The sequence below is a fragment of the Trichomycterus rosablanca genome, chromosome 5 (genome assembly GCF_030014385.1).
Source record: "Trichomycterus rosablanca isolate fTriRos1 chromosome 5, fTriRos1.hap1, whole genome shotgun sequence".
In the NCBI taxonomy this organism is placed as follows: Eukaryota; Metazoa; Chordata; class Actinopteri; order Siluriformes; family Trichomycteridae; genus Trichomycterus; species Trichomycterus rosablanca.
This window is the reverse complement of record NC_085992.1, coordinates 37,392,723-37,518,174: the sequence shown is the minus strand read 5'-3', so window position 1 is coordinate 37,518,174 and position 125,452 is coordinate 37,392,723. Positions and strand designations below refer to the sequence as shown.

Genomic DNA, 125,452 nt, shown 5'->3' with positions numbered 1-125,452 from the left:
AACTGATGCAATTATGACCTCTGCTGGCTGGTTGATGGCGCCTATCCCTGAGTCGAGGGATAATGGTTTGATCAGGGTGTGGCTCAAAAAAGCTGATCCGTATATAAACTCGCCTCATGCAGGTGAAAATATGCAGCCGGCTACTGCACATGTGTGTCAGTCTTGCTCTCCTCAATCAGAAGTGGAGATCAGCATCAGTAGAGAGGAAGCGTAATGCAATCAGGTAATTGGATATGACTAGATTGGGAGGAAAATTGGGGGGAGAATGCAAAAAAAAAAAAAAAATGCAAAAAGTTTACGTTGTTCTAATGTGACCCTAAATAAGGTTCAGTGAATGACTGACATTCCCTGGCCTTCTAACTTGCCCTGGTGTGTTTTTATAAAGTGGATATTAAAATAAATAAGGAAGCCACTATTTAATTACCCAATAATATATTTATAGTAGTATAACAAAGTATTATGCTACATTCAAGCAATGCAATAAAATCAAAAACACCAACTGACAACAAACTCGTACAGTTGTATATAAGTTAGGGATTCTGGATTAAACATATATGCATGTACTTTTTTTTACAAGATGATATTCAGTGCTGTGGAAAAGTATTTGCCCCCATCTGACACTGTTAATTTTAATACAAGACAAAAACAACATGAGTAAACACAAAGAGCAGCTTTTAGATGATCATTCTATGTATTAAAGATAGAGATTTATTAAAAACCTATTCCACCCATGTAAAAAAGTAATTGCTTCCTCAAACCTAAAAACTGGTTGTGCCGCCCTTGGCCGTAAGAACTGCAGTCAAATGTCTATGATAACATTGCTGTGGAGAAATTTAATTAGGCTACATTGAAAGGTTTTTTTAGCATGAACTGCCCATTTAAAGTCTTGCCAAAGCATCCCAATGGGATTCAAGTCAGGACTTTAACACGGCCAATGCATATTCCACTACCACCATGTTTGACTGTTGGCATGATCTTCTTGTTGCTAAATGTGGTCTTAGATTTCTGCCAGATTTAACGGGTACCATGTCTTCCATATACACTGACCTTACTTATGGCAAATGTTGCCTGCAGTTCAGTAGCTGTTTGTCTGGGTTCTTTTTGTGATCTCTGACGTGATCTTGGTGAGATTTTGGTAGAAATGCCACTTCTGGGAAGGTTTACTGCCGTTCCAAGTTTTTTGCATTTGTGAATAATGCCTCTCACTGTTGTAGCAATTGCTTGGTAACCCTTACCAGACTGGAAGATATCAATGACTTTGCTACGCATTTTGGTTTGAATCATGTGTGGCTATTTGAGACCTTCTAGACTGCTTCACATTGCCAGACAGCTTCTATTTAAGTGATGTTTAGATTCAAGACGTCTGGCAGTCATTATGCCTGGGTGTGGCTAGAGAAATTTAACCCAGTTGTTAGGTGAATTTGGTTAACTGGTTGACTTTGTAGTTACAGTGAAAGGGTTGAACAGTATTTTCCTTCAATAAATAAAATTATTAAAACATTTGGTGTTTACTTGGGTTATCTTTAAAAGTAGTTTAACGATCTAAATGATCTAAGTGTGAGAAATATGCACAATAGTAGAAATTGCTAAGGGTTCAAATACCTTTTTCACAGCACAGTAAATCGAGAACTTTAACCCCTTTTCTGTGGTGAAAATGAAAAGGTTTTGCACATTTGAATCTACTAAAATAATGCAGTGCTTTGTCAACACGTTTGTTGTTTCTCAGCAAACACAACTATCTGGTTATAACGCTGTTAGAACCGTTTTTGGGAATTTGTTATGTATGTATTTAGTTAGAAAGTTGAAAACCTTCTTATTTAGCTCAACATTGAAAATGAAATTACATATTAGTTAATAATTTCATTTTCAATGTTCTACCATTTGTCAGTCATGTTAAAAACGGAGTTCATTTTTGTCTGTATTTAAATACAAACAGATCATATATGGTGTGTTACTACCCACCTTTAACACTTATACCTACACTATATTGCCAAAAGTATTCACTCACCCATCCAAATCATTGAATTCAGGTGTTCCAATCACTTCCATGGCCACAGGTGTATAAAACCAAGCACTTCGGCATGCAGACTGCTTCTACAAACATTTTTAATAGAATGGGTCGCTCTCAGAAACTCAGTGAATTCCAGCATGGGACTGTGATACGATGCCACTTGTGCAACAAGTCAGCCACTCAGCCATGAAGAGTTAGGCCACAAAAAATGACAGAGTGGGGTCAGCAAATGTTGAGGTGCATAGTGCGCAGAGGTTGCCAACTTTCTGCAGAGTCAATCGCTACAGACCTCCAAATGTGGCCTTCAGATCAGCTCAAGAACAGTGTGGAGAGCTTCATGGAATGGGTTTCCATGGCAGAGCAGCTGTGTCCAAGCCTTACATCACCAAGCGCAATGCAAAGCTTTGGATGCAGTGGTGTAAAGCATGCCGCCACTGGACTCTATAGAGCAGTGGAGACGTGTTCTCTGGAGTGACGAATCACACTCCTCCGTCTGGCAATCCGATGGACGAGTCTGGGTTTGGCAATTGCCAGGAGAACGGTACTTGTCTGACTGCATTGTGCCAAGTGTAAAGTTTGGTGGAGGGGGGATTATGGTGTGGGGTTGTATTTCAGGAGTTGGGCTCGGCCCCTTAGTTCCAGTGAAAGGAACTCTTAATGCTTCAGCATACCAAGAGATTTTGGACAATTTCATGCTCCCAACTTTGTGGGAACAGCTTGGGGATGGCCCCTTCCTGTTCCAACATGACTGTGCACCAGTGCACAAAGCAAGGTCCATAAAGACATGGATCAGTGAGTTTGGTGTGGAAGAACTTGACCGGCCTGCACAGAGTCCTGACCTCAACCTGATAGAACACCTTTGGGATGAATTAGAGCGGAGACTGTGAGCCAGACCTTCTTGTCCAATATCAGTGTCTGACCTAGGGTTGCCAACCATCCCGTAAAATACAGAATCGTTCCTTATTTGAAAACTAAACATCGCGTTCCATATTGAACTGATACGGGATGCGCTTTGTTCCGTATTTTTATCAATAGGAGAGAAATGCTGCAGATTAGACTGAGACAGGGCGATATGTATGAAACAGAAGGAAACTAAACTGCTGCTCTCACTCAGCCTGGCTGTCTGTCATGCTCCAGCACCCAGAAAATGTACGTGAGTCACGACCAATGAGAAGCGCTTTCAGAGCTGCTTGTGTTTCTGGAGTTGCTTGGCACTAGTTCAGTTTTTGCGTAATGTCTTCCATGGTTCAGTGTTTGTAAAATACATTTTATAAATTAATTGTTATTCTGTTTAGAAGATTTTTTCTGCAATTTAAACTGTTTTTGCACTAATGTTTGAAATTATTTTATAATACCAGGTCTGTTTTATTTTTTTTTAAATGTATAATTGCTGTTTTGCACATTTAAAGAATTCTTGAAGAAGTACATGTCAGTGTGAAGATGGATTATGTAAAAATGTTGTTTGCACTATTGAGAAAAAATGTTACATGCTGTTCTTTATGCATGTTGTTTTGCCTAAAATATGGTTCTGATTTATTATTATAAAGAATGAAAATAATATATGTTAAACAGCCTAAATAAAACATTTTGATAATGTTCCTATGACGATGTAAGACCCGTTATATTTTTTATAGGTGAAACCCTAACTGCCTACCCCTCACTCCCGCTAGGTAAACACCCGCCAATCCCACCCCCCACCCAAGGGTGTTCCTTATTTCCAGTTCTGAAAGTTGGCAACCCTAGTCTGACCTCACAAATGCGCTTCTGGAAGAATGGTCAAAAATTCCCATAAACACACTCCTAAACCTTGTGGAAAGCCTTCCCAGAAGAGTTGAGGATTATAGCTGCAAAGGGTGGGTCGACATCATATTAAACCCTATGGATTAAGAATGGGACGTCACTCAAGTTCATATGCGTGTGAAGGCAGACGAGCGAATACTTTTGGCAATTTAGTGTATGTCATGACCTAGCTTTCATATTCTCTAAAACATAAAATGTTAGAGTATTTTTGTATTGATTTTTTGAATATGTAATGTGTTGGTTATGTTGGCATTCCCAACCTAAATAAAACGTTGTGTGTTGGTTGTTTTCTAAACATGAATGGAGGGGTTTTAATAATGCATATCTGTAGTTATAGTTAAAAAAGCATGAATATTATGTTTGACACTAATTCTTTATCCGTTTTATGGAGCCAATATGATTTCATTCCAATCCTGTAAGCTCCGCCTACTGGAACCGTTGGAAAGGGGGCGGGACATTTTTTCTGCGCAGCTTCCGGGTTGTGGAGCTCTGTATAGTTCCAAACATCCCATAGAGCCCCATTCATTTCTACTACTTATCAAACATTTTTAGCTGTATGTTGCTTTGTTTTAAAAAAATTATGAATTTAATGTCATTAATATACTTAATACTGTTATTGTTCAGCATTTGCTCAGCACTAAATGTTACATGTTTATTTTAATTAATAGGTATAACCGAATTTAGCTTAGTTAAGCTTAATTAATGACACACGAGTCTTTTTCACCTAAAATGAGTTGATTAATCAAGAGTCTTGTTACAGAAATGATCATAAAACATTAGAGCCATAATAAATCATGCTACTTTTACTTTCATACATAAGTACATTTGAAGGTAAATACTTTAGTACTTTTAAAGTGGAGGTAAAGAGTATTTTTACTTTTACTACTACTTTTACTGGAGTAATATTTTACCTTGGATATCTCTACTTCAACTCAGCTACATGGTTTGTGTACCTTGTCCACCACTTACATTAGACAAAATGAACTAGTGCACATTCATAATGAATTCATTAATGTATTACATGTAGGAATCAATTATTAATCACTCATGAAATAAGACATGAATGAATGCTATTTCATGTACCTGCACTACGTATAATGTTAAAGGTACGGTAGTGTGTTTATCAATCTGTTCATTCAGTGCAGGTAAACCTTATGAATCCAGCACATGACTTAGTGTTTAGCCAAAATGATTATTATTATGAATCCTCAGGAAAGTGAAGGGAGGTTAGTTTATGCAAAAAACAAAACATAAAAAAACTTTAATGCCTGTACTGTATATTGTCTCTACTACTTAATGATATCGCATTATGTAATGTATGCTAATATAATGTACTGTGTTAACAAGAACGACCTATTAACAAGTCATTATAAACATCAATCTTCCACTTCATATACCAAATTGACATTAAAGCAGATGCAGTAAATGTAAACGCAGTTGAAAATACCCAGAAATTGTACAAATGTTTATTATTTACTGTTTAATATTTCATTTACTGCTGCCTGTCCCATATGAGAACATGACAGCGCCGGGTTTGTTTGGAACTATTGAGGGTTACATGAACCACGTGACCGCGTAGCGGCGAGATCAAGGAGTGTCGCAACTCTCTCTATCTACGGCTCTGGACCAGACTAACTATCTTCAGCGGTCACATAGACCACTGAAGTCGTGTCGTCATTTTGTAGGCCACACCATGTTGTTATGCCCATATTTGGTAACCCGGGTCTAAGAGAAATTTTGAATGGGAAATATGAATGGAGATTTCGCAAATTGCCTCTCTCGCATCCTGTAGTCATAAAAAATGTTCCAAAGCTGTTACGTTTTGTTTTATGGAGATTCTTCTGTCTATTATCACTGGATCCTCTGAATTATGAAGTCGTTAAAGAGTCAAAATTTGAATATTGCTACATGTAAGCTAATGCTACTGCGCACGGAATTGACGTCACTAAACTTGAAGCCTCCTAATGTTTTCTTTTTTCTTTCTTTTATAAGCCTCTTAAATAAGCGCACGAAGCAGCGCGATACAAAAGTGTAACAGTGAATAGATATTCACAAGTTTTGGTTGATATTTTTAGTAGTTAGCTACATTAAAGTAGAAAGCAAGGATGGTTAGGTGTTATGCCTTGGGTTGTACTTAACAAAATCGAGCTGCTCGTTTCGTTGTTTTGATTGGTGTAGTTCAGTGACGTCTAATTAATGCGCAGCAGCATTAGCTTTCGTGTAGCATTATTAGTATTACGACCCTTTAACAACCTCGTAATTCAGAGGATCCAGTGATGTACAAGAGAAAAATTTACACAGGACAAAACGTACAGGGTTCTGAACATGTTTATTTAGCACAGGATAAGTTAGAGCCGGTTTTTTGAAAACCCCATTCAAATTTCCCATAGGAAATCTGAGTTAGACCCGGGTCTCCAAATATGGGCATAACGAGGACTACAGAATGACGCACGACTTCAGTGGTCTATTAGTGATGGGAATTTCGGCTCCTTTTAGAGAGCCGGTTCCTTAGATTTTTTTGTTGCTTAAATTAATTTATTACCAAATTACATGTAAAATTAATTACTAATGTAAAAAAACATTGTATCAAATATTTATTATGTAAATAGCTTTATTTATATACTCAACATGGAACAGAGTGCTCCAACAATAAATTATAAAATACAAAAACAAAGACCCATCTCAATTAGACAAAAGGGTCTGATTGTGTATATTATTTGTAAATTTGCATCTAGAGTGGGACGGCACGGTGGCTAAGTGGGTATCACTGTCGCCTCACGGCAAGAAGGTCCTGGGTTCGATCCCCAGGTGAAGAGCCCGGGTCCTTTCTGTGTGGAGTTTGCATGTTCTCCCAGTGTCTGTGTAGGTTTCCTCCGGGTGCTCCGGTTTCCTCCCACAGTCCAAAGACATGCAAGTGAGGTGAATGTTCCTGTCATGAATGTAACCAAAATGTAAAACGTGACGTTAAAATCCTAATAAACAAAACAAAATAAACAAGCATCTAGAGTGAAACAACACAACATCAACGAAGCATCACTCAACAAAATATAAATGAAAATGTGCAAAACAAAAAGAAAAATCAGCATCCAGGTGACAGTATTTGTAAGTATTTAGTGAAGATTAGCATTCAGAAAAACCAAGGAGCTCATCTTTGATGGGTTGATCCTGTTTCTCCTTTCTGTTATGGAGGGACTAAGCACCTGAGCATTTCACTCACCTTTCACACCTGTGTTAATGTGACGTGACAATAAAGTGATTTGATTTGTGTAAAGCGCTGAGTTCTCTCTCTCTCTCTCTCTCTCTCTCGCTCGGAAGTAAACCCCGAATCGGCTCCCAATCAGGAGCCGGATCCCGTCGTTCACTTTAAAGAGCCGGCTCTTAGAGCCGAATCGTTCGCGACCGACCCATCATTAGGTCACATTGCTTAAACGGTTCTGTGCTTTATTAACTCATTTAAACTACCTCGGGGTTCTGGTGGATAAACATTTTAACCGTAGGTCCTCCTTGTTTTGTTTATTTAAACATTTCAGAGTTAATGTTTTGCTTTACGTTGACAAATCGGATGCGGTTTTGTTTTATTAACTCTGTAATAGGTTGTCTGATAAAGAGCAGTTCACTAGCAGCGTTTATTTTCGAGTTTGTTCAATTACATTGATAAAATTACAAGAGATTTCAATTATATGTTTATTTATTGCTCAGATCCAAAAATTATGTAAGCGACCTTCTTCCTGACATTTGTCCAGAAAGTACTACACGCATGCGCAGATGTTCTACTACTTTCATAATCCAGATGCTGATAAACACTGAACTACGGAGAAATAAGAACATGAGAGACCATATCGTTTGGTTAATATAGCAACAGCAAGGGGTTCAGATTTTTTATTTTTGCACATATTACTTAAACTTTATTGTTCTGAATAAGGTGTGTTAGAGGAATTTAAGAATCAGGTGTGGCTGAAGTTAGCTCTTTACAGCCTTTACTTGTAACCAGTGAACTGATTTGTGCTTATCAGGTGGAACCTGCTAGGCCTAACGAACCCCTGTGTTAAGGTTAGTTTTACATTTAGGTTCTTTCTTTCTTCTCGTTCTCTGCTTATAGACAATAAAATGAATACAATTACATGAACTCACTATGAAGTAAATAAGGAAAAAAATGCAATCAAACATTAAAAAAGTTAATCTGTATTACAGAATAAAAGTACTACAGTATGGGTACATTAAAATATGTAAAAATCACTCAAATAAATTGTGAATATAATGTATAATGTAAATTTTAATATAATAAACGTTGTAGTAGTTAGAACGTTGTAGTTTAAAAATGCTTAAAACAAATACATGTACATTTAAAATGACTGTTGTACTTAGTGACATATACCACCTACTACACTTGAATTCCAGAATAAAAGTCGTAAAATGTAAAAAAATAAAATAAAAATAAAGAAATGTCGTGATAGTGATATGTTGTATTAGTTAACTAGTAGGTTGTACTACTTACTACAATTGCATTATAAAATAAAAGCCCCACACTATGGGTACAGTAATAAATCAGATTTTTCTTTTTTTCTTTTTTTTTTACATTTTGTAATTTATTAATGTACCCATACTTTGGGACTCTTTTTTTGTAAAGCAATTGTAGTAAGTATTACTACAACCAGGTAACTATCACAACCTTCATTATATAAAATTTCACATTTTATTTACCATTTTAATTTACTTTTTTTTTTTTTAATACAATTACATTTCTCGATTTTTAGTCTGCTGTAAAACTGTGTTATTAGCTGAACAAATGTAATATTATAAAGCACATTTCCTGCTTGTAGCAACAATGTATACACTCTAATCAAGTGCTAAAACACCAGGATAAGATTAAAATCTAACTTTTTTAAATATTTGTATTTGTCCATGTGGTGCTGCAACAGGCTGTCAAAGAGTGAAAGATTTACTTTCATGCGGTCCCATTAAGTTGTATACTTTGTGGTAAACATAATGTTTTCACCTCTGGGATCTGGACCTCACATATTGCATGACATTTTGACAGAACTGTTATTATGTAATTTTTACGAAATAGTTATAGCATTCCAGAATCATTTATCATTGTGGACTATTTATTGAATTTGAAGCTCCATTTTTCTCACGACAGTGTAAGCTACGTGGAATGCACTGGGGCTAATGGTACATGTTCATGTATATAAATATGACGAGCAATTATTTTAATTGTTTGGAAGAACTAAAGATAAAACAGGAAGAGGATGACCAGAAAAAAGATGGATGGATACAGTTTAATGGACAATAAATAAACTATTAATAAGTCTGAAAACTCAAACAGAAGATTTTCTGGATATTCTGGAGAAACACTCACATGGTTAGCAGGATTCAGAATTGACTTGATGGCACTTATTAATAATAGTACATGTGTAAAAGAAAAGACAAATATCTACATTGCTGTTAAATTTACATTACACTTACATTTACATTACACTGTTGTACAATGTTGATACTTTAAAATAAATTTATGCTGCAGTTAATGTTTACTTAACTTTTTTTCCTCATATATGACAGGTTTGTTATTTTAATGAAAATGGAATTGGACATTTTAAATTCCAGTCTGGATTATTTGTGTCAATGCAACTTCAGTCTGAGCAACCAGGTTGGAATTTGTTTATGTACAGTTTAAGTCAAAATTTTCTATACAATTGAAAGGGTTATAAATTTCTTAACAGCCTTGGGGTTTCAATGATTACTACAACTGTTTTTTTTTTTTCTGTGATGCCCTTATCAAACATTTACTTTTTATATATTCATTTATGATTGTTTTGCTCTCTAAATGACTGTTTCTAATATCTGGTTTTGCAACTAGTCATTGACTAATTACCGTTAATACAAAACAGACATGCAAGTCTGTGCCAAATCTGTGCTGTTACTACTGTAACATAGTCAGCTGGAATACAGGATGTGCTCACACAAGACTATTGTGAAACTATTCATTTTTATTGCTTTTTTGGTGTTTTAAACTTTGCAGGTCCACGTAATGGGGAGCCAATTATCCATTGATCCCAGCGTCCATGTTGTGATCGTTGGTGGTGGGTTTGGTGGGATTACAGCTGGCCAGCATCTTAAACATCAAGGGGTGCCCTTTATGCTGATTGATCCATCTGATGCATTTCATCACAATGTTGCAGCACTGCGTGCCTCTGTCCAGAGTGGTATGCCAAGCAACTCAACAACTACATCTGATAAGCTGTAATGCAACAAAAATAGATCAACAGTTTTTGTTTTTTTTGTGTGTGTTTGTTTTTACAGATTTTGCTCGGAAGACTTTCATTCCGTATAAAGAAACTTTTGGGTTGAGTTTCCTTCAAGGACGTGTGATACAGATAAACATGTTGGATCACTTTGTTGTGCTTGATAATGGAAAGGTACTGGCTTATATTATATATTATACTTGTCAATGCTATTGTCACCTCCCCATCTGTTATTTGGCCGTCAGATAGCACTGAGTAGCTATAGCTGAGTTTCTAAATAGCTGAGATTCGAACCTGTGGTGGGTTAGCATAATGGGCCACTGCACCACTATTGAATATTTTTATTTTACATTACATTTTTGTTTATTTGTTGATTTATGGCTAAGAATTTAGATATAGAAGCTGCTTATGCACATATATATTTTATTTCCCAATTTATCTTGAGTAGGGTTGCAGTGGGACCAGCTACACAGTGCACCAATTTGTTGCATGCAATACATACTTACTCACACCTACACTTTAATAGATAATTGCAATTACTGGGATAAAAATCATGGCATGATTGTGACAGGTCTAACCCCCCAAAAATGTGCTTTTTTACAGGAAGTGACATACTCACACCTCATAATATGCACTGGGAGTGATGGACCTTTTCCTACCAAATGCAATGCTGAGCATTCCTACCAGAAAGCTATTGAGATGTATGAAGACATTGTGAAAAAGGTGGATCTTCCTGTTGTCCTCAGCTGATCTTGGTTTAAAAGTTTACTGCAGCTCTTGCAAACATCTTATCTTCTGGTTCTATCTAAACAGGAAAGCTTTCACATGCCTATTTTAATTTCAGTGTACTGTCTTTTCTCAGGTCCAAGCAGTGGATTCAGTGCTGGTGATTGGTGGTGGAGCCACTGGGGTGGAAATGGCTGCAGAAATCAGGACAGAATTTCCGAACAAGAAGGCAATTATCATTAGTGTTACTGTACAGAAAAACCTGCAATCACCCACTGTATTAACTAACCAGTTCTTAAAACATTTTTCTTTTTATTCTTATGGTGTGTCTGAAGTAATATTGCAGATTATTTGTAGTAATATAAATAAGTTTTGCCCCTCATTTAAATTTGTCACATTTAAATGTTTCAGGTCCTTCAGTTGATTCATATAGGACAAAGACAACACAACTGTACATAAAATGCAGAGATTTATGCAAAGATTTATTCAAAATTTAAAACATGTATGAGAAAAAGTAATTGCCCCCACAACTAATAACTGTTTTGCCACCCTTAGCAGTAACAACTTAAATCAAATGTTTGTTATAACTTGCAATGAGTTTTTTACATTGCTGTGAAGGAATTTTGGCCCTTACTTCTTAGAGAATTTCCTTTTCTTAGGCAACCCTCCTTTTTATCCAGGCTTGAGGCACTAATATCGCTTTTCCACCAAAAGAACCCTGGTTCTTGAACTGGTTCTGTTCGGGTCTCTTTGAACCTTTAGTGTTTTTTAGAAAACCCTGTTTTTCCACCAGTTTTTGAGAACCAAGCATGCATTATCAACGATGGGTGTTACACAACAAAAGTAAAGAGTAGTAACATGATGGCGGAGAATGTAGATTACCTGCGAGCATTTGTGCTGTTGTTACAGATGTTCATTTTTATGTAAAAAGCATCGCTGAACTATTGGTGGTAAGAAGACGTAGACATGTTTGTCGCCATTGTTGCTTTCTTTAGTTCATTGACGTGAGAAGCGTTTTGCACTTTGCTCTCACCGTGACCCTCAGCGCAAATAGCTGATTTGCTCTGGTTATTAGTGCTCTGAACTGCCGAAATTAATCGCTCATTGTTTTAGTACAAGCCACGTTACGCTTTATTTTTACGTTAAGCGTTGTTCGTACTTTCTGGGTCACTTTTACCACGTCATATCACACAGTTTATGTCTTAAGGCGCTTTGAAAATATCAGTGGCAAACTGGCTCAAAATTCAATCAGGTGAACTTTAAAAGAAGGAAATGCAGCGTCAAGTTCCATATAAAACAACGCAGCAGCGGTTTACCAGTTTGTCATGTGAAGGCACCTAACCGCTACACTTTGACAAGCCCACAGGTGACGTCACGGTTAGCGATGAAAAACCAAGTATTCTGTGGTGCCAGATTAGAACGCTAGTTTGCTGTCTGGAACCTCTTTTTCGGTGGAAACATGCAGAACCAGTTCAAAATCAAGTTCGGAACCGGAACGGACTCTGTTCCACGTCGGTGGAAAAGGGGTATAAGGGTACACTGATTTGTCACCCCAGTGGCTAGATTCAAGTAATGCCATGCACCTTTTTTTGTCAGCACAGCCCAAAAAGTCTGGAACTCAAGCACTGCTGTTACGAGCAGCCTGGCTCTTACCATTAAGCCACATGGTCTCACCTTAGACTCGGCCACTCCAAAACTTTAATTAGTTTTTTTTTTTAGCCATTTAGAGGTGGACATTTTTGGGTACTCGGAATTGTTCTGTGGCATAATGAAACTGCACCTGAGCAGTTGTGGCCTAGCGGTTAAGGTACTGGACTAGTAATCCAAATGTTGGTGGTTCAAGCCCCACCACTGCCAGGTTGCCACTGTTGGGCCCTTGAGCAAGGTCCTTAACCCTCAATTGCTCAGACTGTATACAGTCACAGTAATGTAAGTTGCTTTGGATAAAAGCATCTGCTAAATGCTGAAAATGTAAATGAGCTCTAGTTCATGAACTGACTGGCAGACATTCTTCAGGATTTTCTGGCAGATTGCAAGGATCAGTTAGGACAAGTCGTCTTGGAGGTCTTGGAGAAACAAAGCAGCTTTAAACAATCACACTACCACCACTGTGTTTGACTATTAGTATGATGTTTCTATGTTGGAATGTGGTGTTAGTGTTACACCAGATGTAACAAGACCGATCAGTCTTCAGTCATCACAGAATATTATTATAAAAGGCTTGGGGGTCATCTAGATGTTTTTTGGCACATACGAGATGAGTCTATGTGTTCTTTTTGGTCAGCAGTGGTTTGTACATTGTAGCTTGCCCTGGTACCTTTCTTATTGTGGAGTTTTGTACATTGACCTTAACTGGTGCAATTGAGGAATGCAGTTCTTTAGATGTTTATCTGGGTTCTTTTGTGACTACTTGGATGAGTCAGTGATGCGTTCTCAATGAAACTTTGGTAGACTGGCCACTTGGACAGTTCACCACTGTTCCAAGTTTTTTTTTCCATTCATAGACAATGACTCTCACTGTGGTTCACTGTAGTCCCAGAGTCTCAGTCTCTGGCTTTGTAATCCTTTAACTTCTCTTCTTATCTGTATTGAATCTCTTTGAATGTGGCTACATGTGCTGCTTTTTGACACCTTCTAGCCTGCTTCTTCACATTGCTAGAATGGTTCTGTTTTTTTCTTATTCAACATGTCTGGCGGTAATCAGGCCTGGGTGTGGCTAGAGAAATTAAACCCACTGTCAAGTGAATTTGCATAACTGGTTGTCCTTACAGTCACCAGATTAAAAACCAACTGACCCAATGAGAGTTGCTAAACTGACATGTTGCATAACACTCTCCAGCATTACTGTCAACTAAGGAAATATATTTGTTTAGGGAATTACAAGAGTGAATTACCCAGTTTATTCAGTCTCACTACAAGCTCCCTGTAAAACTATTGACTGATTGATCAGTATTCTTAGTTACCTGAAGAACTGTTGCTTATTACGTTCAAGCATTACATCAATAAAAATGGGCTAAAGGTCCAAGGCTCCAGTTAAATGATGTGATAGATTAAGTGTGCATCGTTTGCATACTCAAAAATGACTGCCCATGCAGTAGGTCATCCGGGTACTTTTCGCATACTGTTTAATGTATACTATGTATTCGGACATACTAACCGCTCTCGCATACTGCTTTCGCGTACTGTTCAGTATGGAAGTATGCGATTTCGGATGCAGCTATTGTCTTTTCTATAGTTCCAAATACAGATAACTTTTCTTCAAATTAAAGCAATTACTGCTCAATCTTTTTGACATCTTTCTGACATTTTGTCACAAATCATGATAACATGAAAGGATTAATAATAATAATAATAAAAATAATAAAAAATAATAAAAATAATAATAATTAACTGATTAATTATTTTATTCAGTGTTTATCTAGAAGCATTTGCATTATTTCTTTATTCATTTATTAAACTTCGCTTGTATGCCTTTGCTAAATTCATGATTTGACCATGTATTGCAAGTAAAAAATAAAATCAGACATGACGTACAATAAGTAAATGCAAAAGAAAAGAAGCAGATGTAGAACAGAACATAAAAATAAATACTTTTCTTTATGTACAGGTAATTCTTATTCACCCACGTGAAACCCTAGCAGACCCAGAACTGCTTTCTAGTGTGAGAGAAGAGGCCAAACAGATTTTGTTGGAGAAAGGAGTGGAATTGTGTCTCGGTAACTCTTTTTTTATTAGTATTAGTATTACAATAAGTATTAACATATTTCCATAAGTGTACATAAGTGCTGTTGACTTAAATTCATTTTAATACAATGTTAGACTAAGTATGATCAACTTTACTGTCATTCTTTAATAAGGTTGTCTTCTGTTAATGAACTACTCACTCACTTTCTTAACCGCTTATCCAATTAGGGTCGCTGGGGGGGAGCCTATCCCAGCTTTTCAATGGGCGCAAGGCACACAGTAACACCCTGGATGGGGTGCCAGTCCATTGCAGGACAGACACACATACACACACATACACACACGCACACATACACACACCCAATTCAGTGTCTCCAATTAACCTGACTGCATGTTTTTGACTGGGAGGAAACCGGAGCTCCTGGAGGAAACCCACGCAGACACGGGGAGAACATGCAAACTCCACACAGAAAGGTCCCAGACCGCTCCACCTGGGAATTGAACCCAGAACCTTCTTGCTTTGAGGCGACAGTGCCAGCCACCGTGCCATCTGTTAATGAACTAGTTACACTTAATAACTTTAGCATAAAGATTTGTTGATAAAATGACACTTCCATACATTACAAGTTCACTAGGTTTAAACTTTTGACAGAACATATCTTGCTTTTCAAACTTTTTAAGTTATTAATGTCAACTTAATCATTGAATGACCAGCAATTCCAATCTATTTTCCCACTATGCACCATAAATCAGAGGCTAAAAGGTATAACTGGTCACAGTGCATTTTACAGACTTCTTCAGCATGTTGTTTTCAGGTCTATCAAATATACAGAAAGGTTGGTAGCTTAGCAACATCTCTGGCTGTGTCCCAATTCACTCCATACTGTACTAATACATAACTTAATATAACTTCTTTGTATGAAGTGTATATGAGGAAAGCTTTTTAGTAATAAAAAAAAAATCTAAAAGTGATATGTATTTTCTGACAGATTAAAAGAATATGTGATTTTAAGACTAATTGTTTATTTTGTGTTTCATCTTTTTGACTTGAGTATAGGACAGAAGGTGTCAAACCTTGATGAGCTGGAACTGAATGTGACTCGGAAGGGCAGCGTGGTCAAGACGGATAAGAATGAACAGTTCACAGTTGATCTTGTCTTTTCGTGCATGGGGAATAAGATCAACTCTAGTGCATACAAGTCCAGCCTAGGTTAGTTGTCTTTTATTTGTGCATGAGAGAGGGGATGAGATTGCATTTGAACATATGTATTGCTGAAAAAACAGCTATCAAACTTAGAATTAGGCTAATGTAATGCAAAAGTAATGGACACTGCTTTCATTCTATAATAACCTCTAATGCCATCCTCATTAGTGTCTTTACTGGTGACATTTTAAGACACCACATCAACGAAAGTCAAATGAAACTGCAAAAAACTATTTTCCTCATAATTGTGGAGAAAAACTGAATGAACAGTAAAAACAAATTGTTCATGTGACTGAGAATGTTAATGCAGGACATCAGACTTAATCGACAACAACATAGAGATGAGTATTAAAGTAGGGCATAAACTCTGATGTCTAAAATGAATCCACAGGGCACCCAGGTGGCGCAGCGGGATATTCCGCTAGCACACCAAAGCCAAAATTCTGAATTCCTCAGTTCGAAACTTGGCGTTGCCACCAGTCGGCTGGGCGCCATCTGGCGGGCATGATTGCCAGTGACTGCAGCAGATACTAATTGGTCACCGTATCTGCAGGGTGGGGACCGGACTATGTGTGGGGTGGGATTCTCATATGCTGTGTAAGGACCCTGATTGGCAGAAGAGACGCCTGTGCAGAATGCAGGGGCGAGAGGAGGAGGGCTGTGCACGTGTAGGAAGAGGCGTGTACAGCGACGTGCTCTCCTCGGATGCAATCAGGTATCCCTCAGCTGCGGAAGACAAATTGAGTGTGCTAAATCAGGGAGGAAAATGGGGAGAAAATGCATAAAAAATTAATAAATAAATAAAATGAATCCACAGTGATGCATCAGTGGTGCAAAAAAGCAGGCTGGAGTTTGTTGTAGCAAAATAACCAAAATAATTGTTGCCAAAACAATATTTAATACTTAAGAATAGCAATAAAAGAGTCACTAAGGCGCTCAGGTGGCGCATCGGTAAAACACGCTAGCACACCAAAGCTGACATCTTTTACTTTAACGAGCTGAGCAACTACACGAACAACAATTGCTGCAATTACGACCTCTGCTGGCTGATTGATGGCACCTGCACAGAGACAAGGGATAATGTAATCAGGGTGTGTGTCTCTGTGCGCAAAGCTGATTCGCATATGAACTCACCTCGTGCAGGAAAAAAAATGCAGTCAGTACTGCACACGTCGGAGGGGGTGTGTGTGTTAGTCATGGCTCTCCTCAGTCAGAAGTGGAGATTAGCAGCAGTAGAGGGAAAGCGTAATGCCATCAGGTAATTGTATATGACTAGATTGGGAGGAAAAATTGGGAAAATGCAAACAAAAAAAAGAATCACTGAAACATTTGTAGTTAGTCATTTTATTTTAGTGCAATAGACCAACAGGTCAAATAATAATTGTAAGTAACAATTTGACTTAGAACATTTACATTTTAACATTGAATTTAGGTCTTTAAAAATAATTGAAAATCTTATTTATGCTCGACATTTAATTTAGGACCCCAGGCCTGACTTTGAGAAATCATGTCACTTTGTGGGCGTTTGTCAGGCTTTGTACTGGCCAGTCGTCATGAAGATTAATTGCTATGTCCATCTGTGGTCTCCCTCTGCTAGTTTATAAGAGATATTGTCACTGCTTGTTAAGAGTGTTTGGACCTCATTGCTTGTGTTATTTACAGTGAACCCTGGAGTTAACAGTTTACCATACGAACATTTTGGGTTACGAACGACCTTTTTCAACTTACGGACATACGGACAAATTACGGATTACGAACAGAAATTCGCGAAACACGTGACGTCGCAAACAAGTTCACTCCAACCGTCTCTCTCTCTATGTATATACAGTGAGCCAACATTCGGACAACGGACGGTGTATTTCCGGTGTTTTCTTTATATTTTGTAAAATTCAATATTAAAATGTTCCCAAAGAATGTGCAGAGAAAACTTAGTGGTGAGAAAATGTAAAAATCTATTACTGTACATTTGTTGTGTTGTATAATTACTCCTGCCAGTAGCTGTCACTGTGTATCAGACAGAGGGGACAGTGAGTGAGAGAGAAGAAAGAAATAGCTGAGTAAAGTATTCTTTCTTTCGTGCAATTACAACTACAAAATACAACACTATTGAAATAAAGAAGGAAATAATAGAGAAATATGAGAGTTATTGTTGTTTCTGGTAGATACATTTTATAAAAAAAAGACGGAAATTTATTATGGTGTATGGTACAGCACACGCACTGTACTGTGTCTTGTTGTTTTTTTTTTTTTTTTTTTCACAGTATTATCTATTCTATAATTTAAGATTAAGCGAAAATATACTTGTATTTATAACAAAAAAGACCATTTAACACATTAGAAGGGTTAGGTAAGGGGGTGGTTTGGGAGGTCTGGCACAGATTAATTCTGTTTACATGATTTCTTATGGGAAAAATAGGTTTAACTAACGAAAATTTTGACTTAAGAACAGCCCTTTGGAAACAATTGAATTCGTAAGTCAAGGGTCTACTGTATTTATTAGTATTAGTAGGTAAAAATAAACCGTTTACACAAGTTTAGCTCTGAAACAGTCATATTATCCCCTCTGTTTGTTTGTGTCTGCTCATTCTACAGGTGGGTCTCTGGCACCAAATGAAACTCTGAAAGTTAATAAGCACCTGCAGGTGGAGGGCTTTGACAACATATATGCTGTTGGGGATTGTGCTAATGTGAACGAACCTAAGATGGCTTACCATGCAGAACTACACGCAAATGTGGCTGCTACCAATATTATTAACAGTCTGTCTGGAAAACCGCTTACAACATACCAGACAGGTAAACTTCTATTTAGGATGAAACTCTTCTCATGTTCCTGCACTGGTTTCTTGACCTACATGTAACCGTACTAGTCTAATGTTAATTCTGCTGAATCTACGGATTTACTATTTAAGTTTAAGTTAAATCAACTCCTACATCAATAAATTTACATTCATTTTCTGTTTTCTTACAGGCAATGTGTCAATGCTGTTGGCTATGGGCCGGGATGCTGGAGTGGGTCAGTTTAATGGTTACAAACTTCCTCGCTTTTTAGTTACCAAGGGAAAAAGTGAGAGTCTTTTGCTATGGAAAAGTTGGAGGGAAATGGGACAAAAATCCCCAGCCTAGCAGGTAGCCGCAAGCACTGTCAATGTTTAAGCTCCATTTAAACTTTAAACTAGCCCAATCAAATTTTAAGAGCTTACATCAAGATAAACAGTAGTTAAAATAATAGCAGGCTTAAAAGTCTTTATTTGGCATAAATGGAATTATAGGTTTAAAATTATTTTAAACCACAATGTGATTCCGTATACACATGACTTTTTTTTAACCCAAAAAATCACATATGGTTAAATTGAAGTATTTTTTTTATTTCTAGAACTAACTTTGAATAAAAAAATATATATAAATGTTTAGAATGAATGAAAGAAAATCTACCTTTTTTTTTAAAAACTGTGAGCTCTAATCCAGCGGTCCCCAACCTTTTTTGCAGCACGGACCGGTTTCATATAAGATATAATTTCATGGACGGGCGGGGTGGGAGAATTTAAAATAGAATAACTATAGAATTGAAAATCAGAAAACCCACCTAGTGGTGATTGGAGACAATAACACCCGAAGAGTTTTGGAAATTTAATTGCTCTTGTTGCAATCTCTAATTATTTATTCTTTCCGTGTGGCCTGGTAATAAATGACCCGGTGGTTGGGGACCACTGCTGTAATCCATCCTTATGAGAGGAAACATTGGAACATTAAACCAACAAGCAGCCTTATGTTAAATAATCTTCTAATTTAATGTTTTTTTTTCACATTTATTTATGACATGCAATGTTACCTCAATTAAGTATTTAATATGACTTCATATAAACTAAATTATTTGAGGTGATAACACAGTGAGCATTGCAAGTGTAAAAATGCAAAAATGTAAGATCACTGTGTACATTAGAAGGATATTTATGTCATCTAACCACACATTTAAGTTCCAAGAGTTTAATAAACACTACTGGGATTGTGACTGGAACCATGCTTTATTGGCAGATTAAGTGTCAAGTGAGCTTTTTAGCAACAATCACTAAAGGTGGGTTAAAGTTAGAAGTGACTGCACTGAAAAATACTGATACCCACCAAAGTATGGCGGAGGGTCTGTCATGTGAGACTAACTCAAAACCTGTCTGCCTCTGCCAAGCAAATTAAAATGGGCCAGCAGCACAGGGCTATTACTGGACCAGAGAAACACAAAAATGGCTTACTGATCGCAAAATTAAGCATCTGCCATGACCATCTCAGTCCCCTTATCTAACTCAATAGAAAAGCCTGTCAGCTGAGCTAAAGATAAAAGTGTACAAGATGGGACCCAAGACAATTTGAAGAAGTTCTAAAAATAGGAATGGTCTTAAATTATTAATTTAGTGCTGCCAGTACTATCTTTTCCCCCCATCAGAATAAATTGACTCAAATTGACAATTCTACTCAAAGTTTAAAAATACTTAGTGTAAGACTACCACCTATTGAAAGTTTACCAGAAAAACATGGTATCGTTAAGCTATCAATAAGTACATGTACCTCAAAAGGTGGCATCTATCTGTTACAGTCAACACAATATGGCTTTTATTATTCTCAGTTATTTACTTTTTTATTAAATAAAGTCTAGTTCTCAGAAATTGCCAGGGCAAGCCATACTTTTATTGCCATTATAGTAACAGAACTGTGCCAAAACTATGTAGTTTTGGACAAAACATACAGCCTACATACAATACTTCTGATGCATTTCTTTATGTCTCAACTCCTCTTAACCTTTGCAAAATGTAAGCATGTAAAGCACAATGCTGATACAGTAATAGACACAATTAAGATAAATCTGTCAGTTGACAATATGTGGAATAAATCTATTTTTTTACATTTACAAAAATGTGTTAACACTGCAAATCATTATTTTATATACAGCTGTTTTTATATTAATGTGCCATACAGTTAAAATACACATAGAACCCCTATTGTCAATGTATTATTTGAGTGGTTGTTATGTTCCCTCTGAACTGGCTCTTTGGGGTATGAGGGTAACAATGTGAAAGTGTTTGTGTATCTGACCGGGGTGAAGGACACAAATCACAACAGATTTGTTATTTTTAATGGGTGAATATTTACTTAGATTCACCTTATGTATTCACAAGGGAATACTACTAAGTGCAACATTAAAAAGTGATATACAATCAACTACCGACAGAAGTTTTACAGAACATTGGTGGTATAACTAACACAGGGTTTTAGATAAACAAAAACGACAGTGGTAATTTGATAACTCAAGCTTACATAGGCAAATCACAGCTACAGTATGGACTACTGAGGGGTGCCAAACTAAAGAATAAATAGAACATCTTCCCTGCCTAACCAGAAAACCTAATATGTCCGACATACCAAAAAGAGACACTCACTCCTTACCTAATGAATTTAGTTTCACATGACTTGACAATTAAGTCATGTGGGGGGGGGGGGGGGGGGGGCAGCACAGTGGCTCAGTGGGTAGAAGGTCCTCGGTTCGATTCCCAGGTGGAGCGGTCCAGGTCCTTTCTGTGTGGAGTTTGCATGTTCTCCCCGTGTCTGTGTGGGTTTCCTCCGGGAGCTCCGGTTTTCTCCCACAGTCCAAAGACATGCAAGTGAGGTGAATTGGAGATCTAAATTGTCCATGACTGTGTTCGACATTGAACTTGTGAACTGATGAATTTTGTGTAATGAATAACTACCTGTCCTGTCATGAATGTAACCAAAGTGTGTAAAATATGACATTAAAATTCTAATAAATAAATAAATAGTTTGGAGGGGGTATTCAAATGCAATACTAATAACATCCTTTATTGCAGAGCTGTTATGGGTAATTATTGTTTCAAGACATTTCTTGTAAAAAAAATTGCAGTTACAGTGGTCCCTCTGATGGACCTGCAATTGTAAATTCATGAATGAAATTGTTATATTTATTATATAAAATTATTTATTATAGTGTGTTCCAAAGTAGTCTTTAGTGATCTTAGTACTAAGTGATCTTAGTAGTGGATGTAAGGTTTTTGCATCACCATACACAATTAGGTTGTGACTCAATCAACTACAAAAGCTTCCAGTGCCCACAAGATCGGACCACACGGGCCAGCCTTCGCCCCCCACATGCATCAATGAGCCTTGGCCGTCCATGACACAAGAGCTGCAGTTTTGGAGATGCTCTGACCCAGTCATCTAGTCATCACAACTTGCCCATTTTTCCTGCTTCTAACACATCAACTTTGAGGATAAAATGTTCACTTGTTGCCTAATATATCCCACCCACTAACAGGTGTCGTGATGAAGAGATAATCAGTGTTATTCACTTCCCCTGTCAGTGGTCATATTGTTATGCCTCATCAGTGTTTTTATATATATATATAGGTATACGTATATTTAATGCCTATGATAACAGACTTTGTACTTTGTGCACTGGATTATCATTGTACGTAGTATGTTACCTATGTCTGAACTTTTTACAAATCTGTACAAAATCTTATCTCACCCAGCAATAAAAATGCATCTTTATTAAGATGTTTCTAACATAAATTATGCCAATGCCAATGTTCTCGGCAGCCATTTGATCAAAATCATTATGTCTAATAATTGCTTTGCTTAGTGATTAAAACAGCTAACAAATATGGGGCAGTTCTACTACTCCAGATCCTCCCTATAGTGCACTAATTCTGAATGATGTTTCTACATTAGTGGACAATCATACAATATATGGACAAAAAGATTGGGACACCACTTCTAATTTTTGAATTCATGTGTTTTAGCCACAACATTTGCTAACAAGTGAGATGAAAAGAAATTTTATGACTCCGACTTTGCAGCAAAAGTTTAAGGAAGGCCCTTTCCTGTTCCATCATGTTTGTGCCCTGTGCTCAAAGAAAGAACTATAAAGTCATGAAGAATTGCTAGGTTTAAAGAAACACTAGTTGCCTGCACAGAGCCCTGACCACAGCCCCGCTTAACAGACTTGGAATGAACTAGAACATGAGTTGATGTTTTCTTGAGCAACATCAGTGCCCAGCCATACAAATGCTTATTTGACTGAATGGGCACAAATTACCACAGACATTCTTTAAAGTCTTGTGAGAAGCTGGCTGTTGTTATAGCTGAAAATATTACATAGCGGTCACTCTTTTTTATACCATTTGTTTTGAAATGGAATGTGCAACAAGCTCATCCTCAGCTGTCACAATACTTTTGGCCACAAATGTAATCATCATGGAACTTGTCTAAGTAGTTCTGGAGCACAAATTGTTGATTTAATCAACTAGCTTATTCATTAAAGAACTGGAAGACCGAGAAGGGCCATAACTGACACACACCCTCTGACGTGTGCAGTTGTCAACCACTTTCTTTTACCTGCATGAGGCACACAGAGATCAATATTGTGTATGGAGAGTAACACACTGCTCTCCATTATGTCCTGTCTTTATGTAGGCGCCATCGACCAGCAAGCAGAGGCTGTAATTGCAGCTGTGATGAGGAATTTCTTAGACTCTCCTACCCGGCAGACGTTAGTCATTGTCTGCCACTAGGTGCCCAGCCGGCCGATTGCAGAGCTGAGAGTTGAACTCGTGAGCTCAAAATCTCAGCACGGGTGGGCACGTGAGTTTTACTGCTGCCACCCAAGCACCCGTATTAAAGCTTTTCATTTACTTTTACATTTCACTTTCGGCATTTAGCAGACACTTTTATCCAGATAGACTTACAGAAGTGCTTTTATAGTAGACATTACCTTACTCTAGTTTAAGTAGACAACAGTCCAATAATATAAATATGCTGAAACCCTGTTAGAACCAAAGTGGGTTTTTTTAAAGAGGGTGAGTAAGTAAATACATTTCAGCTGAAGTGCTTAGTAAAGGGGTGGGTTTTCAATCGTCTTTTGAAGATAGCAAGAGACTCAGATGTTCGATGTTCAGAGACAGACAAGGGAAGCTCGTTCCACCACTTGGGTGAAAGTACAGGGAAAAGCCTTGATGCTTGTCTTCCTCGAGTCCTGGGTGGAGGATCAAGTCAAGCGAGACTAGTGGCTCAGAAGTTGCGTGGTACAGAGTGGGGTTTTATTAGACCTCAAAGGTAGCTTGGGGCAGGTCCATTTTTGGCTTTGTAGGTGAACATCAGTGTTTTAAACTAAATGCGTGCAGCTACTTTTCAAGAAGGATTATAAAGTTATGGAGGCAAATGTATGGCCTATTTATTATCCCCCTCATCACATTATATTGTGTATACTATATGGTATACTGGTTTATTATAATCAGGTAATACGATGTGTACAAATGGAATGAACAAGCTCATATAAACATTTGTAAATTATTACATTTCATGTTTGATCTGATGCCCAGTGACAAAAATTATGCAATAAATGTATTTTGGTGTATGAAATACCAGCAGTACAGCTAAATGTTTTAGTAAAGGTAGTACAGCATATTCTTTTCCATAGTGCTGTAATGGTTCTTAATAGGGAGTTGTTCTTTGGGCTAGGTCCAGGCAGTAATGCAGTGTCATCTAACCACTCCTTGACTGTAATGCAGAGACATTGAGATGCTTTATTTCTATCTATCTATCTATCTATCTATCTATCTATCTATCTATCTATCTATCTATCTATCTATCTATCTATCTATCTATCTATCTATCTATCTATCTATCTATCTATCTATCTATCTATCTATCTATCTATCTATCTATCTATCTAATCTGTCTTTTCTGTCTGTCTAATCCATCCATCCATCCATCCACAACTACCGTTTAATAATTTGTAAATGATTTTCTAAAATTAGGGATCCATTTCCAACGATAAATAAGATGTTTTTGTTTATTGTTATGCAGATTAGACTCTGCTTTAGAGCCTTTAAGTCAATATAACAAGTATGTCCATATTGAAGCCATTATAATCAGTAAATCATAACTGCCTAATGACCATTTGTCAATAACAGCTGCTAGCAGTACAAAATATAAAATAAACTGCAGTACTCAAAGCCATCAAGTTTAAATATTTAATGTTAAGTGAGTTTAATGGTTCAGTGCATTTGATGCAGCATGTACAGTAGTTTACTCTTGTGTAGCAAAAGAACATGCTCCACAGCAATGGCCTGAGCTGAGGCTGACGTCACGGTCTGCTCCTTTGTGAGATCACCTTTATTTTTGGACCTGAGCGCTTCATCATTTTGATCTTTCCGGCCATCTTAGATCCATCTTCAAATGGAGGGATCCAAGAAGTGGTGCAGATTGCAAAGTCATTTAGCTCCTATTACAATTTAGTTTATGGCAAACTGAATCACAGGATGCCATAGTCCTTTTAAAATAATGTGTACCTCAGATACACAGTCCAGGTCACAACACTTTTTAACCTTTTTTCTAGTCATCTCATTAATTTCAGGGCACCTGATAGACTGCACGTAAATGTCTTCTCTTCCCGTCCCAAGATGAGAAACCTCATACTGTTTGGTGCAAAATTGAATTAAGGTCCCCAGCTGCATGCATCAGAAAAAAGGTCAATGTTTTTGCCAAGCTTAGACGAATCAGCTAGCGGACTGCCCAGCGTTTGCTTTGCTTTGGTTGGTCTTATCATTCAGGAGGGTGGAGCTGGGGTAGGAGATGGGATGGAAGGAGGGAGGGGTTGACGTAAAACTGGACCGTCAAAACATCCCCCCATCCTTTCCCCCCAAAATCAAGTTTGTGTGCTGCATGGTAGATTGTTTTTTTTTTACCTTGCAGGAGAGGAGACTTAAGCATCAGTGTGCTGTTAACCGGCAAGGATGCAACACGCCATCAGTCAATCCCAGCATAACTTGTTCACCTCTGCCTGAGGCTGTCTTTGACTCTCGCTTCCAAGCTCAGTCTCTTTTTTGTCTGCCTCTCTCTGCATCTTTAGTGAGTGAGAGTGAAGCAAGAGACTGCTGGTTCAACAGCTCCGTGGGGAGTGGACGGAGGCTGCCCGAGCCGGAGCAGCACATTCTGGATCAGACTTTATCGGACGCCTGTCGCAGGATCGTTAAAGGACAGCCGCCACCATGTGTGACTGTTTTCACCTGGCGTTTCCAAACTGGCATGCACCAGCAGCGGGTGGGCATCCTTACTGTGCTTCTTCCTGTCTCTCGTTCTTTCTCTCTTTGATGCGCTTACTTGCTTCTTGCTTGCTATTTTTAGCCCTAACCAGCACTCAGCACTTCTGGCTTGCAGCACACTCTCTCTCTCTTGATCTACAATAACTTAGTATAAGAGTGCAACTGTCTATGTGCTTCTGTGTAAAAAGAAAGTCCTGGTCTGACCTTGTTTACAGCATCTTTGCAAAGCTGACTCCGCAGTGTTTATGGGCGATCTGGGTGTGTCTGCAGTCTAGTGGGTGCGACTGTGTTGTGGGCGTGATCCTAGTCATGCAGAATTGGATGTGAGGTAGACGCAGGATGAAGTGTGTCTGCAGCACTGCAGACTTCTTTAGTAAACATTTGAGCAATGCTATTTGGTTACATCCAACACAATAAACTCGTTGTATAACTTTTGACATCAGTAATTACAATCCAGGATGCATATTTTAGAACGGTTTTATCTAATGATCACATATAGTAGGTTGAAGCTGCTTTAGGAAACTGTTTTGTCAATAATTAAACAGTAAATACATTAAAATATTTTAAAACACGTTCATATTGTGCTGCAAGACACCTTTTAAAGACCTAAGTAGTATCAAATGTTGCACTGTAAGTATGTTGTGAGATTTTTGGACTATATATGGTTAGAGATTTATGGCCTAGATGTTTGTTGTAAGGAAGTCCAGTTCCTCATTTTTGATCAGACTGAGGTCAGCCTAAATGAAATAAATCTATAAATAATATCCTTACATTAGCTAAGCTGACTTAATGCAAGCAAGTTACAAGCATAAACATTCAAGGTGTGATGATGGTGACAATGATTCAATGTAAACATCACGCACAATTACAGCATAAGAAATCTAAAAATAGAGCAGGATCCGCCTCAGTACATATAGTCCCTAGCTTATTGATTTTAGATCCAATGTCCTGCAGAGTCATACATTGTTTTCCTGTAAACTGAGCAACGTATGTATGTGCAGCAACTTAAAAATTTGCTTTTGTTTATTAATACAAATATATGAAACATATATATGTTATAATTTGTACAAATAAGAAATATAAGGATATGCTACCAAGTAGTCCATATAAGGAATGTAAGCAATGTCCTACATGATTGTTTGAGTAAATAGGGTGTGTGCATATTAAACATCAATTTGCTACCGTTGAGTGATGTGAGTCAAAACGATACTGGCATTAGCAAAATTATAATATTGTCAGCGTAGAGCACGGAGTCCTTCTAGTTTGTTTATTAGGATTTTAACATCATGTTTTACACTTTGGTTACATTCATGACAGGAACGGCATCCACTCATTACACAAGATTCATCAGTTCACAAGGTTATATCGAACACAGTCATGGACAATTTAGTGTCTCCAATTCACCACACTTGCATGTCTTTGGACTGTGGGAGGAAACCGGAGCACCAGGAGGACACCCACATCGACACGGGGAGAACATGCAAACGCCACACAGAAAGGACCCGGACCGGCCCAACTGGGGATCGAACCCAGGACCTTCTTGCTGTGAGGCAACAGTGCTACCCACTTAGCCACAGTGCCACACAGAGTCCTTCTAGCTAACATTGTTTACAGTTTTTCAAAATAGTGTAGATTTTAGGTTTATTTTCCCAGAATTGATATCTGACGCCAGTGTACAAATTAAATAAGTGTGAATCAAACTCACAGATAAGGTTTAACTTTAGTACCAGAAGGGTACTTTAAAATTCGTAGTGCATTCATAGTGAAACAACATTGTAGTATGTTTAATCAAAGAGGTGACTTTTTCCCAATTAGTACCCAATTACTTTAAGATAAATGTTTTTGAATAAACCATTGTGGTACCATAACTATGCCTATCTGACATTTAAAAAACACAATCTATTTACCCAATTTACAAGCACTGCATGACTAATTAGCATAGTTTAACTGGCACGACTAGCTTGACTAATTACAGAACATTCTTCAGAGAAGAGCATGAATGCTCTAATCAAAGTATCTAGCTCTGTTCATTATGTTTATACATCTCTATAATTCGGCATGCAGTATATACTGTATATAGCCTTAATCAGCACTTTATTTATCAAATCTAATAAGTAAACTAATTAAATAAAAAGTTAATATATTAAAATGTAAGTAAATGTATTAAGAATAATGTTTTACATGTTTAATGTGGTAAAATTATAAGATGTTACATATTGCAGTTGTAAGATTTATAATACTCAATTTATAAAGCTTGGATAGGTGCCATAATAGATGGTGCATTATTTTCCAAAGTGCATAGTGTGAAAGATGTGAAATAGCTGTACTGTGCTACCCTGTGCTCTTTGAATAACAGCAACTTATGCAGAAAATGAGTGGAAGGGCTGCAGGCTACAACACTTATGAGTCAGCAGAAAGCGCTCTTAAACTGAAGTCACTTAGTTCTCGTTTTAAGTAGAGTGAAAGGGTCTCACATTTTTATGGCTGCGTTACATATAAATAATAAATAATTATGACTGTGCTTATATGCTCTGAGTGCACTAAGACTTATATTGAAGACTAAGTGTGCTAAGACTAAGAAAATATTGGCCGGAGTTATCCTAGTATTTTTAATGTAAAGTAAGTTTTAATGGTGCTTTTGCATTAATGTTCCATGCTTCAGAAAGAAGTTCTCATGTTATGATCTCTTTGATACAGTGCCTTGCAAAAGTATTCAGCCCCCTTGAACTTTTCAACCTTTTGCCACATTTCAGGCTTCAAACATAACGATATGAAATTGTAATTTTTTGTGAAGAATCAACAACAAGTGGGACACAATCGTGAAGTGGAACGAAATTTATTGGATATTTTAAACTTTTTTTAGAAATAAAAAACTAAAAAGTGGGGCGTGCAATATTATTCAGCCCCTTTACTTTCAGTGCAGCAAACTCACTCCAGAAGTTCAGTGAGGATCTCTGAATGATCCAATGTTGACCTAAATGACTGATGGTGATGAATAGAATCCACCTGTGTGTAATCAAGTCTCCGTATAAATGCACCTGCTCTGTGATAGTCTCAGAGTTCTGTTTAAAGCGCAGAGAGCATCATGAAGACCAAGGAACACACCAGGCAGGTCCGAGATACTGTTGTGGAGAAGTTTAAAGCCGGATTTGGATACAAAAAGATTTCCCAAGCTTTAAACATCTCAAGGAGCACTGTGCAAGCGATCATATTGAAATGGAAGGAGTATCAGACCACTGCAAATCTACCAAGACCCGGCCGTCCCTCTAAACTTTCAGCTCAAACAAGGAGAAGACTGATCAGGGATGCAGCCAAGAGGCCCATGATCACTCTGAATGAACTGCAGAGATCTACAGCTGAGGTGGGAGACTCTGTCCATAGGACACAATCAGTCGTACACTGCACAAATCTGGCCTTTATAGAAGAGTGGCAAGAAGAAAGCCATTTCTCAAAGATATCTATAAAAAGTCACCTGGGAGACACACCAAACATGTGGAAGAAGGTGCTCTGGTCAGATGAAACCAAAATCGAACTTTTTGGCCACAATGCAAAACGTTATGTTTGGCGTAAAAGCAACACAGCTCATCACCCTGAACACACCATCCCCACTGTCAAACATGGTGGTGGCAGCATCATGGTTTGGGCCTGCTTTTCTTCAGCAGGGACAGGGAAGATGGTTAAAATTGATGGGAAGATGGATGGAGCCAAATACAGGACCATTCTGGAAGAAAACCTGTTGCAGTCTGCAAAAGACCTGAGACTGGGACGGAGATTTATCTTCCAACAAGACAATGATCCAAAACATAAAGCAAAATCTACAATGGAATGGTTCACAAATAAACGTATCCAGGTGTTAGAATGGCCAAGTCAAAGTCCAGACCTGAATCCCATCGAGAATCTGTGGAAAGAGCTGAAAACTGCTGTTCACAAACGCTCTCACTGAGCTCGAGCTGTTTTGCAAGGAAGAATGGGCAAAAATTTCTGTCTCTCGATGTGCAAAACTGATAGAGACATACCCCAAGCGACTTGCAGCTGTAATCGCAGCAAAAGGTGGCGCTACAAAGTATTAACGCAAGGGGGCTGAATAATATTGCACGCCCCACTTTTCAGTTTTTTATTTCTAAAAAAAGTTTAAAATATCCAATAAATTTCGTTCCACTTCACGATTGTGTCCCACTTGTTGTTGATTCTTCACAAAAAATTACAATTTCATATCGTTATGTTTGAAGCCTGAAATGTGGCAAAAGGTTGAAAAGTTCAAGGGGGCTGAATACTTTTGCAAGGCACTGTATGAGCTGACTGGTATACTCTGTATCAATTAATGTTTTTCTTTAATTAAAAGCATGGGAGCACTGAGTCTCATGTTCTTATAATTAGTAAATTCAGTTCTGTTTCCTTTCATTAAATTAAATTATATTTAAGTGCGACAAGTTCCAGTTGGCTCCGTGTGAACCAATGTTCTGTGTGTTTACAATAAGACTCAGATCTGGTCCAGCTGCACTAATTCTAATCGTGTTATGGCAGTTAACAAGCATTAAGTCTTCTCAGGTGTTCACATAAACAGAAAAACAAGCTCTAACTACTGTAAACATGGTCAAGGGTGATCCACTCATATACTAGATTAAATTGAACAGTGTGGCTTTTTGTTAAAGTCGGAGATTCAAGAAACAGCAAATTTACGTTTGTCGTATGTAAGGCATTATATACTGCATGCCAAATTATAGAGATATAAACAGAATGAACACAGCTAGATGCTTTGATTAGGGCATTCATGCTCTTCTCTGAAGAATGTTCTGTAATTAGTCATGGCTATTCGTGCCAGTTGGACAAATTGGGTAAATAAATTGTGTTTTCAAAATGTCAGATAAGCATAGTTATGTTACCACAATAGTTTCCTCAAAAACAATTATCTTAAGGTAATTGGGTACTTTAAACTAAAACTAGACTGTGAAGAAGTCACCTCTTTGATTAAACATACTACGATGTAATTTCAGAAAGTCTAAAAATAATTACACAATAAATAAAACCACTATGAATTTTAAAGTACTATTCTGGTACTAAAGTTAAACCTGATCTGTGAGTTTGATTCACACTTATTTAATTTGTACACTGGTGTCAGATATAAATTCTCGGAAAATAAACCTAATACACTATACATCCCATTTTTCATAGTGATTATGAATAAATAAAATGTAACATTAACTGCCAGTGTTTTATATTTTTCCAAAAATAATAACCGCCGCTTAGGTGGCGCAGCGGTACACGCTGTTCACCAGAGCTGGGATCTCGAATACATCGTATCGAATTTCGGCTCTGCCTGCCGGCTGAGGCTGAGCGGCCACATGAACAACGATTGGCCTGTTGTTCAGATAGGGACGGGATTAAGCCGGATGGGGACTCTCTTTCAGACTTGTGCGATTAGGACCTCTGCTGGCTGGTTGGTGGTGCCTGCACGGAGATGGGAAAGGAGTGCGGTAGAGGGTGTGGCTCTCCGTACACAGCGCTGTACTGCACTGCACTCGTCAAGTGTAGGTGATAAGATGTTCAATTGCTGTGTACGTGTCAGAGGGGGGGTGGAGCAGCCTCGTCCTACCCAATTAGGAGCATGGACCAGCATTAGTGAGAGGATGATTGATGGGCAGACATTGGATGCGCTAAAGTGGGAGAAAAAGGGAAAAAAAAAAAATAATAATAATAACCTTACTTTGGAATTTAGTTCAGTAACTTTTTCTCTTTAACAAAGATTTTTTTAGGATTTATTAAAGGCAAAACAGGTTTCACTATTTTTTATCAGGTTGAATGTATCAGACATCAATGCCAAGACAATATAGCACAGCTTTCTAAAACCATGAGTGTCTATGTACATTCTATTCTAAATTGTCAAGGTGACCGTTAATAGAAGGTGCTGTTTAAAGTAATAAAGCATGCATAGAAACAATGTAGAATGATACAACTATTGTGTGTTGGCTTTACCTTACATGTACTTGCACAATACATTAATGGATCTAATCAATTTGCTAAATGGGTCATGTAGAGGCCTGACATCTTTTACACAGCACCCTAAAAGCAAATATTTGATTAAGGTGGAACTGCACTTGATATTTAGTAATGTTACACTTCTCAGACCACACAAACACGCATTACTGATTGCAGAGGTGGAATCCGGGAAATAACACATTAAAAAACATCTAAACATGTTAAGGTTAAGCCAGTTAAACCAGTAAATTGTTAAAGTTTGAGTTGTGATTAAATTTTGTTTGGTTTCAAGCAAAGAATACTGTAGTTCAGAGATTTTATAATTATTGATCTAGGTGATCTAGGTGGTCTGGCTACACTTATAAAAGACTTTTGTGTTCCTAAAACATAATCAAATCAACCCTCATGTTCTGTTTGGGGTCCCTGAGACCCCAGAGCTTCTTTAACAGCTCATGAAATATCAGTAGCCTTTTCAATCAGCTTTATACTTTACAACATTTTCTAATTTTATGGAAACTGCAAATAAACAACATTTTTAGATTGATATTGTGTTCTAAACACCCACTAATTTTTACACTTCTGTTTGGGGTATTAGAGACCCTAGCTAAAATACATGAATAAAGTCGATATTGTATCACACAGTTAATTTGATTAACTAATTTGGACCATTAAAAGAAGACATAACAAAAGGGTTAAACCATATCCAAATGAGTATGCTAATTTTATTGGACCTCTATTTAAAGAAATCAAAAATAGCTTAAGCAATTTTAAAATGTGTACAAGTGTTCAAGAATCATTTTTGTAAAAGTTTTTTTAAGTCACAATTTCCTTAAAAGTGTGCATGCTTCCTGCAAGGGCAGGGCTATACAAGTCATTACTGAAATACGGCCAGCATCAGAACAAGAGTGTAGTGGATTAGATCAGTCACAGTTATACTGTCTAGCTGTCTTTACAGTATTTATACTAGGTTATAGCCTGGCACACAATTACTAAGGTGAGTGCACTGTTTTGGTCTGAGTAGAACTAGAATGCAGAATGATTTTAATAAAATACATAGACAATATTTTTGAGATTTTACTTGGTGTCAGTACAGAAAACGTTTTAAATCATCAGAATAAGAATTATAATTTAGTTTTATTTCTGAAATAAAAAAACATCTAGTGAGTTGTACAGATGAAGCCATTTTGACAAAACTAAATGACAGGTAAAATAATGTTAAAAAGTTTACATACACTTTTAAGTGGCAGTCTTTAGATTTTAATGATTTCTGCAACAACTGTTGAATAAAAAAAAGACTGTACCTCCCAGCATGAAGGGACAGGTTTGAGTTTTTTTCCCAACTTTGGCAGAAAGACCACACTTATGTGTATATTGTACTTACAAACCTGTTTGTCAAATTTTCTGAGAACCTGAATTTGCTTGGAATAGACTCCAACAACCCTGAAAATCAGTGCTCTGCTTTCTGAGAACTGTGCAAACTAGCCATATTTATTTGGACACCTAGAAGTTTGTTTGTTTGTTTATTAGGATTTTAACATCATGTTTTACACACTTTGGTTACATTCATGACAGGAACGGTAGTTACTTGTTACACAAGATTCATTAATTCACAAGGTTATATCGAACACAGTCATGGACAATTTAGTATCTCCAGCTCACCTCAACTGCATGTTTTTGGACTGTGGGGGAAATCCGGAGCACCCGGAATAAACCCACGCAGACACGGGGAGAACACCTGGGGATTGAAGCCAGGACCTGCTTGCAGTGGGGCAACAGTGCTACCCACTTAGCCACCATGCTGCCCCACCGAAAAGTAACCAGCTACAGTCAAAAATACTAACTTACAAGGAATAATGAGACCACACCACAAACTTAAATGACCTTGTAGAACATTTAACACCATTACTTTAATAATCCAAGTTGCTGTATTTTTGTATGTGGACCCAACAGATTTTGTCATAAGTTTATAAACCCCATTTCTGGAAAGAAAGTTGGGACATTTTGTAAAATGTAAAAATGTAGGAATCCAGGTCTTTTTTTTATCTCTTAGACCTTTAATTAACTGGCAAAAAAACTAAGAAATGACATTTCAAATACAATTGAAAAACAGTTAAAATCAATATTAAAAAATACAATAAAACCTGCACTTTACCTTTACTTCTTTATTGTTTTGTTACGCTTCGTGGAGATGCTTGATCTCGTAATACCGTATTCCTTTCAGTAAAGGCACATTCACATGAGAAGTGACAAAATAGTGGTGCACAATAGCGGCTGATTAACTTGATTTGATTTTGTTCATTTTAAAAATTAAAAGGTTTAGACAGGAACAAAGTAATGGTGAAAAAATATTAGAGTTACTCTGCTTTGGAAACAACAAGCAACAAAAGCTGGTACCAGGTAGGGGTGTCATGATTGGATATACAGGAGGATCCGCTAATGCAAGCAGATTTTATTACATTTTATTAAAAAAAAAAACATTGTAATTTGATTGCATTTTACAAAATGTAGCCTGCACATGGGCCATTCGTATTGTCTGCGCAGTGCCTGCATACTAGTGACAGAAGTGGTGGCTTGCTGCATGCCCACAAAAGACATATGCTCTCGTGATTCTTCATTTAGTTGTAAAGCCATGGTCACATACTCACATACTTCAGTTTTTTCTAAAATCTAAATTAAATATAAACCTAAACGCTGCCACATCACCCCACTGCTGTGTTCTCTTTACTGGCTTCCTGTAGCTGCACGCATTCAGTTTTAAACAATGATGCTCGTCTACAAAGCCAAAAATGGACCAGCCCCAAGCTACCCTACTTTTGAGGTTTTATAAAACCCTGCTCTGTACCACACAATCTCTGAGCCACTAGTCTTGCTTGCTTGATCCTCCACCCAGAACTCAAGGAAGACAAGCATCAATACTCTTTTCTGTAAATGCACCCAAGTGGTGGAACGAGTTTCCCTTGTCTGTCCGAACATCTGAGTCTCTGGATGTCCTCAAAAGACAATTAAAACAGGGTTTTCAGTAGATTTGTATTCTTGGACTGTTGTCTTTTTAAACTAGAGTAAGGTCATGTTCACTATGGAAGCTCTGGATAAGAGCGTCTGCTAAATGCCGAAAATGTAAATATTGTAATACAATATTCTTTATTTAGATTTATTTGTTACTTTTAAACTTATAGACACTTTAATAAAAACAACAACAATTACAGCAATTACCTAAATACAGTCTAGACTGCTTTCTTAAATACAAGCTATCTGCTAAAGTCTCTGGTGACAGTGTAAGCCCTTAAATTGACTTTTTTAGACAAGAAAGGGTAAACTACTTGAAAGGATGTAGGCTACCTGACTTTTCTCAGGATATTTGCCAGTGGTATTTATCATCATTAATGCTGTCATTTTTGCTATTACATTATCAGAGCTAAGTGTTCTGATTAATAATAAATGCTGTATTTTCAATTTCAAAACAGGTGCTGGACGAAGGCTGAGGGGACCAGAAGAAGACAGTGAAATTCAAGATTCAGTGAGTGTCACTCAAATAAACAATTTTCAGCTATATCAAAATCATGTTTGAATATGTCCAAATACACAAATTCAACACTCAATTGTGTGAGCCATATATCTGGATATTTTTTGGTTTGTGATTATTGAGTTGGATATTCGGATTGGAAATGCACAACAACATTTTTGAGACTAAAGGCAATTTAATCTTCCAAAAAAATTATTGATCATCTATCTTTGTTAATATTAATAGGTATGTGAAGAGCCTGAAATTTTAGAGAGCGAAAGACCTCGTCCTCAAGGCTCATCCCCGATAGAGGAATTTCCAGCTGAAAAACAGGTAGCTAACATGTCTACATGATTTTACAAAGCCTTATTAATGTAGAATGTCTATTATTTATCAATGTATTTTTATGTCAGACTGAAGAGGATCCCTATGACTTACCACACAAAGGTGGAAGCATAAAAAAATCCAAAAAAATTGGTTTTGGAGGTCTGCTTGACAAGCGCACCCCAGCCAAAATGAACGAAACAGAGGTGTGTCTTATAATAATAACAATAATGAATATTTTTAACCATGGTTTTTCATATAGATTTAAAATTTTTAAGTTGCATGTTTAGTTTAAAGATCAAATAATGTGGATAATATACACTGATTAGGCATAACATTATGACCACCTTCCAAATATTGTGTTGGTCCCCCTTTTGCTGCAAAAAACAACCCTGCAACTGTGATGCACTGTGTTTTCTGACACCTTTCTGTCAGAACAAGCATTAACTTCTTCAGCAATTTGAGCTACAGTAGCTCGTCTGTTGGATCGGACCACACGGGCCAGACTTCGCTCCCCACGTGCATCAATTTACCACTGTTTACCACTGTTCCTTCCTTGGACCACTTTTGATAGATACCTCACCCCACAAGAGCTGCAGTTTTGGAGATGCTCTGACCCAGTCGTCTAGCCATCACAATTTGGCTCACTCAAATTTCTACGCTTGTCCATTTTTCACATCAACTTTGAGGATAAAATGTTCACTTGCTGCCTAATATATCCCACCCACTAACAGGTGCTGTGATGAAGAGATAATCAGTTATTATGAGATAATGTTATTCCCTTCACCTGTCAGTGGTCATAATGTTATGCCTGGTCAGTGTAATATCTTCAAAAACACCTTAATCATAACTAATACATAATAAATTGCACTATTAAGGTAATAAATGACTTTTACATACTGATGTATTACATTGGGTAATTATTATCAAATCACTAAATGAATGTAAGTAAATGTAATCTCCATGTGACATACAGAGTGATTCTGAAATGATTGTGACAGCAGTGAAGGAAACATATACCAAGGGCCTAGTTGTGACTGGTGGAAAAAAAGATGGAATCTTCATCAGAGAAGTAAAACCAGATTCACCGGCTTCAAAACTCCTAAGTGTTAAAGAGGGTACATAGAGAATTACAATTAATTAACTGTTCAATTAATGTGTCTTAAAAGTTCTAATGTTCATTTGCATTCCTCTAGGTGATCAAATACTTAGTGCTACTATATACTTTGATAATGTGTCCCATGAAGATGCACTTCATATACTTGAACATGCTCAGCCATATAAAATGGAGTTCTGTTTAAAACGCAGAGTGATATCAACTGTACCCAAACCTGCTGAAACTGCACTTTCAGAGGTAACTGTTCAAATACAGTTCTTGTCTTTCAGATATTAATTCAATTTATGTCATGTAAACTACCTAGTTTTTCTTGTTTAATGTCAATTAGGGCAAAGATGGGGGTTCACCAAAGATGAGAGGTCAGAGAAGGATGAAAAAACAACAAGACCGCATCTCCTGGCCAAAGTTTCCTTCCTTTGGTAAGGGGCATAAAGCACAATTTAGAAGATCTCACAGCACTTCAGAAGCAGAGGAACAAAGGAAATTAGAAATAAGCCCACCAACAAGTGATGCAGAATCCCCATTCAAATCACCACTGAAATCTCCAGATTTAAAAGACAAGAGAAAGAAGCACAAAGTCAAACTAAAAATGAAGATGAAAGGCCACAGAAGCAAGTCTGAAGAGGAACCACATAAAACTGAGAAGGAGCCAGCGTCAGAGGTTCTGGTGGTTTTGGAAAATCAAGATGGTGAGGTTGTATTAGAGGAAAATGTTTCAGATGAATTTGTAAAAAAATCTGAATATGAAGTTGCTTCAAAGATTGAAAATGAACAGACATTACCAAGTTTGTCAGAAATAGAAGGACAACATGAGGTTAATTTAATTAGTTTAGGGAATACATTAAAGACAACTAACATTCCCGTGGCTCTTTTAGAGAGAGAAAAAACTGAGTGCTCAGAAATGAAACTTAGAATTAATGAGGGGGAGATATTTGAAGTCGAAACAGAGAACCAGTCTCTTTTACCTGAACATAGAACCTTTGAACCATCAACTTTTGACAGTATTATACCACAGACAGCAAAAGAAACACCTCAGCTTGATACTGATTCAAGCAAACAGGAAAAAGACAAAGACAGTACAGACAAAAACCTGGAATACAAAAATGTAGAACTTAGCATCCCAACTTTTTCAGATGTAGAAGAAGAAAAGAAATCGTTAACTATTGGTAGTGAAAAGCAGCAGAAGGAGAAAAACATACATGAAAATGCGAGTTATGGGATTCGAACCAGAGGTCCTCTCGCAGGCATGGCAACATCGAAGACCCACTTCATAAATACCCTAAATGGGCTTCAATTCATGTCACCTGACACAGGTTGTGATGTGACTACAGAGGATTCACATCTAAAGTTAAAAACTTCTGATGCAATTTCAGCTAATTTAGATAAAACATTTGAATTAAAGTTCAGATTGCCCAATATAGATCTTTCTGCATTTGAAAATCATGAAACAATAAAAATGACAGAAACTGAAACAATTAAGACCCGCCTTCCAAAACGAGAAGAGATTGAGATTCCAGGAATGGAAGCTAAAGAATTAAAGCAAAATATTCCTGAAATTAAAGTACAAAATATTGAGAAAATTATAAACATAACTAAGAAAAGGGAAATCCAGGATTCACAAATAAAGGAAGAGTTCAATGTTAGGGATGTCAAAGAGGCTGTTTCCAAATTTCCAGCTTTTAAACTACCAGAGAGGGACATTACAGGAGTGCTTGTGCAAAGAGAAATCAAAATAATGGAAATGAAGGCAGATAAGTCTAACTTGACCCCTAAGGGATCTCCTAGTAAAATACTGATCACAAGTACACCTAGTAGCACTACAATTACTGAAAGCAAAATAGGCAAAGAAATTTCATCGCCTTCGGCTGCTGTGGGTAATGAAAATGCTATGACAATCCCAAAAGTTGATCTACCTTATATTGATGATCAAATAATAACTGATACCCATATAAACTACAAAAAGCCAACAAGGAAAACCCAAGTAGAACCTGATAAGATGCTGAAGACAGATGATAGGGAACTTATAGATGTGAATTTTAAACTTCCAAAGCGTGAAGATATTGAAATACCGGGAATGGAAGCCATAAAGGAATGTAATGTACAAAACACAGAGGACAAAACAGCCAAAGACACAGCCCTATATCAAGTGCCAGAACAGTCTGGAGACATCAGAAGTTCCCTCTTATTACAGCAGGAAAATGTTTACACTGTGATCAAATCTGATGCTGAAAAGGGCAAAAAGCCCAAAACTAAAAAACATGGTGACATAAAAGGGCAGGAAAAGAAATCAAAGAGACCAAAAACAACACTGTCAAGCACTGGGATACCAAAACCTGAATTTGCTTTTCCAGAAAGTGGCATTGTACTAGAAGTAAAGGAGGATTCTTCTAAAAAGGATGAAGCAGCAATCAAGACAATTGGTGAGACAAAAATAATTACTGACAAACAAATTAAAACATCAGAAATAAGACTACCCAAAAATTTAGTATCTGACCCAAATAAGAGTGTTAATGTAGGACAGGAAATCAATGTCTTAGAAGACAACCCCCCTTTACCAGAGGAAGGTGTAAAAGAAGCAAAAGCAGATCAAACTGTGAGGGACACGACAAAAGAAAAAGTTTTCTCTCCAACTAAATTTAAAATCCCTTCAATCACCCTTCCACAATTTGGAGCTAAAACTTCAAAGGCAGCAATAGACGTCTCTCCTATGGATGTGCAATTTAAAGACACTGAAATAAGTTCACATAAAGAACAAAAATTACCAACTGAGCCACCATCATTTTGCACAGAAAAACATGTAAACAAAGATGTATCTGTGAAGCCTAAAGACACTGAAGATATCCAAGACAAGAAATTCAAATTGCCAAAATTTGAAATTAGTTTCCCAGAGGTAAAAGCACCAAAAATTACATTAGGAGTATCAAAAAAAGAGAGTGAAGCTGAGGTGAGTCCCCAAAATGTTGATATTTCTTTACCAGAAGGAAGTGAAAATGTAAAAGGAGCCAACACAAACATTGAAATGTCAAAGGATGATTCTGATCAAAAAGATTTCAAAAAGTTTGGTTCTCCATCAAGGTTTAAACTTCCTTCAATCTCCTTTCCAAAATTTGGAGCTAAGTCTTCAAAGGTGGCAGCAGAGGCCTCAGAAATGGATTTAGGTGAAATAAAGAGACCTGAAATAAATGTACCAGAAACAGAGGTTGAATTGTCAGCTGACCCAGTATTAGCTGATGTACATAAAAAAACTAAACCGGTCAGTGTAGAAATTAAAGATCAGAAAATTCAAAGTGAAAGTATAGATAGTACGTTTAAAATGCCAAAGTTTGGAATCAGATTACCTGAGGTGAAAGGGCCAAAAATAGATTTAGGTTTCAAGAAAGCAGAAACCGAAATTTCTGTACCTGAGGGAAAGGTAGAAGTGCATCCACCTGATGTTAATAAACCAGATGTAACAGCTGAAGTGAAAGCAGACCTGCCAGAAATAGATTCTAAATGTCTTGAAGTAAAAATTAAGAAACCAGGGTTTACTCTTCCTACAACTGGACTTGGTAAATCAGAAATAAAGGCTCCAGTAGTTGACAGTAGTTTGACTCTGCCAAATGCAGATGTGACTGTACCAGAGGCAGGTATCGAAATGGAGATACCAAACACTGACATTAAATTGTCAGAAAAAGACACTGGACAGAAAGAATCAACAAAGTTTGGATCTCCAACAAAGTTTAAACTTCCTTCAATCTCCCTTCCAAAAATTGGAGTCAGACTTCCAAAAGCAACGGTAGAGGTTTCTGATGTGGATGTAGATGTTAAGGGACCTGAAATAAATGTACCAGATGCAGAGCCAAAATTATCAATTGATCCACTTTCAGTTAAAATAAAAGGGCCAGATGTAAACAAAGAGGCAAAAGCTCTCAATGTGGAAATAAAAGAGCAAGATATCCCAATCAAAGATCAAGAAAGTACATTCAATATACCAAAATTTGGGATCAGACTACCTGAAGTGAAAGGGCCAAAAATCGATTTAAGGTTTAAGAAAGCAGAAACTGACATTTCTGTACCTGAGGGAAAGATAGAAGTGCATCCACTTGAAGTTAATAAACCAGATGTAACAGCTGAAGTGAAAGCAGACCTGCCAGAAATAGATTCTAAAGGTCTTGATATAAATATAAAGAGACCAGGATTTACTTTTCCATCAATTGGATTTGGTAAATCAGAAATAAAGGCTCCAGTAGTTGATGTGACTCTGCCAAATGCAGATGCGACTCTACCAGAGGCAAAAATAGAAATGGAGATACCAAACACTGACATTAAATTGTCAAAAGAAGACTCTGGACAGAAAGATTCAACAAAGTTTGGATCTCCAACAAAGTTTAAACTTCCTTCAATCTCCTTCCCAAAAATTGGAGTCAAACTTCCAACAGCAAAGGTAGAGGTTTCTAATGTGGATGTAGATGTTAAGGGACCTGAAATAAATTTACCGGATGCAGAGCCAAAATTATCAATTGATCCACTTTCAGTTGAAATAAAAAGACCAGATGTAGACAAAGAGGCAAATGATCTCAGCGTGGAAATAAAAGAGCAGGACATCCCAATCAAGGGTCAAGACAGTACATTCAATATACCAAAATTTGGGATCAGACTACCTGAGGTGAAAGGGCCAAAAATAGATGTAAGTTTTAAGAAAGCAGAAACTTATATTTCTGTACCTGAGGGAAAGGTAGAAGTGCATCCGCCTGATGTTATTAAACCAGATGTAACAGCTGAAGTGAAAGCAGACCTGCCAGAAATAGATTCTAAAGGTCTTGATATAAAAATAAAGAAACCAGGATTTACTTTTCCCTCAATTGGATTTGGTAAATCAGAAATGAAGGCTCCAGAAGTTGATGTGACTCTGCCAAATGCAGACGTGTCTCTACCAGAAGCAAGTATAGAAATGGAGGGACCACATACTGACATTCAATTGTCAAAAGAAGACTCTGGACAGAAAGATTCAACAAAGTTTGGATCTCCAACAAAGTTTAAACTTCCTTCAATCTCCCTCCCAAAAATTGGAGTCAAACTTCCAAAAGCAAAGGTAGAGGTTTCTGATGTGGATGTAGATGTTAAGGGACCTGAAATAAATGTACCGGATGCAGAGCCAAAATTATCAGTTAAGCCACTTTCAGTTGAAATAAAAGGACCAGATGTAGACAAAGAGGCAAATGATCTCAGTGTTGAAATAAAAGAGCAGGACATCCCAATCAAGGGTCAAGACAGTACATTCAACTTGCCAAAATTTGGGATTAGACTACCTGAGATGAAAGGGCCAAAAATAGATTTAAGTTTCAAGAAAGCAGACACCAAAATTTCTGTACCTGAGGGAAAGGTAGAAGTGCATCCACCTGAAGTTAATAAACCAGATGTAACAGCTGAAGTGAAAGCAGACCTGCCAGAAATAGATTCTAAAGGTGTTGATATAAAAATAAAGAGACCAGGGTTTACTTTTCCCTCAATTGGATTTGGTAAATCAGAAATAAAGGCTCCAGAAGTTGATGTGACTCTGCCAAATGCAGACGTGTCTCTACCAGAGGCAAGTATAGCAATAGAGGGACCACATACTGACATTAAATTGTCAAAAGAAGACTCTGGACAGAAAGATTCAACAAAGTTTGGATCTCCAACAAAGTTTAAACTTCCTTCAATCTCCCTCCCAAAAATTGGAGTCAAACTTCCAAAAGCAAAGGTAGAGGTTTCTGATGTGGATGTAGATGTTAAGGGACCTGAAATAAATGTACCAGATGCAGAGCCAAAATTATCAATTGAGCCACTTTCAGTTGATGTGTCTCTACCAGAGGCAAGTATAGAAATGGAGGGACCAAACACTGACATTAAATTGTCAAAAAAAGACTCTGGACAGAAAGAGTCAACAAAGTTTGGTTCTCCAACAAAGTTTAAACTTCCTTCAATCTCCCTCCCAAAAATTGGAGTCAAACTTCCGAAAGCAAAGGTAGAGGTTTCTGATGTGGATGTAGATGTTAAAGGACCTGAAATAAATGTACTGGATGCAGAGCCAAAATTATCAATTGAGCCACTTTCAGTTGATGTGTCTCTACCAGAGGCAAGTATAGAAATGGAGGGACCAAACACTGACATTAAATTGTCAAAAAAAGACTCTGGACAGAAAGATTCAACAAAGTTTGGTTCTCCAACAAAGTTTAAACTTCCTTCAATCTCCCTCCCAAAAATTGGAGTCAAACTTCCGAAGGCAAAGGTAGAGGTTTCTGATGTGGATGTAGATGTTAAAGGACCTGAAATAAATGTACCGGATGCAGAGCCAAAATTATCAATTGAGCCACTTTCAGTTGATGTGTCTCTACCAGAGGCAAGTATAGAAATGGAGGGACCAAACACTGACATTAAATTGTCAAAAAAAGACTCTGGACAGAAAGATTCAACAAAGTTTGGTTCTCCAACAAAGTTTAAACTTCCTTCAATCTCCCTCCCAAAAATTGGAGTCAAACTTCCGAAGGCAAAGGTAGAGGTTTCTGATGTGGATGTAGATGTTAAAGGACCTGAAATAAATGTACCGGATGCAGAGCCAAAATTATCAATTGAGCCACTTTCAGTTGATGTGTCTCTACCAGAGGCAAGTATAGAAATGGAGGGACCAAACACTGACATTAAATTGTCAAAAAAATACTCTGGACAGAAAGATTCAACAAAGTTTGGTTCTCCAACAAAGTTTAAACTTCCTTCAATCTCCCTCCCAAAAATTGGAGTCAAACTTCCGAAGGCAAAGGTAGAGGTTTCTGATGTGGATGTAGATGTTAAAAAACCTGAAATAAATGTACCGGATGCAGAGCCAAAATTATCAACTGATCCACTTTCAGTTAAAATAAAAGGGCCAGATGTAGACAAAGAGGCAAAAGCTCTCAATGTGGAAATAAAAGAGCAGGACATCCCAATCAAGGGTCAAGAAAGTACATTCAGTATACCAAAATTTGGGATTAGACTACCTGAGGTGAAAGGGCCAAAAATCGATTTAAGTTTCAAGAAAGCAGAAACCGAAATTTCTGTACCTGAGGGAAAGGTAGAAGTGCATCCACCTGAAGTTAATAAACCAGATGTAACAGCTGAAGTGAAAGCAGACCTGCCAGAAATAGATTCTAAAGGTCTTGATATAAACATAAAGAAACCAGGATTTACTTTTCCCTCAATTGGATTTGGTAAATCAGAAATGAAGGCTCCAGAAGTTGATGTGACCCTGCCAAATGCAGACGTGTCTCTACCAGAGGCAAGTATAGAAATGGAGGGACCACATACTGATATTCAATTGTCAAAAGAAGACTCTGGACAGAAAGATTCAACAAGGTTTGGATCGCCAACAAAGTTTAAACTTCCTTCAATCTCCCTCCCAAAAATTGGAGTCAAACTTCCAAAAGCAAAGGTAGAGGTTTCTGATGTGGATGTAGATGTTAAGAGACCTGAAATAAATGTACCAGATGCAGAGCCAAAATTATCAATTGAGCCACTTTCAGTTGATGTGTCTTTACCAGAAGCAAGTATAGAAATGGAGGGCCTACACAGTGACATTAAATTGTCAAAAGAAGACTCTGGACAGAAAGAGTCAACAAAGTTTGGTTCTCCAACAAAGTTTAAACTTCCTTCAATCTCCTTTCCAAAAATTGGAGTCAAACTTCCAAAAGCAAAGGTAGATGTTTCTGATGTGGATGTAGATGTTAAGAAACCTGAAATAAATGTACCGGATGCAGAGTCAAAATTATCAATTGATCCACTTTCAGTTAAAATAAAAGGACCAGATGTAGACAAAGAGGCAAATGATCTTAGTGTGGAAATAAAAGAGCAGGACATCCCAATCAAGGGTCAAGAAAGTACATTTAATATACCAAAATATGGAATCAAATTACCTGAGGTGAAAGGGCCAAAAATAGATTTAAGTTTTAAGAAAGCAGAAACTGAAATGTCTGTCCCTGAGGGAAAGGTAGAAGTGCATCCACCTGATTTTAATAAACCAGATGTAACAGCTGAAGTGAAAGCAGACCTGCCAGAAATAGATTCTAAAGGTCTTGATATAAAAATAAAGAGACCAGGATTTACTTTTCCCTCAATTGGATTTGGTAAATCAGAAATGAAAGCTCCAGAAGTTGATGTGACTCTGCCAAATGCAGACGTGTCTCTACCAGAAGCAAGTATAGAAATGGAGGGACCACATACTGACATTCAGTTGTCAAAAGAAGACTCTGGACAGAAAAATTCAACAAAGTTTGGATCTCCAACAAAGTTTAAACTTCCTTCAATCTCCCTCCCAAAAATTGGAGTCAAACTTCCAACAGCAAAGGTAGAGGTTTCTGATGTGGATGTAGATGTTAAGGGACCTGAAATAAATTTACCGGATGCAGAGCCAAAATTATCAATTAAGCCACTTTCAGTTGAAATAAAAGGGCCAGATGTAGACAAAGAGGCAAAAGCTCTCAATATGGAAATTAAAGAGCAGGACATCTCGATCAAGGGTCAAGACAGTACATTCAACTTGCCAAAATTTGGGATTAGACTACCTGAGGTAAAAGGACCAAAAATAGATTTCAGTTTAAAGAAAGCAGAAACTGAAATTTCTGTACCTGAGGGAAAGGTAGAAGTGCATCCACCTGAAGTTAATAAACCAGATGTAACAGCTGAAGTGAAAGCAGACCTGCCAGAAATAGATTCTAAATGTCTTGATATAAAAATAAAGAGACCAGGATTTACTTTTCCCTCAATTGGATTTGGTAAATCAGAAATAAAGGCTCCAGAAGTTGATGTGACTCTGCCAAATGCAGACGTGTCTCTACCAGAGGCAAAAATAGAAATGGAGAGACCACATACTGACATTCATTTGTCAAAAGAAGACTCTGGACAGAAAGATTCAACAAGGTTTGGATCGCCAACAAAGTTTAAACTTCCTTCAATCTCCCTCCCAAAAATTGGAGTCAAACTTCCAAAAGCAAAGGTAGAGGTTTCTGATGTGGACGTAGATGTTAAGGGACCGGAAATAAATGTACCAGATGCAGAGCCAAAATTGTCAATTGAGCCACTTTCAGTTGATGTGTCTCTACCAGAGGCAAGTATAGAAATGGAGGGACCAAACACTGACATTAAATTGTCAAAAGAAGGCTCTGGACAAAAAGAATCAACAAAGTTTGGATCTCCAACAAAGTTTAAACTTCCTTCAATCTCCTTCCCCAAATTTGGAACCAAAGCTCCAAAAGCAAAAGTAGAGGTTTCTGATGTGGATGTAGAGGGACCTGAAATAAATGTACCAGATGCAGAGCCAAAATTATCAGTTGAGCCACTTTCAGTTGAAATAAAAGGACCAGATGTAGACAAAGAGGCAAAAGCTCTCAATGTGGAAATAAAAGAGCAGGGTATCTTAATTAAGGGTCAAGAAAGTACATTTAACTTGCCAAAATTTGGGATTAGACTACCTGAGGTGAAAGGACCAAAAATAGATTTCAGTTTTAAGAAAGCAGAAACCGAAATTGGTAAATCGGAAATAAAGGCTCCAGAAGTTGATGCGACTCTGCCAAATGCAGACGTGTCTCTACCAGAGGCAGGTATAGAAATGGAGATACCAGACACTGATATTCAATTGTCAAAAGAAGACTCTGGACAGAAAGATTCAACAAAGTTTGGATCTCCAACAAAGTTTAAACTTCCTTCAATTTCTCTTCCAAAAATTGGAGTCAAACTTCCAAAAGCAAAGGTAGAGGTTTCTGATGTGGATGTAGATGTTAAGGGACCTGAAATAAATGTACCAGATGCAGAGCCAAAATTATCAATTGATCCACTTTCAGTTGATGTGACTCTACCAGAGGCAAGTATAGAAATGGAGGGACCAAACACTGACATTAAATTGTCAAAAAAAGACTCTGGACAAAAAGATTCAACAAAGTTTGGTTCTCCAACAAAGTTTAAACTTCCCTCAATCTCCTTTCCAAAATTTGGAACCAAAGCTTCAAAAACAAAGGTAGAGGTTTCCGATATGGATGTAGAGGGACCTGAAATAAATGTACCAGATGCCAAGTTACAATTGCCAAGTGAGCAACTATCAGTTGCTATAAAAGGACCTGATATGAACAAAGAGGCAAAATCTGTTAGTGTGGAAATAAAAGACCAGGACTTTAAAACAGAGGGAGAAGACAGTACATTCAAACTGCCAAAATTTGAGTTCAGCTTACCTGAGATAAAAGGACCAAAAATTGATTTTCAAAAAAAAGGTTCAAAGGAAGGAACCAACGTTTCTGTATCAATGGGAAAGGTTGATGTGTATCCACCTGATGTTAATGTAACAGCTGAAGTAAAAGCAGACATACCAGAAATGGATTCTAAAGCTTTTGAGGTGAAAATGAAAAGACCAGGATTTACTTTTCCTACATTTGGATCTGGTAAATCAGAAATTCAGGCTGCAGAAGCTGATTTGAATCTGCCAAAGGTTGATGTGTCATTACTAGAGGCAAGTGCAGAAATAGATGGACAAAATACAGATCTTACGTTATCAAAGAAAGACTCTGGACAAAAAGATTCAGCAAAGTTTGGTTCTCCAACAAAGTTTAAACTTCCTTCAATCTCCTTCCCCAAATTTGGAACCAAAGCTTCAAAACCAAAGGCAGAGGTTTCTGATGTTGATGTAGATGTTAAGGGACCTGAAATAAATGTACCAGATGCCGAGTTAAAATTGCCAGCTAAGTCACTATCAGTCGATATAAAAGAACCTGATGTGGATAAGGAGGCAAAATCTGTCAGTGTGGAAATAAAAGACCAGGACTTTCAAATAGAGGGAAAAGACAGTACATTCAAATTGCCAAAATTTGGAATCAGCCTTCCTGAGATAAAAGGACCAAAAATTGATTTTAGTAAAAAGAAAGCAGACATTGAAATTTCTGCACTGGAAGGAATGGTAGAAATTCATCAGCCCACTGTTAATGTACAAGATGTTAAAGCTGAAGTTAAAGCAAACTGTCCAGAAGTGTCTTTACCAGAGGCAAGTATAGAAATAAAAGAACAAAATGCAGACAATAAATTGTCAAAAGAAGGACAAAAAGATTCAACAAAGTTTGGTTCTCCAACAAAGTTTAAACTTCCTTCAATCTCCCTTCCAAAATTTGGAGCCAAAGTTCCAAAGCTGTCGTCGGAGGTCTCTGATGTGGATGTAGATGTTAAAAAAACTGAAAAAGGTTTACCAGATGCAGAGCCAGAAGCTGATGTGATTTTGCCAAGTGTTGATGTGTCTTTACCAGAGGGAAGTCAACAACAATCAAAGAAAGAGTCTAAGCAAAAAGATTCAAAGTTTGGTTCTCCAACAAAGTTCAAACTTCCTTCAATCTCCTTCCCCAAATTTGGAGCAAAAGTTACAAAGGTGACAGCAGAAGAACCTGAGAGACCAGATGCAGAAATAAAATTGACAACTGAGCCAATAAAAGAACAGGACATTCTAATCACTGGTCAAGAAAGCCTTCTTGAGGTGAAAGGACCAACAACTGATTTAGGTTCTGACATGATAGAGGCTAAGATTTCTGAAATGCATCCATCTGATGTTAAAGTGCAAGATATAACAACTGAAGTGAAAGCAGACCTACCAGAGGTAGATTCAAAAGTTCCTGGAGTAAAAGTTAAGATGAGTGGATTTTCATTACCAAAGTTTGGGTTTTCTAAATCCGAGTCATCAGAAGCTGATGCAAGTCTTCAAAATGTTAATGTGTCTTTACCACAGGAAAGTGCAGAAATAGAAGAACCTAATACAGAAGATGTTGGGCAAAAAGCTTCAGGAAAATTTGATTCTCCAACTAAATTTAAACTTCCCTCTATTAAATTTCCTAAATTTGAACTTCAAGTTACAAAGGAGACAGTAGATAAATCTTCTGTTGAGGTAGATGTTAAACCACCCGAAATATCAGACTCAGAGCTAAAATTGTCAGCCCAGCCACTCGACCAAACTGTGGACATTAAACTGTCAAATGTAGACCTAAAAGGGACCACACAATTACCTGATGAGAGGGATCATGATGTGGAAATAAACAATAAAGTAGAAACATCAGAAATGGCAAAGATCAGTATTTCTACATCTAAATCTCAGTATAGAGATCAAGATTCTTTTATGAGTGGTAATGTTCCAGGTGTCACATTAGAACAAAAATCTCCCAAAACTTTACTGCCATCGTTTGGAGATATTGTCAAAGCATTTGATGTTGAATTTTATATTCCCACATTAGATGAAATTGAAGAAGCCAAGAAATATACTTCAGAATCTCTAAAGCTGGAATATGACTCCGGGATTAGTCAGCCTTCAGTTTATGGTAATGAAGGGGTAAATTTAGACATAACTACTGAAAAGAAAGAAAAGCAAACTGAGGATAAACTAAACAAAAACATTGTTTTTGAGTTTTCTTCTACAACAGTAAAAGTTGATGGAAAAGAAACATTTCAACCACCCAATACAGCTGAAGAGAGTCCCATCAATGACCTGAATGACAAAGATGCTGAGCAGAGTTCCACAAGAGAGGTTGAAGTGGACAGCCCAACTTTGTCACTGAGGTCATCTGATGCTTTTGCAGATGTAAGTTCGGCCCCAATAACTGAACAGATTACTAGCCCAACAAAAGTAAAGGTAAAATATTCTGAATCTACTGCAGCTGCTGAAGTAAGTGACGTACACAGTGAAGTTTTTACTTTAACAGCCAGAACTGAACTAATAACCATAGTGCCTCATCAACCAGAAAAAGTCAACATTCCATTTTCATCTGAAGCATCCTCTTCTTCTCTGGACACTCTCAAAGAGATGTCAGGAAAAATGCACATAATTAAAAACTATGTGCAATCTGAATCAGACACCGCAATCCTCACTAACACAGATACACAGAACATACAAACCCTGTTTTCTAAAAGTGTAGCAGAATCCGTGTTGTCTGTTGAGAAAACCACAGTGCAAAAAGAACGTACGCTTGTAGAGAAGCATGTTGTGAAAGAAATGTTTGGTGATGACGAGGATTCACCTCTTGTCATGCAGAAAATACAGATTTTTGAAGGAGCGCCTATACTAGATGACACTACATACTCAATTAAAAAGTTGAGAGACACAGTACACTCTGAAAAAATGCGATTTTTTGAGAGTGGAGAGTCGAGTAAGACAATCGTTGTGAGCACTGAAACAAAGATTTTAAAACGTGCAGATTTTTCTAAAGAGGAGAGTGAGGAGAAATGAACCTGTAGGTAAATATCTGTCATGTCTTAATTTGTGGTTGTTTAATACCAGATTTACTGGTTTTAGGATTCTGGGTGCATTTGTTTTCTGTGTATAGCCTGACGTGTATGCAGATAAAGCAATGACAATGTTTTGTGGACAAGTACTAATTAAACTGTAAACTAACCTAAATAAATCATTAAACTAAAGATAACTTCAGTAAAACTTAGAGCAGATCAGCATGGGCACAAAATACAGCTTTCTCTGTGAAAATTGTTTAGTGTTGTCTCAGCCATATACAAGCACTTTTACATGTAAAGCTGTTTATAAATAGGAATATATAACATTGTCATGTAGTAGTATACTTTTAAGCATATATTTTGTTTGATTACCTAACTACAAACATCTACACACGCTCAGCTCTGTAAAGCCGATAAAATAAAATAATATAAATATATTTTGTTTCGTTTTCGTTCTTGTCCTAATTCTTTTTTTGCAATACACAATATACTGTATGTACTTCCATTTCAATTATTGTGCTTACACAAAAATATATACTACAATAAATGTTGTACAGTAAAAATGATTCAGTAATTCCTGCATATTAATTTGTGTATGCACAAAACATAGTAAATAATTTAATGGACATATACACTGATCAGCCATAACATTAAAACCACCTCCTTGTTTCCACACACATTGTCCATTTTATCAGCTCCACTTACCATATAGAAGCACTTTGTAGTTCTACAATTACTGACTGTAGTCCATCAGTTTCTCTACATACTTTTTTAGCCCCCTTTCACCCTGTTCTTCCATGGTCATAACCCCCACAGAGCAGGTATTATTTAGGTGGTGGATGATTCTCTGCACTGCTGTGACACTGACATGGTGGTGTAAGTAAGTAAGTAAGTAAGTAAGTAAATTTGATTTATAAAGCACTCTTAAAACAACTTACGTTGACCAAAGTGCTGTACATCGAATAAGCATACATAACACAACATTATATAAAAAACAAAAAAAACAAAAAAAAATTAAAAAGTAAGAACCAAATAAAAATACAGAGTAAGAGACAAAATAAAACAAATACAAATAGACTAAACAATTAAAATTAACACAGCTCCTCACTGTTCAAATGCCAGCTTATAAAGGTATGTTTTTAGGAGTGATTTAAAAACTGCGGCCGAAGGTGCTTGTCGAATATTAGGAGGTAGAGTGTTCCATAGCCTCGGAGCATAAACTGCAAATGCACGATCACCTTTTAGCTTCAAACGAGCCCTAGGAACAGTCAACAAATTCTGAGTGGCTGATCTTAAAGATCGCTGTGCAGTTGCGGGAGAAAGCATACCACTGAGATAAGCCGGGGCTTGACCATTAAGCGCTTTAAAAACAAATAAAAGCACTTTAAAATGAATCCTGTGCTGAACAGGCAGCCAATGTAGTGAGGCAAGGACTGGTGTAATATGGTTTCTTTTCTTGGTATTAGTCAGTAACCTTGCTGCTGCATTCTGGACTACCTGCAAGCGCCGCAACAGAGACTGACTAATCCCAATATACAGAGAATTACAGTAGTCAATTCTTGCAGAAATGAATGCATGAATAACTTTTTCCAGGTCAGAATAGCAGAGAAAAGGCTTAATCTTCGCAATATTTCTGAGCTGGAAGAAGCTATTCCTTACCACAGAGTTGATTTGTTTATCAAATCGGAGGTCAGAGTCAAAGATAACACCAAGATTTCTCACAGATGTTTTGACACATGTAGACAAGTGACCAAGGTTATTGGAGACACTATTGATGTGATGAGGACCCCCAAAAACGATAACCTCTGACTTGCTTTCATTCAGCTGAAGAAAATTGTCAGCCATCCACCTCTTTATGTCCTCAAGACAACTGCTAAGAGATGTTAACGAGCCATTGCCATTCGGTCTAATGGGAAGATAAAGCTGTATGTCATCAGCATACAGGTGAAAGCTGACATTGTGCTTCCTAATTATTTGACCCAATGGCAGCATATAGAGAGAAAAAAGGAGGGGCCCTAGTATGGACCCTTGTGGAACACCACAAGAGACATCAGCAGAAGAAGAGAAATAGCTGCTAATATTCACTGAAAAGGTTCTATTCTTAAAATAAGATATGAACCAATTCAGGGCCTCTCCCTGTAACCCCACCCACTTTTCCAGGCGACCAACAAGTATGTCATGGTCAACAGTATCAAAAGCAGAACTAAGGTCCAATAAAATGAGGATGGCACAATTTCCCTCATCAACAGTAAGTAGCAAGTCATTTGTCACCTTCAGAAGAGCAGATTCAGTGCTGTGCATAGACTTAAAGCCAGATTGAAAAATCTCAAAAATACCATCTCTACTCAAAAATGGTAAAAGCTGAGAATATACAACCTTTTCCAGCAATTTAGCCAAGAATGGTAATTTAGAAATCGGCCTATAGTTACTAACCACTGTAGCATCAAGATTATGCTTTTTGAGCAGAGGTGTAACTACAGCATGTTTAAAGCATGCTGGAACAGTACCAGTGGCAAGGGAAGTATTAATGATATCCAGGACAAAAGGTCCTAATATATCAAATGTCTCCCTAACTATCTGTGGGGGCATCACATCAAGTGGGGAGGTTGTTGGCTTTGTTTTCAGCACCAAATCTGTTAATTCGGAGATTGAAACAGCCTCAAACTTTTCAAACATACCTGGGCACGGCGGTGGAAGTGGAGAATCTATACCCAAGTAAGTAATGCCAGACCTAATTGTTTCAGTTTTTTCCACAAAAAAGTTTAAAAACTCTTCACATACTCTAGGAGAAGGAACATTTCCAACTTCGGGTGATGACTTAAGTAAAGAATTTATTGTACTGAACAGTACTTTAGGTCTGTTGTAATTTTTGGCAATTATGCTTGAAAAGTATGCCTCTCTAGCAGACTTAACAGCTAGCTGATTGTCTTCCAGGCAACCTTTAAAAATATCCAAACTTACTTGCAATCTGTCCTTTCTCCATTTCCGTTCCGCTCTTCTACAAGCCTGTCTAATTTCCTGTGTGGATGCATTTAACCAGGGCTGAACTTTTGGTTTTAAGCGTTTAAATTTCATAGGGGCAAGAGAATCCAGAACAGCTGAACAGTTATAATTAAAAAAAGTAACTAACTCATCCACATTAGCATGAGTCTGACCATAGTTGGGCAATTTTAACATGTCAGAAAAGGCTCTGGAAAAATCATGGTGTGTTCGTGTGTGTTGTGCTGGTATGAGTGGATAAAGCACAGCAGCACTGCTAGAGTTTTTAAACACCTCACTATCACTGCTGGACTGAGAATAGTTCACCAACCAAAAATGTATCCAGCCAACAGCGCCCCGTGGGCAGCATCCTGTGACCACTGATGATGGTCTAGAAGATGACCAACTCAAACAGCAGCAATAGATGAGCGATCATCTCTGACTTTACATCTACAAGGTGGACCAACTAGGTAGGAGTGTCTAACAGAGTGGACAGTGAGTGGACACAGTATTTAAAAACTCCAGCAGCCCTGCTGTGTCTCATCCACTCATACCAGCACAACACACACTAACACACCACCACCATGTCAGTGTCACTGCAGTGCTGAGAATCATCCACCACTTAAATAATACCTACTCTTTGGTGGTCCTGTGGGGGTCCTGACCATTGAAGAACAGGGTGAAACCAGGCTAAAAAAGTATGCAGAGAATTAGATGGACTACAGTCAGTAATTGTAGAACTACAAAGTGCTTCTATATGGTAAGGGGAGCTGATAAAATGGACAGTCAGTGTAGAAACAAGGAAGTGGTTTTAATGTTATGGCTGATCAGTGTATGTGTTTAATTTGTTTATGTTTGACAGGAATTAAGTCACATTATACTATATACGTTAATAAAAATGTAAATTGTATAAATAATTATTAATTCGTTAATATATAATTTAATGAACTTTGTCCATTCATTTGGTTGAAATCAAAAGTTAACATAACTCTTGTAAGAGATGTACTTAAAGGGTTCATTCATTCTTGTGCTACAGCCTATCAGCTTATAGCTTGCTTGACAGTAGACAGTTCCCATGTTCTAGCATCTTTTAATTTATTGCATGCATTTGAGTCATTCTTGGATTATACATTATATGACAATTCAGATGATTGGCAAGAAATGTGCAACCAAAGAGACAGGCCTAGGTCTAGATCAAGCATCTTTGCGATAATGTGTTAAAGGCTTAGGGCATGACTGTAGAAACTGTGAAACAGTCACTGCTGACACATGATCAAATCTACCTACAAAACTACCTAAATCAGTGCTTGTTTTAAAGTTTAATCAGTCAAAACATGAAAAACTTAGTGTATAAACGAAAATACATACAGTATTCACTGGAATCTTAAGCCTGAACCACAGTTGTGCTTTTGTCTTGGCCGGGTTCCTCATTGCTGCTGCAAATGCGGCCTTTGCTGGATATGTAAGGCACCTGCACAAGGTGGGGAACTTAGGCTAGAAACTGCATGATTTTCATTTATGCTCTGGCAATAGCAGAGTATTTTTTTATCAGGGAATTGGACATGACTAGATTGGGAGCAGTAGAAGATGCAAGAAAAAATATTATCCTACACAAGGTCACATTACATTTGAGTTCTGCTATTACCTTGAATTTGTTTTTAATTAAGTAATAGTATAATTATAAGCTATAGTTTGTACAACAGGTTGTTTATTTTGTTTGCTAAATAATGGCCTAATTAATAGATTAACTACAGATAGTCTATTTTGACTTTATAGTATTGCTATCATACAGCATAAAGACTAGTTGATATAAAACTCATGATGTAATGATATGAAACTCAGATATGCATTTTTATTTAGTTTGTTTAATAATTAGAATTTTAACATGATTTACACTTTACACATTTTTAAGTTACAAGTTACATGTTACACAAGTTACATGTTACACAAGGTGCATCACAGGCAATTCATATTTTCAGTTCACCTAATTTAAGCATCTATAGACTGAGGGAGAAAACCGGAGCTCCCAGAGGAAACCCACACAGACACAGAAAGAACCTGGGCAGCTTCACCTTGAACACAGAACTGTCTTGCTGTGAGATCACAGTGCTACCCACTGCTGCCTTGTTTTATATTGTAATGAGCTGCTATAAACCTGTTGGTTATTGGTTAACCATTGCATAAAAACAGTAGGTTATTGATCTAAATAAATTGGTATCCCTAATTAATACATTTACACTTACGTATTGCTTTTTCAAAGCAGAATAGATGCTTAAAATTAACCAAAACTTTTTTTTTTTAATTTATACATGATATGGTTTGGAATGCAGCCTGGACAGTTTTATATCAAAATAACATTGGTAATGCAAATAAAAGGCCAGCAGGCAGCAGGGCTGCATCCAGTGGGTGGCAGTCAGAAGTCGAGTAACAGCTCAATAGTTTAAAAGTATTAGAGAGTTATTGACCACAGGTACAAATAGACGCAATTTATTATTAGCCAAGCATGTAGAATAATATATAAAGATAGTGTTAGCACATAGCTAGCCGGTTGCTAACTTACCAGCTCAGGGCAGTTTAGTAATCTTATCATTTTTTAAAGAATTTAAGTGACATATGATTCAGTTAAAATTTTTAATCTTAAAAAGTGATGTTGTTCCAATCCTATTTCTGTCTGAAGTACTTGTTTTAAAAGGCAAAGTTTGATGCAGCAGTTAAAAGCTTTAGCCCACTACTGCTGGGATCCAGGGTTCAAATCCCCAGCAGTGCAATCAGCCTGTTGGGCGTCTACATACATGATTAGCTATGTCTGGTGAGGGGGTAGCTGAGGCCCCTCGATGGATATACCATCTTATAAAAATAGATATACAATAAGATACAGCTTTGTTAAACCCATCCACAAACCAGTATTTAAAATGAGAATAAATGCAATGATAAAATAAGATAAATTAAGGATATAATGAGACTGTAGCATTATACAGTGAAATAGAATAATATTACGTAATGTTAGAATTGTTAAAGCTTTACAGTTTTCCAAATTATTACATTCATTTATAAAAAAAATCCGTAACCAAAGGGTTAAAGCATTATTTGTGCAAGACAAAACTAGACACTATCCCTGCATCTAGTGGTAATTATTGGGTTAAAAGTTAAACAACTAAATAAGGCTAATGTACAAATCATTATTTGTGAAAAATCATTATTTCAATTAAAAACCCACACATATTTAGCTACAGATTAATGTATAAGTATTAACAGCAGCATACTTACACTCAAAAACATAAACTTGTATGGGTCATGTATATTATGGCAGTCTTTGAGTGCAATAAAACTAGTCTTAATTATATAGTTGAAGAAGTTACCTGAAATCAATGATAATCATTAACAAGAAATTAGGAGGGCATGCCACAAATTAACACCGTTCAGATTTATTAAAACAATTAAAATCCAAAGACTGCCATAACACTCATGATCAGCTATGTCTGGTGAGGGGGTGGTCGAGGCCCCACTGATGGATATACCATAAAATAAAATAAGATTTACAATACGATTTGTGAAACCCATCAACAGACCAGTATATAAAATTAGAATAAATGCAAAAATATATTTTTACATTACATGTTTTCACATTAAGGATACAATCACAGTAGCATTATACAGTGCAATAGAATAAAATTACATAATGTTAGGGTGGTTAAAACTTCACAGTTTTTACAGTTTTCCAAATTCTCACATCCATTTATTAAAAAAAACTGTAACCAAGAGGCTTAAAGCATTATTTGTGCAAGACAAAACTTGACACTAGCCCTGCATCTAGTGGTAATTATTGGGTTAAAAGGTTAAGAACTCAATAAGGCTAATGTACAAATCAAGTTGCAAAAATCGTGATTTTCCCCTTTTATGTCTCAATCCAGTCATTTCCAGTTCCTGATTGTGTATCCGCTGCTGCTTGCAAAACCCCTGATCTGATCACGGAAAGCTGGATCACCACATTCCCCACACCAACATGTGCCCAGTCTATTATACCAGCTACATATTTTAATCATAACCTAGTAATAGACCAGTAATAGAAGTAAAAAAATTATCATTATTTTAATTATAAACCCACACTCTGCTATAAGCTATAGCTTATTTCGCTACAGATAGCATAAAAGTATTAACAGCAGCATACTTACACTCAAAAACATAAACATGTAAGTCAGTCTTGTTTTATCTTATATCATCTTATTGTAATAATTTTTAAAACTTCTGTGACTAGATAATTGGAACACATACAATTACTGCAAAATGGTCAAAATCTCAAACAGATTTATTAAAACAATTAAAATCCCAAGACTGCCATAACACTCGTGTGTGTTAATGTTAAACTTTACTTCCAGTTGATGCTGGATGAAGTTAATGGTCATTAAAACTTCAAGACATGCAGCAGGCTGATGTTTGTCTCACTAAAAAAAAATAAAGAAGATTTTTACAATCCTTAATAAGAATGAAAAGTAATTATTTGTGCCAAACTTGTAATACAATTGTCAATCAGTTTAAAACATTTTTCAGTGCAAGGTAACTAGCAAATAATTGGCACACTGAGTTCTCTGAAAAGGACCATCCAGACTGCTACCAGCATGAGGTGCAAAACCCAACATCTGTCACAGTATGGGGTGCATCAGTGCCCATGGCATGGGTGACTTGCACACATGTGACAGTACCATTGACATTGAGGCACATATTGAAATTTTAGAGACATGCAGTTGTGGACAGCATTATTGGCACCTCTGAATATTAAGTACACCATGTAAAATCTCCTGAAATAAAGTGTTTCGTGAAACTGGTTGTATACGTAATATAAGAGGCATTACTATATGTTCTTAATATAAAGCCTCCCAATCCTGTTTTTTTGTTTTCTGTTACATAATTATAATCTTGACGTGTAAAAAGTTCCAAATCAGGAGGTTTTTTTTTCTATCTAATTTGTGCATTTTCTCCCATTTTCTCCCAATTTAGCATAGTCACTGACTGCAGTTGAAGTGCGTATATTGCTGCTCACACCGCCTCTCTATCTGCCAATCAGGGTCCTTACACAGCGTTTGAAGACCCCACCCACATATTATGGTCATCCCGCCCTAGCAGAATTGGTGAAGAAGAAGCATGACACAATCGGGCAATTGGACGCGCTAAATAGGGAGAAAAGTGGGAGAAAATGCATAAAACAAAATATAATACTACAAGGGGAAACTTTACCTTTATGTCACTGAAGAATGTTTGTTCCTGGTTTCCATTATGATCTGTCTTTACCTTTTGTTTAAGCTCATTAAAATGCTGAATGACCTGTGACTTCTCAAAACGAAAGCCATTGTCTCTAAAGGACAGAATGGCTGAAATTTGCTTTTTGCTAAAAAATTGAAAAAAAGGAAGGTTATCTGAAGTTTATAATATGGGGTAAACATTTAGTATTATATTGTAATGGATTTAAATAGGAAACTCTTGCTTACCTGATATCTGAATAATTCTTAACTAATGGTGATAAATGTTGTTTTATGTCTTTCTCATGTTCCTGTTCAATGATCACACTAAGCTGGTCACCTAGAGGGTAAAGCCACTCCATGGTTGATCCCTGGTTAAAGACAAAAACATGAACATTTGAACATGTATTCATGTTGATACATATAAAGACACTCAAACCAAATGTAACATGGTCACAATGGCAATTTCAAAACTATGGACAATAAAATGGAAACGTGGTTCCCTTTGCTACTGTACCAGCCTCTATGTTTTTCTTGGTTATTAGAACAATTACTTCAGGATATACTTTTATTCAGCCACCAAATCATTAGTAAGGTCAGACACTGATGTTGGAGAAGAAGGTTTGGCATGCAGATGTTCCATTTCCTTTAAAAGTAGGTGGATAGGGTAAAAGGTCAGGGCTGTGAACAGTGCATTCAAGTTCTTTCCACAATAAACTCACCAAACAGTGTATTTAAAGACTTTCCATTGTGCTTGAGTAAACTGTCATGCTATAACAGAAACAAACATTGCCCAACCTGACAACCGGAAACTGCAAAGTTGAAAGCACAGAATTTTTACAATGCTATTGTATAGCACATCACATTCAATTATTACTGGATCTCAAGATATTTGGACAACCATGGACAACAACCCAGTTCATTATTCTTTATTTACAGAACTTAACAGCTGGCATTATGTATAAAGTGTTTAGATCTTTGCTCTGTGTAAAAAAGCAATAACTTTCCTTAGTTGCTTAACCATTAAACAAAACTTAACCATAATAACAGGGTTTAGTTAGAACTGACACACGCTTGCTTAATTACTGAATCTAAATATCACTTAAACAGTACCCATCCAGGGCGGCACGGTGGCTCGGTGGGTAGCACTGTGCCTCACAGCAAGAAGGTACTGGGTTCGATCCCCAGGCGGGGCGGTCCGGGTCCTTTGTGTGCAGAGTTTGCATGTTCTCCCCGTGTCTGTGTGGGTTTCCTCCGGGAGCTCTGGATCCTCCCACACATGCAGTGTGTCAGGTTAATTGGAGACACTGAATTGCCCTATAGGTGAATGTGTGTGTGTGTGTGTGTGTGTGTGTGTGTGTGTGTCTGCCCTGTAATGGACTGGCGCTCCGTCCAGGGTGTTACTGTATCCATAGGGGATAGGCTCCAGCACCCACCCCAAACGACCCTATTTGGATAAGCGGTTAAGAAAGGGAGTGAGTAGAACCCATCCAGCAATGTGAATTAGGTCGGTTCAGAGCGTAGGTAACTTGTCAAAATTGACAAAACCATGGATTTTCTTTAACTAGATTATGCTACAAGGAAACAACCAGAAACACAAAAGCAAGTTCACTTAATAAAGAATTAAGTGAGAATAAATAATAAAAAAAGGATTAATAAAGGATTAGGAGTGTTTTTTGACTCATCCCCATGAGATGCTGTGGCAGGATTTAATGGGCAGTTGATGCACAAAGTTGATGCCTTGGTACATCTAGCAATTGGCCAAACTAGCAATTCTGTAAAGAAGAGTGAGTCAAACTGCTACACAGCGATGTGAAAGACTGATCTGTAGTTTTCAGGACTGTTTGGTTACAATTACTGCTGCTAAATGATACAACCAGGTAGGGGTGTTTAGGTCTTTTTATGTTTGGGGGCCAATACTTTTTACATAGGTCATATGCCTTAATTTGTTATATATGGATATACAGGTGTACAGTACAATAGAATTCTTTTTCCGCATATGCCAGCTTGTTCGGAAGCTGGGGTCAGAGCGCAGGGTCAGTTATTGAATGGTGCACCTGGAGCATACAGGGTTAATTGTCTTGCCCAAATGCACAACAGTGGCTGCATTGCAGAGCCTGGATTTGATCTGACAGTCTTCTGACGGAAAGCCCAGAGGTGTTGCATTACCCTTTTTCATTTAGACCAGTTTTGTGTTTTTCTCATGTATGAGGTTCTGAAACTATTGTGTAACAAATATACTATAATTAGAGGCACTGTACATTTTGTAGCAGTAAGCGTGGCTCACTCACTCATTTTCTTAACCGCTTATCCAATTAGGGTCGGAGGAGGGTGCTGGAGCCTATCCCATCTTTTTCAATGGGCGCAAGGCACACAGTAACACCCTGATCAGGGCGCTAGTCTATTGCAGGGCAGACACACACACACAAACACCCATTCACCTATAGGGCAATTCAATGTCTCCAATTCACCTGACTGCATGTTTTTTGGACTGTGGGAGGAAACCGGAGCTCCTGGAAGAAACCCACGCAGACACAGGTAGAACATGCAAACTCCGCACAGAAAGGACCCGGACCTCCCCGCCTGAGGATCGAACCCAGGACCTTCTTGCTGTGAGGCGACAGTGCTACCCACCGAGCCATCGTGCTGCAGTAAGGGTGGCTGAAATAGTTAAATCCGATTAATAGATTTGTTTTTTTCTACATACTTTGGCCATGTACGGTATGTAAAATACAGACTTCTGTTAAAATATTATATCTGAACTCACAGAATATCTGTAACTTACCATTTGTTGGAACAGCTTATTGAGCCCCTCATACTGTTCTCTTATCTTTGTTCCAGCAATATCATTTTTTCTGCCTTTGCAAGAAAACTTGTTCTTCAGTAGTTCAGATATGTAGCCTTTCACTACATGGTAATGCACATCATTGGCAAAAGCCTGTAGGTTAGGAACAAGGTAAGATAATGTGTAAAAGCTTTTTTTTTCCCCAAATGTACCTGTAAGATGAGATGATCATACTAACTTTTGCAGGTGGATGTTTCATAGATTTGCAGAACCCGGAGTAGGTTTCTATTCTGTTAGTCAGTTCATTAAAATCAGTATCTGTGCTTAGCCATTCCTTCGTCATCATGTTGCCAAGATATGGCTGAAAAACAATCATTGTACATTTAGAGGTAACATCAGGTATTTTTAAGAAAAGTGTTTGTAGCTGATAGCAAAGCTACTGTAACTCAAAACCTTGCCAAAAAGACTTGTAAAATTAGGGGTTACAACAGCAAAGGATCAGGCAGAAATAGGGCATGGGCTTTATCCCTGCTTTCTATTTGGAGAAAATGGCTACATTGGGCATAAGCTAACAACAGTAAGACAGTTGAAGATTAGAAAAGTCTTTGTTGTCTGACCAAACAAAGTAGATTTCCGATGCAACATGTAAATCCCAGGGTCGGAATTTGGCATAAACAGCAGGAACTTGGATCCAGCTTACCTGTCAACAGTTCAGACTGCTGCTAATGATTTAATATTGTGGGGATGTATTCCGGTACACATTGGGCCTCCTAATATAAGTCAAGCATTGTATCATCATATTGTAGCTGATCATGTGTGTTCCTATATGCCTACAATGTCATAATTACCTATGACAAACTCTTAAACATGACAATAAGTTCAGTGTACTTAAATAACCACCCCAGTCACCAGAACTAAATAAAAAAGATCACCGTTTGGGATTGGAAGAACAGATAATTCACAGAATAAATGTGCAGGTGGTAAATCTGGAGCAATTACATGAAATCCATGCCATAAAGAACTGGGAGCAGAAAGTGTCTCTACCCACTATTAGTATGTAGCTCCTTATGAAGTAGTCAGAAAGTTTAAATCTTATTAAAAGCTTCAGAAATAAGAGGATAATTTTGGGGATTTTTAGATACTTTAGAACACTTTTAGCAATGTACTGTACATACAATACTGTAGCTTTGCATATTTAATTTCTACCCATATGCCTGTTAGTACCTCGCAGTGGTCTCATCCACATTTTGTTCTTCCATGAGTTTTAGTATGTACACCTGTTTTCAGTTTTCTCTACCCATTTTAGTTTACACACCAGTTTTTCATTGCTTGTGATGCGTTTTACAAATGTGTCTTGTTTTGGGGCCGCTCAGGTGGCGTAGCGGTAAAACACGCTAGCACACCAGAGCTGGGATTTTGAAGACATCGTATGGAATCTTAGCTCTGCCATCCAGCTGGGTTGGGCGGCTACATGAGCAACGATTGACTGTTGTTCATAGAGTGGGAAAAGCCGGACTGGGTTCCTCATATCTGGTGCAATTACGATCTCTGCTGGCTGATTGTGCCTGCTCAGAGTTGAGGAATAATGCTGATCAGTTGCAAAGCTCCTCAGTCAGGAGTGGAGGGTTGTATTGGTAAATTGGTGAAGCGTAACACAATCAGGGTAATTGGATACGACTAGATTAGAGGAGAAAATTTCAAAGAAAAAGAGAAAAAATAGTGTCTTGTATTTTTGAACCTTTCTGTTTTCACAGACCAGTGTGAGGTATCAGTGCCCGTTAGTAGCCTCTACTGAGCTGTTTATGAATACCGTTGCCTGCTGACCTTTGTCTGCTCCTACGGCTGTGCTTGTTTGCCTTGTCCCCTAAAGTCTGTTTATTTATTGAGTAATCTGTGCTTGTGTTTTTCTAAGTCCCCCCCCCCATTCGTGTCCAATTACCCTGATTGCGTCCTCTATACTGATTTGACCCTTCACCGCTGACTGAGAATGCCTCTCAACTGACATACTCCGGCACGTACAGTCAGTATAGACTGCATTTTTCACCTGCACGAATCAAGTTCATACACTTGACGGGCACTGTGTATGGAGGGCCACACCCAAATCAGCATTATTCTTCAGCCATCAGTCAGCCAGCGGGCCACAGTTGCACCAGTTATTGGGACCTATGATCCGACTTTCTTACCCTCTAAACCTGAACAACAGCCAATCATTGTTAATGCTGCCACCCAGCCCAGTCGGAAAGGCAGAGCTGAGATTCGATACAATGTATTCAAAACCCCAACTCTGGTGTGCTAGCGTACTTTACCGCTGCGCCACCTGAGCGGCTTTATTCTGAGTTTTTTATATTGTGCTTGTTTGGGCTGTTTGCCACGAGTTGTGAATAAACCTGCACTTGTATCCAACACTGGGTTCTTCAATTCCTGTTACAACACGTAGTGCAGCTCACCCCAATTTCAGTTCTGAATTGCTTCAGCAGAGCCTTCCCCAATTGGTCAACCACACCGTCCAACTCTGTCTGCAGCTGTTTGACCTCATGTGGGCATGTATCTTTGTAGCCCTCCATGTCCTCTCTGAAACAAAGCACAGAAAATGGTCATGCTAACATAACCACATACAGGCAGAGGTAAAGCTACAAAACAAAACAGGCAGTACATTTTCCGGGTTCCTTGATATTGGTGGAGAGAGGGCACAGGCTGGTGACTTAAATCAAAATGAATTGTCAAAATGTGGAAACCTTTGATAACATTTTAGGTATGTTCGTAGCCAGCTCAAGATTTATTGCAGTGATGTGTGTGTGTGTGTGTGTGTGTGTGTGTGTGTGTGTGTGTGTGTGTGTGTGTGTGTGTGTGTGTGTGTGTGTGAGCATGCTTGTTTGTGTGTATTAAAGAACAGGTGGAAAAGCAAGACTGGGCTGGTCAGGTGTAACCTGATAGATCAACATGCCAGAAGGTGGAAAAACAGATTTGTATCAGTAAGCATGTTTCTCAATATAATTACATAAAAACTTGCAGATGTTATTGATTAGACACTTTTAGGATTTTGGAATCATTCTTAAATGTGTAAAGCTCTTATAATGCCATTAGGTAATTGTAAATCAATTGTTTCTATTGTAAGACTGTAGTTTGTTTGTTTATTAGGATTTTAACATCATATTTTTTACACTTTGGTTACATTCATGACAGGAATGGCAGTTACTTATTTCACAAGGTTATGTCGAACACAATCATGGACAATTTAGTATCTCCAGTTCACCTCACTTGCACGTCTTTGGACTGTGGGAAGAAACCGGAGCACCCGGAGTAAACCCACGCAGACACGGGGAGAACATGCAAACTCCACACAGAAAGGACCCGGACCGCCCCACCTGGGGATCGAACCCAGGACCTTCTCGCTGTGAGGCGACAGTGCTACCCACTTAGTCACTGTACCGCCCCTAGTCTCATAGATATCAGCACCCAGAACCCATATTTCCTGATGAAGAATGTGCCGGTAAGTAAACGCTACTGTTAAATATGGGCTAATGCTAACCATTCTAGCTGTACAGTAACTTTAAACAAATCTAAGCTTACAACCTTATTAAACAGAAAATATGCATGTTAAATGATCATTTCATTACTAAAGTTTGGGAAAAAAATCCTATATAAACTAGCCCAGTATAAAAAGCTGGGAAGCAAATAAAACCGACTGTATTCTGAAGAGAGCTGTCTGTCTGTCTGTCTAGCTGAGAAAGGGGGATAAACTATTAGTGAGGGCAGAATGATTGTCTTAAAAATACACTGTAAAATCCTAAATAAACTGCATCTTTAAAAATACATGCTGATTTTGTGACCTGCAAAGTGACACATCCCGCCAGTAGATGATGTTACACATATTTACACATGATCCTAAAATGTGCAAGAAGATAATTAAGAAAATTAAGCATAAGGAGGAAATTTAATGAAAGTGAAAACAAGTTTGTGCTTCAGGAAGAGAAACCGGTGCGTCTCTTGTGTTATGAGGCCGTGTCTGTGGTAAAGTATAACAATATAAATGCAGAATTCAGCCTCCAAGAAAAACAGCAATGTGACTGCAATCACAGCAGGATACGTTACAATCGGCCCTTCGAGGGCCACCATAATGCTGATGTGGCCCTCGGTGAAAATGAGTTTGACACCCCTGGTTTAAAGTATGGCAAAGTAAGGTAGCATTTCTTTGAATTTAATGTAATGTTGCATTTATTGCAGACTTACTTGATTAAGCTGAAGCTGTTAATGTAGGCAATGTGATATTGTGCCCAAAGACAACAATCCAGTAAATCTGAACCCAGCAAGGAGCTGTTCTGCTTTTCAAACTCTTTCTCAAATCTAGATAGTGGGTGACAGAGATACAGCGGGAGTATCAGTGCATTTCAGTTTGGTTTCAGAATGAAGATACAGTAAATATAGATACATACAAATACTAATAAAAATGTTTTTGTATTTCATTTAAATTTTACATACAAGAGAATCTAAACTTCTTTAACTTTAAACAAAGCAATGTAAATTTAGTATTTTGTGCTGTTTTTAGTATTGTTAAGGTAAAATACTTAACAAACGGTTGATTCTGTGTTAATTAACAATTAATGTGTGAAATCTGACTGCATTGTTCCAACACTTCAGGTTCTTTCAGGTAAAACATTTTTTTCTCTTTTTTTTATATCCTTTTCTTAACCTGTTAACCCATGTTAACTGAGGGTGACAATAATTCTTGAGCTGATTGTATATGTTTTATTTACCTTTCAGGAAAGTCTTTCAGTGCCTCTATACAGTTGCACACAACATTCTTTTTAAGGTTTCCATCAAGCTTCCCACAATTATTAGTATATTTCTTTATCATCTAGATATGAAAGAGATTGTCTGATTAGACTGTCATCATATTATATATATATATATATATATATATATATATATATATATATATATATATATATATATATATACACACACATACAATAGTTTTCTATGACAACTCAAATTTAATTTGTTAGCCCCTGAGAAAAAATACACCAGACATATTAGAAAAAAAGTCTTTAAGAAAATGTTTACATACTGCACTAACATCCATGTGAACTTGTGCAATTTGAAATTTTCCATCTTCTGTTTTCCTGGGTGGTTCTTTTTTCTTCCATATTGTCTCACTTTCAATGTTAATAATATTCTGCACCGACTCCTTCAGGTCTTTCTGATAAAATTGGGATAGATATTGAACAACAAAACAATACATAAAATTAGTTTGCATATAGCTCAGTTGTCTGTTGCTGTTTCTCACCTTTAGACAGTCGCAGTATCCTTTTCTAATCAGATCTAGCACATTATCAGACAGTGTGGGAGACTTCATCTCCTTCATCTTAGGCTGGAAAGATGGACTACCAAGAATCTTTTCACTGTAATGTAGAATGAGAAAATGTTTGTGTTAAATGTTTTTAATATTAATTGAATTACGGTACTTTCACACAAATTTATTTCTTTATTTATTAGGATTTTAACATCATGTTTTACACACTTTTACATTCATGACAGGAACGGTAGTTACTCATTACACAAGATTCGGGCGGCATGGTGGCTAAGTGGGTAGCACTGTCGCCTCACAGCAAGAAGGTCCTGGGTTCGATCTCCAGGTGGGGCAGTCCGGGTCCTTTCTGTGTGGAGTTTGCATGTTCTCCCCGTGTCTGCGTGGGTTTCCTCCGGGTGCTCCGGTTTCCTCCCACAGTCCAAAGACATGCAAGTGAGTTGAATTGGAGATACTAAATTGTCCATGACTGTGTTCGATATTAAACTTGTGAACAGATGATTCTTGTGTAATGAGTAACTACCGTTTTCTGTCATGAATGTAACCAAAAGTGTAAAACATGACGTTAAAATCCTAATAAACAAACAAACAAACAAACACAAGATTCATCAGTTCAAAAGTATATTGTCAAACTCAGTTGAGGAAATTGAACAGGAAATTGATCAGCGGCTTTCGAGTTCTCTTTTATGTTCCTTTTTTCTGAGTTACAATCCCTGAATTTGTTTTAAATTTGTTCTGTAGACAGTGTCTACCATACTAACAGACCTTGCATAGACAGGATTGTTTCCTGTAAGGTAATTGAAAATAAAGCTACTTACAATAACAAGGGATATTAATACAAAAATAAATTCTCTAATCACGTAGGTCACCACACGCCCCCTCCAACATTTATTCAATTTGGAGCAGTCTCTTATCACCTGCCAGTGTTGGGTTAATACTTTTTTAAATTTCAATAGTATTTTGTTCACCTTGAAAGAATATTAAAAGGCTATGACCTTTGTTAATTTTACACAATGCAATGTAAAACAATAACCTTACTTTTTTTTTAATGTACAATCTGAGACAAGGACTTCTTAAAAAGGCTCAAACACTTTAAAGATCTGTAATGATCATGCAGTTTCTCACCTTTGATAACAGTCAATGAAGTCCAGGATTTTATGAAAATCCTTAAGTTCTGTAACATTTTTCAGAAGATCCTTCAGATGTTCCTCCACAAACGCATGGCAAGATAACACACAGGTTTCAAATACTTTAAAACTTGGTTGATATACGTCTACAAAATCTGTCTTAGCTTTTTCCAAGTGCTCCACAATCTTTTTACCCAGACACTCCAAGTGCACTGCTATGCAGGAGGCATTTTGTTCATGGCTGTGCAGGTGGACCTCACTAAGTGTCTCCCTTACCCCATCTTGTATTGCTGCCTTCCAGACACCCAGCCCTCCCATTTCTCCTTTATTCCTTTCCTCCTCCTGGATAATTGCAGCCACTTGTACCAGTAGCTCTTTGTCATAAGAAGGAAGGATACAGGATTCCCGGACAATTTCAGTCAACTGGTCTTTTAGGTTGTTGAAAAGCAGACACAGGTCTTTTTCTTTATGGATCAGTTCCACTGACATGGCTTTTTCACCTAAAGCTTTCTGCTCACGCTGTACCTCCAATCGCATTGACAGTAGATTGATATAGGCCTCTTCCAATGACTTGTTCTGAATAAGGTCATTAATCTGCATTGCTGAACAAAAAACAAGGCAAGAAAGAGTTCGTTAAAGTTTTGTGTATACAGTATTGCATTGTTGTCTATTACATTTTACACACAACTGTATTTATATATAGTCTTTACATCTCTTAAATTATAAATGTACTTTAGAGCAATAGAGGTAAAATTAGTAAATAAACTTGCCTGCTAGATGTGTTTCAGAAATGTTCTGGAAGGCAAAATTGTACAAAGATTTTTTACTGCCCTCTCTCTTTACTATGCTGTCTGAGGAATTGTCTTCTGAAATATAATTTTCTTCTATAGATGTACACTTCTCTCTACGTGTAAAACTTTTTCTTACAGTTGACAACCTTCGAAAAAAGCCATCTTCTGTTGAAGCGAAATTGAAATAACAAAAGAAATGTAAGTATATGTAAGTAATGTATACGTATATTACTGCCTGCATAAAGAAGGGATGTGTTAAAAACAACACATAGTGTCCAACACATCCATGTATCTAGTTACAACGTATTTTGTTTTACTGCAGCAGGGAAGGTGTCTTTTAGAATATAGTGAATGTGTTTATAATGGTAACACTAAAATGTGTTCTGGGGTGCTCAGGTTGCTCAGAGGTCAAATCCACTAGCTCACCACTGTGGAGTTTTTGAGCTTTTAAACTTACACAGATCAACCATAACATTAAAACCACCTACTGGTTTCTACACACGCTGCTTTCACCCTGTTCTTTAATGCTCAGGACCCCCACAGAGCAGGTATTATTTAGGTGGTGGATCATTCTCAGCACTGCAGTCACAATGACATGGTGGTGGTGGTGTGTTATGCTGGTATGAGTGGATCAGACACAGCAGCGCTGCTGGACTTTTTAAATACCATGTCCACTCACTGTCCACTCTATTAGACACTCCTACTTAGTTGGTCCACCTTGTAGATGTAAAGATCCCTGTCTATATCAATGTAGTCAGAGATGATCACTCATCTATTACTGCTGTTTGAGTTGATCATCTTCTAGACCTTCATCAGTGGTTACAGGACGCTGCCCACAGGGCGCTGTTGGATGGATATATATGGATATTGTAGCGTCGGCACGGGCTTTACCCAGAAAGCCTTGCGGCAGTGGTGTCTAAGCTCACCGTGGCCGTGTATCCCGTTGCTGGGAGTGGGGTGGCTGCGGTGAGGGCTGGGTAAGTAGCTTATATGTTTGTCTGTTGTATGAATGTATGTGTGTATGAATGGGTGTCTGTCCCTAAACCACTGAATGAACTGCCAAAGGCAGCTCATTGGTGGCCCTGACGCTATCCTTCCTGCTCGCTGGCGCCACAATATATATATTGGTTGGTGGAATATTCTCAGTCCAGCAGTGACAGTGATGTGTTTAAAAACTCCATCCACTCATACCAGCACAACACACTAACACACCACCACCATGTCATTGTCACTGCAGTGCTGAGAATGATCCAACACCTAAATAATACCTGCTCTGTGGTGGTCCTGACCATTGAAGAACAGGGTAAAATCAGGTTGAAAAGGTATGTAGAGAAACAGATGGACTACAGTCAGTAATTGTAGAACTACAAAGTTCTTCTATATGGTAAGTGGAGCTGATAATGTGATAAGTGGTAAGTGATAAGTGGTCATAATGTTATGGTTGATCGGTGTATATTACAGCAATGCTGCCATCTTACAACTTTGAGGGTAGGACAGTTGTCACTGTATAATTTGCACTCTGTCCACCATCCAAATAACAACTGGTTAGTACTTATTTATTATGTTTTTACTTTTATAATAATTTAAATAAGAATGTATAATGTAGTGAATTTATTTTACCTTTAGTTTCAGTAGAGGAAGATTGGGTATTATTTCCAGTACTGTTGTCCTTTGTCTCTGGTTCTTCATTTTCTCTTTTTTTGCTGAATGATAACATGCGAACCAAATTTTTTATAGGACTAGCACCTCCTGGTGTCTTTACACTACTCTTTAAGGGTGGTAAGTCTGTTTCTTGGTGCTCACTTTCGTGAACCTTGTAAACAGTGTTTTCTTTCTTTTCACTTTCTGCCATTGTGAAAACAACTGACATACTACAAAACACACAACAATTAAATTAAAAATATATGAATGTATGTGATATCCAGACCCCTTAACATTTTGCACATTTTATAATTGCATTGTGGATTTGATGTTTAATGGATACAATGGTACCTTGAAACTCAACGTCAATTGGTTCTGGGACTGGCGTTGAGTTTTAAAAGACGTTAAGTTTTCCCATAAGGATGTATAGGAAACCTGTTAATGTGTTACATGGTCATGTAGAACTGCATATATTTTAGGCATATGTAAAATAACGAGGTTGTTTTTGACACTTATACACTGAAAATAACACAAATATAATATAAAAACTGAAATAAAAAGCTGATTCTTACAATTTCTCAGAACCTCAAGCTGAAACACAAGTTTAAAAGTGAAACAGTGAGGAAAATCCAGCTAAACACAGATACATGTGGAGCTTTCAGAGTGAATCTGACGGTTATTCTATATAAATGCAGATTCGTCTCACTTTGACGACGTTTTACCGCACCGCTCAAGTCGATAGCTGAACAAAGCGACTGTTCATTGTTAATTTAAAATTAAATAAATACATTTTTAAAACAACAAACTGAACATGTTGAGTTTAAGGGAAACGTTGAGTTTAAGGGTACAAATTTCTCGATGAAGGTTGAGTTTCAAAGATTTTGAGTTTAGGGGAAGTTGAGTTACAAGGTACCACTGTACTATAATTACCATTTTTACCTATTATTCTGCAGTTATTTACCCATAATGTCAAAGTTGTTACAGCTCTATACATGTTTGGGCAGTTTATTCTATTCTTCATGGTAAATCCTCTCAAGCTCCACCAGAATTGATAGCAAGCATCTTTGTACTGCCATCTTCAAGTCTCTCCTCAGATGTTCAATGGTGTTTGGATTTTAATTGGACCACTCAAGGACATTTAGAGACCTGCCCCAAAGCCACTTCAGTGGTCATCCCAGTCTGAGATTGCATGTGCTCTGGTAAATATCCCTGTATTTGGCTGCTTGGGCAGTAGTTACGTTAATAAAGTAATAATCAGATGGTTCAAACCTCACCACAACCAGGTTGCTACTGTTGGCCCCCTAAACAATTGCTTTAACTGTGTTTGGTTGTAAGTGGCTATAGATAAAAGTGTCTGCTAAATGCTGTAATGGCATTTATCCTCCTTCTAATCAGTCATTTTCAATCTCATCAGATTAGTGATTATTTTTTATCCTGTTGCCTAACTCCAAGTGGCTGTCATATGCCCTTTTACTCAACAGTGAATTCTGTCTTGCCACTAAGGGCCTGAATTATGACTCTCCTATCTCTGCACAGGCCTTTTGAATTGACCATTGAATTTTTTCTTACATTTATGGTCATGGTCCTTTCTGTCCAGATGTCCAATTTGGCCAGACATTTCAAAATAAAAAAGGCCACTGTGATCCTGAAAATAATTAAAGTCTTAGATATTATTTTATCTAAGAAGAAGGCCCTGGGTTCGATTCCAGGTAGGGCGGTCTGGGTCCTTTCTGTGTGGAGTTTGCATGTTCTCCCTATGTCTGTGTGGGTTTCCTCCGGAAGCTCCGGTTTCCTCCCACAGTCCAAAAACATGCAGTAAAGGTTAATTGGATGGACTGGCGCCACGTCCAGGGTGTTACTGTGTGCCTTGCGCCCATTGAAAAGCACACACACACACACGACCCTAACTGGATAAGCGGTTAGGAAAGTGAGTGAGTTGCTTTTCGTCCTGACAATGCAGTCTAAACTGTGGGCTTTTATAGTCCCAGATGTGTGACTTTTCAATCTATGTCCAGTTTTAGTAAAAATTACACTTACATCCATACAAAATCAAATCCACAATAAAAATTTGGAAAACAAGTCAGATAAAGAATATACTGTCAATGCAACCAGTAAGTATTGTGTAACATATCCAAATCAGGTACATGGGTGACGACATTCATGGAAACCTTTCATTTTAACATTTTATTTAACATATCCAGTCTATTCAGAAAAGTTACAATGTCAATAATGTTGTAACATTCTAAACATTTCATTATTTAGAATACAGAATTGTGGGGTTTTTTTTAGGTAAATTGGTAAAGAGCTTACCTGAGAGCTGTTGTAGTGCTAGTAGACGGAGCTTACTTTCACTTTCACCTACTACACCTTTGCTTATAAAGGGGCAGGTCAGAACAAAACAGCACAAACTCCTCACCTGTAAATGGTGAAAATGCTTCATTTAGCACTGTAACATAATGTTCAGGTTTCTAATAAACTGGATAGTGTTTGCTTGATGAAAGTATTAAATGCAGAAGTTGTTAATGAATAGATTTCTTAGGTGTTTTTGGAATAAATCTTACTTCAGTTAAAAATCTGCTTTAAAATCTCATATTTTAATGTGATATTAATCTAAACATTCTTTTACCCATATTTACTAAGAATGCATTTCACTCCAATACTCACTAAAGGCTTGTCCACATGAGTAACCACATGTTTTGCAAAGCTTCTGCCAGTGTAAGCAAAACCATGTTCCTCTTATAGTTATAAGGGGTTAGTTGCCATCTTTTTGTGACACTAACAAAAGAAACTGTGGACATAACACCAACTGATGGAGTTTATACATATTCCCATTTTTTATTATTATTTTTAGCAGGATAAAATCCAAAAGCTTGGGAAGAATCTTACACATACCACCAAAACAGGAACTGATTGAAAACGGAATAGATTTTGTCTGTAGGCTGACGTGGTAAAATGTAATGAATAACTAGCAGTTGGAGCAGTCCCAAAGGTTCACTATGTGTGTGTGTGTGTGTGTGTGTGTGCAGCTCGGGATTTTACCCAGGTGAAAAGCGAAAGCTTTAACAAACTCAGTACCTGCTTAACTTACCTGTACAAGGAGTTCTGGTTTATGGTAAGTGTTCACAAACCTTAAATTATATCTTAAACACATTAGTCAGAGTAAATTGAGTTAGTAAAAGGTTAACCATATGAAAGCATTCTTTCTTCTGCTGTACTGTGCTCTGTTTATACTTCTTTCCTATCTTGGTCATGTTTCGTCTTGCCTGACCCAGACTTCAAGGTTATAAGATTTACTTCAGCTTATGTGAAGCTGTTTCCTGATCTGTAGAGCTATAAGTAGAGTAAAGGTTGAAAGGGCATGGCTTTTTATAAAATGTGATCAGAAATACTGTATTTAACCGCCTCACCTTTAAAGGTATTATAGTAATGTGTATAGAATTTAATAAAATGCGCGACAAGACGTCTCAGTAAACAGATCTCTTCTTCGTTCTCTTGACAAATGTCCATGTGCACTATTATTTAACCCCTCCCTCAGTTTGTGGTGGACATCCTTCTTGTTGTTTGCCTCTTTAAATAGTCTGTTTGACGTCAAACAAACAGAATAAATAGACTGACCAAGGAGGTAGCATTGCTGCTGCTTGCTTTACTGTATCTTACTTACGTATGCATTTTCATGGTGGCTCAGTGGGTAGCACTGTCGCCTCACAGCAAGAAGGTCCTGGGTTCTGTCCCCAGGTGGGGCGGTCCGGGTCCTTTCTGTGTAGAGTTCTCCCCGTGTCTGCGTGGGTTTCCTCCGGGAGCTCCGGTTTCCTCCCACACACTGCAAAAAAATCACCTTCAGAAAACAAGAAAAATAAAAACAAATCAAGACAAAAGGTGCTTAAATCAAGCAAAATTATCTGCCAGTATAGTGAGAATTTATCTCAGCAAGATTTCTTAAAATAAGAAAAAAGATCTTGTGCTATAAATTATCTTATAATCTTAAAATTAGTAAGAAATTACTTGATTTAAGGTATTATGGCTAGATTTCATATTAATAATTCAAAAACTAGCATAATCAGCTAAACTAGCATATTAATCTTGTTTTATGCATTTTCATAAAACCTTATTTGGTAAAAAAATTCTTGAAATTAGAATGCTTGGACATTTTTAGCTAAAATGGCTTTAAAATGTTCTTGAATTAACACTGTAAAGCTTAAATTAAGATCAACTCCAGAAAAGTGTTCTCAAAAAAAGAAATGAACAATTTAAAAACCCTCACATTATTATAATTAACACACTAAAAAACTATCTATAAAAACAGCAAAAGAAATATTGAAATGAGATGTAAATGCTTATATTAAGCAAAAAAAAATCTGCCAATGGGGTACACAAATGTTACTTAGTGAGACTTCTTAAAAATAAGCAATAATACATTGGTTTTAAGGCATTTAGTGTGGTGCCAAAACCAGTCAGAAAATATGAAAATTAGAGCATTTTAATTATAACATAAGCATTAAAAATTCAGTTTCCATGCACAAAAAATAGAGACTCAATACTAGTCTATTTCTCTCGTATAAGTCTATTGGTAAGACTGCATTGCTAGCAATCTGAGAGGAATGTACTTTATACTCAAATTAAAACAACATACACCAAGTCCGTTTATCGAAAAAAGTGTGCCATCATGGCAGCTTGATATAAATACATTAGAAGTGTGCAAACAAGGCAGCTTTATCCAAATACACAACAAGCATGTTCAGGCCGCTTCTGAGAATTCTATTAAAACATGTCAATCTTAGATGTCAAGGCTTTCCAATAACAATGTCCCTACATCTACAACATTAACAACATTGCTTGGTCTTCATATACCATCTTTAAACATAAAAAAATAATAATAAAAAGGGACCTGGACCTGACTTGCAGCGCGTATACGCCATGACATACAAAACACCTTCGTGCAGCAGACCTTCGGGGAATGTTGTCACTGGGTTCTTCCCAACACTGATCATGCAGTTATCCTGGTCAGTTAGAAGCAGGGGGTTGATAGACGGCATCTACTAAGAAAAGCAGCAGCGTTTTCAGAGGGCTGAAAAAACAGAAACCAAAGGAACTATAAGCCACAGACATGAACAGAACAAACTATATTCAGGATTTAAATGACAACTTAAAAGTTTCTTTGCAAGCAGTTTAGTAAACTATCTAAACAACAAATAAATAACAGTTGACAATACTTACCATGAGAATATGAAACAGATCCTCACGTGGCTGTCCCAGTTTCTGTGGTGGTGCAACTCCTGATGGGAAGAGTGCTGGAAGGCCGTTCAAAATCTCAATGGACTGTTGCACTATATAAAGAAAAGCAATGCCTTACTGACATTGAAATCACTTTTAAAATCAATTTTTTCCCTTCCAGAATGTTTACAATATGTCATATCTAATTCACTTAATTTTTGCCTGGCCACACCACAGGATTTACAATAATTACAGATTTATTTTACCTTCAGTCACCGAAACCCCCAGACTTCAACATCTACCCAGAATAAAACAGACACCACCAAACATGTACAAAGTTCTAGACCAACCTGAGAGCTCACAACATTTCTCATGAACAGACATGACTTTAGACAGGGTTTCAGACTACCACTTTTTGAGGATGATAAAAATAGCACATGGGATATTTTACTGATTACTGATAAACTGTTTTGCTTCAGGGTCGAGTGGCACATAAAGACTTAACACTCAACATCTATAAAACAATCATTTACTAATAAAGCAGTATTTAATCCAGAAATTATTTTAAATCACTTTTATTTCATCAAGTTTTTACTGCAAGCATAACGCAAATTTCTATCTTTAATGAGAATGTATTGTAGCATCAAGCTAACAGTTTTGTCTGTTTGTGTTTCTTAAACAGACAAAGTTTCTAACAAACATTTAAGTAACATTTCCTGTTAGAGTCTCTGTAATCTGGTCAACCTTCTAAGTACTATTCACAAACAACAATCTAATGTTTGTGTTCAGTGATTAGCCAATTTAGTGATTTTCAAACTTAAATTAGGCTCCAGGGAACACAAAAATAGGTTTGTGATATTCTTCTTTCAGCCAAAAATGTTAATAATTGTTTATAATTACTGTTTGCTAGCTATTTACATCGATTAACCATAACATTAACACCACCTCCTTGTATCTACACTCAGTCTATTTTATCAGCTCCACTTACCATACTGGAGTACTTTGTAGTTCTACAATTACAGACTGTAGTCCATCAGTTTCTCTGCATACTTTGTTAGCCATCTTCCATACTGTTCTTCAATGGTCAGGACCCCCACAGGACCAACACAGAGCAGGTATTAATTCACTGAATGATTGTCTCAGCACTGCAGTGACTGACATGCTGGTGGTGTTTTAGTGTGAGTTGAACTAGTACAAGTGGATCAGACACAGCAGTGCTGCTGGAGTTTTTAAAACATTGTGTCCACTCATTGTCCACTCTACAGACACTCCTACCTTGTAGATGTAAAGTCTGAGATGTTCGCTCATTTCTTGCTGCAGTTTGTGTTGGTCATCCACTAGTCCTTCATTAGTGGTCACAGGATGCTGCCCAAAAAACGTTGTTGGCTGGTGGACTCAGCAGTGGAACTGAGATGCTTAAAAACTCAATTAGCATTGCTGTCTTATCCACTCATATCAGTGCAACACACACCAACACACTACCATCACATCAGTGTCACTGCAGTGCTGAGAATAATCCACCACCCAAAGAAAACCTGCTCTGTGTTGATACTCTGGGGGTCCTGAAGAACAGGATGGAAGAGGGATAAAGCATGCAGAGAAACTGATGGACTACAGACTGTAATGGTAGAACTACAAAGTACTCCAGTATGATAAGTGGAGCTGACAAAATAGACGATGAGTGATTAAGGTGGTGTTGATGTTACGGCTGATGTGTGTATGATGCCCATTACAATGCATGCTGGTTACAATGCATTCTGAGCCACAATATTGCAGTATTTACATATAATTGTACTCTTACAATATAATTGTAAGAGTTATTACAAAAAAACCTAACTACAATATTAAATTACATTGATGTGTTTTCATGAATGAAGTTCATTATAAGTAATAAAGTGATGCTTTAAAATATTTTAGACAGCGGTGCCTCTAGGGGTACAAATTGCTGAATACATTTTGAGTAATGACTTATATTGAATTTACCTTCATCCAGAGTCACTGGTGGCCTCATTACATTTTTCATGACTCCAAAGAACTGAACTTTTAAACAGAATGCTTTCCATCAGTTCTGTGGTGTACTTGTGATTGCCAGATTAAAGAATCATCCATCCAACTCATCCATCACCTGTAAACAAGCACAAACAGCCATGACAACATATTTTAGAGAACTAGAACTGAAGCATCTCAATTTTTATTTAATCTCTATTTCTGGTCTAAAACTGAGATCACTATTGTCACAATTCATTTGGGCCCTAAGGAGAAAAAAATATGATTTAAGAGATATTTAAAAAAGAGTTTACAAAAAGTATAAATATAAATTTGTATGTACACTGCCTTCTAAACGAAACAAAGTATAATTTACATAACATTACAAATAAACAAAATACTAAGAGATGAGTTACAAGAATGACTAAAATACTTCAAACAGCAGATATTAACTGTGCATTCAAATGTATTCTTTATAATAAGTCAATGGTTTTTCATAATACTGTTTCGTATACATCAAATGACAATTTCACAAACATAAGCTGATTAAAATTGCTCTTTATAGCAGCAAAGTAAACAATCAGAAAAAAAGAACAAAACTACTTATTATTACTTGTGTTCATCACTACAGGTTCCACAATAACACAACATGAGCCATGACATGATTATACTGCAGTATTATTACTGCAATAATCATTCATTTATCCTGATTTATTACTTATGGTTACAAGTTATTCCTCCAAAACGCATCTAATAAATCAAAACACTTTTACCCTCTTCCTTACCTTTAAACTTTTAGCACATTGTGTTCGCCACAAAGTTATTCTCCTGTCCCTAACACCACGTTCACCAGGCTGAAGTGACCCTCACCTGTGGAGCCGCTTGTCCATGAACAGTTTCAAAACAGTTCAGAAGCTCAAACTCACTTCACTGACATTTGAAAAACTCTCATTTTAAGTTGAATCTTTTTCAAGTCTAAATGAAACTTGTTGTTTTTCCCTCTTACAGAAAGCAGCACTCATGTTTACTCTGTGAGGCTCCCCTTTCCCTATGTAGTGCACTTCGTAGGACATGACATATTAGCGCTTCCACCCCAAACAGTGAAGTAGTGCACTATATAGGGAACAGGGAGTGATTTGAGACACTACATACGGACCTACTGTAAGGAGCAGATCTATTACCTAATAAATTACATTATCCATTACTCTCAATTTTCATTTAAAAGCATCTTCTATTGTCCAGCTACACTTGGTTATCAAACCTGAAAACAATTAAGAAAAAAAATGCTGACTTTAAAGTTAAGCTAGCTAGCTAAGTTAATTAGGTCAATGCTAACGCAAATAAACCTAGATAAGACTCTGAACAAGCACAATACTGGCTCACAAAACTCAACATCCAAACAGAAGATATAAGTTATTAGCTCACCTGTAAGTGCTGCGGTGGAAATATCATCCAGGGTTTCTCCATTTCAGTTGTTTATGGTTAGCACTTAGCAGCAGAAAAAGACTGAAATGTCGGTTAGAAGAAAGTTCCGGCGGGAACTGAGGAGGACTGAACCATCTCATGTTGTAAAAGGGAGCAATTCATTTCATTAGGCAGCACGGTTTTGGTTAGCTGTTTAAATTGATAACATGTGTTGCATTTATTACAGCTCTAAAACACAAATATAATGAAACAAAAATAGCTCAACAATACAGGTGACTGTTTAAGCAGCTGTTATAGACAACCCCTGACGTTAAAATCCTAATAATAAATAAAACATCTGCAATTTTAATTCAGTAAATGACTACATGCAAATCCTTTTCTTTAAAGTAAAAGTCTCAATATCCAGGTGTACAAATACACAACACCTTTGCCTTGATGAACACTAATGAGCGATTCTGGTAATGCTAACAAGCTTCTGAGACAAGCTTTTAATTGTTTTAATGCTAAAACTGCTTTCTTTAAATCCCACCATTGATTTACAATAGGATTAAAATCTGAAGACTGAGAAGACCAGTCCAGAATATTCCAGGAATGATTCTTTTCCCAAGCTATTGTTGACTTGGAAAATCATTTGAAGATCATTGTCTTGTCACCAAGGTTTAGTTTGACCACAGAAAGCAAACTATTCCTCAAAATACCATAGCATTTCTGGGAATCCATGATGCCAGTCAAGATTACCAGTTCCTGCAGCAGAAAAACATCCGCACACCATCACTGACCCACCTCTATGCTTCATTGTGTGACAAACCCCTGTGTGTGACAAACCTCTGATCCATGTGACCAAATAGTTCCAGTTTTCATTAAACACTCCATAAAAAGAAAGAAAGAAGAAGAAAGATATCCTTTATTTAAAAATCCCACGCCTATTCAAATTCCTTCCTGTGTGTTCTGGCCAAGTCTTCCTGAGCTTCTTGGTTAAGAGTGGTGTGCCTTGTGAAGTCCGGCTATGAAGTCCTTGGTTGTTAAGTGATCTTTTTGTGATTGCCACTGACACATTTGTCCCAATCTTTATCAAGCCATTCAGTTAGAGAGATTTTTCTTTGCTGGCCTGATGAGAGATAATTATGGCTACTGGATAAAATTTTGGGCTTTCTGCAAAGACCAGGAAGGTTTGCTTCCGTGCCAAAAGTTTGGAACTTTTGTACAATACTCCTAATCCCACCGCTGCAGGGTTGGTACTGTGGTAGCGTAGTGGGTAGAGCTTTGGGCTATCAACTGGAAGATCAGCGGTTCAAATCCAGGCTCTGCTATGCAGCCACTGTTGGATCCTTGAGCAAGAGTCCTTAACCCTGTCTGCTCCAGGGGCGCTGTACGATGGCTGACCCTGCACTCTGACCCCAGCTCTCAAAAGCTGGGATATGCGAAGAAAGAATTTCATTGTACTGTACACCTGTATATGTATTTATGACAGATAAAGGATATCTATCTATATCTACAGTAGACCCTTGAGTTACGAACGGTTTACCATACGAACATTTTGGGTTACGAACGATCTGTTTATATATATACCATGAGCGAACATTCGGACATCGGACGGTGTTTTTTCTACTACTGTGTATTGTTGTTTATTATTGTTTATTACAGGAATGTCTATTCTATAATTTAAGATTTTCACGGATTAATTCTATTTACATGATTTCTTATGTGAAAAATAGGTTTAACTAATGAACATTTTGACATAAGAACAGCCCTTCGGAACCAATTAAATTCGTAAGTCAAGGGTCTACTGGTTCTATAATTGTGTTTAAGTTTTTGGAAATCTTCTTATACTCATTACCCTGTTGGTGCAATGAAATAATCTCTTCTTTCAGCTTTTGTGACAGTTCTTTAGTTGTGACCATAGTTGCAAACACATCTTTAAGGTGTTCATATAAAAAGTCATTCTCATAATGGTGCTTAAATAATGGGTTCTTATACCCATTACCATGTTGGTTCAATGAAATAACCTCTTTTTTCAGCCTTTGTAACAGTTTAGTTTTTACCATATGTGAAATCTAAACCGTTTTCACGTGTATATAAGTGTATATTAGGTTGAAAATGTTGTGTTTTATTCTGCTGTTTTTTTAAATGACCTATATTAATTAAGTATCCTGTCTAAGATTGTGTCCCATATAGCTGAAATTTTCTTCTACCCAACATTGCTTCCTTATTACTTTCACAGAAAAACAGATTTGAAGGATTTATGCAGATGAACTGTGATAAGCTACAAAGTTTTGAGGCAACATAGCATGTCTTCAGACAGCATAGTTTCAATGACTATACAGTGGTGTTATAGAAGAGCAAATTAGTACTCACATTTTTTTTGTCCGAAAGGTAACATCTTATTTCTCAGCAAAGTTGAAGCCACGGTTTATCTTTATAATCTGCACACAGATATTTCCATGTTTGTTAGGTGTTTATTCTGTCTTCATTTGAAGCAGAGTTAGTTCACATACTTTATACACCATCCCCCTTTTACAGCTAGTTTAATGTTTTCAGTAAACAAAAACTTCCCAGATCATGATGTACCTTGTGACAAGAACAGATTCCTGCATTTTCATACCTAGGTCACTAGATCTACACCTTGTCAAACATAAGCTGATAACAGTTGGGTGTTATTATTCAGCTTTCTTTATTATACTTAATCTATTTTTCTCTGTTATATTTTTTGATGGTGATAGGTCTGTAGCTAGCAAAATGGCAAACAATGAAAAAGCTGAGGTGGTGGAAACCTGTGATACTAGTGACATTGCAGAAAGTGTTGAGTGTGATAACCTGACTGAACTTAGAGGAAATAACAGAACATTTAAAAATGGCAAAGAGAAGAAGCCTGGACTTGTATCGTCATTTCGCAGAAGTTTTAAACTTTCCAAAAAAGAAAAGACTCCTCTGCATTTAAACGACAAGGAAAATGAACCGGGTAGTGACTCCCCAGTGCAACCTCCAACTTCACCAAGTAAGTGCCAGAAGTATTTAGATTTTATTTTATGTTCCCATTTTAGGACTATCATTAATCACTGGCTGTCTAGGTGAAACAATGTTAAAATTATTTATGGTGTCTGAATAAGATAAATTATTAAAAAGCCATTTTGTTGTACAATGTAAATGTTTTTGTAACCTTGAACTAGCCAAATAATTTAGTTCATCACTGAAGATGTGTCCAAGTTGCACCACACAGTGTTTTCAGAACTTGCAACCTTGAACTAGCCACATAATTATACTATAAGAGAAGAGCAGTGATGACCTTGTTGCTCATGAGAAGGTTTCAAGGAAACTTGTTCCTGGTCTCTTAAATGACCTGTATTTCTTTCGATTAAATTTCGATTACGGCAAGCAGGTGGCACAGCGGGATATTTCACTAGCACACCAGCGCTGAGATTCTGAACTCCTCTGTTCGAAACTCGGCGTTGCCTTCATTCGGCTGGGCGCCATCTAGTAGGCATAATTGGCAGTGCCTGAAGGGCGGGATGACTGGACTATGTGGGTGGGGTCTTCAAACACTGTGTAAGGACCCTCATTAGCAGTTAGATAGGCACCTGTGCAGAATGCATGGGTTCCATTAAGGGCTGCGCGTGGGTCGGAGGAGGCGTTAGCAGCAATATAACCACCTCGACTACAGCAGAAGACAAATTGACTACGCTAAAGTGGGAGAAAATGGAAGAAAATGCATAAAATATAATAGAAAAAAATAAATAAATAAACATAAAAATACTGTTTGAACACCAGGTTGCACCTAATTCAGTTGTTGAGTCTTTATTACTGCACAAAAACTAACAGTTTAAAAGGGTGAGGTCTAACATTATGCTTTTGTTAAAACATTTGTATCTCATGCAGTGTCTTCACACAGATCAGTGAGCTTGTGAAAGAGTGTTAGCTGTTTTTGTCTTTGCACAAAAGCTTATAGATGCCTCAGATATTGTTGTCTTCTTCGATCAGTAGATCCCTACCTTCCTGTACAATATCCTGTACAATATCCTGTACAGTGTATTCATGTTTTGTGCCCAGTGTTTCCTGGTGGCACTGCAAGATGTTAAATAAAAGGAATGAATTCCTGAGTCAATGAAAATTAGATACAAAATAACTTCACACAACATTTCAAATATACATACACTGATCAGCCATAACATTAAAACCACCTCCTTGTTTCTACACTCACTGTCAATTTTATCAGCTCCACTTCTCATATAGAAGCACTTTGTAGCTCTACAATTACTGACTGTAGTCCATCTATTTCTCTACATACTTTTTTAGACTGCTTTTACCCTGTTCTTCAATGGTCAGGGCCCCCACAGGGCCACCACAGAACAGGTATTATTTAGGTGTTGGATCATTCTCAGCACTGCAGTGACACTGACATGGTGGTGGTGTGTTAGTGTGTGTTGTGCTGCTATGAGTGGATCAGACACAGCAGCGCTCCTGGAGTTTTTAAATACCATGTCCACTCACTGTCCACTCTGTGACACTCTGACATTCGTACCTAGTTGTTTCAACTTGTAGCTGTAAAGTCATAGACGATCACTCATCTATTGCTGCTGTTTGAGTTGGTCATATTCTAGACTTTCATCAGTGGTCACAGGATGCTGCCCATGGGGCACTGTTGGCTGGATATTTTTGGTTGGTGGAGTATTCTCAGTCCAGCAGTGACAGTGAGGTGTTTAAAAACTCCAGCAGCACTGTTGTGTCCTATCCACTCATACCAGCACAACACACACTAACATACCACCACCATGTCAGTGTCACTGCAGCACTGAGAATGGCTCACCACCTAAATAATACCTACTCTGTGGTGGTCCTGTGGGGGTCCTGACCATTGAAGAACAACATGAAAGGGGGCTAACAAAGCATGCAGAGAAACAGTGAAAGTGCTTCTATATGGTAAGTGGAGCTGATAAAATGGACTATGTGTGTAGAAACAAGGAGGTGGTTTTAATGTTATGGCTGACCGGTGTATGTAAGGCATGAAACACCCTGCCTGTCATTTTCTTCCTTCACTCAATTCAGGGTTTGAGTACAGAATTATCTGCAGTTTATTTAAAAGCTTCAAGTGATTCATTGCTGCCTTGATTATGCTTTTAGATTGTCACTCTTTTTAATGTGTCTTTTTGTTCCTGACTAAAAGATAAACAGCTCAAAAAGCAGGAATCTGGTAAATGGACTATGGGTCTGGGAAATAAGAAAGAAAAGTCACCAATAAACGAGGCGCTTGAGGTCTTCACAGAAGTTCCATCAGAGGAGAGAAAATTGGAAGTAGAAGCAGTCCAGGTCCAAATGCTGTACACACTACCTGAGTTCCCTGAAGTACTTTTGTCTGGTAATTATCATTTATTATATTCTAGTGGTTTTAATTTTTTTTAAGCAGTACACTAATGAGAGAATGTCATTTGGGCTATGGCAGAGGTTGGACAGATTTACTAAAAAGTGGGGAAGATATTTAAGATATTTAGAAGAAGGGGAAAAGATGGAATCAGATATTTGAACGTTATGTAGTGGGGAGTTATTTATTTTTTCTTTTGTAGGTTTGCATGTGAGTTTATGAGGATGCATGCTGTATTACTATGTTTTTCTCTATTTCGTTTAATTATAAATAAATATTACCTTTTTTATGTTGACAGTTTTTTATTTAAAGTTTTACGGTATATATGTCATGTATCTGCAGAAGTATTTGTTTGGTTTTACATTGTGAAACGAAGAGAAGAAAATCAATAAAGTATAAATCTTAAAAAAGCAATACACTAATTTAAATAATTGGCTACTTGAATGCACCCCATAATAGGTTACACTATGGTAATCCGCTAACACCAACACAAACAACAACAACTATCCTCAAAAACAGATTGCCAGTATTATTAGTATTATTATTACCATTGTTATTATTACTGTTGTTGTTGCATGTATCTGAAAGGTCATACAACTGAAACAGTATCTGGATAAAAACACATGCAGACAATGGAAGAACATATTAAACTCCTCATAGAGAGGTTTAAATTCAGGACCCTCAAGACCCTGGTGCTGTGTGACAGATACCTGTCCCACTGTGTTAGCCTTGTAATCAGAAACACTTGCACCAGTGCTTTGTATCATTATTTACATTTCACCCATATAGCTGCCTTATTTTTTTATAATTCTCATGTCAATTTGTTTGTGCAGTAATGCAGATCGACAAGCTCATAAAAGACAAAAACTTGGAAGAGGCTTATGTAAATATGCGATCCCTGCAGCAGGAGGTTCAGTGCGAGCAGGAAGCTCTGGGTGAGGAACCGTCTCCAGTGGAACTGGTCCATAAAGAAAAAGACCTGAGTTTGCTTTACAAGACACTGAGGGACAAACTGACTGAAATAATCAGGCATTCCTGTGCGCAGTTGTCTCCTAACAAAGAACTACTCGTGCAAGTGGCTGCCATCATTGATGAGGAGGAAAAGAACGAAGGGCATGTTGGGGAGCAAGGTGGGTGGAGAGATCTCTGGAGGTCTGCAATAAAAGATGGGGTGAAGGACACACTTAAGCGGGTACCACTGGACAGCATCGAGCAAAATGCTTCCTGGTTGGCAGTACATTTGGGAAAAGTAGGAAAAAATATTGTGGAAGACTTACAGAAAGTAAAGACAGAACTTGTGAGCTCATACCCACCAAGTTTCAACGTGTTTGATACTTATGTTTCATCGTTTCACAATGTTGTGAAAGAACATCTGAAGGGGCTTTTGGCAAAGGTGACAGACAAGAAGGATTACTATGCTCTTCTGGATTTTATTATAAATAGATACAGGTAAGAAGGTGATTTTCTGGTGATTTGTTTAATTATTTTGTATATGCTTAGAATATAACACTATGCTTTCATAGAAGACACTGGGCAAAAATGGTATCCATGGAAAAATTGCAAGATGCAAACAATTTTTGATCAATGAGAACACAAAGACTCTTTGCCACTCTTTGCAGACTTTGGGTATAATACTCTGTGGACTGATCAGTCAGTGGTGGAAATTTTTAGAAGGCATAGGTCCCATTACATTTGGCATAAAGCTAAAACTGAATTCTATCATAAGAGCATTATTTCGTGGTGGTTGTAGTGTGATGGTGTGTGGCTGCACAGGACCTGGACAACTTGTCATAACTGATGGCACCGTGAATTCTGCTCTCTATCATAAAATGCTGAGAGAGCATGTCCACCTGTCAGTTGGTGGCTGACATGCCCTTCATGCCCAAGGACAATGATCTGAATCACACAAGCAAGTCCACCTCAGAATAGCTCAAAAGAAACAAAATTAAGGTTTTAGAGTGGCTGACTCAAAATCCTGACTTAAATTCCATTGAGATGCTGTGGCAAGACCTTAAACCTGTCGTTTATGCAAAAAAAAAAAGCAATGTAGCCACATTACAACAATTCTGCAACAAAGATTGGATCAATATTCCTCTACAGCAATGTACAGCAAGACAGCTGCAAGATATCATTGCAAGTTATCACAAACGTTCAATAGCAGTTGTTAATAACGTCAATTACTTTTTCACATGAACAACATAGGTTTTGAAGGAATCTTTATTGTTAATAAATACACCGATCAGCCATAACATTAAAACCACCTCCTTGTTTCTACACACATTATCCATTTTATTGTCTTCACTTACCATATAAGAGCACTTTGTAGTTCAACAATTACTGACTGTAGTCCAGTTGTTTCTCTGCATGCTTTGTTAGCCCCCTTTCATGCTGTTCTTCAATGGTCAGGACTCTCCCAGGACCACTACAGAGTAGGTATTATTTGGGTGATGGATCATTCTCAGCACTGCAGTGACACTGACATGGTGGAGGTGTGTTAGTGTGTGTTGTGCTGGTATGAGTGGATAAGACACAGCAGTGCTGATGGAGTTTTTAAACACCTCACTGTCACTGCTGGACTGAGAATAGTCCACCAACCAGAAATATATCCAGCCAATAGTGTCCCATGGGCAGCGTCCTTTGACCACTGATGAAGGTCTATAAGATGACCAACTCAAACAGCAGCAATGGATGAGCGATCATCTCTGACTTTATATCTACAAGGTGGACCAACTAGGTAGGAGTGTCTAATAGAGTGGACAGTGAGTGGACATGATATTTTAAAAACTCCAGCAGTGCTGCTGTGTCTGATCCACTCATAGCAGCACAACACACACTAACACACCACCACCATGTCAGTGTCACTGCAGTGCTGACAATCATCCACCACCTAAATAATACCTACGCTGTGGTGGTCCTGTGGGGGGTCCTGACCATTGAAGAACAGGGTAAAAGGGGGCTAACAAAGCATGTAGAGAAACAGATGGACTACATCTGTATGGTAAGTGGATCTGATAAAATGGACAGTGAGTGTAGAAACAAGGAGGTGGTTTTAATGTTATGGTTGATCAGTGTAGAATGATTATTTAAAAGCTGCATTTTGTGTTTACTGATGTTGTCTTTATCTTAAAATTGGAAGATCTGATGTAGAAGTAGAATAAATCTAGTGGGACCAAATTAACTTTCACAGCACTGTATGGTTCAAGTATGTTTCTGTGTACTGAACATACCATGTTTATATTAAAAGAAAAATGTTAAAACCTTATTTTTTCCTAAATAATGATTAAATAACATATTGTAGATTTTTTAGAGTTAAAAGTAATTATTTTCATATTTTCCAAGGTCATCTGGCATGCCAGCTAGGTACTAGTATCACATTCTGAGAACTATTGATCTACATGAACACAGTATCTTAAAGCATGCCACCATTGTATTTACTGTTTTATTTATCACTGGCTTGCAGTGATTAAAAACTGTAACAAGAACTCACACCACCATTAGATATTTGCAAATATGAATTGTTAGCTTTGATATCATTATTCTGATGATGGGATGTCACAATGGAATTGGAATCATCCCAAATTACTGAGGGCAGTGATATCACAGTGGTTAAGGTACTGGACTAGTAACCAGAAGGTTCAAGCCCCACCACTGTCCTGTTGCCACTGTTGGGCCCCTGAGCAAGGCCCTTAACCCTTAGTTGCTCAAAATTGTGTTCAGTCATAATTGTAAGTCGCTTTGGATAAAAGCATCTGCTAAATGCCGAAAATGTAAATGTATTGATTTATTAAACTGGTTTAATGGTACTGTTTTTGTATGGTTATGGTTTTCACTGAGGTATTGATGAATATTAACCTAATATTGTTATAATTACTACAGTGAGAAGATCATGGGAAACATTTCTTTAAAACCAGAGATGAAGGAGGAACAGAAATCTCTTCAACTGGATGGGGATTTCCTAGAACAGATAAAGAACGCATACCTCAGACGCCTACAAGTAAGACACAACTTCAGTCAGTGAAGCTGTTTACAGTGAACTAATCAAATACTAATCAGATAACGCCGTGTTTGTAACAGGAGGATTTGAAGTCATCCCTAAACAGGGTAATTGAGCTAGAGCACGATGAGATGTGGAAAGACAAGAAAAAACCTGAACTAAATGAAGCACTTTACAACTCCCACATTTACATGGACATCTGGACGGTGTGTTTATATTCTTACATACATGAACAAGCCTTTCATGCTGTGAACATAACAATGCATTATTTTACCTGCAGGGGGCAATACGTTTCCCCTAAGCTAGTGCATTTGTGTTGTTCCTTTTCCAGAATTTTGAAGGACAGATCCAGGCAGCTGGCATGCTGGATACAGATCTGAAACAGAAAGTCTTGTGCTGCTGCCTTGACGAGCTGAAGCAGTTTCCCAAACAGTTAGTAGTTTACAGTTAGTTAAGCACTTAAGCACTGTTAGTTCAACCATTTTTGTTAGACTGTTTGACAGATGGTTTTGTTTGTTTGTTTATTAGGATTTTAACGTCATGTTTTTACACTCTTTGGTTACATTCATGACAGGAACGGTAGCTACTCATTACACAATGTTCCACAAGGTTCATTACACAAGGTTATATCGAACACAGTCTTGGACAATTTAGTGTCTCCAATTCACCTCACTTGCATGTCTTTGGACTTTGGGAGGAAACCGGAGCATCCGGAGGAAACCGACACGGGGTGACAGTGCTACCCACTTAGCCACCGTGCCGTCCCCCACAGATGGTTAGTATGTTGACTTTTTTGGTATAGCACCCCATACTACTTACATATTTTGTTATACTGTATAAGCAAGGGGAATTATCTAAGGGGAAATTCCCCTGTACACTTTCACTTTTCCTTTACCCTTTATATTAATCTGCCAACATAGTACTGATGTTTTTTTCTCCAACAACCATTTACTCGTTTACTTAGGCAATCCCCTATTACTAATTATCTACATTTATTTTTTTATTTCATCAAATCAATAGTTCATAAATAAAATGCAACTTCTATTTACATTCTGAATGTCATTAGAATTGTAAACAAAGCAAAAAGTCCATTCCAACTTTACATGCTGTATGTACTTGTAATAAAAAGATCACCAAGCATTTTGACCAGTGCAGTAAAAAGCACAACTAAAAATATATTTGGCTCATTTACACCAGTGAGCCTCCACAATTTAAATGTCAGGGTTAAGTTAGAATTACATCAGAGGGATTTTCCACACATCTGTAATATCACTTTCATTTTCATTTCTATTTTTTCCGCTGGCATAGTATCACCTAACTCACAAAACAAGTGTCTCTAATAGGAGGTATGTCTGCCTATGGTATAACAAAACATGACTAAAAAATATTCCAATTACCACATATACTGACTGAAGTGGAACACAGCATGAAATAAATGTTTTTAAAGGTCAAAACCAGCAGGGGCAACACAATGACTCAGTGGGTAGCACTTACAGGGCAGTTGTAGTCTAGCGGTTAAGGTACTGGACTAGTAATCAAAAGGTCACAAATTCAAGCCCCACAACTGCCAGGTTGCCACTGTTGGGCCCTTGAGCAAGGCCCCTAACCCTCAATTGCTTAGACAATATACTGTCACAGTACTGTAAGTCGCTTTGGATAAAAGCATCTACTAAATGCTGAAAATGTAAATGTAACACGGTCGCCTCACAGCAAGAAGGTCCTGGGTTCTTTCTGTGTGGAGTTTGCATGTTCTCCCTGTGTCTGCGTGGCTTTCATCCCACAGTCCAAAGACATGCAGTCAGGTAAATTGGAGATTGGAGACAAAATTGCCCATGACTGTGTTTGACAATAAACTTGTGAACTGATGAGTCTTGTGTAATGAGTAACTATCGTTCCTGTCATGAATGTAACCAAAGTGTGTAAAACATGACGTTAAAATCCTAATAAATAAAAACCAGCAGACTCTAAATACATCTCATATTTCTCAGTATAATATTTTGTATTTAAGAACAGTTAAAGAACAGTTTTACAGTTTAAACATTGATAGTAGTCAAGTGAAATTTATTTGTTTAGCGCTTTTACCACATTGTCTCAAAGCAACTTTACAGAATCCAGGACCAAAAACAGAAAAACCCTGTTGAGCAAGTCGAGGGCAACAGCGGCAAGGAAAAACTCCCTACAATAAATTAGAAACCTTGAGAGGAACCGAAGCTATTACAAGGACAAAATGAAGACAACACTGTAACTATGACAAAGACAAGGACTAGAACTATTCACATGCTAGGAAATGGCAAGGTACAAGAAACTCAAGGTTATACTAAGGCTAGGCTATAACAAGAAGCCAGGATCTCTAGGTTATAGTACTATGGCTAGGCTAGAAGAAGGGACTAGGATTTTAAGGTAACAAGATACTAGGAATCTATTATAACTTCAGTGAGGGTTTAAGGCTAGGTTAAGCTATCATATACTGTAAATATAAGATAAGCTAGCCTATTCAACCCTATCATATTTTATAAAACGGATAGTTCCGATCCTAAAATCTGATTGGCTGAGCCGCGTTCGAAACCACTGTAAAATCCCAGTTTATATATAAACTGTATACACGCATTTACTTATATACCATATATACACATATAAATTAGATTGTGCAAGTTGTGTAAATTTTGTCCTGAATGCTATTTTCGTTGAGGACTCGAATAGCTTGTGGGAAAAAGCTTCTTCTCATCCTCTCCATTTTGGCTTTTAGAGCACGAAAATGCTTCCCAGACCGTAACAAAGAAAACAGTCCATTACAGTCCATCCTTTACTATTTTCCTTGCCCTTGTCCAGCACCGTTTCCTGTATATGAACTGCAGGTCAGGAAGCTCAGTCCGGATGATGCTGTTTGGTGCTGTTTCCGAACCAGGTTGTGATGTTTCCCGTTATGATGGATTCAATGTATGATGGGAACTGTCTACTCTTTCCACTGTGGTGCCACTGATCATAACGGGGTGGTAATTCCTCTCCTGCTTTATGCTGCAGTCCACTATCCACTATCAGCTCCTTTGTCTTGCTGACATTAAGGAGGAGATTGTTGTCCTGGCACCAGTCCTGCAGGTGTTTAATCTCCTCTAGGTAGGCCCTCTCATTGTTGTTAGAGATCAGGCCCACCACAACAGTGTCATCAGCAAACTTGACAATGGTGGTAGAGCTGGAAGTGGCTACACAGTCTTATGTGTACAGTGAGTACAGCAAGGGGCTCAAGACCCAGCCCTGGGGGGCTAAGGGTGAGTGTGGGTGAGATGTGTTTTCCTACCCGCACAGCTTGTGTTCTGTCCATCAAGAAGTTAGAGATCCAGTGACTCAAGGATGGATGAAGTCCCAGGTTCTCCAACTTGATGGTTAGTTTAGAGGGGATAATCGTGTTAAATGCTGAGCTGTAGTCAACAAACAACATTTTAACATAATTACCCCTCCCAGCGTCCAGGTGTGTTAATGTAGTGTGAAGAAGGTAGCTAATGGCATCATCTGTAGAACGGTTGTGGCGGTATGCGAACTGTAAAGGGTCCATAGAGTCCGGAAGTGATGAGGTGATAAAGTCTCTGATGATCCTTTTGAAGCATTTCATCACGACTGATGTCAGGGCCACTGGGCGAAAGTAATTAATGCAGGCTGGCTGGTTCTTCTTCAGGACTGGAACGATGACGGATTGTTTGAAGCACGTTGGTACGATGCACTGGGTCAGGGATAGGTTGAAAATATCTGTGAACACCAGTGCTAGCTGGTCCGCGCAGGCTTTGATGACTCGGCCGGCGATCCCGTCCGGTCCTGCTGCTTTCCTGGTGTTCAGTCTCCTGAAAGCTCTCTGTACATCACTCTCCCTGATGATGAGGGGTCTCTGCTCTCATCATTCCATATTAATACGCCACTGAAAAGAAAAAGTACAAACTTGGTTGAACACTATTTTAACTCATGTTCTATACATGGAAATGTCCAGATTAATATAAACAGTAATCCTAATCATTAGTCCAAGAAATAGTGTAATAGTGTTTGTGGAGGAATGCTTATTGCGAATGTTATGTTCGCCCTCATGTTGCCTAGCAACACTGTTAACGGACTACCTGATTTCGCAGAAGAATGCTTTTTGTAAATAAAAACATTTATAAATTGAACATTGTTGTATTTTATTATATTTTATGTTGACCGCCGTTTTTTATAAAAGCAATAAGCCACTCGAGACCGGGCGTTACTGCTATGATTCACGGAAAAGACGTTTTAGGTACTCTGCTTTGCGTCCTTCCCCGTGAAAAATCGCAGTAATGCACAGTCTCTCATGGCTTATTGCTTTAATATACAGCTGGTGATCATGAACATGAGGGCAATTTAGCAGACAGGGTGGAGACAAGGGGGTGGGGGTGTGTGAAACAAACACAAACACTCAGTCCATGTGCTCCTGGAACCGACTGGGCATGAAACATAAAACACAGGAATTTTTATGTGTTCTGGGAGTCAGGCGAAGCTGGAACCATCACACACAATGTTCCAGATCTATTTCTGTTATTTATTGTTTCCTTGTCTTTTGTCTTCATATTTGTGTATAACTCTGTCTCTTTCCTTTTGAAGATTTGAGTCAGCCTTTGTGCAATGGAGCAATAATTGTCTTCCTGATCCCTCACTATGGGCAGAGTATAATATTACCTACATCAACAGCTTCATTGCTTTAAAGTGAGTACTTATACTGTAAAACCCCACATAATGTTGGTTGTGGATCTGCAGTATTTGAACATTAACAATGGTTATGTAGCTTTGCATTTTCACACATCAAACTTAAAGTGATTGACCAAATGCAGCTGGAACTTACCTGGTCATGTTTTTGCCTGATGATGATATTGCATCATGACATTATACTTTTAATGCACAATAATTGATTGTTCCCCACCTCTACACAGATATCACTCACTCACTTTCTTAACCGCTTATCCAGTTAGGTTCGCGGGGTGTGCTGGAGCCTATCCCACCTTTTCAATGGGCGCAAGGTACACAGTACCACCCTGGACGGGGCGGCAGACACACAAACACACACACATAAACACACCCATTCACCTATATGGCAATTCAGTGTCTCCAGTTAACCTGACTGCATGTTTTTGGACTGTGGGAGGACAACGGAGCTCCCGGAGGAAACCCAAGCAGACATGGGGAGAACTTGCAAACTCAGCTCAGAAAGGACTCGGACCGCCCCATCTGGGGATCGAACCCAGGACCTTCTTGCTGTGAGGTGACAGTGCTAGACACTGTGCCGCCCACAGATATTATAATAAATGTAATTTAATTTTCATTATACATGGCCATAAATATGAAGTCATGTCCTCTATCTGCATTTTTGTTTTTGTTATTTACTAAACACATACAGTATATTTTGACTATGCACTTGCACCCTGTCATTAAAAATATGTTCATAATGGTTGGAATGATCTAACACAACCAGTGGCAGTCATGGTGAATTTAAAAAAGCTTCTTAAAAGCTTTCACAAGCCAGCAGACACGTGAAGAGTTGCAGGATGACCTGAAAACATTAGAAACAACAGATACACAATCATCTGCATGTCACACAACTCATTTGCTAAAAGAAGCACTGAAATGCACATGTACATTTGCACATGGGCACTTAGACAAATCAAAACCATGGGAGAATAAAACAACAATTAAACTCATACTCATACATACATCATTAAGTCATTTATGATAACAGATATTAGAAGTGTGTCAGAAAGCATTTATTCACATTTTTCTCACTTTTTGGTAAGTATGTACTGTATATATGTGTTTGATCTAGAGAGCACACAGAGAATCACAAAGAAAGGAGTCGACATCAGGTTGAGCAACTGGCAAAAGAGGTGGATGGACTTGTTGCCAGACTGAGTCAGGCTCTGCTGGAACGCTTTAAAACTGACACCAAGGTAAAGAAGAGCATTATTCAGCCTCTATGACTGCTCCATGTAATAAAACATGCATGAAATACTTGTTTGAGATCACTGATTTTCAAGTAATTGTCCCTTTTGTAAGTTAGAACAACTTATGCCTAGTTCACACTACATGATTTTTGCCCTGATTTTTGCTTGCCAACTCAACAACTCGATCTGAGCGGCTCGGACCGATGAGAGATGTCTAGCATGTCAAATATCTGGATCTGATTTGCCCAAATGGCAATGAGTGCTATGTCGAACAGCCAATGAGAACGCAAGATATGGTGTGAGGAGAAATGCAGGGGAGGTGTTGTAAAAAGGTGGGAGAAGGGCATAACATAGTTTATATCAGAATACATCGGCACACAGTTTTACAGTATTTCTGACCTTATCATTCTCTACAAAACATAACACCAACATTGCATTGCAAAAATATTTATTAACCTCCAACTCACTATAGAACAATCCAAGCTGTTCATGTAGCCAAATCCACTCAGACTCATTTATTTTTTCTCCTTGATTTTACGCTGCACATCAGCGCACAAACTTTGATTGCTTGCTACTTGTTGACGTGCATTTTTGGACATGGTATTATTAAACCTTTCGTCACTTCTTGCGTTTGATTTCGTGACAAAACGAGTCTGCGATTCCAGTTGGTGATAGATCGTGTAGTGTGAAACCCCCTATCGCCGATCAGTCGTGTAGTGTGACAGCCACACCGACTTGAAAGACTCCCGATTACAAAAGATCCAGTTGTGTAGTGTGAACTGTACAGCGACCTGATGACTTGGAAAGTTGTGTTGTGTGAACTTGGCATTAGTCAACTCAAGCTTAAGTTGTTATTTGTAACTGTACAGTAAAATAAACTGATTTAGAACTTTGTAAGTGCTTCTGTGGTGAAATGTAATAATTATTTTTACAGTGGGGCCAAAAAGTATTTAGTCAGCCACTAATTGTGCAAGTTCTCCTACTTAGAAAGATGAGAGAGGTCTGTAATTTTCACCATAGGTACACTTCAACTATGAGAGACAAAATGAGAAAAATAAATCCAGGAAATCACATTGTAGGATTTTTAAAGAATTTATTTGTAAATTATGGTGGAAAATAAGTATTTGGTCACCCACAAACAAGCAAGATTTCTGGCTCTCACAGACCTGTAACTTCTTCTTTAAGAAGCTCTTTTGTCCTCCACTCGTTACCTGTATTAATGGCACCTGTTTGACCTCGTTATCTGTATAAAAGACACCTGTCCACAGCCTCAAACAGTCAGACTCCAAACTCAACCATGGCCAAGACCAAAGAGCTGTCGAAGGACACCAGGAAGAAAATTGTAGACCTGCACCAGGCTGGGAAGAGTGAATCTACAATAGGCAAGCAGGTTGGTATGAATAAATCAACTGTGGGAGCAATTGTAAGAAAATGGAAGACATACAAGACCATTGATAATCTCCAGGGACTCAAATCCTGCAGTGCCAGGCGTGTCCCCCTGCTTAAGCCAGTACATGTCCAGGCCCATCTGAAGTTTGTCAGAGAGCATATGGATGATCCAGAAGAGGATTGGGAGAATATCATGTGGTCAGATGAAACCAAAATGGAACTTTTTGGTAAAAACTCAACTCGTCGTGTTTGGAGGAAGAAGAATGCTGAGTTGCATCCCAAGAACACCATACCTACTGTGAAGCATGGGGGTGGAAACATCATGCTTTGGGGCTGTTTTTCTGCAAAGGGGACAGGACGACTGATCCGTGTTACGGGAAGAATGAACGGTGCCATGTATCGTGAGATTTTAAGCCAAAACCTCCTTCCATCAGTGAGAGCATTGAAGATGAAACGTGGCTGGGTCTTCCAGCATGACAATGATCCCAAACACACCGCTCAGGCAACGAAGGAGTGGCTCCGTAAAAAGCATTTCAAGGTCCTGGAGTGGCCTAGCCAGTCTCCAGACCCCAACCCCATAGAAAATTTGTGGAGGGAGTTGAAAGTCCATGTTGCCCAGCGACAGCCCCAGAACATCACTGCTCTAGAGGAGATCTGCATGGAGGAATGGGCCAAAATACCAGCTACAGTGTGTGCAAACCTGGTGAAGACTTACAGGAAACGTTTGACCTCTGTCATTGCCAACAAAGGTTATGTTACAAAGTATTGAGTTGAACTTTTGTTATTGACCAAATACTTATTTTCCACCATAATTTACAAATAAATTCTTTAAAAATCCTACAATGTGATTTCCTGGATTTTTTTTCTCATTTTGTCTCTCATAGTTGAAGTGTACCTATGATGAAAAGTACAGACGTCTCTCATCTTTCTAAGTAGGAGAACTTGCACAATCAGTGGCTGACTAAATACTTTTTGGCCCCACTGTATATGAATGTTCTTCTATGCATTGTATGAAACATATTGCATGTACTTTCCATTCTTGTTTGGTAGCTATTGTGTAAAAGGGGTGGCAGTGGCTCAGTAGAATTAAAACGCATAAATAATTTGTTTAAAGTAATTAAAGTATTAGCAGTATTAGCAGTAGTAGCAGTAGTATGTGAGTAGCAGTAGTATGTGAGTAGCAGTAGTAGCAGTAGTGGGGAGAGAAAAAGTAAAAGAACAAATCCACAAAGTTGAATCAGTTCATCTGGACACAAGTTTGTTGTAGAGATAAGTTTCGTCACTCAATCCGAATGACTTCTAAGTCATTCGGATTGAGTGACAAAACGTATCTCTACAACAAACTTGTGTCCAGATGAACTGATTCAACTTTGTGGATTTGTGTACCTGGATTATTGAGCATGCATCAACAGATAAAAGAACAAATGTTCTTTAATAGTTGACCCTTGTACTGGCATATTAACCAGTAAGTGAATTAGATTGTTTTGACCAATTTAAATGTTACATAACTACTTCAATAAGATTTCCCAAAAATCATGTTGAAAAGTAATATGTAGGTATTGGAAGATAAAAGTATAGACTGGTTGGGTCATTTTATTTATTAATTGTAAAGAACCCAAAATAAGCTGTCATGTGCCTGTAGTATTTTATTCAGCCAGCTTATAATAAATTGCATGATTTACTGAATGAGTGAATTATAATGAATTTTTTTACAGATTTTTTTGAGAAGGATGATGACGAGGAAGTGGCTGTCTAGCGATGAAGATTTTAAACAACTACATAAGAGGATTGAAACTCTGTCTCAACAGTGCAAGCACATGAGCCCTCAGCATATAAAGGTCTGAAAGTCGTTCCTTCTCTTTAAACAATACATGCACAATACTATTGACTAATAGTAATAATAATCATATCTGCCTGGGTTTTCTACATCATGTAAGCATGTATGGTAACACACCAGAGGAATAAAAGCATTAGGCTCTGTCCCAAACCACATAATAATAAATATGTGTAATGTATAACATGGTGGTGTCTGGTTATGGATGCACCTTTAAACCGTTTAGAAAAAATAGGGACGGCTTATAGGACAGCATTATGTGTTATTTACCAAAAAGACCACCACTAAAGTGACTTGTTAGAAGTAAGTAGACACAAAATTAGTGAACATGCATTTAAAAAAGGTGGTATGTGCATAGGTTTAGGAATTAGTAAATATGTAAATGCATGAGTGAGTAATGCCCTGCTAATAGGCACATTGTCTAAAATGTATTCTTGGCTTGTGCCCAGTGTGTCAGGTTGTGCTCCAAACCCAGCCCAAACCTGATCAGAATGATTTGGTTAGTGAAGATTAACTGAATGAATTATTATTATTTTTATTTCCATTTTTTGTTTTCCAAAAAGAGAACGTTTGGTGACAGTAATTTAATGTTCATCAGAGAAATGTATCACATAAAAGCTTAAATATTAATTTAATATGATGCTATTTTTTTAGTTGCTGTTAACTGTAGTTAAATTGATAGCAGCACTATTTATAGTAACAACCTGAAATTTACTGGAATATTTTCATATACCTATAGAAAAGTCCATGACACACCACACAACAGTGCATTGTTAAATTAAAACTTGAGAGTAAAATGGTCTGGAAAGTTTGTTATACAGTTTCTATAGCAGTATACACCGATCAGCCATAACATTAAAACCACCTCCTTGTTTCTACACTCACTGTCCATTTTATCAGCTCCACTTACCATATAGGACTCTCCCAGGACCACCACAGAGCAGGTATTATTTGGGTGGTGGATCATTCTCAGCACTGCAGTGACACTGACATGGTGGTGGTGTGTTAGTGTGTGTTGTGCTGATATGAGTGGATCAGACACAGCAGCGCTGCTGAAGTTTTTAAATACCGTGTCCACTCACTGTCCACTCTATTAGACACTCCTACCTAGTTGGTTCACCTTGTAGATGTAAAGTCAGAGATGATCGGTTATTTATTGCTGCTGTTTAAGTTGGTCTTCTAGACCTTCATCAGTGGTCACAGGACTGCTCACGGGGCGCTGTTGGCTGGATATTTTTGGTTGGTGGACTATTCTCAGTCCAGCAGTGACAGTGGGGTGTTTAAAATCTCCATCACCGCTGCTGTGTCTGATCCACTCATACCAGCACAACACACACTAACACACTAACACACCACCACCATGTCAGTGTCACTGCAGTGCTGAGAATGATCCACCACCCAAATAATACCTACTCTGTAGTGGTCCTGGGAGAGTCCTGACCATTGAAGAACAGGGTGAAAGGGGGCTAACAAAGCATGTAGAGAAACAGATGGACTGCGGTCAGTAATTGTAGAACTACAAAGTGCTTCTATATGGTAAGTGGAGCTGATAAAAGTGTCAGTGTAGAAACAAGGAGGTGGATTTAATGTTATGGCTGATCAGTGTATGTGATATACAAATAAAAGTCTTGGGACATCCTTCACATGATCAAGTAGTCATGAAGGAACTTACAAAACACTTCAGTCCCACACAATGAAACAGCACGCACATAAAGAATGTGAAAGTTTGCAGTTCTTAGTTTTGTTGCTTAAAAGGGATTTCCTTAAGTCATGATGAAATTATGAAATACATATTTTAAAAAGCTATTTCCTCTTTTTTTGACCCTGTCTTGTTTGTGTCTCCTACATGTTTAAATGCAGGTGTTTGTGTGTGATGTGCACTACTTTGTAGTGAGGGAATATGTATCTCAGCTGATGAAGAACAACTACTCTTGCAAAAACAGAAAGAATGTATCAGCTGCCTCCAAAATACAAGAGCAATGGGGTGAACTATGTGAACTCTTTAAGGAAATGGTACCTACATTACTGTTTGTTCTCTCATTACTGTTTTTCTTCTTGTACCATTGTTATATAATTGATTTAACACACACATTAGCAATCGGTGTATCTGAAACACTTGAACTCTATTTATATACTGTATGTAATTGTACTTCATAATAGTGTCAAAGTGCATTAGTGAATGCTTCAAGAAATGGCTCATATTGTAAACATCCCATTGTTACAATATAATGCAGTACAGTTCATAGACATATATCAGTATTTTTTTGCCCTGTCTTTTACACATATGCATTTCGCCAGATTTTCTAAATCTTTCAATGCAGTTATGCATTGTACGTAGATGGTGAAATACCTCAGATCTTGCTGACTATTTGCTGACAAATCTTTTGTAAAGAGGGTTTCGCTAAGGGCTGCTCACGGGTCGGAGGAGGCGTGATCAGCAATATACCCACCTCGACTGCAGTCAGGGATCCACATTAGCGGAAGACAAATTGACCATGATAAATTGGGAGGAAAATCTAGAAAATGCATAAATAAAATAAAAAGAAAAAAAAACACCCTTCTTAAATTACTCTGTCCTAACCTTTTAAAAATATGTTTCTGATATAAGAACTTAAGACAACAACTTAGGTTGATAAGATGAAGTACACCGATCAGCCATAACATTAAAACCACCTCCTTGTTTCTACACTCACTGTCCATTTATCAGCTCCATGCACTTACCATAGAGAAGCACTTTGTAGTTCTACATTTACTGACTGTAGTCCATACAGTTTCTCTGCATGCTTTGTTAGCCCCATTTCATGCTGTTCTTCAATGGTCAGGACCCCCACAGGACCACTACAGAGTAGGTATTATTTGGGTGGTGGATCATTCTCAGCACTGCAGTGACACTGACATGGTGATGGTGTGTTAGTGTGTGTTGTGCTGGTATGAGTGGATCAGACACAGCAATGCTGATGGAGCAAACACCTCACTGTCACTGCTGTACTGAGAATAGTCCACCAACCAAAAATATGAGCTGCGTCCTGTGACCACTGATGAAGGTCTAGAAGATGACCAGCTCAAACAGCAGCAATAGATGAGCGATCGTCTCTGACTTTACATCTACAAGGTGGACCAACTAGGTAGGAGTGTCTAATAGAGTGGACAGTGAGTGGACACAGTATTTAAAAACTCCAGCAGTGCTGCTGTGTCTGATCCACTCATACCAGCACAACACACACTAACACACCACCACCATGTCAGTGTCACTGCAGTGCTGAGAATGATCCACCACCTAAATAATACCTGCTCTGTGGGGTCCTGTGGGGGTCCTGATCATTGAAGAACAGGGTGAAAGCAGGCTAAAAAAGTATGTAGAGATACAGATGGACTACAGTCAGTAATTGTAGAGCTACAAAGAGCTTCTATATGATAAGTGGAGCTGATAAAATGGACAATGAGTGTAGAAACAAGGAGGTGGTTTTAATGTTATGGCTGATCGATGTATTTCTTCATCTTATCAACCTAAGTTGTTGTCTCAAGTTCTTATATCAGAAACATATTTTTAAAACATTAGGACAGAGTAATTTAAGGAGGGTGTTTTTTTTTTTCTTTCTATTTTATTTATGCATTTTCTAGATTTTCCTCACAACTTATCATGGTCAATTTGTCTTCCGCTAATCTTGTCTTTGTACCATTTTAGTTTAAATGCTAGCAGAAGCAGCTTTCTTTTCTTGAATCTTGAATAAGGTGTAGCAAGTTGCTTATAGATTGCTTGTATGGTTAGTGGTCATGTTGTGGCTGATTTGCGTAGTTCCCAAATTACATCACATTCAAACAAGGTGGAAAAAAATTATATAAATAAAAAAATTTGGTCTCGTTCATCTAAAAATGATAAGATTTAAAAAATATCACTGTTATTAATCACTGTTTATTTGTTTATTGACAGTAAAAAAGGTAAATTATATTCAGTCACATGCACGCTGAATGAAGTTACATGCTCACTGTACTTGCGTAATAAGAGACAGTTACTGGCGTGACAAGTAAAAAAAAACCCTGTAGGTTTGCAGTTATGGCAAAATATAAAACACCAAACTCAGAAAGTGAACCTGTAACAGATACATTTCAATTAAAAGTAACTAAATACAGACCAAACAACAGCAACCCAGCACACATCTACAAGTATAGATATACACCGATGAGGCATAACATTTGGACCACCTTCCTAATATTGTGTTGGTCCCCCCTTTGGACCCGTTAAAACATGGAGTCTGACACTTTTCTATCAGCACCGTCATTAAATTCTTCAGCAATTTGAGCTACAGTAGCTTGTCTGTTTGATCGGACCACACTGGCCAGACTTCGCTCCTCAAGTGCATCAATGAGCCTTGGCCGCCCATGACCCTATCGCCGGTTTACCACTGTTCCTTCCTTGGACCACTTTTGATGGATACTGACCACTGCAGACTGGGAACACCCCACAAGAGCTGCAGTTTTGGAGATGCTCTGACCCAGTTGTCTAGCCATCACAATTTGGCCCTTGTCAAACTCGCTCAAATCCTTATGCTTGCCCATTTTTCCTGCTTCTAACACATCAACATTGAGGATAAAATGTTCACTGGCTGCCTAATACTGTAATACTGTAAATCCCACCCACTAACAGGTGTCGTGATGAAGAGATAATCAGTGTTATTCACTTCACCTGTCAGTGCTCATAATGTTATGCCTGGTTGGTGTAGATGTATTTTTTTTACTTTGGCCTCTGACATTTCTAAATTGTGGACACAGGTTAGACAGTCCATGCTTGACTTCTACATATTCTGTGTACACAATTTCACAATTTCTTGTACACTTTATAAATGACACTGCATGGGCCAAGTTATTATTTTATGTAAGCTGCTCTGTGTTTTCACCCTTATGCTGAAAGTCCCAGATTACCTAATATGACCAACAGCAAAATGGTCAATGTGTTGTGCTCATTTAAAAACTCTCTGTGGCTTATTATGTACTGCAAAGCTGACTGCTTAACTAGGCCACTGTATCAGCTTGCATAATGTGACCCGAGTCAACCACACACTAACCACACACTTCGCCAGTCATATTCCTTTACCTAAGCAGCTACCACGACTGCTGTGATTTACTTTCATTGAGCCACAACATCATTCATAGGATTGGATACTACAAGAAATGGTCTTATACAAAATGTTCCACGTCATTGCATGACATATCATTAAGAATTTGTTTATGCATTTTCCCCCCCTTTTCTCCCGACTTTAAGCGCGCCCAATTGCGTCACACTTCCTCTCCACTAATGCCGACCCCCACCCATTATGATTTGAGGAGAACAAAGCTAACCCACACCCCCTCCGACACGTGGGCAGCAGCCGTATGCATTTTGTCACCCAAACTAGGTGAGTGCATTATGCGAATCAGTCTTGTGTACGGAGAGACACACCCTGATCAACGCACTCTTTCCCCGCCTCTGTGCAGACGTCATCAATCAGCCAGCAGAGGTCATAGTGCATCAGTTACGAGGAGTCCCTATCCGGCTTAATACCCCACCCCTATATGAACAACAGGCAAATTGTTGTTCATGTGGCCGCTCAGTCCAGCCGGGTGGCATAGCTGAGATTCGAAACAATGTATTCGAAATCCCAGCTTTGGTAGGCTAGCGTGTGTTTTTACCGCTGCACCACCTGAGTGGCTTGGTCAGTTTTCTTGATGGAAATAACTCCAAAGAAAGTTTTGGACATCAAAACTTCTCGAGGAACATGTTATTACTTTCAAAAACAGTTTAGAATGTAGTAGTGTGTTACAACTGTGGACAGATTTTCATATGCTTTGCACTTCAACATTAGATCCATTATTTCCATTCTGTTAGATTTACTGGCCTGTTGCACCTGTTATTGAAAATTATTGTAACTCATAGACATTTAAGTCTTAGAATAACAGGACTGTGTCTCCAAACTTTTGACACACATTGTATGAGTATATTTATGCCTCTCACTTATTTCATCATTTTGCTATTTCTTCTCCTTAGGATTCTACCCATAGCTGGCTTTATCAAGTAGGATACCACCTGAGCAAGATCGTTGGACAAACAAAGAAAAGTGACATTAAGAATTACCTACAGCCTCTTGTTGAAGACTATCCAGATTTCAGGTGAGGATTTACAGAATGATATAAAAGCTGTGACTTTCAGTTATTTATACCTTATATGGGCAAAGGTATTGGGACATTATTTTTAATTACTGGATTGATGTGTTTCCACCACAACAATTAATAACCGGTGTAATAAATTAATTATTTAAAGGAAATTATATGTAAAAAGTGATTTTAAAATGGGTCGCTTAGGTGGCGCAGCGGTAAAACATGCTAGCACACCAGAGCTAGGATTTTGAATACATCATATCGAATCTCAGCTCTGCCATCCGGCTGGCCTGGGTGCCTACATGAACAACAATTGGTTGTTGTTCATAGGGTAGGATAAGCCAGTGGGACTCCTCATAACTGAGCGAATTACGACCTCCGCTGGCTGATTGATGGCGTCTGCACAGAGTCGGGGAATAATGCTGATCAGGGTGTGGCTCTCCAGGCACAAAGCTGATCCACATATGAACTCGGAAAAGATGCAGTCGGCTACTGCACACGTGTTGAAGGTGGTGTGTGTCAGTTGTGAAGCTCCTCAGCAGTGAAGGGTTGTATTGGTAGAGGTGAAGGGTAACCCAAGCAGGGTAATTGGATATGACTAGATTAGGGGAGAAAATGGGGGGGGGGGACACTCTAATAGAGTGGACAGTGAGTGGACACAGTATTTAAAAACTCCAGCAGTGCTGCTGTGTCTGATCCACTCATACCAGCACAACACACACTAACACACCACCACCATGTCAGTGTCACTGCAGTGCTGAGAATGATCCACCACCTAAATAATACCTGCTCTGTGGGGTCCTGTGGGGGTCCTGATCATTGAAGAACAGGGTGAAAGCAGGCTAAAAAAGTATGTAGAGATACAGATGGACTACAGTCAGTAATTGTAGAGCTACAAAGAGCTTCTATATGATAAGTGGAGCTGATAAAATGGACAATGAGTGTAGAAACAAGGAGGTGGTTTTAATGTTATGGCTGATCGATGTATTTCTTCATCTTATCAACCTAAGTTGTTGTCTCAAGTTCTTATATCAGAAACATATTTTTAAAACATTAGGACAGAGTAATTTAAGGAGGGTGTTTTTTTTTTTCTTTCTATTTTATTTATGCATTTTCTAGATTTTCCTCACAACTTATCATGGTCAATTTGTCTTCCGCTAATCTTGTCTTTGTACCATTTTAGTTTAAATGCTAGCAGAAGCAGCTTTCTTTTCTTGAATCTTGAATAAGGTGTAGCAAGTTGCTTATAGATTGCTTGTATGGTTAGTGGTCATGTTGTGGCTGATTTGCGTAGTTCCCAAATTAATGGGGGGGGGTTAATAGGAGGTTAATAACATGACTGATCATATAATGTAATTTTTTTAAATGAATCCCTTATAAATCTAAACTGTTAATATTGGTTGTTGACATGTATTTTGTGTCCAGTTTTATTATTTCCTTCTAATCTTTAAAATACTTGATAAGTACATGGTATTTAAAGCACATTGTCTAATGCAATGTTAATATTGCAAATGTTAGTTTAACATGTTTTCATAGTTGTACATTTCTTTCAGATACAAGTTATTAAATGGTGGTTGCAACATGACATTTTCTGCGTGGTGAAACTCGTGACTGTTTAAAGCTTTATTTAGAACAGTTGTCTGTTGTTTTTAATACTGTGTAGTGTGGTTGACACAGCAACATGGCCGCTGGCGATATGGACCAACAGTGGCCCATTTTATTGCATGATTGTAAAACTTTAAAATCATGTGCTACAAAAATATTAGACACTTTTTATACTTTACTGTTTTTCAATATTTATTTTAAATTCAACTAAAATAAAATATATACATTAAACTGTGCAGACAGTTACATATAAGTTTTTTCCTTACTTATTTTTAATTGAGAAAAAAAAATTAAGAAACCGTTAAATTTGAGTCAGAAATGTCCTGCTGCATAAGACAAAACCCTTGAAATACACAAACAACATTGGATAGGGCCCTTAAAAGCTAAAAGCATGCATATGTTTATAGTATTCAGTATATTTATTTATACAGTCTTTCCTATGTCAGAAGCATGTGGTACACATTAGCTGTTTTCCCAGTGGTGGATTGAGAAATTCTTGTAATAGTCAATCCATAAATTTCCAGAAGAGGCAGTTTATGATGAATCATTCATATTATGTGCAAAAAGCACTTAATCTACTGTTTGACCGGTCATGTAGCGAACGGGAAATGATGGGGAAAACCTTGAAAGGAAGTCTTTGGAATTTCCAGTATATGTTCCCATTAATCTCTGTTAATGATCTTCCGCTGCTGTTACCAACACTATCAGTGATTATTTTCTGACCTGTATGTCTGTTTTTACATTCCCAGTAAAAGACATCTCTCCTCATTGCTGTATTTCTGCGGGGTTACCCGTGGCCGAGTGAGACAAGGACTTCTACAGAAGCTCTCAGAGCTGAGTCGCCATACCAAAAATGCTGGAAGCACAAAGCAGGTCCTGTTCAGTGACATACAGACAGCAGCAAACACAGACTGCCTAGCTAACATGCCTTTTTCATGTCTCTCTATTCTTACAGATGACAACTAGGCCTAGAAACAGATATAAATCAAATATAAGTTCTACTGTTTCTGTTAGCGGCCTATTTTAAAAGCTAACACAAAAATAATATTAGGGCTTTTAAAGCACGAGTCACGCTTTTAGATTAGGATATGGGCACCATTGCCATCCTATATGCTTTAATGTAAAAGTAAGATGTTAGATCTTAACATAGAGTATAAATTATGAAGCACATTAAAATAAATAAATTACTGCTGGGCAGGATTTTAAATTAAGAAATCATAATATAACATATTGGTTATTCTTGGGTCTTAAATTCAGGTCCTTGGCACCTACATTACATGCTGCTTTTTTTCTACATCTACAAAATATAGCTCTATCAATAACACATCACAATGGATAAATGCTAACAATAGCATAGCAGAAGAAATAGTGATATGGGAAAGAAACAGGGAGCCAGCAGTCATTTGAAAAGTGTTGCAGAAACAATAGTTGCACACAGTAAACATTGAACTGCAATGCACTCATCTATATTTGCACACTGATGAGGCATAACATTATGACCACCTTTCTAATATTGTGTTGGTTCCCCTTTTGCTACACCATTCACAGCAAACTGCAGTGCACTGTGTATTCTGACACCTTTCCATCAGAACCAGCATTAACCTCTTTAGCAATTTTAGCTACAGTAGCTCGTCTGTTGTATCGGACCACACGGGCCAGCCTTCGCTCCCCACGTGCATAAACAAGCCTTGGCCGCCCATGACCCTGTCGCCGGTTTATCACTGTTCCTTCCTTGAACCACTTTTGATAGATACTGACCACTGCAGACCGGAAAAACAGCACAAGAGCTGCAGTTTTGGAGATGTTCTGACCCAGTTGTCTAACATTACAATTTGGCCCTTGTGAAACTCGCTGCCTAATATAGGTTCACTTGCTGCCTAATATATCCCACACACTAACAGGTGTCGTGATGAAGAGATAATCAGTGTTATTCACTTCACCTGTCAGTGGTCATAATGTTATGCCTAGTCAGTGTACACCCCATGCAAAACTTAGGACATAGTTGGGTATTTAAACATTGCTCACTGGCATTTTCACAAATCAGAACATTTTGAAACAATGTACATTGCACATAAAAAAGTGGTATCGAGCCAGCCCTAACAATAATCCAGCTTCTCATGTTTGGAGAAAAAAAGGTTAAACATATGAGTCCAAGAATGTACAACCCATAGTAAGATATGAAGGTTAGGGCATAATGATTTGGGGCTAATTTTCTGCACTTTACCTGAATCTGAATCTTTGTAAATATGTTTTAATTTTATTTAACCTGGAAAATACCTATAAATGTGTTTAAATGTACTGTACTTTATCCTAATGTGAAATGTCATTGTACTTCAATTGGAATCTCTGTAAATATGTTGTGATTTCACATTGCCTAAATTTGTGTGTATTTTCAAAATAATGTAGTGTAATGTACGTAGGTGTAGCTTTTGTGATTATTAACAACATAATACATTTTATTGTTGTCTTGCACGAAAGACAACATAAACACATAGTTTGTCTAATTCATCTTGATACAACCTGGGATACAAGTCAATATTCTGTTATTGAGTCAAAGACTACGCTTCACTATGTGGTTTGCAACCTGGGTGCAACTCTTTCCTCTCTTTTGAACCTCAATTAAGGGCCTTGCTTAAAACTTCTTTTTACACTTTCACAATATTGCTCGGCCGTGCCTTATGCTTTCACTTTAAGATGTTGAAATTTTGGTTTATGCATTCATTTTGTCCCAATTAGACTGCAGCGCCCTTTTCACTGACCTTCTCTTTAGTACGTTCAAAACTCTGCTGCAAGAGTTCTTTCTTATTCTCGTCGTTCTTATCCAGAGCGACTTACAGAAGTGCTTCTATAGTAAAGTACATTACTCTAGTTTAAGTAAACAACAGTCCAAGAACGCAAATCTGCTAAAACCTGTTAAAACCAAAGCTTTCTTGTTTTTTTTAAAGAAATGAAAGAGCGTTAGCAAGTAAGTACAGGTCAGCTTAAGTGCTTAGTAAAGAGGTGGGTTTTTAATCATTTTTTAAAGACAGCAAGAGACTCAGATGTTCGGACAGACAGAGGAAGTTCGTTCCACCACTTGGGTGCTGGGATGCTGGTCTTCCTCTAGTCCTGGGTGGAGGATCAAGTCGAGCGAGACTAGTGGCTCGGAGGTTGCGTGGTTTGATTAGACCTTGAAGGTAGCTTGGGGCTGGTCCACATTCAAATCTTTACATGGCCAGGCACAAGTCTGTTTATCTAAACTTCTTTACCCTTTCTGTCCTGCACGATTACTTAGGTTTTCTGATAGTGGTCTTTTGTCTGTGCCTAAATTCAGATTAGGTACTGCTAGTGGTAAATCATTTATCGTTATGACACCCCATCTAAGGAATTCATTACCACAAGGTTTGCGTCTCTCTGCTCATTATTTTTTTCTTTAAAACTCAGCTAAAAAAACCTTTATTTTCTCTCAGTACTTCCTTTTTCCTTCTCTGTTCTACATGTTTTTTTCAATTTTTTTTCCTTTTACCCCTCCTGCTATGTAAAGCAGCCTTGTATTAGAAAAGTGCTATATTAATGCAACATTATTATTATTATTGGTGTTTTGTTATTATTATTATTTATGTGAATGGGAATGCAATATTTACTTCTGTTTTTCTCTAACTGTATCTAACTGTATGTATTCATGAAGTGCAACATCTATAAAGAATACCTTCTAAGCCTGCTTTCAACCTGTTCTTCAATGGTCAGGACCACCACAGGACCACCACAGAGCAGGTATTATTTAGGGGGTGGATCATTCTCAGCACTGCAGTGACAATGACAAAGTATTGGTGTGTTAGTGTGTGTTGTGTTGGTATGAGTGGATCAGACACAGCAGCACTGCTGGAGTTTTTAAATATCGTGTCCACTTACTGTCCACTCTATTAGACACTCCTACCTAGTTGGTCCATCTTGTAGATGTAAAGTCACTCATCTATTGCTGCTGTTTGAGTTGGTCATCTTCTAGACCTTCATCAGTGGTCACAGTATGCTGCCCACAGGGCGCTGTTGGTTGCATATGTTTTTGGTTTGGGGACTATTCTCAGTCCAGCAGTGACAGTAAGGTGTTTAAAAACTCCATCAGCATTGCTGTGTCTTATTCACTCATACCAGCACAACACACACTAACACACCACCACCATGTCAGTGTCACTGCATTGCTGAGAATGATCCACCACACAAATAATACCTGCTTTGTAGTGGTCCTTGGAGAGTCCTGACCATTAAAGAACAGGGTGAAAGGGGGCTAACAAAGCATGCAGAGAAACAGATGGACTACAGTCAGTAATTGTAGAACTACAAAGTGCTTCTTTATGGTGAGTGGAGCTGATAAAATGGACAGTGACTGTAAACCAGATAGCGTTATGGCACCCGACCTATAGAATTCATTACCACTAAGACTGCGTCTCTGATCTTAATTTCCTTCTTTTGTAACCCAGCTAAAAACATACCTTTTATCTCACTCTTTTTCTATAACTGTATGTATTCATGGAGTGCAACATCTGTAAATGTGACTAACTGTCAGACAAACACAGAGAAAGTCAACTTATTTAATTCAATTCAATTTATTTATAAAGCACATTTAAAAGCTGAAGCTAACCAAAGTGCTGTACAGCTTAATAAATATAGAATATAAAAAAAAAAACAGCGGGAGTCAAAGAAACACCTGGTTAACCATCTTCATATGCCAGAGAGAAAAGGTAAGTTTTAAGACAAGTTTTAAAAGCATCAGTTGAAGTCTGGGATTTGATACCATGAGGTAATGAATTCCACAGTCTGGGAGCAGCGACTGAGAAAGCACGGTCACCCTATGCCAAACCTATGCCAAACTCCTCACAGTCAGTGACCATGGCTGAAGACTGAACTCTGGTCCCTATGTTGCTATGTAGCAACTCTACCAGCTGCTCCAAAATGTTGGCATAACTAAAGTAATTACATCACAAACATTTATTCATTTCAACAAACCCCTGCAGTATTAGCCAACACTAGCCCACCAAAGCAAAGAGCCTAAGTGGTGGATGAGTCATGAAAGGCATAGCATGATTCTCTCTATACGTTGTATGACTTGCTGTGATAATTCACCACTTGTAGGCTTGACTATGATAATTTAGGCACTTAAGCTGACTTGTACTTACTTACTCACTAACGCTCTTTTCAAAACTTGGGTTCTAACAGCGATTCAGCAGATTTGTGTTTGGACTGTTGTCTACTTAAACCAGAGTAGGGTAATGTTTACTATGGAAGCACTTCTGTAGGTCACTCTGGATAAGAGCGTCTGCTAAATGCCGAAAATGTAAATGGAAGTAGTCAAACTTTGTGCATATTGGAAGTGGTGTGTGATAGTCTTCAGGCTCTCATTGGTCAGCATGGGGGTGTAAGCAGCAAGGGAAAATCAAAAGGGAATTGAAAGCAAATAGATAAAAAGAAAATGTTAAAAACAAAGTAAAAAGTAAAAAATAAAGTAAAATACTCTACATTTACCCAAAGCGACTTACACAATAAGCTGAACACGATGAGCAATTGAGGGTTAAGGGCCTTGCTTAGGGACCCGACAGTGGCAACTTGGTGGTGGCAGGGCTTGAACCGGCAGCCTTCTGTTTACTAGTCTAGCACCTTAACCACTGAGCTATCAGTACATTAAGTCACATGCTCACACTGAAGGACAATAAAACCAGTTTACCTTCTGCATTAATTTTTGAGGAAAGAGAAAATGGACATGGGCACAGGGAAAATGTCTGTACACATGTACACCCACTTTACCAATAACAGACAAAAACATTACTGTTAGGGTGACAGCATTTTGCAAACAAGTGTGGCGGAAATCTTAAAGGTGGAAACCACAAACCACATCCTGTATCTAAAATGTAATCTCACATGATTTACTATAAATGCACAGAACACCTGTGAACTGTGTGAGAGAAAAGTTACACTAAGATTATTACTTCAGAAAGGCACTGCGGCCTCATGGCGTCCCGTTTGTCCTGCTTTAGTAGGTTATCAGCCTGTTTTCATTCAAGGCGTAGACAAAACAACGGTAAGTGTATGCTAAATTCTTGCACTGTTAAACTACCATATAGTCTGTTAATGTTTTCCTTTGTAACCCTATTTTAGAAAAAGCTGGGGTATGTTGTAAAATGCAGTAATAAAACCTTTACTTAACTGACAACAGTACAAAAAATACTTTTACCCAATAAAAAGGCATTGTAAGAGCTAGCTGCTGTTTCATTTATTCAAAATGTTCCTCCGTGGAAAAAGTGGGCCGGGTTTGGGCATGAAACTCTCGGGCTGAAAAAGGGGCCCACTCCGGCCCTGCTATGATATGTATACATACATGGGAGTACCTGAAAAAACCATTGTCCCTTAACACTGTCCACCACTGCATCAAGACATGCAACACAAACCTCACAAAAAGAGAGCTATTACACAAAGAGAAAGAGCTATTACACAAAGCGAGAGCTATTACACAAAGAGAAAGCTGTACATCAGTTCTATGCAGAAATGCTGTGTAATTCTCTGGGCCCGACCTTATCTTAGATGGATTTTGAGACTATAAATCTGTGGTACTCTTTGGTTACATTCATGACAGAAATGGTAGTTTCTCATTACTTAAGATTTATCAGTTCATTGGTTTTAATGTCAAACACAGTCATGGACAATTTTGTATCTCCAATTCACTTCACTTGCATGTCTTTGGACTGTGGAGGGAAAACAAAGCACCACAAAAAGGACCCGGACCGCCCCACCTGGGGATCAAACCCAGGACTTTCTGGCTGTGAGGTGACAGTGCTACCCACTGAGCCACCGTGCCACCCATGTTTACATAAAACATGTTTCATATTGAATAATGCTCACAAGGTTTGGGGGTAGCTCAGTGAGTAGCCCTGTCGCGCAGGTGGAGCAATCCGGGTCCTTTCTGTGTGGAGTTTGCATGGTGGTGGGTTATCTCCCGGAGCTCCGGTTTCCTCCCACAATCTAAAGACATGCAGTCAGGTTAACTGGAGATAAAAAATGACTGTGTTTGACATTAAACTTGTGAACTGATGAGTCTTGTTTAACAAATAAGTACCGTTTCTGTCATGAATGTAACCAAAGTGTGTAAAACATGACGTTAAAATTTAAATAAATAAATAAATCCACAAGGTTTGGGATTTTAAAGGGTATTTTTGCAAATGCTTTTTTAAGCTGTTTGGGTCTGTGCGCACATGCAGGGTGCATGCGATAAATCTGTAGCATGTCATAAAATGCACATCTGCATCCTGATGCCAGTACTTTCCGGAATACTGCTGCACAGGAAACTTCGCGAGCCAAACTATCTCACTGTCCACATCTCGCGATCCCTCTCCTCCTCCCGTGACGCCTCCCCTCCCCTTAATCCTTCCCAGCACACTTGCGTCATCTTGCTACAGTATAAATTGTCTGTCAGAATAAAACAGTCAACAGTGCTGAGCACAGGAACTTCAAACTTCTTGCAGTAGATCTAGACAACATAGGTAAGTCTTTGCAAATAAGTATAATAATGTTAATATGTAAGGTATTTATTATTATTGACCATAATTAAATAGTAGAATTTATGAGATGTTCAATACAGTTTATTCAAAATAGTAACAATTTTCACTGTTTCCTATAATTAACTAAGCATTTTAGTAATCAGTCGTGATATACTTTATTATTTTAGGGGAACAGTCTAATTTAAATACTCTTTTTTTTTTTTACCAATAAAGACTGTAATGACAAAGATTTGAGAAAATTTCAGATTTTTATAGTTTCTATGAATTTGTGAATTAAATGTTTTAGTCTTTTCTGTTTTTATCGTCATTAATGTTTTAGGCAAAATAGTGCAAAATAGTGCAAAAGGAGTTATGGTAAATATTTTCTAATATTCTGGACAATATTATTGTGTCATACAATTATGACAATTATCTATCTATCTATCTATCTATCTATCTATCTATCTATCTATCTATCTATCATTGTCAGTAATGGCTTTAAATGTACAGTGTATCACAAAAGTGAGTACACCCCTCACATTTCTGCAAATATTTCATTATATCTTTTCATGGGACAACACTATAAAAATGAAACTTGGATATAACTTAGAGTAGTCAGTGTACAGCTTGTATAGCAGTGTAGATTTACTGTCTTCTGAAAATAACTCAACACACAGCCATTAATGTCTAAATGGCTGGCAACATAAGTGAGTACACCCCACAGTGAACATGTCCAAATTGTGCCCAAAGTGTCAATATTTTGTGTGACCACCATTATTATCCAGCACTGCCTTAACCCTCCTGGGCATGGAATTCACCAGAGCTGCACAGGTTGCTACTGGAATCCTCTTCCACTCCTCCATGATGACATCACGGAGCTGGTGGATGTTAGACACCTTGAACTCCTCCACCTTCCACTTGAGGATGCGCCACAGGTGCTCAATTGGGTTTAGTCCATCACCTTTACCTTCAGCTTCCTCAGCAAGGCAGTTGTCATCTTGGAGGTTGTGTTTGGGGTCGTTATCCTGTTGGAAAACTGCCATGAGGCCCAGTTTTCGAAGAGGGGATCATGCTCTGTTTCAGAATGTCACAGTACATGTTGGAATTCATGTTTCCCTCAATGAACTGCAGCTCCCCAGTGCCGGCAGCACTCATGCAGCCCCAGACCATGATGCTACCACCACCATGCTTGACTGTAGGCAAGATACAGTTGTCTTGGTACTTCTCACCAGGGCGCCGCCACACATGCTGGACACCATCTGAGCCAAACAAGTTTATCTTGGTCTCGTCAGACCACAGGGCATTCCAGTAATCCATGTTCTTGGACTGCTTGTTTTCAGCAAACTGTTTGCGGGCTTTCTTCTGCGTCAGCTTCCTTCTGGGATGACGACCATGCAGACTGAGTTGATGCAGTGTGCGGCGTATGGTCTGAGCACTGACAGGCTGACCTCCCACATCTTCAACCTCTGCAGCAATGCTGGCAGCACTCATGTGTCTATTTTTTAAAGCCAACCTCTGGATATGACGCCGAACACGTGGACTCAACTTCTTTGGTCGACCCTGGCGAAGCCTGTTCCGAGTGGAACCTGTCCTGGAAAACCGCTGTATGACCTTGGCCACCATGCTGTAGCTCAGTTTCAGGGTGTTAGCAATCTTCTTATAGCCCAGGCCATCTTTGTGGAGAGCAACAATTCTATTTCTCACATCCTCAGAGAGTTCTTTGCCATGAGGTGCCATGTTGAATATCCAGTGGCCAGTATGAGAGAATTGTACCCAAAACACCAAATTTAACAGCCCTGCTCCCCATTTACACCTGGGACCTTGACACATGACACCAGGGAGGGACAACGACACATTTGGGCACAATTTGGACATGTTCACTGTGGGGTGTACTCACTTATGTTGCCAGCTATTTAGACATTAATGGCTGTGTGTTGAGTTATTTTCAGAAGACAGTAAATCTACACTGCTATACAAGCTGTACACTGACTACTCTAAATTATATCCAAGTTTCATGTCTATAGTGTTGTCCCATGAAAAGATATAATGAAATATTTGCAGAAATGTGAGGGGTGTACTCACTTTTGTGATACACTGTATGTACTATTTGTAACTATGATTTGTTGTTTATATATTTAATTTATTTTGATCTAATTTAACATCGGTTAAGTCAAAGTTACATTGGGATAATTTTGAAACTTGCTGCTACTTTTGCTGTGCTTTTACAGTGTTTTAAACTTCTTGTTACAGGTGTATTTTTTAACAATTGAAAAATACTGAAAAAATAGTTAGGAATGCACACAAATCTGGACACAGTTTATACTAGCTGCCTACATAAGAGGGCTAGGAACATTATCAAAAACTCAACCCAGGCCGCTCAGGTGGTGCAGCGGTAAAGTACGCTAGCGCACCAGAGTTGGGTTTCTATATACATCGTATCGAAACTCAGCTCTGCCTTTCCGACTGGGTTGGGCGGCAGTATGAACAACGTTTGGCTGTTGTTCAGGGGCTTAGGGGTAGAGTCGGAGCATAGGTCCTCATAACTGGTACAACTGCGGCCCCTGCTGGTTGACTGACGGTGCCTGCACAGGGCTGAGGAATAACATTGAGGGGGGTGTGACCCTCCGTGCGCAGTGTCTCTCTGTGTATGAACTCGGCTCGTGCAGGTGAAAAATGCAGGCTGTACTGATTGCGTGCCGGAGGGGGGTGCAAGTCAGTTGAGTGGCGTCCTCAGTCAGCGGCAAAAGGGTCGAATCAGTATAGAGGACACAATCAGGGTAATTGGACATGACTAGAATAGGGATAAAAACTGGGGGGAAAAAAGTGGGAAAAAATAGATAATTAAATAAAAACTCAACCCACCCAGGTCACAGACTGTTTGTCCCCTTCCCATCGGGCAAAAGATACAGGACAATCAAGACACGCACTAACACACTGAAAAACAGCTTCTTCCCCAGAGCTGTAGCCTCCGTTACACCCCCACCCCACACACACCTTAATTAAGCATATGTATATGTCCATATTGTTTCACCAAGTAAATACTCATATTTCTTATCATTTTAGCTTATTTTATGCTTCACCGAGTCATATCTTTTTTGTACTTTTTTATATATTTTAATATTTTTTTATCTTATTTTTATTTTATTATGGCTGCTGATCTCACTGAAGAGCTACCAAACAAAGTTTTGTTTTATAACTACAAGTCTATCTTAATCTTAATCTTATTTCTGTCCTACAGAAAACATGACTGTTGATTCTACCACTAAAGACAAAAAGGCACCCTTTTTCAAAGGAAAAGGACACATTTTTAAAGCAAAAGTACCCAAAAATAATTGCCAGGTGCAAAGTGACAGTATATCTACAGGTAAGAAAATAAAAAAATTGTGTGTATATGACCATCAATTTAAGATAGTTATAGTGTTATAATGTCAATTATCTGTGCAAGCTGTTTAAAGTTTCATTGTATTCTAATTAAATCATTTTGGTTGTGTCCACTAAAGAAAATCTGAGTTCTAAGCAGAACCTTCAGCAGCTGAACTTTGCAACAGCAGGACAGGAGCTGATAAGTCAAGAGGAGTGTATGTTTGCACTGAAGCGAGATGGAGTTGGATTCAGTAAGAGCATGGTGGAGGAAGAAGAAGACAAGGAGGAAAAACTAAATAAGAAATCTGAAGACCTATTTAATGAAATATGGTCATCAGTGGGGAACTCTCTTAATGTTCAAACAAAAAAAGACAAGGAGTTGCTAAAAAATGCAGTCCTAGCCATCCAACAAGAGGAGCAACAGGACAAGAGATGGGAAGGTATTAAGAAAAGTAAAAGACCTCCTTGGAGGCCGAGGGCATGCAAAAAAAACCATGATTTACTACTTCAAAATATGGTTGAGCAGCGGATGGAGGAGGCAAAGTTAGACTCAGATGTTAACTTGAAGTCTTCAGTTCAATTGGAAATCACAGCCAAGGCTAAACGACTAAAGGAAGACCTGCTTCAAGTAGCAAAACATGTGAAGAACTGCTACCCAAAAGAGAATGTAGTCCAGTTTTATGCTGAACTATACCATAATGCATTTAGTGCCAAACTAAGGGAAATCACTGATTATGGACTTGCTAATAAGGACTGCACATATGTACTGCAGTGGGTGAATAATCTTTACCCTGGGTAAGTGATAGACGCCCCAGTGACATATTCTGTAACTCAATAACAAGAACATAAAATAATGTATTAATGGAATAAATTTTTATCAGGATGATCAATTCTACCAACAAATGTAGCACAACAACACACTCATAGTAATATTATTAGTATAATTAGACAGAACTTTGCAGAACTATATTCCAGGCCTATACTCATACATTTCTGCTTTTCTTTTTAGAATTCTGAGACAAAAAGAGCTTTCTGAAGTGATTAATTATGAAAAGCTTCAGCCATTGCTACCTGACAACGTGTATGAAATGTTGGAGAACCAGTTTCTCACCTATATTGAGGTAAATAAAATTAATTTCTTATACTTTACAGGTTTAAAGGAATATGGACATTTATTTTAAATCAGTGTCAGCATGCAGTATACAGTAGACCCTTGAGTTACAAACGGTTTACCACGCGAACATTTTGGGTTACGAACGATCTTTTTCAACTTAACGTATGAACAAATTTCGGATTACGAACCGAAATTCGCGAAACACGTGATGCCACGACCATCTCTCTCTCTATATATATATATACAGTAAGCGGAGAGCAGACGGTGTTTTTTCGGTGTTTATATTATTTTTCAGTCTTTATATTTTGTAAAATTCTATATTAAAATGGCCTCAAAGAATGAAGCTATTATTATTTGTTTTGTATAATTACTCCTGCCAGTAGCTGTCACTGTGTATCAGACAGAGGGGACAGTGAGTGAGAGGAAGTTATTCTTTCATGCAATTACACCTACACAATACAACACTATTGAAATAAAAAAGGAAATAATAGAGAAATATGAGAGTTATTGTTGTTTCTGGTAGATACATTTTATTAAAAAAAAGAAGGAAACGTATTATGGTGTATGTTACAGCACACGTACTGTACTCAAATGTGATGTGTGTGTTTATGTACAGTACAGTACTACTGTGTATTGTTGTTGATTATTGTTTATTACAGTAATGTATATTCTATAATTTAAGATTAAAGGGCAAATATACTTGTATTAATAACAAAAAAGACCATTTAAGACATTAGAAAGGTTAGGTAAGGGGGGGGTTGGGAGGTCTGGCACGGATTAATTCTATTTACATTATTTCTTATGGGAAAAATTGGTTTAACTAACGAACATTTTGACTTAAGAACAGCCCTTCGGAACCAATTAAATTCGTAAGTCAAGGGTCTATTGTACTTCACTTTGAACACTGAATGGGAACACTGTCATCCTGAAGAAATACATCTTCTTAGGTAGTTGACGTCTAACTAATAAATAAAGCCAAAACAATAATTATAAGTATTTTTTCAAATCTAGATATACAGATAAAGTGTTAAGATGTCTGGACTTGTATCTGTTATGACCTTTATTTTCTATTTTCTTACATATATTTAAGGCTGAGCTGGAGACAAGTTTTCAAAATGCTTTAAGCAGCAAGGAGACCATCGATCCCAAATTACAGGATGAGTGCTACTACAGCCCACTGGCCCATGATTTGATTCCGGTACTAAAGCTTAAAATTTGTTATCAGATTTAATGTAAAGGGAGCAATAAATGAATGTGTGACCTGAATGCAGACACATTTCTTACTTCTTGCAGTGTATACATGGTGTTCTGACCTCAGCACAGAACATATTACCTTTTGGGTCAAAAACTCTCAAGATCACACACCAGATACACAAATTCCTAACTGAGTGAGTATTGGGTATTAATTTTGCATTCTTATTTTAAATGTATCTTCTTTACAGTTCATTCATATTTCATATGGTAAATTCTTGTAGACACAATTTAGAAAAGTATTTCATGTCTTTAATGTATTCGCCTCTTTAGTTACCAGAGTTTTCTTGAAAAAGTTATTAAGGATAACCTGGAAAACACTGACGCTGTGCTGAAGGCCAACCTCCACTGTATAAGAGAATTTAGGTAAGCATTTTAAAATGACTGTAATCACATTACAGTTTTGAAATACTTTTAAATGACTGCTCTATAATAATTGCTGTTGATTTAGGAATTACATATTAACGACCAAGGATTGCATTCCTGAAGAAATTAAGAACGACTGTATTAATTTGCTGGCCAGTGTAAAGGATAATTGCCATGGTTATTTCACAAAGCCTATACATGATGATCTGAAGGTAATTAAGATACTGTATATGTTTTGTTATACAAGCACTGTATATACTGTATAGAGTCTCCAAATGCTAAAAAAGTTATGTTTATGATCTTGCTTTATTACCTTTTACATAAAGTTTCATAATTTCCTTAAGTTGTGCATGCTTCTACAGGGAAAGTATTCAAAACTGGGCACCCAGGACTGGCTTAAGCACAATGAAAGTGTGTGTAATGAATTACTTGATGGGCTGGATGTTCACCTACAAAAAATGCAAAACCTAGACCAAATATGCTTCCAGGTACAAAGTACATTTATTTACAGATGTAAGGACTACTTTATTAGTAGTGTGACACACCGATCAGCCATAACATTAAAACCACCTCCTTGTTTCTACAATTACTGTCCATTTTATCAGCTCCACTGACCATATAGGAGCACTTTGCAGTTCTACAATTACTGACTGTAGTCCGTCTGTTTCTCTACATACTGTTTAGCCTGCTTTCACACTTATCTTTAATGGTCAGGATCCCCACAGGGCCACCACATAGCAGGTATTATTTATGCTCTATTTTTAGGTGGTATTATTTAGGTGGTGGATAATTCTCAGCACTGCAGTGACGCTGACATGGTGGTGGTGTGTTAGTGTGTGTTGTGCTGGTATGAGTGGATAAGACAGCAGCACTGATTAAACACCTCACTGTCACTGCTGGACTGAGAATAGTCCACCAACCAAAAATATCCAGCCAACAGTGCCCTGTGGGCAGCGTCCTGTAACCACTGATGAAGGTCTAGAAGATGACCAACTCAAACAGTAGCAATAGATGAGCGATTGTCTCTGACCTCACATCTACAAGGTGGGCCAACTAGGTAGGATTGTCATAGAGTGGACAGTAAGTGGACACAGTATTTAAAAACTCCAGCAGCGCTGCTGTGTCTGCTGTGCCACTCATACCAGCACAACACACACTAACACAAACCTGCTCTGTGGTGGTCATGTGGGGGTCCTAACCATTGAAAAACAGGGTGAAAGTACTAAAAAGGTATGTAGAGAAACAGATGGACTACAGTCAGTAATTGTAGAACTTCAAAGTGCTCCTATATGGTAAGTGGAGCTGATAAAATGAACAGTAAGTGTAGAAACAAGGAGGTGGTTTTAATGTTATGGTTGATCGGTGTATGTCACACTCAGTTGATTAGTTCTTAACATTTAATCTACTTGCAGGAGTTAATCGGTCAGCTTCATGAGGAAGTGCTGGTGAGGTATGTGCAGAAAATGATGAGAAAGAAGCTTAAACTTAAGGATGAGGAAAAACAACATCTAGCAGCGGAAGCGTTACGGGATAACAGCCGTAAAATACATACCTTCTTTACTAAGGCCGTAAGTGTCTCACGCACACACACACACACACACACACACACACACACACACACACACACACACACACACACTTGGAGGGGGGGGGGATGGTAAACCTATTGGAATTACCAGGATTTCTACACCAAACATATGGTCTGACCTTTATCCATTCACAGTACTAGACAAACACTTAACTTAAGACACACTTTTGTACTTTTTTTACTTTATTAAACACAAAGGATAATTCTGGCTCACTGTTAGCTTGTGTAATCACTCTGGTATGTTGAATCAGGTAAGATTCCGTGCATGGAGGGTCAGCCAGAAGAAACGGAGAAACCAGACACACAATACAGATGTTAGGCTGATCTGATTTTTTATTAAGACTGCCAGTTTTTATACAGTACAGTTACGTGCGAAGAGTCAGACGAATCAGAGATAACTGAATAAACCAGGAGTGTGTGTGATTAAAAAAGAGAAATGGGACACTGGGTTACACCACCATTTCTGTTAATTGCATTCTTCATAGTATATGAAAAGGAAACTAATTGTTGCAGTTTTGCAAGTGGAATTTTTGCCTATTCTTGCTTGATAAAAACAGAACTTCAGTTGCTCAACAGGCCATGGTTGCCTGATTCCCGTTTCATGCTGTATCATACATTTTCTATATGACACAGATCTGGGAGCATTATCATGTGTTAATATTTATCAAAATAACAGGATGGTAGTATCTATCAGCAGTATCTAAGGGTTAAGAGGTCATGCAGATTCAACAGTGGTTTCTGACCTTGCCTTTTATGGACTGAGATTTTTTCTCAGATTAGCTGGATCTTTTCACAATATTATGTTTGGTAGATGGTTAAGAACTTATATTAATAATCTATGGTTTAAATTAAACAAACTATTTTCTCACAACGTTTGGCACAGTTTGGCAAAGTGGCAAAGAGTCCAATTAGCTCTGAGCTTTTTAAATTAAATTAAATGAACAAATTAGAGATTCTTGTATTTTATTGCATTTTATAAGATGCCCCACCTTTACTAGAAATGAGGTTTGAATAAAAAAATATTATTAATAAATTCTGTTATATAAATATTATAAATAAACTAAATTATTCAGGTCAGGTCTTCTAGCTTATTGTGAGTTGTAAATCGCCCTACCTATAAAAAAAAATCCTAATTTATCTTCTTTAAAAAAATCTGTACATGTAAAGATGAATAATGCTACACTTACAAAAAACGTAAGAATTCTTAAAGATCTCACCAGCTGGTTATTTATCTATCAGTTCACAATGAGAAGTTGAGTTGGTGTCCTGCAAGCACATAATGCAAATTTAAAGAAGGTTGCCCCAGTGATAAGAGAAAAAGATCTGTATAATTTTAACTATGATAAAGTCAGATCATATTTAATAAATAATGAACAAAGAAATGGTTGGCATAGCTGCACAGTATGTAATGTGGTTGCTGCACAGCACCAGGGTGCATTTTCTATATGACACAGATCTAGGGGCATTATCATGTGTTAATATTTATTAAAATATTATAAATATTATAAAGTATTATAAATAAACTCAATTCTTCCTCAAAAGTCATGTCTTTTAGCTAATTAGAGTTGTGTTATTAATAATTAATAATTTATCAATAATTTATAATTTATTAATAGTTTATAATTTATCTTCTTAAAAAAATATGTTCATGTAAAAAATAAACCATGCTACAATCAAACAAACAATGTAAGAATTCTTGAAAATAGAAAATACAACAGAATAATTTCTCACGAGTTGGTTATTTATCTATCAGTTTACAATAAAACAAAATGTTGCATTGCGTTGGTGTCCTGCAGGCACATCATGCAAATTTAAAAAAGGTTGCCCCAAGGATAAAAGAAAAAGATGTGTATAATTCTAAACTATCAGACCATATTTAATCAATAATTAACAAAAATGGATGCCACAGCTGCACAGCATGTAATATGGTTGCTGCACAGCACCAGGGTGCTGGTTATCTTGGTTCTAACTTTGCCTCCAGTCCGTGTTATTCTGCCTGGAGTGCCATGTTGGGGTGGGGTTATTCCTCACTGTCTGGTGGTGCCAGATCTGCTGTAACCCTGATCAGTTGTGGGCGATTTCAAGTGTATATTATTTTTCTTGGGAAATGTTAAGATAATAAAAATGCTTCAGATTACACACAAAATTTATTTGAACTTTGTGTAATTTCTTTTGGTGTCATGCACAGGGGTCAACTTCAAATGGACTGGAAGATATCCTGCCCATACTAGCTGAACTGCTGACACTTAAGGATCCACAGTGTATTGAATTACAGCTAGTCATGTTATCCAAAGATTACCCAGACCTCAGGTACTGCTCTTTCAGTTTAGAGTATTTGTGATTAAACAACTAATGATGGGCTGTAAAAACTGATGCATTTTTTTACCCTTTACAGTGAAGAACATGTCGCTGCCTGGCTGCACCTCAAGGCGAACCTCTCTAACTCAGTCCTCAAAAACATAAAAAAAACCTTCAGTGAGCATCAAAAGCAAACAAGCTCAGAAAGTGTCCAGGATTCCATCCACCCATGCAGTAATTTCTTCTCTAAAGTCGAGCTAAAGAAACAAAGACTGCATAACAAATTCTTGTACTGATTTATTTTATGTAATTTCCTGATGTTTTGTTAAGCTGTTTATAATGCTTATGCCTATAAAGCCAATGTTGTGCCTCAAACTGAATGTATTATACTTCTGATGACTAGAAAACAATAATAAGAAAAGAAACCAGTTTAAAGCAGTTCATTTAGCACACTATTATTCTGCTTTGGGGTAAGGATGAATCATAACACATGTTCTGGTAGATGGGGGATTATCCAATTGGAAAATCCCTAGAGCCCAAAAATTTGCCTAATAACTGAAACTTTTTGGAAATGTTAAATTGAGGGATTTCCCTTACAAAGAATTCAGTCTTTGGTCTAGCTGTTTAAAAAATACCATTCCTAAGAGCTACTGTTTAAATTAGGTGCTTGTTAAGACCAGTGCAACATAAATGCGTAAAAGTAATTGTAAATACAATGCTTTGTAAAAAGACCCTGGTTGGGTCCTGAAATGTACAGTATATGTTTTACATTCTGTTTTACTTTGCATAATTGTTTTATAATTATGTATTTACATCATACTCTGTAATAAAAAGTGTCACTAAATATATTTTACCAATTTACTTGCACATTATTCCATAATCCTTCTGGGAGAACAGATAAGACAAAATTAGAGCTTTCTGGTAAAGCACATTGTACCATTTACAAAGAAAATAAGAAAAGAACTTGGTCACTATGGCAAACATGGTGGGGATTCACAGATTTTTTGGGTTTGCTTTGGATATCTTGACCATTTGCATGTCATCATGAAATCTGAAGACTACCAAAGAATTTTGGAGCACAATAAAGGGCCAAGTTTATGAAAGCTAGATCTCTGTCAGAGGTTTTTCCAACAGTGTGTGTCTCGCAGGTGAAAAAAAGCAGTCGGCTACTGCCACCTGGGGTGTACGTCAGTCATGGCTCTTCTCGATCAGAAGTGGAGGTCAGCAGCAGTAGAAGAAACAAAATGCGATTGGGTAACTGGATTTGACTAGAATGGGAGGAAAATTAGGGGAAAATGCATTTAAAAAAGAAATTAAAACGTTAAGTAAACCAGCAATATTAAGTAAAAGCCTAAATATCAATATAAAAATACTTTATTAGAAAAAAACATTTCCATACTTGGTCACTATGGCAAACATGGTGGAGATTCATAGATGTTTTGGGTTTGCTTTGGATATCTTGACCGTTTGCATGTCATCATAAAATCTGAAGACTACCAAAGAATTTTGGAGCACAATATAGAGCCAAGTTTAAGTGAGGTAGGTCACTGTGAGAGGTCTCCCAACATGACAGTGACCCAAAGCAGAGATCTGTGTGTGTCTCGCAAGTGAAAAAAAGCAGTCGGCTACTGCACATGTGTCGGAGGGGGTGTACGTCAGTCATGGCTCTCCTTAGTCAGAAGTGGAGGTCAGCAGCAGTAGAAAAAGCAAAATGCTATTGGGTAACTGGATTCAACTGGGAGGAAAATAAAAAAAAACATGCATGCAGGTGGAAAAAAAGCAGTCGGCTACTGCACACGTGTGGGAGGGGGCGTACGTCAGTCATGGCTCTCCTCAGTCAGGAGTGGAGGTCAGCAGCAGTAGAAGAAGCAAAAAGCGATTGGGTAACTAGATTCGACTAGAATTGGAGGAAAATTGAGGAAAATTCATTTAAAAAATGCCTAAATATCAATGGAAAAATACTTTATTAGAAATAAACATCTCTATACTTGGTCACTATGATCAAACATGGTGGAGATTCATATATGTTTTGGGTTTGCTTTGGATATCTTGACCGATTGCATGTCATTATAGGGCCAATATAAGTTTAAGAAAGCTCAGTCTCTGTCAGAGGTCTCCCAACACGACAGTGATCCAAAGCGGAGATCAGTGTGTGTCTCGCAGGTGAAAAAAAGCAGTCGACTACTGCACACATGTCGGAGGGGGCTCTCCTCGGTCAGTAACTGGATTTAACTAGAATGGAAGGAAAATTAGGGGAAAATGCATTTAAAAAAGAAATTAAGACGTTAAATAAACCAGCAATATTAAGTACAAGCCTAAATATCAATGAAAAAAAATGTATTAGAAAAAAACAAAACATTTCTATACTTGGTCACTATGGTCAAACATGGTGGAGATTCATAGATGTTTTGGGTTTGCTTTGGATATCTTGACCGTTTGCATGTCATTATAAAATCTGAAGCTACCAAGGGATTTTAGAGCACAAAATAGGGCCAATATAAGTTTCTCTGTCAGAGGTCTCCCAACACGACAGTGATCCAAAGCGGAGATTAGTGTGTGTGTGTCGCAGGTGAAAAAAGCAGTGGAGGTCAGCAGCAGTAGAAGAAGTAAAATGCGATTGGGATGCATCTAGAGTGGGAGAAAAATTGGGGGAAAATGCATTTTAAAAAGAAATTAAAACATTACAGGTAAAACAAAGTGCAAAGCCTAATGTCTGTTATTGTAGAGATGTCTCAACAAGTAGTGTAAACAGTGTAATGCCAGCAGATTACAAAATCATGTAATAACTCTTAAAACATCTTTAATGTTAATCTGATGATGCTAAAAAAAAACAACACTAGGCTTCCTAAGGACATGTAGGAAGTACTGTACACTGCCACATTTTTGTGGGTAAACTGATTTACAATTTGACTGTGCCAACACTGGAATTACACAGTAAAACAAAACAAATATTTAATATTTATTTAAAAAATAATAATTAAATATAATTTAATTTAAACAAAAGTAAAAAGGATTCTAAGAAATGTACCTTTGCTCACACTGGAAAAAAAGCATCTTTTAATTTACACACTTTCAGCATTTAGCAGACACCTTTATCCAAAGTGACTTACATTACAGTTAGAGTATACAGTCTGAGCAATTTATTTGTTAAGGGCCTTGCTCAAGGGCCCAACAGCTGTAGCCTGTCAGTGGTGGGGCTTAAACCAGCAATCTTCTGATTATTAGTCCAGTACCTTAAACTCTAGGCTACAGCTTGCATTTATTAAGAGGGAAAAAATTCCCTTATCAAGAAATAATTATCAACAAAACCATGTGCCA

General features: G+C 37.8%; 5 protein-coding genes and 1 long non-coding RNA gene across 12 annotated transcripts; 4 read left to right on the top strand and 2 right to left on the bottom strand.

The window, feature by feature from the left end:
* The first annotated feature begins 7,185 nt into the window (after positions 1–7,185).
* aifm2 (apoptosis inducing factor mitochondria associated 2) lies at positions 7,186–26,899 on the top strand. Of its 4 annotated transcripts, XM_062996132.1 has the most exons (11): positions 7,186–7,304; positions 7,825–7,861; positions 9,831–10,014; positions 10,112–10,227; positions 10,657–10,776; positions 10,916–11,008; positions 14,387–14,495; positions 15,521–15,673; positions 18,260–18,460; positions 18,636–18,793; positions 25,581–26,899. In XM_062996132.1, the coding sequence occupies exons 3-10, from the start codon at positions 9,840–9,842 to the stop codon at positions 18,788–18,790; spliced, it is 1,122 nt and encodes a 373-aa protein (XP_062852202.1). In that variant the 5' UTR covers positions 7,186–7,304; positions 7,825–7,861; positions 9,831–9,839; the 3' UTR covers positions 18,791–18,793; positions 25,581–26,899. The 4 variants fall into 4 exon arrangements, with proteins under 4 accessions (XP_062852202.1, XP_062852200.1, XP_062852201.1 ...); XM_062996130.1 differs by lacking the exon at positions 25,581–26,899 and having other exon boundaries at positions 18,636–20,570; XM_062996131.1 differs by lacking the exons at positions 7,825–7,861; positions 25,581–26,899 and having other exon boundaries at positions 18,636–20,570.
* Positions 25,687–50,359, top strand: LOC134315280 (neuroblast differentiation-associated protein AHNAK). Its single transcript, XM_062996367.1, has 7 exons — positions 25,687–25,771; positions 35,214–35,266; positions 35,498–35,584; positions 35,665–35,781; positions 36,552–36,693; positions 36,772–36,929; positions 37,021–50,359. Exons 1-7 carry the CDS (start codon positions 25,720–25,722, stop codon positions 49,921–49,923), a joined length of 13,512 nt encoding a protein of 4,503 aa, XP_062852437.1. The 5' UTR covers positions 25,687–25,719; the 3' UTR covers positions 49,924–50,359.
* A 4,391-nt stretch (positions 50,360–54,750) lies between these two features.
* Positions 54,751–73,322, bottom strand: si:dkey-45k15.1 (exocyst complex component 3-like protein 4). 4 transcript variants are annotated; one of them, XM_062996125.1, is made up of 15 exons: positions 72,973–73,322; positions 72,098–72,203; positions 69,767–70,017; positions 68,126–68,311; positions 67,354–67,957; positions 66,208–66,322; positions 65,989–66,120; positions 65,675–65,775; positions 65,151–65,264; positions 63,368–63,491; positions 61,159–61,281; positions 60,921–61,073; positions 58,385–58,506; positions 58,134–58,284; positions 54,751–57,343 (listed from the first exon to the last, which is right to left on the bottom strand). In XM_062996125.1, exons 3-15 carry the CDS (start codon positions 70,014–70,016, stop codon positions 57,341–57,343), a joined length of 2,178 nt encoding a protein of 725 aa, XP_062852195.1. In that variant the 5' UTR covers position 70,017; positions 72,098–72,203; positions 72,973–73,322; the 3' UTR covers positions 54,751–57,340. The 4 variants fall into 4 exon arrangements, with proteins under 4 accessions (XP_062852195.1, XP_062852194.1, XP_062852196.1 ...); XM_062996124.1 differs by lacking the exon at positions 72,973–73,322 and having other exon boundaries at positions 72,098–72,311; XM_062996126.1 differs by lacking the exon at positions 72,973–73,322 and having other exon boundaries at positions 65,998–66,120; positions 72,098–72,311.
* LOC134315134 (uncharacterized) lies at positions 73,317–77,838 on the bottom strand. Its single transcript, XR_010012469.1, has 6 exons — positions 77,770–77,838; positions 76,982–77,123; positions 75,002–75,111; positions 74,679–74,852; positions 73,449–73,622; positions 73,317–73,365 (listed from the first exon to the last, which is right to left on the bottom strand). It is a non-coding gene; the product is annotated as an uncharacterized LOC134315134 (long non-coding RNA).
* Positions 77,839–83,690: 5,852 nt separating this feature from the next.
* On the top strand, positions 83,691–107,071 carry exoc3l4 (exocyst complex component 3-like 4). The gene is made up of 11 exons (XM_062996129.1): positions 83,691–83,759; positions 84,596–85,211; positions 87,639–87,756; positions 87,837–87,962; positions 88,088–88,188; positions 92,359–92,460; positions 93,572–93,695; positions 96,794–96,916; positions 98,773–98,925; positions 102,935–103,056; positions 105,399–107,071. Exons 1-11 carry the CDS (start codon positions 83,717–83,719, stop codon positions 105,613–105,615), a joined length of 1,845 nt encoding a protein of 614 aa, XP_062852199.1. The 5' UTR covers positions 83,691–83,716; the 3' UTR covers positions 105,616–107,071.
* A 5,048-nt stretch (positions 107,072–112,119) lies between these two features.
* Positions 112,120–122,967, top strand: tnfaip2b (tumor necrosis factor, alpha-induced protein 2b). The gene is made up of 12 exons (XM_062995157.1): positions 112,120–112,157; positions 115,393–115,518; positions 115,655–116,312; positions 116,527–116,638; positions 117,722–117,829; positions 117,925–118,019; positions 118,156–118,248; positions 118,334–118,460; positions 118,611–118,736; positions 119,661–119,816; positions 122,025–122,146; positions 122,232–122,967. The coding sequence occupies exons 2-12, from the start codon at positions 115,398–115,400 to the stop codon at positions 122,428–122,430; spliced, it is 1,917 nt and encodes a 638-aa protein (XP_062851227.1). The 5' UTR covers positions 112,120–112,157; positions 115,393–115,397; the 3' UTR covers positions 122,431–122,967.
* The last annotated feature ends 2,485 nt before the right edge of the window (positions 122,968–125,452 follow it).

What these genes read in the sequence shown, in the direction of transcription:
- aifm2 (XM_062996132.1), top strand. Translation starts at nt 9,840, where the DNA reads ATGGGGAGCCAATTATCCATTGATCCCAGCGTCCATGTTGTGATCGTT. An exon ending in CAGAATTTCCGAACAAGAAG is followed by an intron (nt 11,009 to 14,386) that starts GCAATTATCATT and finishes CTTTATGTACAG; the next exon opens with GTAATTCTTATTCACCCACG. An exon ending in AGGAGTGGAATTGTGTCTCG is followed by an intron (nt 14,496 to 15,520) that starts GTAACTCTTTTT and finishes ACTTGAGTATAG; the next exon opens with GACAGAAGGTGTCAAACCTT.
- LOC134315280 (XM_062996367.1), top strand. Translation starts at nt 25,720, where the DNA reads ATGTGTGACTGTTTTCACCTGGCGTTTCCAAACTGGCATGCACCAGCA. An exon ending in CTGGCATGCACCAGCAGCGG is followed by an intron (nt 25,772 to 35,213) that starts GTGGGCATCCTT and finishes ATTTCAAAACAG; the next exon opens with GTGCTGGACGAAGGCTGAGG. An exon ending in AATTTCCAGCTGAAAAACAG is followed by an intron (nt 35,585 to 35,664) that starts GTAGCTAACATG and finishes TTTTTATGTCAG; the next exon opens with ACTGAAGAGGATCCCTATGA.
- si:dkey-45k15.1 (XM_062996125.1), bottom strand. Translation starts at nt 70,016, where the DNA reads ATGTCAGTTGTTTTCACAATGGCAGAAAGTGAAAAGAAAGAAAACACT. An exon ending in TTCCTCTACTGAAACTAAAG is followed by an intron (nt 68,312 to 69,766) that starts GTAAAATAAATT and finishes TCGCTTCAACAG; the next exon opens with AAGATGGCTTTTTTCGAAGG. An exon ending in ATAAGCTGTTCCAACAAATG is followed by an intron (nt 58,507 to 60,920) that starts GTAAGTTACAGA and finishes GTCTTTAACCAG; the next exon opens with GGATCAACCATGGAGTGGCT.
- tnfaip2b (XM_062995157.1), top strand. Translation starts at nt 115,398, where the DNA reads ATGACTGTTGATTCTACCACTAAAGACAAAAAGGCACCCTTTTTCAAA. An exon ending in ATACACAAATTCCTAACTGA is followed by an intron (nt 118,020 to 118,155) that starts GTGAGTATTGGG and finishes TCGCCTCTTTAG; the next exon opens with TTACCAGAGTTTTCTTGAAA. An exon ending in TAGACCAAATATGCTTCCAG is followed by an intron (nt 118,737 to 119,660) that starts GTACAAAGTACA and finishes ATCTACTTGCAG; the next exon opens with GAGTTAATCGGTCAGCTTCA.
- exoc3l4 (XM_062996129.1), top strand. Translation starts at nt 83,717, where the DNA reads ATGCTGTACACACTACCTGAGTTCCCTGAAGTACTTTTGTCTG. An exon ending in CATACCTCAGACGCCTACAA is followed by an intron (nt 87,757 to 87,836) that starts GTAAGACACAAC and finishes TGTTTGTAACAG; the next exon opens with GAGGATTTGAAGTCATCCCT. An exon ending in TGAGCCCTCAGCATATAAAG is followed by an intron (nt 96,917 to 98,772) that starts GTCTGAAAGTCG and finishes GTTTAAATGCAG; the next exon opens with GTGTTTGTGTGTGATGTGCA.